This window comes from Takifugu rubripes, chromosome 2 (assembly GCF_901000725.2).
Source record: "Takifugu rubripes chromosome 2, fTakRub1.2, whole genome shotgun sequence".
NCBI lineage: Eukaryota > Metazoa > Chordata > Actinopteri > Tetraodontiformes > Tetraodontidae > Takifugu > Takifugu rubripes.
Genome location: NC_042286.1, coordinates 14,981,028 through 15,108,681, shown reverse-complemented (window position 1 = coordinate 15,108,681; position 127,654 = coordinate 14,981,028). Strand labels below are relative to the sequence as shown.

The window sequence follows — 127,654 nt, the reverse complement described above, 5'->3', positions numbered from 1 at the left end:
GAAGCAAGTGGGACACAGATGGAGCCATGACACCCACTCACACCATGAATTCCCAAATGATTAGTCAGTAGGAGAGTCCGCGAGATGTTTGACACAACACCCCCAGGCTCCTGTGATCATCAGAATCCAGGAACACAAACCATCTCTTTTTTTTGATCACGTTGAACTGCTTTAACGAGGCGTGTGGCCGATCCCTCCCGTTCATGCAGAATGCAAAGCAACTGTTGTGGACCTCCTTGTCACCACGTCCCTTCCTCACAGTCTGGCCTTCCCCATGGACAGATACCATCCAACTGAGGCAACACCCCCCCACCCCGCTAACCCCTGTTGGGGAGCTGATTAAAGTGTCCATGCTGATCTTTTGGGGTTTCCTTTTAACTTCTTTAGGCAGGACTATGTTCCACAGATCCGACCAGCTGAGGATCACATCAAACGAATCACCAGGTCTACAGGTGGTCCTGTCGTACACGGGATGTGTTTAGATGAGAGGAGAACATAGACCAGGCTACGAGTAAAGAGGGTCACCCAGTATTTTAGAAGAATAGAGTTTGCAAAGCCTGAACACAGAGACACAGTATTTTAGAAGAACACAGAGATGATCCTTTAGCTGAAATCATGCTAAACGTGTGGGTTACCCTACCCTAACCCTCAGAATCTTGTTGAGCTCCCTCATGTCAAAACACCCACCTGTAGTCTCAAGGCCCTCCAAGCCAGCCAAGTATTTAATAGATTTTTAAAGATATGAATAAACTCCAAGTACTTTCCAGTGCAAACTATATGACGACCATTATGTTTTTACTGATATAAGCTAGATAGTTGGTGGTGTTCAGATGTACATTTTGAATATGTGCATTGCTGTTTTAAAACAATCTAACAAATGTCACATGTCACAAGTAACCATTACATGATGTGGTACATTCAGATTGTTCCAGCTAATGTTAAGGTCCCCACCAGGGACCACCATTAGGGCATCTTTGTAGATTCTCAATCATCCAGGTCATAGTTATCCAAGGTAGTTGTCTTTGTTAACTGGACTGTTTTTCTTCTCTTTTGAAGACTTTTCTCCTTCTATCCTGAAGGCGTCTTCAGTTCTGAACTCGCTGGGGGCAGAGCTTGAAAATATAGCCCTTGTGGACCATTACCATGGTAATGATCTGGGTGGTCACCTGAGTGTCGTTGGCAGGGTCGTTCACCTAGTTCAGAGCTGACTTAGCAAGTTCTTAACTGAAGACGCCTTCAGGATAGAAGGCAAAACGTCTTTAAAAGAGAAGAAAAACAGTCCAGTTGACAAAGAAAACTACCTTGGATAACTATGACCTGGATGATTGAGAATCTACACAGACATCCTGCATCACAATTTGGGAAAGATGCCCTTCGTTTGGTGCGAGAGCTTGAGAAAACAGCTAAGAAGTTAGCGGATTTTAAGAACCACCTCCGCTTCAACCTCAGATGTCGACAGCAGAAGATTAACCCCACTCGTCTACGCATCAGATCAACGGTAAAAGGACACAGAGCCCAGGTAATTCTTCACATGATGGAAAAACATTTACTCAATGAAAGGATCATACAAATCCATTTTACCATAAACGGAAGCTAAGTTAGACAAAAGAAGGGAGGAACTATGCCTACTGCTCCCCTCTGAAGTCATGGAAGAAGTAGCCAAACTTGTTTCTAGTACTCAGGCCACCCAACACACCAGGACTGAGGAACATCAGACCCGAAAATTTACAAAGCACAACCCCAACAGAGCCAAGCCCTTCTCCATGGCAGAAAAAGAGGACACATCCTTGTCTGACGCACAACAGGAGAAATGGGTGGAAAACTTATCAGACAGGGAGCTTACACAAACTAAAGAGAAAGTGCTTGCCAAAGGTCTGAATTTTTCAGTCACCCCTGAAGAGGTACCGACTGTCGAACTCATCACAGCCACTGAGACAGCCATCAGAAACAATCAAACTCCCGAAAGCTGAAGAGATTAGGCTAAAGGTAACAGCTGCATTAGCTAGTGCAAAAACTCTGACCTCCAATATCACAAATGAAGAAAAAAGAGCCATTGCATCCTTAGCCAAGGACAAGGCCATCACCATCTTACCGGCTGACAAAGGTGGGTGCACGGTCTTACTCAATACCACTGACTATGACACCAAAATAATCAATCTCCTGACAGACACCGCTACATATGAGAAACTCAAGCGAGACCCTACCAGCTCATACAAGAAGGTGGTAGACTTACTACAGAAACTGGAAAAGGAGCAAGCCATCGACAGACCACAATACTACCGTCTATATCCAGGAGAAACCATCCCTTGCATATATGGATTGCCCAAGATCCACAAACCAGGGACCCCTCTCAGACCCATAGTAAGTAGCATCAATTCTGTAACATATAACATTTCCAAATACTTGGCCTCCATCTTGTCTCCCATGGTTGGCAACACCCCACAAGACTCTTCCAGAAAGAACAACCTTAACACCGGCCCAAATCTGCACCATGCTGGACCTGTGTTTGAACACCACCTATTTCCAGTACAGAGAAGTCTTCTACAGGCAGAAACATGGCTGGGCCATGGGCTCACCAGTATCCCCCATAGTTGCCCATCTATACATGGAGAAGGTGGAATCCCAGGCCCTGACATCCTTCACAGGAACTGCGCCAAGCCACTGGTTCAGGTATGTGGATGACACCTGGGTCAAAATTCGAACACAAGAATTGGAAGCGTTCTCCGATCACCTCAACAAAACAGACCAGCATGTAAAATTCACCCGGGAAGATACAAAAGGAAACAGTCTGGCCTTTCTGGACTGTGCAGTCAAGATCACTGAGGACAGAAATCTCACCATCGAAGTCTACAGGAAACCTACACATACCAACCAGTACCTTCAGTTTGACTCTCACCACCCACTGGAACACAAGTTGGGAATGATCAAAACCCTCCAACACCGAGCCAGAGAAATACCCACCACATCCCAAGGCAGAAAGAAGGAACAGGACCACATTAAGACAGCTCTCAAAACATGTGGCTACCCAGACTGGGCCTTCACCAAAACCTCAAGAAAGCGAGACCTCAGCAAAGGAGAGGAGGAGAGAAACAAACGCTGCAGTGTTTCCATCCCCGACCTGTCTGGAGTCTCTGAGAAGTTTAGGAGGATCCTCCAGAAACACGACATACCGGTTCATTTCAAACCCAGCAACACTCTCAGACAGAGGTTAGTACACCCAAAGGACAAGACACCAAGACCCAAACAAAGTAATGTTGTTTATGCTGTACAGTGTCAGGAGAAATGCAAGGAACTGTACATTGGGGAAACCAAACAACCTCTCCACAGAAGAATGGCACAACACAGACGTGCCACCTCTTCAGGTCAGGACTCAGCAGTCCACCTACACCTAAAGGAGAGTGGGCACTCCTTCCAGGACAGCCCAGTACGGATACTGGCCAGAGAAGACCGCTGGTTTGAAAGGGGGGTCAAGGAAGCTATCCATGTCAAATTGGAAAAACCATCCTTAAACAGAGGTGGTGGGCTGAGGCACTTCCTGTCACCCACATACAATGCAGTCCTCCACTCCTTCCACCAACAAACCAAACGTTCACACCATTCCAAGAGACCTGGAGACTCACCACCAAATGATCCAGCAGACAAAGGGGAGACACCTCAACTGGAACTAGGTGGACGACCCGACCAACAACCCTGCCAACGACCCTCAGGTGACCACCCAGATCATTAGCATGCTAATGGTCCACAAGGGCTATATTTTCAAGCTCTGTCCCCAGCGAGTTTAGAACTGAAGACGCCTTCAGGATAGAAGGTGAAAAGTTTTCAAAAGAGAAGAAAAACAGTCCAGTTGACAAAGACAACTACCTTTAGCTACACCATTAGGGCCAAGTAACTCTCCTCCTGTGAGATGCTTTTCTATATATCTATTTTCATTTGATGCTCCCCACCTGGAGGCCACATCATTTTAAAGGTTAATAAATCTCCACAGAGTTGGAGTTAGGGTCGCTTTAGGGTTTAGGGTCAGTTTAGGGGCTAGGGTCATTTTAGAGGCTAGGGTCATTTTAGGGGCTAGGGTTGCTAGAGTTAGGGTTACCCATGTGCAAATGTACAAGAAAGAAAGATTTGATAAAAACACAATGAGCAAATATCACCCGAGAGGATGTGTTTTCTGTCTGCATCTTGCATGAATGTGAGGGTGACTGAGAGGGAATGCATGTTTCCCTAATTATGAATATGAGGAACAGAAGATAAAAGCTAATCTTCACACTGCTTCACCGGCTCATTCCCCCTTCTTCACTCTCACACCTTCTTCTCTTCCTTCTACGCTTTGATGATGAGAAGCTGATTGCAATGTTGTGCCACGACAAAGCCTGGTGCCAAGGACGTGATGCAGAGTGGTGAGAGGATGAGAAGAGGGAGGCACAGAGGGGGCTGAGGGACAGATGGAGGAAACGAGTGAGGGCAGGGAAGATGAGTGCCTGAGGAGCTCCGTCACGAGTGGAGACGGGTCGCCTGCGGGATGATTCTGCTGCTGTGATTGGCTCCGTCCCCTTGGTGCTCATATTCCCTCGCACATTCCACAACACAAGCCAACTGAAGCCAAGAGAGTCAACTAAGGTGACCAACCCTAACTAAGGTGACTAACCCTAACCCTAACTAAGGTGACCAACCCTAACTAAGGTGACTAACCCTAACCCTAACTAAGGTGACTAACCCTAACCCTAACTAAAGTGACTAACCCTAACTAAGGTGACTAACCCTAACCCTAACTAAAGTGACTAACCCTAACTAAGGTGACTAACCCTAACCCTAACTAAGGTGACTAACCCTAACTAAAGTGACTAACCCTAACTAAGGTGACTAACCCTAACCCTAACTAAGGTGACTAACCCTAACTAAAGTGACTAACCCTAACTAAGGTGACTAACCCTAACCCTAAACCTGAATGTTAGAGTTCTCTTGAACATGCCAGGACAAGAAGACTCACTGTATGTGCAGCCTACTGTCTTCCTCCGCCGTACTTCTCTTGTGTCTCCATGGCAATAGCTAGCTTGTGATGCAGTCGTTGCAGAGGTAGCTAATAGAAAAGAAGAAAGGTCCCTCAGACAATCTTCAGCCTGGTTTCAGGGACAACCCAGATCACATCTTGGTTTTGATGCTAAGCTAAAGTTCAGGTCCTGCTGTTTGTCCTACATCCCGTCACCACGGCGATCTAAAAGGGTCCAATACAAATTTATAGCCAAGCTTCTTTATAATACATTCCCCAAAATCTATGCACGAGCCGTGCTCCCCTGTGCTGCCCCTACATGGGCTGCTGTGGGGGGGGTCTCCCCCCTCACCTCTTACCATCCACTGTCAGCCTAAACAATCCACTTCTTTGGTTTTTAGCACTTGTGTCAGTGACAATATTTGCTTTATTTTTCACATTTTGTAGCTCGTCTGACATTGAAAAACACACAAGAGGGTTCCGTTTCCCCCAGAAGAGGGTCAATAGGACCCACCTGTAACCAGATCAAAGACCAGCCTTTACCAGAATACGTGGAGGTGTGTCCCCAGCCAGTCAGTTGGGGCTAATTAAGGCCTCTTCTGTGCCCTGAGCCCCGGAATAATACAAAACATTCACAGGAACGTGAATGAAGCCAAAAATGGGGAGGAATTTATTGGTTTAATGATCCTCGAGGAATCGGAAACACACCTCAAATAAAGTTTCTGTGTTCTCTGCTCTTCAAATATGCTAATCTATCCAGCATGTGTCTGACAGAGTATACGCTCTATAACTCAGTGTGTGTGTGTGTGTGTGTGTGTTTCTGCTGGAAAACACACACGAGTCCTACTGCGGGGGGGGGGGGGGGCACAACACGCTAAAATATGCAACGTGTCATGAGTTTGCAAATGCGCTGATTCAAGAAGACGAGCGTTGATCTGCTGTTTGTGATGAATACAAACACAATTCATGGGTCTAATTCTGGAAATTCCCAATTATTGGAAAAATATGCACTTGACATCTACTTTAGATTTGCACAAGAATTACAGACAAAATCTTTTGTTCGTCACTCTGAACAATATCATGTCACACCAGCCGTACCGATACAAACACAGACACAATAGGGGTGTGTGTGTGTGTGTGTGTGTGAAACAGAAACCTCCCCACAGTGAGGCAGGAGGTGGGCGGAGCCCCGAAAGAGCCGAGGCTCTGACAGGAGTCGTCCTCAGAGCTCTGTGATCTGCCTGGAGGAAAGAAAGACAAGTTGAGCAGCGATGCCGCCGCCGCCGCCGCCGCCGCCAGCATGCCTTTGTTAGGCTGATGCTCGCTGCTTGGGCTCTCATGCCGACTGAATGCTGATGTGATTTGACAGGGACATTCTGTCATGTGGGTCACCTGATGCAGATTCACCTGCTCACACTGAGGCAGCGAATGACCAAAGAACGATGCGTTAGCCGGCCTTTGGTGCCAGATCAAAGACCATATGTAACTGGTGATCAGTGCTGGACGATACTGAGCTGCCTGATCAACAGGCAGCATCGCTCGCCTCAGCTCACATAGCAACACAGAATCTCCAGCGCCTTCGTGTTGGTGTCTGACTGTGGGACATTAACCTGGAATCACCTTGTGTTTCATCTAAACTTTGAACCATCAGGTTTATTCCCGTGTGTAAGACAAGAAGAACTTTTATAACAAATCACAGAAGGAAGCATGAAGACCTGTGACGTCAGGCCCACTGGCCAAGGAGACCAGATGGAGCACAGATAAGAGGTGATGTCCAAGTGTCCCTCAGTGGCACCAGCAAGGACCCACATGTAGGAATCACAGTGAGGACATGCTAATGCTAATGCTAATGCTAATGCTCACAACCACCTCCGTGTCAACTACAAACTACAGGACGGACAATCTCTCTTGGATGTGTGACAGGTGTTCCTTTTGCTGGTTTCCTTCATGATCAAATCCAGATGGAACACGTTCTTTAGCTGGAGCAAGTGGAGGACGATTCAAGAGATTCTGCTCTTTGTTCTGGATAGTGGATCTGGCACCTCAGCCCAGAAGATAAAATACTGACTTTGGGTCTGTAGGACCAGATTTTAATGCTGTTGGTAAGAAACATGACAGGAAAAAAGTTTAGTATTTGACTGAAGGCCACTCAAGCAAGGTGCTGGGTTACCATGGCAACACGTTGTTGTTCAAATAGAACTGAATGGAATAAATCAAACCTGCTGCAACAACGTTAGCACCCTGAGACGTGCGTTAAACTCCCAGAAGAATGACGAGTGGCCGTGCACAGCGGCTGCACTGCCTCAAGGTCACGGCTTCGTATGAACCCGACCTACAGGCATCAGCGAGAGCATCAGCGAGAGCATCAGCGAGAGCATCAGCGAGAGCATCAGCGAGAACGAGAGCATCAGCGAGAGCATCAGCGAGAGCATCAGCGAGAGCATCAGCGAGAACGAGAGCATCAGCGAGAGCATCAGCGAGAACGAGAGCATCAGCGAGAGCATCAGCGAGAGCATCAGCGAGAACGAGAGCATCAGCGAGAGCATCAGCGAGAACATCAGCGAGAGCATCAGGGAGAACGAGAGCATCAGAGAGAACGAGAGCATCAGGGAGAACGAGAGCATCAGGGAGAACGAGAGCATCAGGGAGAACGAGAGCATCAGGGAGAACGAGAGCATCAGCGAGAACGAGAGCATCAGCGAGAGCATCAGCGAGAGCATCAGCGAGAGCATCAGCGAGAACGAGAGCATCAGCGAGAACGAGAGCATCAGCGAGAACGAGAGCATCAGCGAGAGCATCAGCGAGAACGAGAGCATCAGCGAGAACGAGAGCATCAGCGAGAACGAGAGCATCAGCGAGAACATCAGGGAGAACGAGAGCATCAGGGAGAACGAGAGCATCAGGGAGAACGAGAGCATCAGCGAGAACGAGAGCATCAGCGAGAACATCAGGGAGAACGAGAGCATCAGGGAGAACGAGAGCATCAGGGAGAACGAGAGCATCAGGGAGAACGAGAGCATCAGGGAGAACGAGAGCATCAGGGAGAACGAGAGCATCAGGGAGAACGAGAGCATCAGGGAGAACGAGAGCATCAGCGAGAACGAGAGCATCAGCGAGAACATCAGGGAGAACGAGAGCATCAGGGAGAACGAGAGCATCAGGGAGAACGAGAGCATCAGCGAGAACGAGAGCATCAGCGAGAACATCAGGGAGAACGAGAGCATCAGGGAGAACGAGAGCATCAGGGAGAACGAGAGCATCAGGGAGAACGAGAGCATCAGGGAGAACGAGAGCATCAGGGAGAACGAGAGCATCAGGGAGAACGAGAGCATCAGCGAGAACGAGAGCATCAGCGAGAACATCAGGGAGAACGAGAGCATCAGCGAGAACATCAGGGAGAACGAGAGCATCAGGGAGAACGAGAGCATCAGGGAGAACGAGAGCATCAGCGAGAACGAGAGCATCAGCGAGAACGAGAGCATCAGCGAGAACATCAGGGAGAACGAGAACATCAGGGAGAACGAGAGCATCAGGGAGAACGAGAGCATCAGGGAGAACGAGAGCATCAGAGAGAACGAGAGCATCAGGGAGAACGAGAGCATCAGGGAGAACGAGAGCATCAGGGAGAACGAGAGCATCAGGGAGAACGAGAGCATCAGCGAGAACGAGAGCATCAGCGAGAGCATCAGCGAGAGCATCAGCGAGAGCATCAGCGAGAACGAGAGCATCAGCGAGAACGAGAGCATCAGCGAGAACGAGAGCATCAGCGAGAACATCAGGGAGAACGAGAGCATCAGCGAGAACGAGAGCATCAGCGAGAACATCAGGGAGAACGAGAGCATCAGGGAGAACGAGAGCATCAGGGAGAACGAGAGCATCAGGGAGAACGAGAGCATCAGGGAGAACGAGAGCATCAGCGAGAACGAGAGCATCAGCGAGAACATCAGGGAGAACGAGAGCATCAGGGAGAACGAGAGCATCAGGGAGAACGAGAGCATCAGGGAGAACGAGAGCATCAGCGAGAACGAGAGCATCAGCGAGAACATCAGGGAGAACGAGAGCATCAGGGAGAACGAGAGCATCAGCGAGAACATCAGCGAGAACGAGAGCATCAGCGAGAACGAGAGCATCAGGGAGAACGAGAGCATCAGCTCACGTCTTCGCTCGTCCCTCTGATCATCCAACCCTCAGAACTCCCTTGACACCACCTCGGTGGCAGCTCGCAGCAGTCGGGGCGTTTTGGTGGCGAGGAGCCGCCTCCACCGCGGTGGCGTGACCGAGGCCACGGCCTCCGGGCCTTCAGCCGTGCGCTCTCCTGAGTGGTGACACATATGTTGTGACAGGGCGGCTCCATGCTTCTATGGGGGAGGGGGGCTTGTTGTGTCTGCGAGGGTTAATAGTCCCGGGCTCAGTGAAGGCATCACGGCCTTCTCCCGGGGGGGGGGCAGCAGCAGAAAGGTCAGGCCGGGCATTTTCTGGGTACATTACCTTCTAAAACTGAACATTTTTCATTGAGCTTTTTTCTCTTAAAGTCGGAGCATTTATAATATCACCCAACATGATGTGGATTTGTGGAATGTGACTCACTTTAAAAGCATGTGGGATTAATTCTGTCTGAATTTATTCCAGACGCCATCGGAGCAGAACTCCGAGGCGTTTTAGGAAATGCTGCTCTTTTGGTGAAGGTGAAGTCACAAGGTCCGGGCTATAAATAGGTGTCATGTCACACCTTCTGTGTTCTGCTTCCCACCTCAGCTGTGTCTGGGAGCACAAAGGCGGATTCATGATGGGAACGCTGGGCCTCCGGGGGGCGCCACCCCGCCTGTCCTCACACAAGGAGCTCAACTTGTCTCGGCACCTTTTGTAGAACACAGAGGACAAAGACATTGGACCCGTTTGGTCCCCGATGGTCTGAACATTCCTCGGTGCACCAACATGAGCAGCTTCATGAATATTAACTGTCCACAGCGCACGGACGACTGCTCCAGATGTGGCTCCAGATGTGGATCCCTGCACCCCACTGAAGGGCCGGCGGGGGGGGGGGCTAACCACAGGTAACCATCCTTAATGAGCAGGAGACGCTGCTGAGTCGAAGATCGGATTGATAATGGTGAGACAAAGCTGGGGGGGGGGGACTTCACCCAAAGTGTAGGTCCAAGAATCCGTCCAGCTTCCCCTTGATGGTCCCACTTCTCTGGTTTGTTTGTGTGAGCTGGACCCACCTCTGATTTTCAGTCTACCACTATGGGGGGGGGGGGGGGTTGTCTTGGACGTCCACCCTCCAAAAGCCACTTGGGGGGGTTGTTGCATATCTTTAATCCATTCAATTGGGTGCATTTTTTAAATCTCTGGAAACCCTAACCCTAACCCTAACGGGGTGATCCGGTCCCCTCTGCCCAACATCAATGCCACGCGCGCGCGCACACACACACACACACACGCCACAGTGGATGGTCAGAGAGCTGCTTCTGTCAGCCTTCATAATGTGCCAAACCCAGGTCTGAGTAGAACCGAGCCAGTAAAAACACACATTCACTTATTGGAGCAGTTGAGCTTCGTTAAATCCTTCGTTAAAGTCTTCGTTAAATCCTTTTCATCGATACTGTGCGAACTACTGTGGACATGGAGTTATCAAGGGCGTCAACACTTTCACAGGGATCCACAAAGTCCCGACAAAGCTGCCCGGACTCATTCAGAGCCGAACCGGGCTTGATCCCGGCCGGTGAGCAGGTCTCGGTCCGGCTGAAGGAAGGTCAGCTTACCTGACGTGAGTGGTTCTGACCTCGTCCCCGGATCCACGCTTGCTTTGAGATTCCGACGGAAAAATGGGAATTCTGCGGAATAAACAGCTCCGCGTCCGCGTCCGCGTCCGCGTCCTCGGCTGGCAGCGCGGCTCTGCTAATTTTAGCCCACGAGCACGCACGCGATGCACACTGGCGCTTTAAAGGCCACTTATGTAATTATGAGTTAATTGGTTACTTGTCTAAATACTAACGATTTAACGCACGCGCGCTTCTCGCACTGACACTCGCGCCGAACATTCCCGCGCGCGGACAGCTGTTGTTCTTCTTCTGCGGCTGCTCTCAGTCAAACAGTCACAGAGAGTTCGGCTTCGGTCCGGCTTCGGTCCGGCTCCGGTCCGGCTCCGGGTTCGGCTCGGGCCCAGTCACGGTGGGTTCTTCGCTCCTCGAGTCCCGCGAGCTGCTCACGTCGTTGACGCGAATGTGCCGCGCGCGCAACGACAGACAACAACAGCAGCCAGTCAACTACTGTGAGGAGTTCAGGGCCGCTCGGAATTCACAGTATCACAACGCGCCTCTGAGCTCGAAACGAGCGCTGCTCATTGTTTGGTGAAGACGCGAAGAAGAAAATACGGTCACACATCAGTTTTTATTGTTGTTCTTGAAACTTCTGATAGATCGGGAGAGATTTTGATAGGCAGAGCGTGTCCTGGGGTTGGAGGGTTGGAGGGTTGGAGGTCGTCACCGTGGAGACCGTCCTGCTTCGACAGCTGTGGTGCTGGCATCAGCTGGTAGACCTCCTTCAGGTAACAGGTCTGCCCCCGGGCCCGGCCTCAGTAGTGAGGCCTGTTGTGCACGTCTAATCCACGGTGAAATCCAAAACGCGCATCATTTCCCCGGCACCTGGCTCGGAGCCGGCGATCGCAGGGTTGGTTGTTGGTGCTCTGCAGGGATGTGACCGAGTAAGGGGGGGCTCATCTGTCATCATTTCAGCGGTGGGATGCACTCTTAGCTGTAAAAACCTCACTTGCTTCCCCCCCTTTTGCCCCCCCACAGGCTGAGCTAACACAAAGACCTCGGTTGGTGTCAGCGGAGAAGGTGAGACAGAGCTGGAGCTCCGGAGCGTTCCCTTTTAAAAGGGTCAAACGTCTTTTTGTTTGTGTCCCACAAATGTCAAAGTGGCCTCTAAGTGTGGCTCAGGTGAAAAGACAAGGTGTGCTTTATAACGGCGTGCACGGCGTGTGCGGGTTCGTGCCCGAGTGGGATGTGAAGGCAGAAGAGCTCCACCTGTTGGTGCTGATGTGGCGATGCAGGATCAGATGTTCCACGCGTGTTCAGCAGCGACCAAAGAACATCAGCACATATGAGGAGGCGATGAGTGTATGAAAGAAACACTCCAACACAATCGTTCCTTTTGTCACCCTTTAACAACTACCACAACCACACAGAAATCTCCTCTATCATAAATCATTTACAAAGCCATTAAGACACTGAAGCAACACCTGCTGAGGGAGAACCGGTAAGGCACCGATAGCACATGTGGCGAAGGTGGTCAAAGGGCAGGAAACCAGGAGATTAAAGCAAAAACAGCACTTTTCCAAACAACAAAAAGAGCAAAAGCCCAAATATAATCGCAGCAGTATTAAAGGTTCTTCTCTGCTCCTTCTTCGCTGCCTTGTGAATCTTAAAAGATTCACACGATTGATGAGTTTCCTAGCGGAGCCTTTCAGAGGGAGAAAGCAGGAAGGCGTCCACATTTTTGTTGATCTTTATGTTGCTGTGCCATCAAGAAAGGAGCCAAATTACAGTTCAACCATCGCCTCACGTTTTTAATGGAATGAGATTAACCATAATACAGCAGCTCCGTTTTCTATTGTTCGTCCACGCTGACGTTGATCCAGCAACTTTAGACCAATCACGATTGAGGGAGGAGCTTCAGATACTTTACGTTCACATAAACATGGAGCCGGCGAGCAGAACAAAAGGTCTCATTGAAGGTCATCGCAGCAGCAACTGGAGCAGCGTGGTTTGATGTTTCACGTCCCTTTAAAGGGGCCACGGCGTTGGCGTTTAGTGGTGGAAGCCCCGCCCACTTGCTCTTCATCCTCTCCACCCACGCTGACGATGAGCACACAGACCCAAGATCCCTCCTGGCTTTAGAGTTAAACGTAGGGCCGACGGAACGTTTCTTCCCTTTCTTTCCCTGCAGGTGAAAGTGTGGTGTCTTCGGGCACGTGCGTGTGCGTGTGCACGCAGGCTGCTGCCACCTTTGCCTTCATTTGCTGCGTGTCAGCATCGTTGTGTCAACGTTCTGCTCATTTCCTGCTAATTAAAAGTGTCAAAACGGTTTGAAGGAGCTGTTGAGTTCCTGATAAACCTGCTGAAGCTTCTGGATGGAGACTGTGGGATCATCTCAAACCAGCCGTCCACCCAGAAACCTGCTGAAGCTTCTGGATGGAGACTGTGGGATCATCTCAAACCAGCCGTCCACCCAGAAACCTGCCGACAGCTTCTGGATGGAGACTGTGGGATCATCTCAAACCAGCCGTCCACCCAGAAACCTGCTGAAGCTTCTGGATGGAGACTGTGGGATCATCTCAAACCAGCCGTCCACCCAGAAACCTGCTGAAGCTTCTGGATGGAGACTGTGGGATCATCTCAAACCAGCCGTCCACCCAGAAACCTGCTGAAGCTTCTGGATGGAGACTGTGGGATCATCTCAAACCAGCCGTCCACCCAGAAACCTGCCGACAGCTTCTGGATGGAGACTGTGGGATCATCTCAAACCAGCCGTCCACCCAGAAACCTGCTGAAGCTTCTGGATGGAGACTGTGGGATGATCTCAAACCAGCCGTCCACCCAGAAACCTGCTGAAGCTTCTGGATGGAGACTGTGGGATGATCTCAAACCAGCCGTCCACCCAGAAACCTGCTGAAGCTTCGTTAGCATTTAAATCACGATTCAACTGCTGGATACAAACATCACAAATAGCTGAGAAAACATTGATGTGTAAGATGATGAGTAACTCCCAGTTATGAACTCAGAAACGGTCACACCCTGAATAACGCCCCTTTAGCGTAGCCCTCCATCCATCACACACATGCGCGCACACATGCGCACGAGGCAAACACAAAGCTGGCTTTCATCACAAGCACGTGCACAGTAAAGCTTATGTGCATTTTCTCTGGTCTGTAAATGAAAGCAAGTGAGGAGGTGGCAGTAAGAATACAGCAACGTGCTCCGCCCCTCCGTCAACGTGCACGTGGCGTTTGCTTCTTTAAGGCTGAGGGCTGCAGGTCCGTGTGCTTGGCAGTGACACTGGGCGTCCACACCTGAAGCACACCTGAGTAGCACCACCTTCTGTCCACAGCGTTAAGAAGCAGATGGTTCCACAGCTGGAGCTGCTGCGGGGAAGTTTGGGGAGGTGTGTTGCAGTTGTCCTCACGTCCACGTCTCTTCTTCGTTCCTTCAGGACTGAACTGCAGACATATTTGTGTCCACTTGTGTCTCTCCAGCAAAACCAGGGAAAGCTTTAGCTTTAGCCAACGCTGCCCTGGTTAGCACCCTCTGTCCTTTGGGAAAGAACCTTGTAAATGAATCACAGGTGTTGAGTGAGATGATCGGGTGAAGTATGAATTTCACCATCTAATCTAAATCTAAACCTTAGCACCCTCACACGACGTCAAAGTGATTACTAGCTACACCAGGAAGAAGGTGCAGCTTCCACGTAGGCCGACACCTAGACATCAACCACAAGAAGAACATAGAAGAATCATGGCCACGTGAGGCAAAGCCATTAACATAAGGCAAAAAGAGCTGACAGGAGTGGCCACATCTGCAGTGAGACACCCTGGATTAGAGATAGAGTGATAGAGTGAAAAAGGCCAAATTCAACCATCAACGGCCTCCTTTCATGTCCCTGAACATCCCTCACACATCCCAGCAGAGTCTCCAGGTTAGTGAGCCCAGTCCGAGCAGCATGCCGCCTGTCGCCGTGCCGTTAGGACTCCAACAGACTGTGCCAACGGCAGACCTGCTGTCCTTTAGACTCTTTCATCAGGGTCCAGTGGGTCAGCTCCTCCTCCCCAGAGCTGTTGAGGCCCAGGGAAATCCAGCCAATCATCTCTTTACGCTTCATGCTGCGTCTACTGTAGACGGACAGGATGAGCGTCACGTCCGACAGCTGGAAAAGGGCGACCTGGAAGAGAAAGGTCTCTTTGAAGGTGGGGTTGGGCTGTCCTCGGCAGATGGACGTCTTACACTTGGACATCTGGTGGCCCATGGAGTTCAGTAAGGTCAGCTTGACGTATGTATCTGCGAGCAGTGGGAGCCGACCGTTAGGGTTAGGGTTGGGTTAGGGAGAGCCAAGCACAACCAAAGGTTTCATCTCATATCGTTTGTGCAAAATGCTCACGTCTGCTCTGGGCGCTCTCTCAGGGTTGAAGCGTTAATGAATTCAGGCCTGTCGGCTACTCTGCTCTTGTTGCTATGCAACAACTGCACATCTAACCTGAAATATGGAGTTAACGTTGAAGATTGAAGTGATTGGCTAAGGTCCCCCAGCAGTTCTTCTGCTTTGGTCTGTTGACGTTCTCTGTGTTCCTTTGGTCGGGTCTCTTGTCTCTTCCTGTCCTCTGTCCCTCCTTTGTGATCAGCTGTGATCAGCTGACGCCTGTGTCTCATTGTCCCCACCCCTGTCTTGTATTAAGCCCATCTTCGTCTCCGACCTGCCGTCACCTGCTGGTTTGTTAGCGAACCCCTGGCACTGCTCACCTGGGTGAAGGCCTTCTGGACCTTGTGTCTCTGATTCCAGGGACATGAGCGTCACAGTTACTATTATTTTAAGAGCTGTCAGGATCGGCTACACACTTGATCTGCAAACAAGCGACACTTTTCCCAAACGCATGCTAATGCTAACGCTAATGCTAACGCTAATGCTAACGCTAATGCTAACGCATGGAAGTGTCTTTGACGATGGGCCCAATCAGTCGTATCCAGAAAAATCCGCTCTTCCACAATAAACAATCGAATTGGCTTTTCACAGGTCACATGACTTTAATTATGCTCCACGTGACATTTCCAAGCTTCTGTCACGCCCGATGCCCCCGTTTGCTTGGAAATTTGGGCTCCTCCTGAAAAGCACCCTGAACAAACCTCATTGATTTAAACTGAAAACAGCAGCGGAACCCGACGTGAAGACGTGGAACGTCGAGGGCTGCGGGAGCGTTTGGCCCCTCGTCTGCCACCACGCGCCACAAACGGGCCCCGTATTCTGCTCCGTCTACCAGCCAGAATGAGCACTGAATTGCCAAGTCTTTCACGCGGTGGAGTGCCAGCTGCCTCCACGCTCGGCTCGCCGCTTCACATCACACATTCAGCTGCTCTCTTTCACATAAAAGCACAGAGGAAAAAATAGCCTTGATTTGCTCTTTGAGTGCGGCTGAATGGCTGCGGAGCGGTGGCTGTCTGAAGTGGTCAGCGGCTCTGTGCTACTGTTGCTAAATGTGAGGGGCTGCGGCTGGTGATTAGCTCGACTTGTGGCATCCGTGCTGTTTCCCAGTGATGGAAATGTGCCTTTGAAACGTTCGCCGGCTCTTTGGGAGCCGCCTGAAGTCAATCGAGGCCTTCGTGAGCATTTTGCACAAAGCAGATTTGTCATTTGTGTGACCAGATGTGACGATTTGAGTCAAAGACACAAGGTTGAATTGTGAGGGAAGACAGCTAAGACAGTATGGACACGTGCCAGCAGCCAGGAGTTCCGGATATTTGGAGAAGGAACTCAGCAATCAGAGGAGGTTTTAGTCTCTGCTTCTGCTTCTGTGCTGTTTGCAAGCGGAGACACATCAAAAATGACGGCCTACGTTGTGGACGTGTGAATGAGGGAAGTGCTGAATTCCAAGGTTGCAGAAAGGCAACCCGAGGAGTGGACAGGACAGACTGACAGACGGGGACAGGCCACAGAGGGGGGGCGGTGTTGGGGGCTGCACCACGGCACAGGACACGTTCAAACACCCACGTTGGCCACAACAAGCAGCGGCTATCGTCATGGATGAACGCTCAGACTGCAGAATGGCAACCTCAACCCTGAGGGACAGGGGGGACAGGGGGACAGGAGGGACAGGAGGGACGCCCGTCCTCTCCTGTTTCACTTTTATCTCATTCTCATTCACCCTGCTTTTGAATGAGGAGCATACATTTATGTCAGAGGGCAGAAGCAAATCAACAGGGTTGTGTGTGTGTGTGCGTGTGTGTGTGTGTGTTTTTTGGGGTATCTATTATGACCGATGTCCTACTGTAGTCAGTAAGGGCTGGCGTAGCAGAGACGGCTCTTTTTCATCCATGAAGACAGCGTGAGAACCCAACGGGACCAAGGACAGACTCACCTCTGATTATATAAACCTGCCCACCTATAAAGTGTTTGAGGCAACAGAACAGTCCGTCTGACAACAAGGGTGGGACAGCGGCAAGAAGAGAGGTGGACCAAGATGGCAAACAGGTTAGGTTAGAGACAGAAGATGCAGGAGCAGGATGACAACACAAAGTTCAACAACAGGTTGATTTGCTTTGAACTTGAGCTGAATGAAGAGCCTGATCAGGAGCCCTCGGACCGGCCTGGACAGGCGGCACCAGCCAGGCGGCACCAGCCAGGCGGCACCAGCCAGGCGGCACCAGCCAGGCGGCACCAGCCAGGCGGCACCAGCCAGGCGGCACCAGCCAGGCGGCACCAGCCAGGCAGACTGACGCTGCAAATAGTTCCTCCTCGTGTTAATGAAGCTTAGACAAATTACAAGCTTTCCTCCACATCTTCTAATAAACAGGATGTTTGTAAAGAGGAATCGAGACAACATAACCTGGAATTGGCGAGAGAAAAGCAATGGAAGCCATTTTGAGGACTTACTGGGTGGCTTATTGGCAGCCAGGTTTCTGAAATGAATGCCTCTGATGATCTCCACAGAGAGTCGTCCCGTTGTAGCGTTGTAGGCCAGGCCCACCAGGATCTCCGGGGTGGAGGTCTGGTTGACCGACTGGAAGGAAGAGGCGCTTTCACTGCAGGTGATATCTGACAGGCTGACCTGTGATCCACCAGCCTGCAAACATGTGAAAGGACGAGAGAAAATGGCCACAGAGGAGCTGGTCTTGGTGTTCACATTGGCTTGCATGGAAGTGCTGTACTCAGGTCGTGCAGACTTACTGGGAGGGCACAGCAGGGCTCCAGCATGACCGGCATGGACATTTTGCCCTGAAGGTTGAACTTGGTGAGGTAGAACACCTTTTCCCCAAAGACCTTCTCCTTCTTCATCCGCCGCAGACTGTAGAGACGGAATCGGATGGCGTAGTTGTCGATCATCTCCGACTCCACCTGGCTAAAGTGGAAGGTCTCTGTGAAGATGGGACACGGACCTCTCTGGATTCCTGTCTTGGCTCTCTGCTTCTTGGTGGGTAGCAACACCAGGTGGACCTGCCAGGAGTCGCTGCCAGTGCGTTTGAGGGCAGGAAGGTCTGCTACTGCCATGATGGTGACTGACAGCTGCTGCTCCTCTGACACAAAGTCAAAGACCACATCCAGAGTTCCATATTTGGCCACTGGATCTGCTTCATAGCCTTTAGGGAGCTGAGCTGCTGATCCACCAGCTGACATATCCTGAGGAAAGGAACACGATCAGAGTAACGTCGAGAGCTTCCCCAACGGTGAGGCGTGCTCACCTCTGGACTGAGGACAGCTGTGCTGTCACTGGGCACGTCCTCTTCGTAGCCTTTGTTGAAATAACTCTCATGGTCGTCGCTGCCTTCACTGGGACACTTGCTAAAGGACAGGTGGGGACTTCCACTGGTGTGGGACAAGTCGCACTTGGCATCGCCCAGATCAGACAACGTGCAGGACATTCGAGGGGAACCATTCTCATCCTGATATGGAGGCGGCTGAAGCTCATCCAGCGGAGGTGTGCGCCTCATCCTCTGGATGCAGGTGGCTGAGCGAAGGAGGTGAGATTCTAGAATTACATCAGAGCAATACCTTTCTAACCCCAACCCCCAACCCTAACCCCCAACCCTAACCTCCAACCCCCAACCCTAACCCCCAACCCTAACCCTATCCCCCAACCCTAACCCCCAACCCTAACCCCCAACCCTAACCTCCAACCCCCAACCCTAACCCCCAACCCTAACCCCCAACCCTAACCCTATCCCCCAACCCTAACCCCCAACCCTAACCCCCAACCCTAACCCCCAACCCTAACCCTAACCCCCAACCCTAACCCCCCAACCCTAACCCTCAACCCTAACCCCCAACCCTAACCCTAACCCCCAACCCTAACCCCCAACCCTAACCCTAACCCCAACCCTACCCCAACCCTAACCCCCAACCCCAACCCTAACCCCCAACCCTAACCCCTAACCCTAACCCTAACCCCTAACCCTAACCCCTAACCCTAACCCCCAACCCTAACCCCTAACCCTAACCCTAACCCCAACCCTAACCCCTAACCCTAACCCCCAACCCTAAGAGACAGCAGAGACAGGAATCAACACCTGGAATCGGTAAAACTGCCATTTTATGGCATTTATGAAGGAGAATCTTTCTGAAACATGTAAACAGGTTTCACATCAATACCTCCGCTCACCCACACACACACACACACCCACCCACACACACACCCACCCACACACACACACACCCAAACACCCACACACACACACACACCCACCCACACACCCCCACTCACACACACCCACTCACACACACCCACCCACACACACCCACTCACACACACCCACCCACACACACCCACTCACACACACCCACACACACCCACACACACCCACACCCACACCCACACACACACCCGCACACACTCACACCCACACACCCACACACCCACACACCCACACACACACCCACACAGACCCAAACACACCCCCACACACACCCACACACACACCCCCACACACCCCCACACACACCCCTACACACACCCCACACACACACACACACACACCCCCACACACACCCCCACACACACCCCTACACACACCCACACACACACACACACACACACACACACACACACACACACCCCCTACACACACCCCCACACACACCCCACACACACACCCCACACACACCCCCACACACACCCCTACACACACCCCACACACACACACACACACACCCCCACACACACCCCCACACACACCCCTACACACACCCACACACACCCACACACACACACACACACACACACACACACACACACCCTTCCTCCACCATCTTGTGTAACACAACAACTGCTTGTCTTGATTGTCCCATTGTGCTGAAACGCTGTTGGACATGAAGGACCTTATCTACGGTTGTCAGTGTGTCCTCTGAGAGCTCAAAGTCCATTTTTAGGAAGTTGTCACAATAAAACCCAACAAAACACTACTAATATTAACGAGCCCATACTGACGTCTACAGGGTTGGGTCTGGGGGGCGGAAAGGGGCGTGGCCACACGGATGAGCATAGGAGGAGCACGTGGAGCGCAATATTAGAAATGCTGGGGTGTGATCGCACCATAACAAGGTGTCTACATGCCTCTGGGCTTCACTGTTAATGTTTGCACTTCCCCACGATGAAGGCAACGTCCCCCATGAGGGGCTGGAGACCTGTGGCCCCCACTGAAGATGCAGCTGCTGCAGTCAATCGCACAGCTGCTTTTATGGTAGCATCCTATCAAGCACATCACTGCGGTTTCTTCTTCTCTGCATGTCTACGAGGGGACACAAGACATCTGAAATAACACCTAGAAGAAGGGAGGTGTGGTGCAGGTGCAGAGCTTCCCCTGAAGAATGTAGCACTTCATAATCTGTTGGAACTAAAGGGTCCTGGCAGGTGAGCTGGGGCTGGTTCCAGCAGGCCAGCGCCGGTGTCGTCCTGTAAACCTGTGACGAAGCACCAGGCAGATGAGGACCTGACGTGCTTGAGAAAGTAGCCTGATACAGACGGTTGAGTGCTTCACCCTCCCACAGAGAGCGAGCAGGAAGGGAGCTTCGCTTTGATCACCTCTCCGGATCATGTGACACTGTGCGTCTGCCGTTGAGCTATTTGCAGATGCTGGCTTGGAAGTGCAGAAGAGTCTGTGCTAACAAACTAGCAGCCCTTGTATTAAAGCCCACAGGACGTACCATCATCGGCTGAGGCCTCGCTGCTGTAGCCGCCGTGGTCGGCAGTCAGACGGCTGTATTTCTGTCGGCCCCCCCACCTAAAACCTCCTGTGGGTTTAGGATGAGCAGCTGCTTTGGCTCCTCCCTGGAGACCTTGGGAACGAGTGACCGCTTCCTGATACTGACCCATCAGTTCACCCTCGCTGTCTGATGATGAGCCCTGCAGGTCAGCGTCAGAGTAGACCTTGTCTGTGTGGAGAGGAAAGATGGGCCATGACAGCATGAAGGTCGGGGCGACTGGCGCCCTCTGCTGGCTCTCACCGACATCGCAGAGACTAAACTAAATGTTAAGATTCTCCCTCGAGTAGTTATGAGATAATTACAAATTGTTTAATGGTTCTGGGGTTCACTGGACATATACCACAACACAATATTGCAACATGGACAAACAATATATGTGGAAAAATTGATCAATTAAGTTGTAGCTTGTGGAACTGCAACAGAGTTGTGTTGTTTTCTCCATCACTCACTTGTGTAGCATCTATTACATCTTTTACAATGTTTGCACGCTATTACAATCACACACATAAATTCCTCCAAACCTTAGCACACCAGGTCCTGTCTTTTTATAATGAAATAATCCTAAATTATATGATTTGTCAATATGTGGTAAATGTGGAACAAAACTAATCCTAAAAACACGCTGGTTTCTTTGAAATCAGGTGTTATTTCGCAACGGCTCCAGCAGGGGGCAGTAGATGAAGACTTACAGAAGAGGAGTTTCATTCAATTCCAAAATTATTTAAATAGGGAAATTTACTTAGAATGTGATTTTTGCCTTGTAATTAAATAAACCCACTTTGCAGGATCTCTGTATAGTTGTGAAAATCTTGTGTTAAAGAAAACTCTTTCTGTTTGATCCTTCGCTCTGCAGCCCGTTATCAGTGTTTACTGGCCAGAACCTACATTAGGCTGGCTGAGGGCACCAACCTTTTAAAGTTCTGAGGCAGTAAATAAGTGCATGTGTGTCAGCAACAGTGACCCCCCACCCGGGCTGAGAAAGGCTAGTGCCAGTGGAAAATGCCCCCTGCAGAGGTTTCTCCAGTGTGACATTAATGAGAATGTTTGAGGGGGGATTTTGAGGAAAGGGCCTGGTAATTCCAATGAAGGATGATTGTGAGGCAGGAAAGCCTTCGATTTGTTCTCTGAATGTTGATTGAAATATTGTTGGAAAGAGGATAAAGGAGCACCAACACTCACCTGGCAATGCTGCCTTTTTCCTGAAGTCATCAAGGCACTGGAGGCTCGCTGGGTTTTCCAGAGCTAACTTGTTATTAAGGAACCAGAACAGCAGGGTCATGAGCATGATGAAGAGTCCAATGGCCGTCAGAAAGCCCAACACCTCCGGAGAGACTGCAACACAGAAGGACGGGTTCAAGCTTGGAAATGTAGGTTTCATTTCACTTTAGTAATAGTTAGTGACACTCCAGAAGGCCCAACATGCTTTGACTGTCTTATCCCACTAACGCCTGGCATCCACGTGTGTGGGTTATATTTCCATAGTAGTTATATAGTCCACTTCTGCTTCCCTGAGGAAAACCCTAAATCCATATTAAAGAAGAGCTCCATTAGTCTGACTGTGTGCAGATGTTGAAAGGGTTAGGGTTAGGGTTAGGGTTAGGGTTGTGATGAATGTGGCATCTGGACGCATGATGAGACTGACAGAAGCAGGAAGTGTGGAAGAAATGGGATAGAAACAAACTCAACCAGTCAGTTACCACAGCAACGGGATCAGGCACAATCTCCCTGAGGCCCCTGACAGGAGGGCAATCAGAAGTCATGAAATGCTTTATTGTTCAGATGTCCATAATGGGGATGATTTAAAGTAAATAGTCAAGATTTTACCCTTCATTTGTCTACGCAGCCTCTCCCAAGTGATGCTCGATCCTTCCGCCTTGTGCACTCATCACTTTTATAACACACAACCACAACACAAGGACATTTTCCTGGACTTTGGAAAAACCTTTGACCACTAATTTTCCTCAAATCCCCAAAAGAACTGCAGACTCTGACTGGGACCCCAGAGTTCATGTTGGGAAAACAGGGAGGACTTAGGCACAAGTACGTGGTCACCATCTATGTCCTAAATAATTTAGAGTACATTAAATAAGAATGTTTCAGTGTTGGTGAAGGCTGGAGATGGTTATAGTCGAGGAACTTTTCTATTGCTAAGCTGTATTTCCGTCTCTTAACATGTAGGGTGAGCTTCCTTAAACACCGTCTCTATAAATGTAGTTCCATCTCATCCCCAACCCCAACCAACTAACCATAACCCTAACCCTCTAACCCTCTAACCCTCTAACCCCCTAACCCTCTAACCCTCTAACCCTCTAACCCTCTAACCCCCTAACCCTCTAACCCTCTAACCCCCTAACCCTCTAACCCTAACCCCCTAACCCTCTAACCCCCTAACCCTCTAACCCTACCCCCTAACCCTCTAACCCTCTAACCCTCTAACCCCCTAACCCTAACCCCCTAACCCTAACCCTAACCCTCTAACCCCCAACCCTAACCCTCTAACCCCTAACCCTCTAACCCTCTAACCCTCTAACCCTCTAACCCTCTAACCCCCTAACCCTAACCCCCTAACCCTCTAACCCCCTAACCCTAACCCTCTAACCCCCTAACCCTCTAACCCTCTAACCCTCTAACCCTCTAACCCCCTAACCCTAACCATCTAACCCCCTAACCCTCTAACCCTCTAACCCCCTAACCCTAACCCCCTAACCCCCAACCCCCTAACCCTCTAACCCCCTAACCCCCTAACCCTCTAACCCCCTAACCCTAACCCTAACCCTAACCCCCTAACCCTAAAACCCCCTAACCCTAACCCCCTAACCCCCAACCCCTTATCCTTAACTCCTAACCCCTTATCCTTAACTCCTAACCCCTTATCCTTAACTCCTAACCCCTTATCCCTAACTCCTAACTCTAACCCATTTATAAGAAAGATTAGAGGCAGACTGTGTTTGGATGACTCCAGATATTAAACTACAAGCGGACTCGGAAGCACCTGTTGTTTACGTGTTCTCAGACGTCCGTGTGTCTGTCAGTAACGTTGTGAGGCAGCAATGGGGACAGATATTTTTGCTCTTCGCTTCTTCATTGTTGTGTTTGCATGGAAACGGTTGCTAGGCTGAATGTCAGGAAGCACAAAACCATTTGAGGATTAAAGAGACTGCAACACTCCAGCAGCACCCCCCCACACACCCCCACACACACCCCACACACCCCCACACACACCCCACACACACCCCCACACACCCCCACACACCCCCACACACACCCCACACACCCCTACACACACCCCCACACACCCCCACACACACCCCCACACACCCCCACACACACCCCTACACACACCCCTACACACACCCCCACACACCCCCCACACACCCCCACACACCCCCACACACACCCCTACACACACCCCTACACACCCCCACACACACCCCTACACACACCCCTACACACCCCCACACACACCCCCACACACCCCCACACACACCCCTACACACACCCCTACACACCCCCACACACACCCCCACACACCCCCACACACCCCCACACACTCCCACACACACCCCACACACTCCCACACACCCCCAAACACACTCCCACACACCCCCACACCCCCCAGACACACCCCCACACACCCCCACACACACCCCCACACACACCCCCCCACACCCCCAAACACACTCCAGCAGCACCCCACACACACACCCCCACACCCCCCCACACACCCCCACACACACCCCCACACACCCCCACACACACTCCCACACTCCCCCACACCCCCCAGACACACCCCCACACACCCCCACACACACCCCCACACACACCCCCTCACACCCCCAAACACACTCCAGCAGCACCCCACACACACACCCCCACACCCCCCCACACACCCCCACACACACTCCCACACACCCCCACACCCCCCAGACACACCCCCACACACCCCCACACACACCCCCACACACCCCCACACACACTCCCACACCCCCCCCCCTTACACACACACCCCCACACACACCCACACACACCCCTACACCCCTCCCACACACCCCCACACACCCCCACACACACCCACACCCCCCCCCCCCACACACACACCCCCCCACATGTTCCACTGGGTCATCACAGCCAACACACTCCGGAACCCTTTTCAATCATGTCAATGATGGAAGGGAACCCACATTATGAGCGTGTCCATAACCAGAATCATCTCCACCATGGTGAGAAGGAGCCTCTGGATGTACCAACAACACCAAGATGAGATGGGAGGACTGGATCTGCAGCTGGTGATGTCACACAAAGACTGACTACTGACCACTGTACACTATATATAAATACATATATACGTACAGTACCGGTATATACATGGGCGGTAGGAAAGACGTATAGTCCAGTGTTACCCATTCATCTCTTCATCAGCAGCCACTCCCATAAGCATAACCCCCCCCCCACTGAGGGGCCAACCTTCGAGTCCACCTACTAGTGGACCAGCATTGTGGGATATCCTCCTAACGTGAGCGTAGCACTCGTGCGTACGTCTACATTATTTACTAGATATCGATATAAATAACAAGCACATCCTGCTATAGAGGTTGGCTCCATAGCCTCAACCCCCCCTTGAGGTGCGTTTTTAAGCGTTTGGCAGCTGCTCACTGCGACTGATGCTGTGGCGCTGATGAATCTGACCTGCAGCTCATGCTGACCCGGGGGCGACCCGGGGGCGACCCGGGGGCGACCCGGGTGAACGGGATCCAAGACGCCACCGGGGGATGAACACATGCACCCGATGGGGTCAGAGACGCTGATGACAGCACGATGTGGAAACGGTACCACAACAGAGGTCAGTGTGTGGGTGAGGGTGTCAGGTCAGGAGTCAGAGGGCACCCTCCCTGACCTCTGACCTGCCCTACCTTTTCTGACGCAGATGAGCTCATGAACGCCACAGTTCCGCTCCCCACCTGGAAACACAACGCAGTTTCAATGAACCACTGTGATGAGCAAAGACAAACACGAAAACACACTCAAACATGAAGAGACACATTTAACAGGCTGATGACAACAATGTTGTCTGGACACCATGTGTGGGTGGACAATCACGCTTCCACCTACAAGATCTTTTCATCAAGCGGTGCATTCAGGGCCTCCTGATTACATAGATGTTAAGAGTTATGTTCATCATAGAAAAAAGGGTAGAAGAATGATCATCCCAGGAACAAGATGCAGTTCCTGACGCCTCCAGGGTTGAATAAATAATGAGGTCGCCCCCACCACCAGTCAAGAGTGGGCGAATGCCACCTTCGAACTTGTCAAGCACGTTGAGAGGTTGGGAATGCTTACGAACGGCCTCAATGTCCAGTGTTCCTCAAGGGGTGCTAACCCTCTGACACCATGGGGGCCCTCTTGGTTCGGGAAGCAGATTGGTCCACGATCCCTGGGACGTGATAAACAGGCCCGACACATAGCAGGAGAAGCAGGGTGATGCAGCAGCCTGAATCTGGCCCCATTAACTTGGGAATGTTTTCTGATGGAAACAGCTGCCAAAATAAGACTTCTATAGATTTTATGCTGCTACTACATGTAAACCAGGTAAGCGAAGCTCAAATTGAACTGAACTTTTTCTGTGGCAGGACACCAACATTTAAAAATGCTTCAGCCAAATAGCTGTTGTCCAACTGATCAACGTTGAGCAGCTGTGTGTAGGAGGAGAATCGCATCACACACACACACTGTTAGCATCTCTGTGCTCTTACACTCATCACACACACACACTGTTAGCATCTCTGTGCTCTTACACTCATCATACACACACACACTGTTAGCATCTCTGTGCTCTTACACTCATCACACACACACACTGTTAGCATCTCTGTGCTCTTACACTCATCATACACACACACACTGTTAGCATCTCTGTGCTCTTACACTCATCATACACACACACACTGTTAGCATCTCTGTGCTCTTACACTCATCATACACACACACACACTGTTAGCATCTCTATGCTCTTACACTCATCACACACACACACACACTGTTAGCATCTCTGTGCTCTTACACTCATCATACACACACACACACTGTTAGCATCTCTATGCTCTTACACTCATCACACACACACACACACACTGTTAGCATCTCTGTGCTCTTACACTCATCATACACAAACACACACTGTTAGCATCTCTATGCTCTTACACTCATCACACACACACACACACTGTTAGCATCTCTATGCTCTTAAACTCATCACACACACACTGTTAGCATCTCTATGCTCTTACACTCATCACACACACACTGTTAGCGCCTGGAGCTCTGCAGCAGAACCCGCTCAGGTAAATGTCAGCTAGGCTTCTCATGGCAGCAGGTCGACCCACGACACCACAGACTTCCTTCAGCCACACGTCCCGTCCAGGATGGAAGATCAAAGAATATCCTCTTGATATTTTTATATTTGATAAATTTGATATTTGATACTTGTTCAGTCAAGACATCAGGCCTAGTTGGGGTTAAAGAAATATTGTTATACCAAAATGATTGTATTATGAATGAAACTTTAGATTACAAATGTATTCATCCTTTAAACGAATTAATGAGCGCAATAGAACCACTAGATTTTTGTGTTATTCTGTAGCATCTCAAATATTTTTTTCCCAGTCATTTGCTTGAGAACGTCTTTCTGGAAGGGTTTTGTTTCATCAGGTCGTTGGTGACCATACGGCTGTTGTCACGGTGTAGGGAACAACGTTGACTTCTGGGTAAGCTTCAACTAAGCCGATTACGAAGTGGATCAAGACTTAACCAGGTAACCTGAGAGTTACCACATCAAATGGCATTAGTCTGCAGCAGCTGAACATTTGTGGTTGCTGCACATTTCCTAGAACTTGTTTCTGATGGATTACAGATCAGCGCTTATCAAGTTCTGACTACAAACTGCTTCTATTCAATAAGATATTTGGGGTTGCTTGATTATCATGACGAAAACCAGCCAATTAAGCTCAAACACCGCTAAAATGGTGATAGACGCTTCCAAGGTCTCTTTCCACAGAATTTCAACGTTTCCAGCACTTTGATAATAAATCACACAGAAGCTCTAAAGCTGCTTATCAGCCTCGATGTTATATAAAGGTTTTATTTTATTTTATAAGGTTGGCGTTTAAAACTACTCAGTAGTTCAACCCAAATCTAAACCAAATAACTGCTTTTAAATGTGTCTTTTTAAAGTCTTTAAAGCTGATGAGCCAGGTCGTAAAGAAGCAGTGAGGCGACACAGCAGCACCCAGAACCAGAGGCGAGCAGAGCCGCCAGAAGGCTCTCCCTCCCTCCCGGAGCTGTCCGTTCAGCACCGCCGTTCGCAGCACGCTCTGCCCCGGCCCCTCCGACTCTGCCCCGGCCCCTTCCGCTCTGCCCCGGCCCCTCCGACTCTGCCCCGGCCCCTTCCGCTCTGCCCCGGCCCCTCCGACTCTGCCCCGGCCCCTCCGACTCTGCCCCGGCCCCTCCGACTCTGCCCCGGCCCCTTCCGCTCTGCCCCGGCCCCTCCGACTCTGCCCCGGCCCCTTCCGCTCTGCCCCGGCCCCTCCGACTCTGCCCCGGCCCCTCCGACTCTGCCCCGGCCCCTTCCACTCTGCCCCGGCCCCTTCCACTCTGCCCCGGCCCCTCCGACTCTGCCCCGGCCCCTTCCGCTCTGCCCCGGCCCCTCCGACTCTGCCCCGGCTCCTTCCTATCTACCCCGGCTCCTTCCGCTCTACCCCGGCTCCTTCCATTCTACCCCGGCCCCTTCCTATCTACCCCGGCTCCTTCCACTCTACCCCGGCTCCTTCCATTCTACCCCGGCCCCTCCGACTCTGCCCCGGCCCCTTCCACTCTACCCCGGCCCCTCCGACTCTGCCCCGGCCCCTTCCACTCTACCCCGGCCCCTCCGACTCTGCCCCGGCCCCTTCCACTCTACCCCGGCCCCTCCGACTCTGCCCCGGCCCCTTCCACTCTACCCCGGCCCCTCCGACTCTGCCCCGGCCCCTCCGACTCTGCCCTGGCTCCTTCGACTCTCCCCAGCCCCTCCGACTCTGCCCCGGCCCCTTCCACTTTACCCCGGCCCCTTCCTATCTACCCCGGCTCCTTCCATTCTACCCAGGCCCCTTCCATTCTACCCCGGCTCCTTCCATTCTACCCCGGCCCCTTCGACACCCACCTGCGCCCCCTGAACGCTCCACCAGTGCAGCCAAATTACCGACTCATCCCAATTACACAACAATCGCCACAAAAAAAATAATGTGATCCAAGAGACCTCAGCAAAATAAGCCCGAAAAATGAGCTGTGACTTGGGAAAGTTAATAAACCGAAAAACACAAATATTATTGGCCTACTCACCATCAATCGCCATGATTTTCTGGTTCGGCTTCCACCGGGGGGGCAGAAAAGAAGGTGGGACGTACCACTGCGAGAGTAGCGTGGGGGAGCCGCTGTGTTGGTACGGCCCAAAAAGCAGCGTTGATAATCCATTATATTGCAGAGGTTTTCCGTTGATTAAGGAACAGTATGTAAAGAAATGTATTCAAAGTAACCATAAAATGCCCTGATATGTCAGCGGACATTGAGGAATGATGTTAATTTCAAATACTTCTATCACTGTCAACAGTAGTCCAGCCATAAGATTCTCATTCCAAAACCAAAGGAGTCAGCCCGTTACTGCAACGCACAGCACTTTAACACAATTACATTCAGTGTAATACAACATTTTGTAGGTTTTTTTTAATATATATAATTTTTGGTTTTGTAAGTGAAGTATGTTTAGTAATACAAGTCCTTCCCTCGTGTCTCATGTGGGATTTTAAACTTACCTATTCAACATTTTTAATTAATGCTAAAAATCAACCCTTGAATGTATAGAAGAAAAAGAAGAATAAGTCCAATTACACTCCAATAAGTCACTCACCGTGTTGCCACATAATAAATGCTCCCGCAAGAGATCATCTGCATTATTAATCTGTATGAAAAGCTTTTGGGTTCCATTTAAATAAAGTCCAACATGGCATCATCATGACTTTTTTTTTTATCTGCTTAAAAACACTTTTTTTTAACCACTGTTACCTATTTTATTCATCAAATTGTTCAGGATTGTGTTTATTTTTAGGGACTTGGTGAACTTCAATGTTGTGCAGAGAAAGGCTTAAAAAATGAGTAAAATATCCATAAAGCTGAGCTGCTCATATAATCCGGTATAATCAGAGATGTCTGATCTCTGGCTTTGCTCCATCCAAACCTTTAGCGTCACAACTCCACCGTGCACATGTTCTCTAATCGCTGCCCGGCCTCATGGAGCTCACGCTCTCCTGATAAACTGCATCCTCCAACATAATCCAGAAATATCAATGTGCTGCCACTAACCTGACCACATGCTATACGTCTGCCCACCCAAAACATCTCTATTCTTCCCATGTCACTGTGTCACCGTGACTCCTTTTAACCCTCCAACATCCCAGTTAGCGACCGCGCCAGCAGCACAATGTGCTGGGAGTAAATAACCAGTAAATAACCAGTAAATAACCAGTAAATAACCAGTCAATCACCCACCTTTACCTGAGGTTAGGTGGGTCCACTCATGTGCTCAGGGACGAGCTTCGGCTGCTAACTACGGCCGTATTAACAGGCTGGGGAAGGGTTCCAGGCATGCATGGTGTGCTGCAGGATGTGGACGTTTGTATCAGACACAAAAGTAGCCAAAAATTACAAATCATTTAGAGTTTTATAAAAATGTCTGGAAAGTGTGTGCAGCCTCCATTTTTGATGATGACTATACAAGAAGTAATGATGCATCTGTTTTCCAACTGATTTTCAAAATCTTGTTTAGTATGAGACTAAATTTTAACATTTAAGATCATGGCCAAGGAAGGAAGGAAGGAAGGAAGGAAGGAAGGAAGGAAGGGCTCATTAACCTCGTGTTTAATCCATAACCAAAATCTGATGACAGTAATTTCATTGTGTTTTCATTTACCGTATTTTGCTGTATATATACAGTTTATGTATATGTGTGTGTGCGCGCGTGCGTGCGTGCGTGTGTGTGTGTGCGTGTGTGTCTAACAGAGCTGAGTATAGGCGTGAATCTAAGGACAGAGCGGCCCAAGAAATATAACAAACTGTCCACATCTGAGGCCCTGGCTGCCTGACTGAAGAGGTACAAGAGAAGCAGAGGCAAGGAGAGTAAACAGGGTAAACAGCTGACTGGTACCTAAACATATACAGATATATCCCTCCTCCTCCTCCTCCTCTCCTCTCCTCTCCTCTCCTCTCCTCTCCTCTCCTCTCCTCTCCTCTCCTCTCCTCTCCTCTCCTCTCCTCTCCTCTCCTCTCCTCTCCTCTCCTCTCCTCTCCTCTCCTCTCCTCTCCTCTCCTCTCCTCTCCTCTTATTCTCCTTTAAACTACACTTCATTTATTTATAGTAGTGTCCTGTTATGAAACGAGTGTTCATTAAATGTAAGAGCAGAGTTTCTTATGCAACCATCTCAGGGTAAAGAAGGCAGAACAGTGAGGGGCTGTTGCCATAGTAACCTCCCACACAAACTGGAACAGACTGGACTGCTAAAATTAAATGAAAGAATCCAACCACATATGAGACCCATTCAGTTGACGATGGACCAGTATTCAAATTCAAACCAAATGTAAAAGATAACATGTGAGGTCCTTCCCAGGTTACATGTGAATACTTGGAAGTGAAACCCATAAACTGCTTTTTAGGCCTTGAAATTTGAAGAATGTGTGTACTATTTATTCAGAACAAACACTAGCAGGGGCCCAAGAGAGCAGGCAGGCCTCCTAATAACTGCCTATCTGCCACCCAGAGGGTATTTACAGCATATCCAGGGTAATCTGCAGCCCATTATAACATCCAACGCTTTGGTAATGAAGCAGTAATAAACTCTTTTTGTTGCTTTTGTTGTTGCTGATGTTGGACCAATACAGGTTGGTATAGGATTGATGGTTTCCCCGGACGATCTCGATGATCATCTCTGTTGAGTGTCCGTTGCAGTCTGATCCAGTCCTGGTTTTGGGCTGGTCCAAACCAGATGGTGACAGCTTCATCTGCTGCCGTCACCCACGTGTTGGGAAAGGCGTTGCCATGAGAGGGCGCGGGGAAGTGACCAGTGGAAACTTTGGCTGACATCTTCAACTATTTCGTCCTCTAGGTGAGACTTGAATGTTTTAACAACCGAAAAGTCGCCCTTTTCATCGACACTTCTGTTTCTCCATTAATCAAATAAACCGGGACACAGTCAACTATTCCACGAACCTGTATTTTGTCACAAAAAACGTGCACATTCTTTTAATGCTCTTCTCCCATTCTATCAGCTCCTACCTCCTCATAATCCTTCTCCAGGGCAGCCATGTCTTCTCTGGCCTTCGAAATTCCTCCCCCCTCCACACCCTTACCCTCGTACCAGTGAACAAAGGCCCGCTTGGTGTACATCAAGTCACACTTGTGATCCAGGTGAGCCCAGGCCTCTGCAACAGCACATCCCTGGACCTTGGCCAGATGTCCACCAGGAACAACTGTGGGGGGCTGGTAGTTGATGCCAACCTTGAAACCAGTGGGGCACCAGTCCACAAACTGGATGTTGTGACTGCTCTTGATGGTTCCAGTAGCAGTATCCACTTCTTTGGGCACCAAGTTGGCCTGAACTCCATTAGATCAACATTGAGGGCACCGACAGACTGCAGTAGGTGGGATGTCCAATATCAAGGTTCCTGCAGCAGATAGGTGGCCTTTTTGTCCACCGTGAAGACAGTCGTAGCATTCCAGGCTTCTTGCCATAGTCAACGGACAGCCACTCCATCACCAGGCAGGTAAAACCAGAACCAGTGGCACCTCCAAAGCTGTGGAACACCAGGAAGCCCTGAAGGCCAGTGCACTGGTCAGTGTGATATCAGATATAAAAGTTCAGTTACGAACTCAGTCCAAAATGGCATCTCACCTGTTTTGTGGTTTCTGTCTAGCACATCGATGATTTTTTTCCATAGTGTTTTCCGTAGTGTCCACGAGCATAATTGTTGGCAGCATCCTCTTTGCCACTGATCAGCTGCTCAGGATGAAGGAGTTGGCGGTAGCTCCCAGAACGCACCTCATCTATAGGGAATAGCCAATGTTATCGGAGGAGCTTCCTGAGTCTAGTGGCTACAATCGGTACACACACAACATTTCACCTATCACAGTTGGTTCCTGGTCGACAAAAACGTTTTCCAGCTCCAGACTCACCAAAGAAAGTGTTGAAAGAATCATCGCCTCCGCCGATGTTCTTGTTGCTGGGCGTCAGCCCATCAGGCTGGATCCTGTGCTACAGGCATTAATGCTCAGATCTGGACACCAGCCTGGTCTGGGGATGTGGAGATGCACTCACACTGGGGGAAACAAATGGGTAGATGAACGTGTTCCAGGCCTTTGGTCACATACTGAGAACATTTACACGGCACTTGAGATTTAAGAGGGATGAAGGAATTCTGTTGTCGAGATCCTGATACTACACAACTGTCATTTTAGGCAAGTATTGTGGAAAATGAAACTAACAGAATGTAATAAATTCTTTAAGGGATTCTTTATGCATTTTTTAGACGTTTAAAAAGCTCTAAACCTTGATGCACTTCCAGCCAGTCCCACCACTGGTTTACACCAGCGTGGGCGCGCTCGGTGTGCGCCAGATGTGCTCTGGTGCAGAGTCGCGTGCTGGTGATGAGGTGGGGGAACAGAAAAGCCCCCTGTGTGCGCGCGTTTTGACTCAAGACTTTGTCGGGGAGAGCGCGTCTCCGTGCGCGTTCAGACTAAAGGGGGCTTAGTCGGGACGGAGCTCCGCTCGGCCAGTCGGTGAATGAACCCGGGCTCTGCTTTGGCCTCAAGGCGCATAGTTGGGGTGGCGCTCAGAGCCCTGCTGGGTCGTCGAGGAGGGGATCTGGGGAGAGTTTCCAGTGGTCCAAAGAGAGCAGAGGACATGCGTGGCGTCAGGTTTTGCTCTTCCAGGTCAGTATCTCAGCCGCGTTCTCTCGGGACGCTTGTTCCCACTTCCTGTTTTCTACGAGGCTCTGTGAAAACCTGAAAAGGTGCGTTTGTTTTTGCAAGATGTGGCCAGCTCTAATAAGGGTTAGCATTCATCGCTCTCTGAAACCCAATGGAACAATATTTACCCTCCTGGTATACTTACACACACACCCACACACACACACACCCACACACACACACACACACACACACACACAGACCGGTATCAGCTGCATCAGTCTTGTTGCCCCTCCAGATGTGAACGAGTGTTTGGATCAACCTTGCAGCCACAGCTGCTTTAACACCTACGGCTCCTTCATGTGCAGCTGTGAGGAAGGATTCGAGCTGACGTCTGATGGAACTTCCTGCATCGGTGAGACCAAACAACTCGTGTGTGAGCGTTAGCGCCCTCTAGTGGCAATGGTGCTGAAATACCCTCTCAGGAGTTATCAACCACATGGGGCGGCTGCAGGAGAGCAAGCCTCAGCCAGCAGGAGCAGATCAGTCTTTTACTGTTTTAAACCTGAAAACATAGACACAGCCCACAGTAGAGACAACTCCTCAGGACAGGATTCCACCTCCGTCACGACCTGAAAGAGAAGGGACGCTCCTCTGAAGGTAACAATGTTCATGGATTAACCAGAGGAGAAAGATGGGTTGAAAGAGGAGTAAAAGAAGCGTCTTTGATAAACTGGAAAAGCTTCACTGAACAGAGGAGGGAGCTTAGGCACCAGGGCTGTACTGGGACCCTCCCCAGGAAGATTCACAATGATTAACACCCAAGATTCCACCAGTTTGTTTAGAAGAGAAGAAGATTCGTGGATCGGAGGTGGTGTCACACCCTGCTCCAGCCCATGGACTCAGTTCTTTTCCTCTCCCCTGCTCACACCACACCCTCTGATCACACACCTGCCTTCACCCTCTGATCACTCACCTGCCCTCACCCTCTGATCACACACCTGCCCTCACCCTCTGATCACACACCTGCCCTCACCCTCTGATCACACACCTGCCCTCACCCTCTGATCACACACCTGCCCTCACCCTCTGATCACACACCTGCCCTCACCCTCTGATCACACACCTGCCCTCACCCTCTGATCACTCACCTGCCCTCACCCTCTGATCACTCACCTGCCCTCACCCTCTGATCACTCACCTGCCCTCACTCATCAATCAGTTCACCTACCAGTATATATTCTCCAGCCTCACACTCACTCGGTGCCAGATCGTTATTCGTTCCTGATGACCTTCCAGCGTATTCCTGTTTGCCTGCCCGGTTCCGATCTTGCCTGTTCCTGACCATTCTGTTTAGTCTGCTCCCCTGTAAACTCTGTCTGCCTTCTGCCCGATCTCGACCTTGCTTGTCCCCGACTATTCTGTTCTGCTCGCTCCCCGGTGAGTCCTCTCTGTTGTCTGTGTCCGACAATAAAGCGGTGTTCAGCCAGACTCGTGTGTCGCATTTGGGTTCTTATCTAGTTCCTGACAGGTGGAGCGTCTTCGTCCAGGTGAATTCTCCTCATGCAAAGAGGAATGGAAAAGAAAAGCCCAGAGGTTGGAAGACCAAGCTTCAGCCCTGCAGATACCCCAGCTGATCAGAGAATCCATCCCAGTAGGACCCTCAGCCCCTGATCCATGAACCGTGATGAAACCATCACTGCTCTAGATCCCTCTACCTCCCATTGCTTCTCTTTTGTTCCAATGATCAAGCTGTTTTTCTAGCAAACCATGTTTTCTTATTGGGTGAATGTTCTCATTCACAGTCTGACTCCTGCAACGGGAATCCTGGAATGTTCCTGTGTGAACTGGCAGACTCTAATTCATTACACATTCTGTTCCACAAAGGACTTCAAAACTCTCTGCTAACATAATGAATCAGTCTTGTGACTGAGCTGCTGCACCTTTTAAACAATGGCAGTTAAAAATTGTTTTAATTTATGAGAAGATGAATGTGACTGTTGGAGCATAAAGGAAGCTCACGAATCTCCTGAGCAGCACAGGAGGGAAGAGAGACCTTAAGTGTGTTGCTGTCCTGTTGACATTCTTTAACTCCTTTAACTCTTATGATGGAGGTCGAACAGCTGGTTTCATCGCTCCCTCACACAGTGTACCATCACTGTGTGTCTCCTCTGGTAGACTTCATGAGGCATGTTTGAAGGAGTTGGGCTCTTATAAAGGATTAATAGTTATCCATGTTGTCCTTCTAGAGTCCTGAGGGGAAACCTGTTTTGGGGGAACTACCACGCTCCTAAAACCTGCGGAAGCTCCTGCAGGATGTTCTGGGACTTCACAGAGAAGACACTGGGAGCATTGGGACATGAGCAGCCTGTGGAGTCGTGTTTTATCCTGCGTCAGCCGAGAGTCATGTTAAAATACAAATTAACTCCAGAAGAGGGCGCTGCAGTGACACTGGTTTTCCTGGGGTGGTATGAGGCGGGTTCAGAGGCAGGGGGAGCCAGAGGAAGTGGAAAGGAGCTTGTGCATGTGTTGTGATACGTGATGCTGCTGACCCGCCCCCACAGGAAACCCAGGAGACGTGTTTCTGTGGCCCGACACCAGTCCTCTTGTTCCTGGGGTGGTTTCAGACGCCACTTCCAGACATCATTAATCATCATCTTCACCATCATCATCATCACTAACAGGCAGTGACATCTTTCACTGTGTCAGAACTTGTGGTAATGTAGCAGAAAATGTTATATAACCTCACGTGTTATGAAGTTCAACATTCATGTTTCAGACGTCTTTGAGATTTGCCATGTTTAACTACAACACACTGAACACCAACTCGTAGAACAGGGAAGCATTTCTGAACCCTGGCCGGGGCCCTGGTGGCCTCTGTCCAGTAGTCCCAAGAATATTACCCAACATTAGTGAAGGAAAACAGATATAAGGGGGACAAACATGATTATGCCTCCACAAAGGACCTTTTTAAAGGTTCTAAAGCAAATGAAAGCTCATCTAATGCAGTTTCTGTTTCCCTTAATTCGTGTTTACAGCAGCCAAGTGTCCCCTGAGTCCCCCACTCCTTCAGCACAGCAGCCAGCTCCCCCACTGCTGCTTTTCTTGTTGTTTCTGGCCCAAACCTGAGATCCATCTACTCCAAATATGGGACCCTCATAGCTGAATCATACCAGGAAAATGACGGCACTGATCTGGGGGTGTGAGTGATAGCTAAGGCTGAAGCTCCAGTTTCTCCTGAATGAGGAGCTGTGAGGAAGCTGAATGTTATCAATCCACTGGTATCTATGGAGGCCTCCATAAGCTTGTGTTGGAGATGTTCAATCAATCAATCAATCAATCTTTATTTATATAGCGTCTTATACAATCAAAATTGTTTCAAGGCGCTTTCCAGAATCCCAGAGCCTGACCCCAGACAAGCAACAGTGGCAAGGAAAAACTCCCCTTTAACAGGAAGAAACCTTGAGCAGGACCAGGCTCATGTAGGGGGACCCTCCTGCTGATGGCCGGCTGGGTAAAGAGAGAGGAGAGGTGGGAGGACAGGTAGAGGATAGGATAGGTAGGAGAGGAGAGGGGTAGAGGAGAGGAGAGGTAGAGTGAAGGGGAGGTAGAGGAGAGGAGAAGGAGGAGGAGGGGAAAGAGGAGAGGAAAGAAGAGGAGAGGGAGAGGAGAGGAGAGGAGAGGGAGAGGAGAGGCACAGAGCACAGAAACACAAACAAAAAATATGCACAATCACTTCAACGGGGCCGGCGGTCATTATGCAGCTCCGATGGCAGTGATACCTGCAAATAAATAGAGGGGGGGGGGGGGGAAGCAGAAAAACTACACAAGAATCAGCATAACTAGTCTGCTTGATGAGGAGAGGAAAGGAGAGGAAACCATGACCCAGTGGAGTGACAGAGGCCTGTCAGGTGATCATGTTTCCGGACCCCGGCAGCCTTGGCCTATAACAGCATAACTAAGATGTGACCTAACGATTCGACGACCCCCTAAGTATGATAATTTGTCTGTCTATGATAGTAGCTGGAACTACTGAATTAGTAACAGTAAGCTTTTTCAAAGAGGTAGGTTTTGAGTCTGATCTTAAAAGTAGCGATGGAGTCAGCCTCCCGTACCTGGACAGGGAGCTGGTTCCAAAGCAGGGGGGCCTGGTAGCTAAATGCTCGGCCCCCCATTCTACTCCTAGAAACTCTGGGAACCACAAGTAGACCAGCATTCTGAGAGCGGAGCGGTCTATTGGGCTGATAGGGTATCACTAGCTCCTCCAGGTAGGATGGAGCTAGGCCTCTGAGGACCTTGTAGGTCAGAAGAAGGGTTTTAAAAGTTATTCTAAATTTAACGGGCAGCCAATGAAGCGACGCCAGTACAGGAGTAATGTGATCTCTTTTGTCAATACCTGTCAGAACTCTGGCTGCAGCATTTTGGATCAACTGGAGGCTTCTTAAAGAGTTGTTTGGACACCCTGATAATAAGGAGTTACAGTAGTCCAGCCTGGAAGTAACAAATGCATGGACTAACTTTTCAGCATCATGCCGCGTCAGCAGCTTCCTGATCTTTGAGATGTTCCTCAGGTGGAAAAAGGCACTTCTAGAGACTAATTTAATGTGTGAGTTGAAGGAGAGATTTTGATCAAAAGTTACTCCTAGATTCCTCACAGAGAGACTAGATGTTAATGAGATACCATCTAGAGTGATCATGTGATCTAATCTATCCCTGAGAGGTTCAGGACCAAACACCATGACCTCAGTTTTTCCTGGGTTAAGGAGGAGGAAATTTGAAGACATCCAGGACTTTATGTCTTTAAGACAGGTCTGAAGCTTCACTAACTTCTCTGTCTCCTCTGGTTTCATGGATAAATAGAGCTGAGTGTCATCAGCATAACAATGAAAATGTATCCCATGCTGCCGAATAATGTTCCCTAAGGGAAGCATGTACAATGTGAAGAGGATTGGTCCGAGTACGGAACCTTGAGGAACTCCATGGCTAACCCTACTGTATGAGGAGGGAACGCCGTGGACATGGGCAAACTGGTATCTATCAGTTAATGTATGATAATGTTGGAGGAGGATGGAGGGCACAGGGTGACTGGATGGGTGCCAGGGCTCAGAGCCCCCAAAAGAGACCCCACTGGTGGCCAAGCACTCAATGCTGTGAGACACCACAGGAAGTTGTTTCTTTCAATTAAAACTTCATGTCTTTTAATATGGAAAAAGTCTTTTTTTTTACATGCGTGTTGGGCTACAAAGCCTGAAGTGTGAATCACAGACACACACATTCCCCAAAAATCCACGCAGCACATAACTCTAATCTGCAAAAACATTATTAAATACCATGTTGACAGTTCTATCTCATTATTTCAAAGAAAGTTCACCAAGAATTGAAGAAGTTGCATAAAAAAGCAGGACGTTAAAAAAAACCCTCGTCCCATCTGTTTAGTTTCCAACAGCTTGGTTGTGTTGGGGTCCGGGGTGGTGTCTGTTATTTTCCTCCAGGGGGCGTTACAGCTGGCCCTGTAGGCAGGCGCACCTGTGGGCGAGTGCCACCTGGCTGCCTACTTAAGGAGGGAGCGCCTGCCTATCGGGCCGGAGTGTCCTGTTGTCTCTGTTGCTGTCCTGTTTGTTTCCCGGCACGCTCCGGGTCTCCATGCCGTTCTGCTGGGCCGGTGAGCGTGCCGCGCCCAGTTCCTGGGCTCCCCCCGGCCCAGGAGGACTGCGTCTGTCTTCTGGGTCTCCACGGCGCGCTCGTGGTCTTCATGCTGTCTGCTGGGCCGGTGAGCGTGCCGAGTCGGGCTCCCGAGTTCTCTGACTGCTCCTGGTTTGAGGACTCTCCGCTGGACCCCACGAAGTGCGGATCCTTACTCCTGAGCTACCCGCAGTCCGGGAGGACTGTGTGTCTTTGTGTTGCCCCCCCCAATAAAACTCATTTGGACCCTCTTAGCACCGTGTTCTGGTCTGCTCTCGGGTTCTCTCTAAAACCCATACCGTAACAGGTTGCCGAGTTGCAGCAACGCTCCCTTCCATTGCTCACTCGTCTGCACCATAAATAAGGTCAGTTTGAGTCAACAGCTTCTAGTCTTTCATCTAAAACATGTCCAGTCCTTTCTCTTCATCCTACTTTGTTGCTTGACTGTAAACATTGTTGGTGTCTTTAACTTTTCTCCATATCACAGTTTTGTCCACCGGTTCCTGTCAGCCCAGCGGAGACCTCCAGGGAAACCTGTCCTTGGCTCCCCTACAGCTCCAGCTTCTGTCATCTGCCACACAGCTCAGAGGCGTCTGGACCTCATTGTTGGACCAGGGTTTTGCCTCACATGTAGCTGTTAATATTCATTTAGTGAAATTAATTGACAATCTTGAGAGTTGAAAAATGTCTGAAACCCGCTGCTCTGGTGACTCCTTGGTGAGGTCCACCCCTGGCCAGGCACAGTACACTAGGAACCCCGGTAGGTAGCGCCCACTGGGTAGTTCACTTGGGTAGTTCTGGGTAGTTCACTTGGGTAGTTCTGGGTAGTTCACTTGGGTAGTTCTCCATGGAATTTTGGTGTTTCCGTCCTTCTGAGATGTTTGTGAAGTCCCTGGAAATCGAGTGGAACCCGATGCTTCCTGTTCTGAAGCTTTTAGTCAAGGACATCAAGCCTCTGAGCGCGTGGCGGTGGCCTTTCCAGCCCTAACCCCCCCCCCCCCCCCCCCCCCCCACTGGAGTCCATCTCCAAGGCCCTGCCCATGTTCACGCCTGGGCCGGCCGAGACCAGCGGCGAAGCTGTGCTCAGACGTGATGCACACGGGAGTCCAACCAGAGCCCAGACAGAATTATTTCCCATCCTCTGTTTTCCATGAGGCTTTAATCTCACATTCCTTTTCTAGGCATCGATCTGCTTTTACCATCTCCACCTCGCTACAGTCATTAAAAACAGATCAGTGTCGTTAACCTACACAGTTCTGTTCACATCAGAACACACTGGAGGCTCGGTGCATGTGGGCGGAGCCAGTCCTGACGTCTCTCTTCTCTTTCATCTCCTGCTTTCATCTCAGTCCTGCTGGACAGTTGTGATCCGGGACTTGCCTGAAAACGTGAGGCAGCCGACAGAGGTTCATGCGGTCCAGCACATCTGTTAAACCCGTTAGGACATTTCTTGGCCTAATCTTGTGTTTTCCAGACACCCGCACTGTGATGTGTAATAAAGCCAGTAATAGAGGCTGTAACAGGACAGTGGTCGGCACAGCCTTACGGTGCTCTAAAGGTGGGTGAGGGACGCGGCCATGTGGCCAAACCAGGGCCTGTTTTCTATTTATCGGCACAAAAGACGTTTTGTAGGCCAGGTGCCTGTTTTGGGATGATTCTGAAGTATGAGGATGGTTGTTATCAACATGTTTGCAGAGGGTTAGAACATCAGCCTGAGCCGAGCGGTGCAGCTCCCAGGATCCCTTCTGGTGGTTGAAGCTGTCACTTCTTATTGTGTAACATCTTTTTGGAGATGTTAACATCTGTTGGCGGGACGGAATTCGGATATTTGCCATTTGGAGGAAGAGTATCAGCTGTTGAAATCCGTGCATTTCCAAATAAAGGTATTGGTGACCACTTTATTTATCTGTGCATTTTTCCTCCTCTATGCACGTTCATGCGCACCAGATGTGTTCGCCGCAGCGTGGGCGCGCTCGGTGTGCGCCAGATGTGCTCTGGTGTTTAGGGCAGAGTCGCGTGCTGGTGATGAGGTGGGGGAACAGAAAAGCCCCCTGTGTGCGCGCGTTTTGACTCAAGACTTTGTCGGGGAGAGCGCGTCTCCGTGCGCGTTCAGACTAAAGGGGGCTGTCCCCCCCCCCACCCCCCACCCCGCACTCCGTGATTAAATCCAGCTGTTGGAGAAGTGCTCGGTGGGGCTCTTCTATTTGCTTTGCTAACTATTGTGTCGAGCAGCCAAGTTGGGCAGCAACGGGACGGAGCTCCGCTCGGCCAGTCGGTGAATGAACCCGGGCTCTGCTTTGGCCTCAAGGCGCATAGTTGGGGTGGCGCTCAGAGCCCTGCTGGGTCGTCGAGGAGGGGATCTGGGGAGAGTTTCCAGTGGTCCAAAGAGAGCAGAGGACATGCGTGGCGTCAGGTTTTGCTCTTCCAGGTCAGTATCTCAGCCGCGTTCTCTCCGGGCTCTGGCGGCCCCGGCTGGAGGGTTTTCCGCCTTCCTTCGGGTATGAATGGGTTGACCGTGTAACGGGACGCTCGTTCCCACTTCCTGTTTTCTACGAGGCTCTGTGAAAACTTGAAAAGGCGCGTTTGTTTTTGCAGGATGTGGCCAGCTCTAATATTTACTCTGCTTTCTATCCAACCTGGACACGGACAGGTGAGCACACTTTTCTCCTTTTTAAAACACAGAACATTTATTGATGGGTCATGACAGAACAGTTAGATTTACTCTGCTACACTAACTGCACACTGATGAACTCATGGAACATTTTCCTTTTAAATCACAACTTATGACCTATTTTAGCTTTATTCTGATAATCAGGACAGTTCTTCATGTTGCTAGATGATATCAAATTAGCAGCACCCAATATTTCTGTTAGAAAAGCACATTGGCTGAGATGTTGTGCTGGTCCTGCCTCCTCAGACCTGCACCGAGGGGTTTGCGTACGACCGCCGGGCCCGGCAGTGCATCGGTGAGTGCTGTTGACCTTCATGGGTCACAACTGAAAGGGGCGAAAGGTTTCAGAACGAGTGTGAAGGAAATTCCAAGGAAGGTGAGATGCTGGATGGCCCGTCAGCGCTGCGCTCTGTGCTCTGTATTCCAGATGTGGACGAGTGTCGTATCCTACCAGATGCCTGCCGGGGGGACATGCGCTGCGTCAACCAGTACGGAGGCTACCTGTGCCTGCCCCAGGGCTTGTACAGCCAGCCCATCAGACCCGACTACCCCGGCCAGGTCGAGCAAGTCTTCCCGGACGCCTCGGATGGATATTCAGACACGGCTCTGCCCGATCGGCCCAGATCTGCCGAGCCCAGTTACCCCATCATAAGGACCAGCGCGCAGTGCATCCTGGGATACGCGCTTGCAGAAGATGGCACGTGTAATGGTGAGCTGACCAGGAACATGTTCGCGGCAGGAACATTTCCATTTGCTTTTGCTCGACTGCGTTTAGGGGTCGAGACGGGTCCAGCAGTCATGAAGTCTCTGGATTTATCCTGTTCTTCTAATGTCTTTCAGATCTGACCCATTTGTTGGAGTGACATGTTACTGGGTCAAAAGTAGACTTTGGCTATAACCGATGTTCAGGTGTTCTCTGTGTCCTCATCCAGGTCAGGTTGTTCCAGAGGGAACGAGCAGTTCCCCTTGCAGAACTTGAAGTGGGTCAGCCGGTTCTCCCACTGATCCCGGGAGTGAATGTTTGGATTGTGTCCAAGTCCGGTCATTGTTTCTGCTGCTGCGGTGCTTGTAGGGCGGGACGTCGACACCTTATTATGGCGTTAGCTTGTTTCTGCTCAGGATTCCGATGCTCCACAGTCTCACTGTTTAGAGAGCTTCTTCTCGACTTTAGAGAAGGCAACCAAAGTGAGGAAGACCAGCGTCCCTGCACGCTCTGATGTTCCCACCGCGGTCCTGATCTGCTGCATCATTATCTGTAAGAATGAATGAGTCCTCCTGCTACTGCAGCTGTCTGACCTTCTGAGAAGCGGCGGCTGCTCGGTGGATGGAGTGACGAGGGATCAGAGATTCCATGTGGCTCATCAGCGGTGTGGACGAGCCCCAGGGACGATGGACAGATGGTGTTTCAGGCTGGCAATGCTCGGCTCCTCCCACAGAGCAAAATTAGGATCTGACTGTTGAGAATCGCACCCGCGCTAAATCTTAGATGTTTCTGTCCAGCTGTTTCAGCACGTCCCACCGTTCAGCTGGGACGTCCTGGGGGCTCATTTAGGGCATCGTTTGAAAGAAATCAGACCTCCACATTGCAGGTGGAAACTGCTTATTTTATCCAGAGTTCTCTGCAGAGAGCTGCAGCTCCAGCACAAATATGGGCTGTTTCTCTTAGCGGGGTGGGGGGGGGGGGGGGGGGGGGGGGGGGCTGGTGCCTGCAGCCCTGAGTGGGTAAATGAAACCTTCAGACTGCCAAAGATGAAGTCATTTGTTGACAAACCAGGACCCAGCAGGTCCAGAAGCACAAGCATGCCTCTGTGGGGCTAGATGTTGCCCCCTTACAGGCTCTGTGCCACTCCGGTGATGTAATGGGATGTTGAGTGATGCTGCCATGTGGCAGACGTGAAACAAACTGTGGCTTCCTGTTTCACCTACAAGGTGACTTTGTCCTGAGAGGAGGGGCGATGCCCTCTGTCTGCTGGGGTGGTGGGGGCGGAGATGGTGGTGGTGATGGTGGAGGTGGGGGTGATGATGAAGGTGGTGATGGTGGGGGTGGAGATGAAGGTGGTGATGATGAAGGTAGTGGTGGAGATGATGGTGGTGGGGGTGGAGATGATGGAGGTGGGGGTGATGATGAAGGTGGTGATGATGAAGGTAGTGGTGATGATGGTGGTGGTGGTGGAGATGATGGTGGTGGTAGAGATGGTGGTGGGGGTGGAGATGGTGGTGGGGGTGATGGTGGTGGTGGGGGTGGAGATGATGGAGGTGGAGATGGTGGTGGGGGTGGATTAGATCAAACCACAGCACACTTGGCCGTCTGAAACCCAGAGGAACAATATTTACCCTCCTGATGTTTCGTCCTGCTCATATAAACATGCTGACAGCTGTGGGCCTGAGGGTCGTGGGGCTGAGGGTCGGTGGGGCTGAGGGTCGGTGGGGCTGAGGGTCGTGGGCCTGAGGGTCGTGGGCCTGAGGGTCGTGGGGCTGAGGGTCGGTGGGGCTGAGGGTCGGTGGGGCTGAGGGTCGTGGGGCTGAGGGTCGTGGGGCTGAGGGTCGGTGGGCCTGAGGGTCGTGGGGCTGAGGGTCGGTGGGGCTGAGGGTCGTGGGGCTGAGGGTCGGTGGGCCTGAGGGTCGTGGGGCTGAGGGTCGGTGGGGCTGAGGGTCGGTGGGCCTGAGGGTCGTGGGGCTGAGGGTCGTGGGCCTGAGGGTCGTGGGCTGAGGGTCGGTGGGGCTGAGGGTCAGTGGGCCTGAGGGTCGTGGGGCTGAGGGTCGTGGGGCTGAGGGTCGGTGGGGCTGAGGGTCGGTGGGGCTGAGGGTCGTGGGCCTGAGGGTCGTGGGGCTGAGGGTCGGTGGGGCTGAGGGTCGTGGGGCTGAGGGTCGGTGGGCCTGAGGGTCGTGGGGCTGAGGGTCGTGGGGCTGAGGGTCGTGGGCCTGAGGGTCGGTGGGGCTGAGGGTCAGTGGGCCTGAGGGTCGTGGGGCTGAGGGTCGTGGGGCTGAGGGTCGTGGGGCTGAGGGTCGTGGGGCTGAGGGTCAGTGGGCCTGAGGGTCGTGGGGCTGAGGGTCGTGGGGCTGAGGGTCGTGGGGCTGAGGGTCGTGGGGCTGAGGGTCGTGGGGCTGAGGTCATTCCTCTGCAGGTAAGAGGAGGCCTTCAGACTCACCTGAGGCTGGAAACTGACAGAGGGAAAATTGTTGCTGAGCTGCATTTTTCCTTGTCAGTTTGATGAACTTCCTCAGGCTGGTGTCCAGTAATAATCATGTGCTGAATATGAACGGTATCCTCAGTGCTGGGTAAACCAGCAGCAAGACGGAAATGAGCCAAAGACTAACGGCTCGCGCTGAGCTTAGAGAAAGACAAGACCCAGTTTGGCTTCAGATTCCATCACTTGGTTCTCAGTCAGTTCTGGAGTGTTTGGAGAGCAGCAACATCTTTGTCTCCTGGCTCCAGGAGGACCTGATGCTGAGAGGAATCACTTTTTAACACATTATCCCTCAGAATTCTCCAGCTCCGTGTCCCCACAGCTCCCAGCCGTGGCCGATCCCGAGGCAGCACATGGAGCACAGCTGAAACCTCTCAGGTTTTTCAGCAGCCAGTACGAGCAGGTGCCCCAGCCGTGTAGCTGTTGGCGGCAGGCCCAGCTCTCCAGGACCCCCCCACCCCCCCTGGTGAAGGGCCCCCGGTCCAAGTTGGCACAGAGAAGCCACATTGTGCAGCAGCAGCCTGTCCAAACACAAAGCCGGGCTCCCACCCACTTCCCCCATTCGTTTTCTTCAGATTGGTGACTTCATGGTCTGAGAACCACGAGCAGAGGCGAGCGCTGTGAATGGTCATGTCCTCATAAGGAAATGTGGCTATTATGATGAAGTGTGTTCGCTGCTCCGGCGGCGGCGAAAGAATTCCAACTGTAATCTGAGAAATCTTTAATCTTGTTCTGAACAATGCAGGACAAACACAAAATGAGATCATTACATATTAGATAATCAGCCAGCAGCTCCAGCCAGTGCCAGGCGGGCTGGGAGGAAGTCCAGAGGGTGAAGGAACACGGGGGTTTGTCTACTGGTGTGGTCATGTCATCCATGTCGCGCTGCACGTGCGTGTTTGACACGAAGACACGTCCAGCCTGGACACTGAGCACGTCCCTTTTTTAGGACTGAGCGTGTTTATTATCCAAGTTTTGTCGTTTAGCTGAAACCCGTGAAACTGAAATCTCCCCTCTTGTTGCAGACATCGATGAATGTGAGACCAACTCTCATCACTGTAACCCCACCCAGGTGTGCATCAACACGGCAGGGGGCTACACCTGCTCCTGCACCGAGGGCTACTGGCTGATCGGGGGGCAGTGTCAGGGTGGGTGAGCTGGGACTCTCACACAAACTCATGAAGACTCATCTTTCTGCTCAAAGCTCAGTAGATTTTATCGACTGTACCTTGCAATAGCGCCCTCCTCAGGTAACATGTGGATAATTCACATTGTCTTTGTCAACGACTCATCACGCTGGTGGATCATTTAATCACACTGATCATTATTCACAGTTGTTTTTAAAGCGTAGCAGAATAAATGTACCTCTGTACTCTCCCACCACTTCTGTTGCTGCGTGGATCAATATTTGATACAAAGAACTAATTTTTTGCTGCTTTCTTTCACCTTTTTGGGAGCAGATATTGATGAATGCAGGTATGGATACTGTCAGCAGCTGTGTGCCAACGTCCCCGGCTCCTACTCCTGCTCCTGTAACCGTGGCTTCATCCTTGACCCAGAGGGCAGAGCGTGTCGAGGTAAACTCTCTCTCTCACACACACACACACACACACACACACACACACACACACACACACAGACCGGTATCAGCTGCATCAGTCTTGTTGCCCCTCCAGATGTGAACGAGTGTTTGGATCAACCTTGCAGCCACAGCTGCTTTAACACCTACGGCTCCTTCATGTGCAGCTGTGAGGAAGGATTCGAGCTGACGTCTGATGGAACTTCCTGCATCGGTGAGACCAAACAACTCGTGTGTGAGCGTTAGCGCCCTCTAGTGGCAATGGTGCTGAAATACCCTCTCAGGAGTTATCAACCACATGGGGCGGCTGCAGGAGAGCAAGCCTCAGCCAGCAGGAGCAGATCAGTCTTTTACTGTTTGTCTTCATAAAGCACATGTTATCATGCACCATCCTGCACTGGACCTTAAACATGGACAGAACACACAGGACCTGGGCTGAGATGATTCCTGCTGAATGGGTCTGCTTTTACAACAGATCTGGATGAATGCAGCTTCTCTGAGTTTCTGTGTCAGCACAGATGTGTGAACGCTCCTGGTTCCTTCTCCTGCATCTGTCCACCTGGTTATTATGTATACGAGGACGGCAGAAGCTGTGAAGGTAATGCACTCGAGTCACTGCTTTGGTTCCTCCTGTAACCTTTTATTAGGAACTAAGGGACTGGAGTTGAAACATTTGACCTGTAATTGCTTTGTTGATGATGATGTCATCTTGACTGACCTTGTTGTGTGTTTGATTTTGAAGATATCAATGAATGTGACACTGGTAACAACACCTGTACAACAGAACAAGTATGTTTCAATTTCCAGGGAGGCCACACATGCCTGAATCCTTTACAGTGCCCCCCTCCCTACATCGAAGTTAGTGACAAGTGAGTGCTGCCCCCACCCTTTGCACCTTCATCCTCCCAGTGGTAGCCTGACCCCCTCTCTCCATGTGTGTCCCCTCAGTCAGTGCATGTGTTCGGCCGAGAACCCTGCCTGCAGGGACAAACCCTTCACTATTCTGTACCGACACATGGATCTGTCGTCGGGCCGCATCGTGCCTGCAGATATCTTCCAGATGCAGGCCACCACGCGTTACCCCGGCGCCTTCTACATCTTCCAGATAAAGTCGGGAAATGAGGGCCGAGAGTTTTACATGAGGGTGAGAGGCTGCTGTCTAACGACTTAAAGGAGGCCACATAAACAGAGGATGCTGCAGCACAAGAACCCTCTTGCTGCTCTGTAGCTCTGCAACTCTTATGCAAATTCTTTCATTTTCACAGGAAATCAAATCACGTTTTCTTCACGTGCAACGACATACAACATTAAATAGTTGAAATCGAATCTCTGTCACCTATGCAGTGATGGAAACTGAAATTACCGAACTTCCCTCAGACTAAAATAAAAAATAGTGGTTTTGAATCTGCGAAACTTTGCTTTTAATGAGATTTTAAGTTACACGATTCAGCCAGACGGGGGCGCCAAAGCACGTCTGATGTGAGATCTGCGGGTCTTTTGCTTTCTCAGTGCCGATTTAGAGAAATTTATGGAGCCTTGTACAGAAATATTGCTTTTTACATCATGTAAGATGCAAAATCATCACACATGTGATGTCATTTTAAAAAACACAATAGAAAACATAAAAGTAGTTGTGCTTGTTAGATATAAATGATACATTAAATGTCATTGGGGGGTTCTAAAATCATCTGCTTCTCCATCCCACAGCAAACCAGCAATGTGAGTGCAACACTGGTCCTGTCCCGGCCCATCAAGGGTCCGAGGGAGGTGGTGCTGGACCTGGAGATGGTCACCATCAACAACGTCATCAACTTCAGAGGCAGCTCCATCATTCGGCTGACGATATTTGTCTCAGCGCACCCGTTCTGACGGCGCCTAAATGAACGTTGCTTCCTGGGAAACAACCAGGCTGCTCTTCCCCGCTGTGGATGAGAGCGCCGTTCTTTCACCTCCATTTGTTTATTGCCTTTTTTTCCTCAAACCATGATGTCCTCCATCCTCCATGAAGACACATCCGATAACGACTCAAAGATCAGCTGATGGGAACGCATCCCTGTGTTTGGCACTGAGCTTTTATTGCTGTGTTGTGGACTTTGGACACAGCAGATATTTATGGTGTACAATTTCTGACATCCTCTATAAAATAAGTGAAATCCTCCTCGAGTACCAATGTATACACAAACCTAGGACTCGATGTCGTTGGCGCCTTCAAGAGACGGTTGACTGAGTGGAACTGGAATTCACTGCAGGAACGTTTAAAGTCGTGTATCAACCAGCCGTGAGCTGAATTACTGCTTAAATTTGTCCTGTAAATGTTGGCAGAAGGAGGAGCCCCCCCCCCCAAAAAAACAATAAAAATACTGTAAAATTCACAGCAATTCCACATCCAGTTTTGGGGATGAATTTGGTGTCATTGTTGGGATTGAAATCTGGGATTATATGTAACAGAATTTAAATAAAGATTCTAAAAACGTCCCTAAAACCTGAACTACAAACCTGAAGGAACGAGGCGAAGAGGGAGGAGGTAGGAGGGGAGGGGACAGGGGAGGAGGGAGGAGGGGACGAGGGGATGAGGGAGGAGGGGACAGGGGAGGAGGGAGGAGGGAGGAGGGGAGGGCGGTGTGGGGAAGCACCATCCGGAGGTGAGCAGCGTTTCTCCTCAGTGAGAGCAGCTGTGCTGATGTTGGCCGGAGGAAACAGGTGAGTCCGTTCTTCTTCTCTGGTCTTCCTGCAGTCGGGAGCTCTTGGGGAACTCTCCCGCTCTTGTGCCTAAATTGAAGGAATTTGGGGCTGATGTGATAATCCTGAGATCAGATTTAGAGATTATCCAAATGAGTCTTTATTGTGCAAAAAGATGTCAGAAGAAGCTCTGCCAACACCACGTTTGGGACCAGCCCCCACTTTCTGTAGTTGTTGCTTCAGGAAATCAGAGGATCAAAATATGTTGGCAGCAATATTTGGAGGAACAATGGTGCTGAGGTTTGTTCAGTCTGGGACGGTTTGTGACTGAAGCAGGATGATGCATGTTTGAGGGCAGGTTACTAACGCGCTGAGTTCAGGGAGCAGCTGAAGACATGAAGTGTCTGAAAGACTGCTGCAGGACCCTGATGAAGAGGAGGACGGAGCAGGAGGTCCAGGGTAGGCTGCTCTCCGTCCACATGCTGCCTCTCAGCTCTCTCTCCTCTCATGGGCTCTTCTTTCTCTCCAAGTGGTCTCGCTGAAGCTGCCTCAGCTCCAGGCGGCGCCGGCAGACGCAGGAAGAGTGACGGCGGATGATTACCTGCTCTCCAAACTGCCTCCGGACGGCAGAGAGGTGCCCTTCGTCCTGCCCACCTTCAAGGCCTCTTACATCCAGCCCAGAGGGTCCCCCTTCCCCAACCTTCAGGCTGGACCACAGAGTACGTCCAGAGGCCGTTTCTAAGCTAATATTAGCATATGGTGTGTTTCCTCGGGGCCACTAAAGAGATCCAGGGTCATCAGCTGTTTTCCCACATTGATTTTGCAGCAGATCACTGAACACACACATCTGTTGCCAGATTTATGGGATCCATGTGGTTCGATCCAGGTGGCGGCGGTGTAACCAGACGAGGATGTTCAGGACTAACCAAAGCTCTTCTCTGCCGTCCGTGCACAGGTTCAGCCCGGTGCACGTATGTGGAGAGGAAGGCCGATCTTCTGGCCTCCGCTCAGTTCATCTACAGCCCAGAATCCAGCTTCCACCAGGGTCACATGACTCACTTCATCTCTCCCGGGTTGGCGCGGCGCGACACACCGAGGAAGCCAACCTCCAGCCCTCCAGGTCACAAACGCACATCTGTCAGGATCACCTTAATCAAGGAGACCTTTGGCGACTGGGTTTTCATTGGCAGGCTGGTCGGGTGGTGAGCAGCGGCTCAGCAGCTCCATGTTGGATCTATCCTGCTCTCAGGGGAGCCTACAGGTCAGCCCCCCCTCTCTAATCTGATCAGCCACTAAATATGCTTTCAGTTTCTACTGGCCCAGGTACACAAACCTCCCTTTGGTCGTCAGGGGCGACGTCAAAGGTCATTTGACCACGGCCAATCAGAAAGGGTTATTTGGATTCTCTTCCTGTTTTGGGATTTAGTGTAATTTAATCATGGATCTAACATGTTCTGGTAAAGGATGTGTTCTTCTGTGGCAGCAACAGAGATAACAGTAGCAGCAGCAGCAGCTACAGCAGCAGCAGCAGCAGCAGCAGCAGCAGCAACAGTAGCAACAGTAGCAGCAGCAGCAACAGTAGCAACAGTAGCAGCAGCAGCAACAGTAGCAACAGTAGCAGCAGCAGCAACAGTAGCAACAGTAGCAGCAGCAGTAGCAACAGTAGCAACAGTAGCAGCAGCAGCAACAGTAGCAACAGTAGCAGCAGCAGCAACAGTAGCAACAGTAGCAGCAGCAACAGTAGCAGCAGCAGCAACAGTAGCAGCAGCAGCAACAGTAGCAACAGTAGCAGCAGCAACAGTAGCAGCAGCAGCAGCAGTAGCAGCAGCAACAGTAGCAGCAGCAGTAGCAGCAGCAACAGTAGCAGCAGCTACAGCAGCAGCAGCAGCAGCAGCAGCAGCAGCAACAGTAGCAGCAGCAGCAGCAGCAACAGTAGCAGCAGCAGCAGCAGTAGCAGCAGCAACAGTAGCAGCAGCAGTAGCAGCAGCAACAGTAGCAGCAGCAGTAGCAGCAGCAACAGTAGCAGCAGCTACAGCAGCAGCAGCAGCAGCAGCAGCAGCTACAGCAGCAGCAGCAGCAGCAGCAGCAACAGTAGCAGCAGCAGCAGCAGCAGCAGCAGCAGCAGCAGCAGCAGCAGCAGCAGCAGCAGCAGCATTCGTGTGTGGTCACGCTTCGCACTGATAATCGCCAGAGCAACATTGTGTCCGGCTACATGGACGCGCTTCTTTCCACTGCGTAACCGTGCCGAACAATCGGCTGTGGGTGAGGAATGACTCGTAATCGTCTCCAATGTTTATCTTGGCAGCGTAGTGAGCAAACATTAATAAGCAGCAACAATGCAGCGCGGCGCCGTAGCAACAGTAGCAGCAGCCGTAGCCGCCACGCTGACGAGCTGCGGTTGCCAAAACACAAAGCTGAAATTAGAAAGTCGAGCGTTCTTCTGAAGCCACCGTCTGGTTCACACTTGTAGGATGGACCGATGGGACTTGAGAAAGGTTCACGGTCGCCAGACGGTGCTGCTGGAGATGCGGTGGTGGCGTGGTTCCACCAGCAGGGTTAGGGTTAGGGTTAGGGTTAGGGTTAGGGTTAGGGTTAGCATTAATGGCATTAATGGCTAAAGGACGACAGAAATTAGCATCGAAGCATCTTCAGACATTCACGGGCCCCTGGAGACAGGCGAAATATGTGACGCTCATCAGATGGTTGAGCACCAAATGGCCTGCTGTGCATGCAGAGGGTGATTCCTGAAGGTCATTACAGGGTCGCCCCAGGCCGAGATGATGATTACTCGTCGTTAAACTTGAGCTTTAACTGTTGTTTTCCTTTATTTCATGAGAACGGTGCTCGCTGGGGACTAGTCCCATTTATTGTAGCACAATTTTACGCCACAAAAGGCCCATGTGGCTTCAGCCTCTCTTGTGATTGGCTGCAGCACGGCGAGTCGGCGTCCAGCGTCCTCAGCAGCGCGTCCTCGGCCAACGGCAGCAGCCTGGGTAACCTCATATCTTGGTGTTCCATAACGTCCACGGACCGTGTGCAAATGTGTGTTTGACCTCTCTTGTGTCTCACAGACTCCATCAGCTTGTCTGGGGACGAGCGAGAGTTGGGGAAGGTGTGTGTGCGCGTGAGCTACCAGGAGGCTCCGGAGCAGGTGTGGATCACGCTGGTGCAGGTAGGGTTGCACACCTACAGGAGCTCCATTGTGCTGCTCTCTGTGGCTCAATGGATCCTCTGTTGTCCTCATCACACGGCTCTCCGGTGGCTTCTCCTCTCTCACCGTCCAACCTGGAAACCTGCTGGGAAAAGTTCTTTCTGACCAACACAAGATTCTAACTGTGCTCAGTACAATTTTCCTCAAGTGCCGTAAACTTTGATGAAAAGTCTTTTTCTGTCTTCCTGTCAGTGCTGCGAGCTCAACCTGCCGCTGGAGGCAGCAGAGCAACCAAGGATTGGACTGAAAGGCCTCCTCGCCCTCCCCAAGGCGCTCCGCTTCAAGAGCTCGCTCAAGGACTGGTCTCAGGTCAGCCGTGGACACTCTAGGGTTGGGGGTTGGGAGAAAACCCAGCTGATCTCCCTGCCTGTCCTTCAGGACGTGTCCTTCATGGAGACCTTCGTGTTCACGCTGCAGCTGCAGCAGCTGCGTCGCGGCGCTCTGGTGCTGCGCCTGCAGGTGCACGGCTCCAGGAAGCGCACGGTGGCCGAGGGCGTCCTCCCGCTGACCCAGACGGGCTCTGAGGAGACGGAGCACTGGCTCCGCCTCAGTCCTCTGTCCAAAGCGTCTGTGAGTCCACACTGACACGTCCTGGTGCTGGTCCTGGTGATGGACCCCCCCCCCCCCCCGACCCGGTTGGGAATGACACCTTAAATGTTCTAATGTCAAAGATCAAACCGAGCGCTCCAAAACTGTTGCTTTCCTTCATCAGAGGTCGGCCAGAGTCTTCCTCTGAAGGTGATCTCCTCCTCTTCCAGGTTTGTCGCTCTGAGCTGCATCTCACCATCTGCTTCCAGCCCGTCAACGGACGCATCCAGCTCCAGGTCCTCGCCGCCCGCCACCTCCCAGCATCCTCCACACCCCTCAGTCAAAGTAGGCGTCATTGGGAACCAGTGAAGTGCAGCAGCTGATCTGGTGTTGGTGACCGGCTCACTCTTAAATCTTCCCTCTGAAGCGTTCTTCGTCAAATTGGAACTCCACCATCAGGAGCAGGTCGCAGTGAAGAAGAAGACGCGTGCACTGAAGGCCCTGGGGGGTCAGTGTCAGTGGCGGGAAACGCTTCACTTCCTCCTGTCAGCGTTAGACCCCGTCGGCTCGCTGTCAGTCAGACTGTACAGTCGCAGCTCGGTGAGGAGGAAACAGTGTCTGGGACAGGTGAGCAGAAACACACACTTTAGCGCTTATTTGACCTCTTAATGCACTTATTCATTTAATGTGACCGTGGCTCCACAGCGACCTCTGTGGACACCGGCGGTAGTGACACCAACTTATGTTTACTGGATATTCTATTCATAATGCAAAAACAGAAAATTCAGCAGCTACAAGATGAAGTTATTGAAACATTAGCTGGCTAACATTTGCTAACATTAGCTAGCGGAAGTGACCAGGTGCCCGGCAGCCTCGTAGGCCGGCACTGAGTGTGGAGGAGCTGAGAGGATCAGTCAGAACAACTGTTGTCTTCTGGATCTTTCTGGCAGATCCAGTTGGGATGTGACAGTCGTGTCCCAGCAGCAGCGGAGCAGTGGAGGGACGCCATGGCAAACCCTGAGAAAGTGGTGGCGGCTTGGCACAAGCTGAGCGCCGCCTGAGAACCCACGTGCTGCTGTTGCTGGCTGACTGGAGTCATTCAAGCACCTCGGACCAGTGGAAGCAGGCCTCCAGAGACAGTGTGTGTGTGAGTGTGAGTGTGTCTGTCTGTCTGTGTGTGTGTGAGTGTGTGTGTGTGTGTGTGTGTGTGTGTCTGTCTGTGTGTGTGTGTGTGAGTGTGTGTGTGTGTGTGTGTGTGTGTGTGTCTGTCTGTGTGTGTGTGAGTGTGTGTGTGTGAGTGTGAGTGTGAGTGTGTCTGTCTGTCTGTGTGTGTGTGAGTGTGTGTGTGTGTGTGTGTGTGTGTGTGTGTGTGTGTCTGTCTGTGTGTGTGTGTGAGTGTGTGTGTGAGTGTGTCTGTCTGTGTGTGTGTGTGTGAGTGTGTGTGTGTGTGTGTGTGTGTGTGTGTGTGTGTGTGTGTCTGTCTGTGTGTGTGTGTGTGAGTGTGTGTGTGTGTTAGCCTGTAAACCTTGTGTATAGTAAAGTCGTTTGTACTATGTAGCCATTAAAATGACCCTAACGACAGTAACCAAGGCCACGTGTGCATGTTTGTCGCTGTCCTGGAACTTGTTCATTCTAAATTAAAGGGACGTTGTCTCCCTTTAATTTAGCCTTCAGCATCTCCTCACGACTCTTCTGGGACCTCATTAGCTGAACTCATGTGAGCTCAAGGCAGCTGCAGCTTGTTAATGCAGGGTAGGGTTAGAGGGTTAGAGGGTTAGAGGGTTAGAGGGTTAGGGTTAGAGGGTTAGAGGGTTAGGGTTAGGGTTAGAGGGTTAGAGGGTTAGGGTTAGAGGGTTAGAGGGTTAGAGGGTTAGGGTTAGAGGGTTAGAGGGTTAGGGTTAGGGTTAGAGGGTTAGAGGGTTAGAGGGTTAGAGGGTTAGAGGGTTAGGGTTAGAGGGTTAGAGGGTTAGGGTTAGAGGGTTAGAGGGTTAGAGGGTTAGAGGGTTAGGGTTAGAGGGTTAGAGGGTTAGGGTTAGAGGGTTAGAGGGTTAGGGTTAGAGGGTTAGAGGGTTAGAGGGTTAGAGGGTTAGAGGGTTAGGTGGTTAGAGGGTTAGAGGGTTAGAGGGTTAGAGGGTTAGAGGGTTAGGTGGTTAGAGGGTTAGAGGGGTTAGAGGGTTAGAGGGTTAGAGGGTTAGGGTTAGAGGGTTAGAGGGTTAGAGGGTTAGAGGGTTAGGGTTAAGGGTTAGAGGGTTAGGGTTAGAGGGTTTAGAGGGTTTAGAGGGGTTAGAGGGTTAGGGTTAGAGGGTTAGAGGGTTAGAGGGGTTAGGGTTAGAGGGTTAGGGTTAGAGGGTTAGGGTTAGAGGGTTAGAGGGTTAGAGGGTTAGAGGGTTAGAGGGTTAGGGTTAGAGGGTTAGAGGGTTAGAGGGTTAGGGTTAGAGGGTTAGGGTTAGAGGGTTAGAGGGTTAGAGGGTTAGGGTTAGAGGGTTAGAGGGTTAGGGGGTTAGAGGGTTAGAGGGTTAGAGGGTTTAGGGTTAGAGGGTTAGGTTAGAGGGTTTTAGGGTTAGAGGGTTAGAGGGTTAGGGTTAGAGGGTTAGAGGGTTAGAGGTTAGAGGGTTAGGGTTAGAGGGTTAGAGGGTTAGAGGTTTAGAGGGTTAGGGTTAGAGGGTTAGAGGGTTAGGGTTAGAGGGTTAGGGTTAGAGGTTTAGAGGGTTAGGGTTAGGGGTAGATGGTTAGGGTTAGAGGGTTAGAGGGTTAGGGTTAGAGGGTTAGAGGGTTAGGGGGTTAGGGTTAGAGGGTGAGGGTTAGAGGGTTAGGGGGTTAGAGGGTTAGAGGGTTAGAGGGTTAGGGGGTTAGGGTTAGAGGGTTTAGAGGGTTAGGGTTTTAGAGGGGAGGTTAGAGGGTAGGGGGTTAGCGGGTTAGAGGGGTTAGAGGGTTAGGGGTTAGGGTTAGAGTGAGGTTAGAGGGTTTAGGGTTAGGGTTAGAGGGTTAGAGGGTTAGAGGGTTAGTAGGGTTAGGGTTAGAGGGGTTAGAGGGTTAGAGTGTTAGTAGAGGGTTAGGGTTAGAGGGTTAGAGGGTTAGAGGGTTAGGGTTAGAGGGTTAGAGGGTTAGAGGGTTAGGGTTAGAGGTTAGAGGGTTAGGGTTTAGAGGGTTAGAGGGTTAGAGGGTTAGAGGGTTAGGGTAGAGGGTTAGAGGGTTAGAGGGTTAGGGTTAGAGGGTTAGAGGGTTAGAGGGTTAGAGGGGCTCAGCAACCAGGAACCAGGTCAACAACTTTCCAGGTCCCCCCCCCCCCCCCCCCCCCCCCCCCCCAGTCGGAGCAGGAGCCTCATCCAAATGAATCCAGGCTGTGCTTCATTATCCAGGTGTTTGCAGCGCTGGTGCCACTCTGGTGTTCGCCTGAACGCAGCAGCAGTGTGTTGTGTGTGACGATCACGTGGATCACAAACACACACCCAGTGAGCACTGGGCTGGTGAGCAGGTGTGTGTGTGTGTGTGTGTGTGTGTGTGTGTGCGTGTGTGAGACCAGGACAAGCAGGGCTCCACGTGGGCCACCTGCGTCACCGCTCTTTGTCTCCCAGCATGCTAAAAGTCCACTTTCATAATGTATATTTGTTTTCCATTTAAGGATCAGAATTCCAGTTACACCTCACCTGGTTTCCCGACGCTGTGACCACGTTGTTTACTTTTGCTTTCTTTGCCTGTTTGGTTGTTGGAATTCTTTTCCTGCCTCCTCTTCGGCTGTTTGCTCAGCGTTCCTGCTGTCGACCTTCGTGCGTGTTTGTGCAGATTCCTCCACCTGGCAGCAGAATCCAGGCGTGTCCCGCAGGGACAAGAAGCTGTTGCCAGGTTTTGTTGGTCAAACTAAATGTTGAGAAGTTGCATAAGATCGGCAGCTTCTCAGGCTTTATCAGGTCGGTGGGAAAACACTCGCAGCAGGTTAATAAAACATTCTGTGTTACAGAATGTTGAAAAAAACCATTTTTGGCTTTGATGTTGCAAATAAGATGAGAGTAGCGTAATAAAAAGGTCAAATATTTGCCTACGTTATGCGATACTCAGATATGAGTGTGTTTAGATAAATACTTCCCACCACTGTTTGCTGTGCTTTTGCTTTATGTTGGGAAGAAATATCTTAGGTAGTTTCCCTGAGACAGGAGCCAAGCGTGAGACTGCACCCACGGAGGGATCCTTCTCACTAATTATATCAATTTCATTGTAAAACAAGGCGGCTCTTGATGACCATTGGACACACGTTTAATGAGCAACCACGGAGCCAGACTGGGAATGTTCTTCAGTGTAAAGAGGAAGGAACCTCTGTTGAGAGGCTGCCATCATGGCAGTAGAGCAGCAGGACTCAGAAAGGCTCATGGACCATGGAATAGCATGGAATAATGAGGGCCGGGGCCCCTGGAGCAGGGTTAGGGTTAGCCTAACCCTAACCCTAACAGCTCTCAGTGATCCATCCTTCAGCTCCACCTCGTCCCCCCCTGCCGTCAGGACCCGGATCTCCCATTGGGAACAGCTGCTGCAGGGAGGGGAGCAGAGGTCGGCCAGCAGCTTTTCATCTGTGGGGTGGGAAAGAGTTCCTGCTGAGAAGGATGTTGCCATGGCTTCAGCTCCTGGTTCTGGAAGCATTTAGCTTCACATCCTGAAGCTGCTGCAGAGAACGTTCAACCTGATCTTCTCTGCTTCACGGTCACAGTTGGTCACATGGGATTGTGTCCTACATCTGGATATTTGGGCCACATCTAGTAAATCTCCTGGTATTTTCTGCGATCTGTTACTCCATGGAGTTTTTTTTTAAAATTTCATTTAGTTTTTTATACTGTTTTTCTTTTATTAGTTTATCTTTTTTATTGTTGAAACACAGCAGATTTAAATGGCATCCATGCTCTGTATGCTAAAGCACAATTTAAATTGACATTTAAGAGATGTTCCTCCCCTATTTGCTCTTTATATCTTGCAAATCAAATTGATCTTTTTTAAATTAAACCTCCCGGAGTCTGTGAAGGGATCGACGCGCCCTCGTGCGGTCACACGGAGTAACTGCAGCACGAGATTGGCGGAAGTGTGTCTGTGTGTGTGGAGTGTGTGTGTCTGGGTGTGAGTGTGTGTCTGCCTATGTGTGGGGGGGTGTCTGGGCGTGTGTGTCTGGGTGTGAGTGTGTGTGTGTGTGTGTGTGTCTGGGTGTGAGTGTGTGTCTGGGTATGTGTGGGGGGGTGTCTGGGCGTGTGTGTGTGTGTGTGAGATGTGTCTGGGTGTGAGTGTGTGTGTGGGGTGGTATCTGGGTGTGAGTGTGTGCGTGTGTGTGAAGGTGTGTGTGTGAAGGTGTGTCACAGCAGTAACTCCTCTGCACATTTACAGGAAGGAAGAGGCAGATCTGAGCGGGGGAGCAGAGGGCAGCATGGACTCAGGCAAAAAAGAGGTTTTAAGAGAAGGATTCTTGGTGAAAAGGGTACGGTTCAGTCACTGGATGGTTGAGAGCTGAAGCTAACTTACCTCCGCTAGGGGATCCAGCTAAAAGGGCTGACACTGTCCAAACCTGCTTCCAGGGTCACCTGGTTCATAACTGGAAGGCGCGCTGGTTTGTGCTGACGTCCGACGAGCTGCTGTACTTCAAGTATGACGGCAGCCAGAAGGACTCCTGCCAGCGGGGCGCCGTCCTGCTGAAGGGCTGCCGGGTCGTCTCGCCTTTTCTGGAGTACCAGAATCGCCCGGTGAGTTTCAGGGTGGGCACTTCTCTACATCACTCTTCTGTCAGTTTGGTTTGCTAACACCCGTGCACACGTGCGCTCAGCTTTGTGTCCACCGTTTTTCTGCTGTTAAATTGTTGGAAACTAAAGGTGTCGCCGACACGATGACAAAATGTGGCTTGTTTGTGCAATAATCGACTCTGACATCGTCCCAGCTGGTGATCAAACTCCACACAAAGAGCGGAACGCATCACTTCCTGGAGGCGTGTTCTCGGGAGGAGAGAGATAACTGGGCGGATGACATCATCTCTGTGGTCAAGAAGCTGGGGGCAGCTGGAGGAGACGGGGGGGCAGAACAGGAAGACCCCACTGGAGCTCAGTTACACAATGTTAATCTGAGGTGAGATGCAGCTACAGCAGCAGCTACAGCAGCAGCAGCAGCTACAGCAGCAGCAGCAGCTACAGCAGCAGCAGCTACAGCAGCAGCAGCTACAGCAGCAGCAGTAGCAGCAGCAGCAGCAGCAGCAGCTACAGCAGCAGCAGCAGCTACAGCAGCAGCAGCTACAGCAGCAGCAGCAGCTACAGCAGCAGCAGCAGCAGCTACAGCAGCAGCAGCAGCTACAGCAGCAGCAGCAGCTACAGCAGCAGCAGCTACAGCAGCAGCAGCAGTAGCAGCAGCAGCAGCAGTAGCAGCAGCAGCAGCAGCTACAGCAGCAGCAGCTACAGCAGCAGCAGCTACAGCAGCAGCAGCTACAGCTTCAGCAGCAGCAGCAGCTACAGCTTCAGCAGCTACAGCTACAGCAGCAGCAGCTACAGCAGCAGCAGCTACAGCTTCAGCAGTAGCAGCAGCAGCAGCAGCTACAGCAGCAGCAGCTACAGCTTCAGCAGTAGCAGCAGCAGCAGCTACAGCAGCAGCAGCTACAGCTTCAGCAGTAGCAGCAGCAGCAGCTACAGCAGCAGCAGCTACAGCTTCAGCAGCAGCAGCAGCAGCAGCTACAGCAGCAGCAGCTACAGCAGCAGCAGCTACAGCAGCAGCAGCAGCAGCTACAGCAGCAGCAGCTACAGCAGCAGCAGCAGCTACAGCAGCAGCAGCAGCTACAGCAGCAGCAGCAGCTACAGCAGCAGCAGCTACAGCAGCAGCAGCTACAGCAGCAGCAGTAGCAGCAGCAGCAGCAGCAGCAGCTACAGCAGCAGCAGCAGCTACAGCAGCAGCAGCTACAGCAGCAGCAGCAGCAGCTACAGCAGCAGCAGCAGCAGCTACAGCAGCAGCAGCAGCTACAGCAGCAGCAGCAGCTACAGCAGCAGCAGCTACAGCAGCAGCAGCTACAGCAGCAGCAGCTACAGCAGCAGCAGCAGTAGCAGCAGCAGCAGCAGCTACAGCAGCAGCAGCTACAGCAGCAGCAGCTACAGCAGCAGCAGTAGCAGCAGCAGCAGCAGCAGCAGCAGCAGCTACAGCAGCAGCAGCTACAGCAGCAGCAGCAGCAGCAGCAGCTACAGCTTCAGCAGCTACAGCTTCAGCAGCTACAGCTACAGCAGCAGCTACAGCAGCAGCAGCAGCTACAGCAGCAGCTACAGCTTCAGCAGCTACAGCTTCAGCAGCTACAGCTACAGCAGCAGCTACAGCAGCAGCAGCTACAGCAGCAGCAGCAGCTACAGCAGCTACAGCAGCAGCAGCTACAGCTTCAGCAGCTACAGCTACAGCAGCAGCTACAGTAGCAGCAGCAGCAGCTACAGCAGCAGCAGCTACAGCTACAGCAGCAGCAGCTACAGCAGCAGCAGCAGCTACAGCAGCAGCAGCTACAGCTACAGCAGCTACAGCTACAGCAGCAGCAGCTACAGCAGCAGCAGCAGCAGCTACAGCAGCTACAGCAGCAGCAGCAGCAGCAGCAGCAGCAGCAGCAGCAGCAGCAGCAGCAGCAGCAGCTACAGCAGCAGCAGCTACAGCAGCAGCAGCAGCTACAGCAGCAGCAGCAGCTACAGCAGCAGCTACAGCAGCAGCAGCAGCTACAGCAGCAGCTACAGCAGCAGCAGCAGCAGCAGCTACAGCAGCAGCTACAGCAGCAGCAGCAGCAGCTACAGCAGCAGCAGCAGCAGCAGCAGCTACAGTAGCAGCAGCAGCAGCTACAGTAGCAGCAGCAGCAGCAGCTACAGTAGCAGCAGCAGCTACAGTAGCAGCAGCTACAGCAGCAGCAGCAGCAGCAGCAGCAGCAGCAGTAGCAGCAGCAGCTACAGCAGCAGCAGTAGCAGCAGCAGCAGCAGCTACAGCAGCAGCAGCAGCAGCAGCTACAGCAGCAGCAGTAGTAGCAGCAGCAGCAGCAGCTACAGCAGCAGCAGCAGCTACAGCAGCAGCAGTAGCAGCTACAGCAGCAGCAGCAGCAGCTACAGCAGCAGCAGCAGCAGCAGCTGCAGCTACAGCAGCAGCAGCAGCAGCTACAGCAGCTACAGCAGCAGCAGCAGCTACAGCTACAGCAGCAGCAGCAGCAGCAGCAGCAGCAGCTACAGCAGCAGCAGCAGCAGCAGCAGCAGCAGCAGCTACAGCAGCAGCAGCAGCAGCAGCAGCAGCAGCAGCAGCAGCAGCAGCAGCTACAGCAGCAGCAGCAGCAGCAGCAGCTACAGCAGCAGCAGCAGCAGCAGCTACAGCAGCAGCAGCAGCAGCAGCTACAGCAGCAGCAGCAGCAGCAGCTACAGCAGCAGCAGCAGCAGCAGCTACAGCAGCAGCAGCAGCAGCAGCAGCAGCAGCAGCTACAGTAGCAGCAGCAGCTACAGCAGCAGCAGCAGCAGCAGCAGCAGCAGCAGCAGCAGCTACAGTAGCAGCTACAGCAGCAGCAGCAGCAGCAGCAGCAGCAGCAGCAGCAGCAGCAGCAGCAGCAGGCCGGCCCACTCCTTTGATTTCCCCCGTTCTTCTCCGCTCCAACAGCAAAGTGCTGGATTCCATGTATGAGGTGCACAGCGGCATCACCATGAGCAGCCACGTGGAGCAGGGCAGCACATACAGCAACTGTTTCTCAGGTGGCTCCTGCTGGGACACCTTTGACCTTTCATGGGAATATCAAACGCCCAACTGAGTTTGTGTCCTGAATAACTGTGGCCTGCAGGCTCGGCGGTGGTGGACTGGTTGGTCTTCACGCAGCTGGCGCTGACCCGGGTGGAGGCCATGACGCTGGCGTCCGCTCTCTTGGAGGAGGGCTTCCTGCGGCCCATCGGCCTGAAGAGTGCCGAGGCTCTCCGGTCGGCCGGCCTCGGGGAGCAGTTGATGGACGACTCCACCGCGCTGTACAGCTTTGTGAGTGCAGCTGGAGCCGCTGGTGCAACCACAGGTAGGAGGCTGGAGCAGCAGCTAACAGGTGTGAGTCTCCAGGCCGACAGCTTGACCAAGAGAGGCAGCGTGAAGGCCGAGACGTCGCTTTCTGCTGTGGAGATGAGCGGAAGAGTGATCAGAAGAGGGTATCTGCTGAAACAGGTGAGCGGGGCAGCGCAGCACCCACGTTGGGGGAGGAGGGCCGGAGGGGCGGAGGGGCGGAGGGGCCGGAGGGCCGGAGGGCCGGAGGGGCCGGAGGGGCGGAGGGCCCGATGGGCCGGAGGGGCCGGAGGGGCGGAGGGGCCAGAGGGGCGCAGGGCCGGAGGGGCCGGAGGGGCGGAGGGCCGGAGGGGCTGGAGGGGCGGAGGGCCGGAGGGGCCGGAGGGCCGGAGGGGCGGAGGGGCCAGAGGGGCGGAGGGGCGGAGGGCCGGAGGGGCGGAGGGGCGGAGGGGCCGGAGGGCCGGAGGGCCGGAGGGGCCGGAGGGGCCGGAGGGGCCGGAGGGGGCGGAGGGGCCGGAGGGCCGGAGGGGCGGAGGGCCGGAGGGGCCGATGGGCTGGAGGGGCCGGAGGGGCGGAGGGCCGGAGGGGCCGGAGGGCCGGAGGGGCGGAGGGGCGGAGGGCCGGAGGGGCGGAGGGCCGGAGGGGCCGATGGGCCGGAGGGGCGGAGGGCCGGAGGGGCCGGAGGGGCGCAGGGCCGGAGGGGCCGGAGGGGCCGGAGGGGCGGAGGGCCCGATGGGCCGGAGGGGCCGGAGGGGCGGAGGGGCCAGAGGGGCGCAGGGCCGGAGGGGCCGGAGGGGCGGAGGGCCGGAGGGGCTGGAGGGGCGGAGGGCCGGAGGGGCCGGAGGGCCGGAGGGGCGGAGGGGCCGGAGGGGCGGAGGGGCGGAGGGCCGGAGGGGCCGGAGGGCCGGAGGGGCCGGAGGGCCGGAGGGGCCGGAGGGGCCGGAGGGGCCGGAGGGGGCGGAGGGGCCGGAGGGCCGGAGGGGCGGAGGGCCGGAGGGGCCGATGGGCTGGAGGGGCCGGAGGGGCGGGAGGGCCGGAGGGGCGGAGGGGCGGAGGGCCGGAGGGGCGGAGGGCCGGAGGGGCCGATGGGCCGGAGGGGCGGAGGGCCGGAGGGGCCGGAGGGGCGGAGGGGCGGAGGGGCCAGAGGGGCGGAGGGCCGGAGGGCCGGAGGGGCCGGAGCGGCCGGCGTGATGTGCAGCTTTAAACCAGCCACCTCGGAAACGGACGCCAGTCACGCATCCTGATTACAAGCTTGATGACCAATGTCGTTAAACAGGGACACAGGAGGAAAAACTGGAAGGTGCGACTGTTTGTGCTGCGCTCAGAACCGGCGTTCCTTCACTACTTCGACCCGACCAAGGTGAGCAAGCAGCCGGCGGCGGGAGACTCGTGATTCACCTGTGGCCTCCAGCCAGGTGTGAGTCGGGTCTTTCTTCCAGTCTGATCCACCTCCTGCTTCTCGACACCCCTCAGGATGACGTCAACCCCGCTGGTGGCTTCTCCCTGCGCGGCTGTCTGGTGTCTTCCCTGGAGGATAACGGAGTTCCCTCAGGTGAGTCAGCACCTTCGACCCCGTGACCTCACCAGCCTTCAACATCGGCCGGGTCACTCTGGATTCACGCCGATTTGCCTCCCGACAGGTGTGAAGGGCAACGTTCAGGGCAACCTGTTTAAAATCATCACTCAGTCAGACACTCATTACTTCATCCAGGCGCCGAGCCGCCAGGAGAAGATGGACTGGATCGACGCCATCCGGGAGCTCACGTAGGCCCGGATCCAGCCGCCGCTTCCAAACGATCCCATTCAGCTTATTTATTTCATGTCTGTTTAATTATTTTTGATATTGTGATAAAACAGGAATTTTTCTTACTGTTTTAAAGGATTCTATTTTTTAATTGTGCACGTTCCGATTCAATAATAACTTCACTTCTTCTTCTTGGCTGTTTATTAATGACTCAGAGTCCAGTTTTCATTCTATAAAACACGGAAATGCCTAAACTAGGAACACTGTGGGCTTCGATTGACTTTAGTCATCAGGATTTTCCAGTTCTGGGAATTTTGGGGGGATACATTTACTCTCAAAGGTCACTGGGATGTTTCCTTAAACATTCCAGGGAGAAAATAAGGGAAGTCACGGCTGAGTGATTGAAACGTGATCGAACAACGTCAGTATTGTGAGGATATTGGAATATTCACCGTGTAGAGTTGAGCTGAGTGGTGACAACATCTAACATTTGATCCAGAAGCGTAAACATCCCAGAAAGAGGAATCCTGTGCTCTCGGAGCCGTGAGCAGATACAAGCTGAGACAAGAGTCTCCATAATAACGGCCCAGTCGCCCGCTGACTCACGTTGGTTCGGAGGGATGAGGCGCCTCACACCCAAACAAACAACAACAGACAAACAACAACAGACACACCCGGACACCAACAGGCATTTATTGCAATGAGTCCAAACATTGACAGAAAAAAGTGCTCATGGTCGACAACAGAAGGAACACGAGCTGGCAGCGTTCAGAGTGACAACCTGCTGACTGCTCAGACATTCATCCTCAGGCAGCAGAGGGTCAAAGGTCAGACCCAGCACATGGGCACCAATTCCAGCAGGGAAAATTTCACCGAGCACATTTGAATCCCTCCGGTTGAAATGACATTCTGGGGTTTATTTAAGTCACTGTTACATTCAGTCAGCGTGTTCAGGTCTGCTCAGCGGCTCCACCGTCGGGTTCATTCCAAAACTCTATTCTAAACGTAATTGTTGGACAATGTCCCAGAACCTCCTCACACGTGTGTGTGTGATGTGTTAGGCCACCTTGGTGAGCTGGAGATCTCCAAAGACCCGTAAGGCAGTGAGGGAGGCGAGCCGGGAGAGCCGGTGGCTGAATCCACACAGAGGCTGACCGTCCACCAAGATGCGGAACTGCTGGTGCTCACAAACGATCTCCATCTAAACACAGAGCAGAAGGTTTTTAACCACGGACGCTGCTGTTCATTCCCTGGCCGAGGATTCCTCTGTTCAGCCTAATTTACTGGAAGATTTCTGTCACTTGAAGGCAGAAATCGTAACTTCTGGTTACAAAACAGAAGCGTCGCCCCCTGCTGGGGTTGAGTAAAAGTCCACATTAAATCTACATGTATGTCTATATTAACAACAGCGTCCCACACTTTACCACTGCAGGCAAGACCCTCACAAGAGGGTCGGTCCTTCTTTAAATGCCAACATCTGCCAAACTCTACCTTGAAGGATTCTCCAGGAGCAAAAGGAAAGAAGGACAGAGTATTTTCTGCTTTTCCCCATTTCCCGGCCAGACGGGCGTTTCGTTGGACGGCCTTGTCCACGAAGTTGACCTGCAGCTGGAGCCCCACGTCACCTTCAGAGTCCTCTTCCGGTGGCGCACTGGACAGGGTCACCTCGATGCTGTCGAAGGCAGCATCGAATCATGTCATCACACCATTAGTCAGACACGAACGCTTGCACGTTGTATTTTTTGTGACGTCTTCTGTTACACACGAAGGTTGGAATGTAGTCATTGAAATGACGGAGAGCAAACTTTGCTCCTGACAACATTGAAGCTTCTGAGCTACAGTAGCAAAAGCCTTTGAAATGATTTGATGATTTCAGGAGTTTATGAGGTTTACTGTTGCTGAGGAGACAAAGAAGCAGCCTGAAACAACTGCTGAGGATAATCACCATCACATTTAGCGTTTCAGGAGCTCTGATGATCACTCTGGAAACTTGTCCTTTCAGATGTTTGGGTATAAAAATGTGCAGAGTTTCCTTGATCTAAAAAGGTCAGCCTATATTTGGACCCCGTGTTCATTTTGGGTTGCAACATTGTCATCTTTTTCTGGCCATGACTGAGGACTGAACGTAAAAATAGTCCATGTTATGACCAAAGGAATTCCGGAGTGACCCCAGTTTTCATGGGATTTGAAACTCTCCCACGCAGACTGGCACATTTACCCTAGAATTAGGAAGTGAAGCGGCATTGCATTTTTCTCCCAAAACAGGACTTGAGCTGTCATACGTGAGGGATTTCTAATTACAGGCCACGTCATAAGCAGCAGTCAGAGCTCCTATTACAACAGGCAGCTGTATCGAGCATAAAACAAGATGGAACAGGTGAGCGCACCAACCTTTTGGGCTTTTTGTTGATAATTCCCATCACAATGAGTTTCATAGAAGGCCGCATCCCACCCTTTATCTCCCCGATGTACTCCCCCTGTGGAGCAAGACAGGTGGTCAACATCACTGTTGGTGAAGGAGGTGGACGCGCTCATGGACGGACTCCATCCTTCATGCTGACCGGAACAAAAGCTTGTACCGATCCACGTTTGAAAGAATCAATGACTCAGCGCCACCATCCTTTTTGCCTTTTTTGAAGAAACGTCTCCACACAATAAAGGTTTGGTTTGTTTCAAAGGTTGCGTAACAGGCGCGTGAATGTGACCCTACATACATACATGCTCGTTCTTGTCCGTTTCTTCCATTCCACTCAGGGCGTGATGCTGCGCAGGTTTCGAGCCGCGATGCCAGCGGAGGACTGATAGTCTGCCCCCCCCATGGTAAACCCCGCCTGTGCGACGTTGTCATGGAGACAGGAACCCACTGTTACAGAGATGGGAAGAGCCGTATCAAAGACATAAACTCGAAGGTTTACACAGGTGAAGGCTGAGATGGGGGACTTCATCTGGGAATAACGGATCGCGACGCCAGCTTTTCATTTCGGGATGTAACAACTTTCATTCGAGCGATGGCGGCAGTGCGCACGCGCGCGCGCCTTGTGACTGGCTTACAGCGACAAAACTCCGTTTAAAAATCATCACTAAATTAGATATTTTATTAGATTTCCACTTCAGCTTTGGTTGATTCTTTTGATTTTAATCAGTCATCCGCTTTGAATTATGATATTTCCGAGGGTTTCCAAAGGCATCACGAGGCGTCTCCTTGCCATTCTGCAACACTCGTCTCGTGCCAAACTCTGACCAACCAGCGTTGAGGGATCAGCTGAGTTTGTCACATGACTTCCGGTAACGCTTAGCCTAGCTTAGCCTATCTTAGCAGGCGAGGAGGAAGCTCGACTTTCAGCAGCTCTGGGAAATGAGTGAGTATCTCCGGTCGTTCGCAGGTCGCAGCTCGGTTCGTGTCGGAGCTGCAGCCAGGCAGCAACATTCAGCTGATACAAAGCAACTAAACGTCCTTTTGAAAGCAAATAACGGCCAACCTCACTTTTATCAGCATGTTTGGTTCGTTCGCTCAGACTGAAGCTACATTTTACATCGATTTCTCACGTTGGCGCATAATTCCTGGTGTCAATATTCCCTGTTATTGGTCATTTGTAGTAAGTTGTGTTACAACATTTGAAGGGACAAAGGGTCATGAAATCTTAAAATTAATGAAATTCTAAGTTATTTAGTGAGTGTCATCTTGGAAAAACTTATTTTGCTAACAAATTATACACAAGTACCAGAAATACTTTAGTTTTAAAAGTCCTCGATTGTAGACAGTGAGTGAACAGCTACCTATATAAATAAATCTAAAGTGGCCTGACAGCTTAATGCGCAGTCTTTCTCTGTTTCAGGTGAAGACAGCTCCAGCATCACCATCTGTGACTGTCGAGGATCCCTGTGATGGCAGACGTGCATCCCTTCGGCTGCGAGTCTGAAACCTCCCTTCGGGACCTGTTTGATTATTTCAGGAAAGGCCTGCAGCATGGACAGTGGGAGCTGGCCGGTGCCTGCGTACCACAGCTGCTCAACTCGCCTGCAGAACTTTCGGAAAAGCTCCTAAACCTGATCAAAGCTATCGTTTGTCATCCTTACAGTTTAAAGTGAGTAAAGCTGTGTAGATGATATAGAGTCTGTTGTGTTTGCTTCATTTCTATGTGCTTCTTTTGTAGATGGGAGTCTATGGGTAGCCCTCACAAGTTGGCTTGGTATTGGCTACAGGTTTTGGAGAAATGGACTGAGGAGCGGGTAAGCTCTTGCTCACTTATTTGGTACCAACACTGTATGTGTGACAATTGGTGAATAACTGTTTTTCCCCCTCCCTTTTGCAGGTTTCTTCTGAGAAAAGAAAGGAGCTGGAGTTCCTGCTGCTTCTGGAGGAGCTGGAGTCTGAGGGCATAGCAGAGGATGTTATCAAGGTCACTCCCAGCTGGTTATAAAGTAGCAAAACAGAGAAAAGTATTTACTCATACTTTGATTTGGACTGAGTCGTCCAGGGTTTGTCTGATATGGATTAATGGGCCCATTCATCCAAGGCCATTAACAGGGTGGGGGGCCTTGGCTTTGACCCCTTGGTCAAAGTCTCTCTTTTGTATCTGTTTGATCCCATTTCTGCACCAGGCCAGGTGTGTTCCAAATTCCTTCAGAACCTGCACCAGTAGGCGGTGCTGCTGGACGCTAACCGGTCGAGCCTTTATTGGAGAGCGTTAAATGCTGAGATAAGTTCTCTTTCAACAGGATCTGCATCAGGCCTTTGAACTAAAGGCCTCAGATGGTTCCAGAGGAGAAGCTGTTGTTGTGTCTTGCCTGCAATCCTTACTGGAGAAAAAGAAACACAGACTGGCTCAGACTTTGTCACAGTTCTTCCAGGTAGATCAATTCTTGGTCAAATGGCAACAAGGCAGAGTAGAATGATTCCTATCCCGACTAGGATGGTAGAGAAAGTCCTTGTCTTGCCTGTCCTGGCACCGCTGACTGCTCTGGTTCTTATTCTGTGTGCAGGACAAGTCGTGCACGGAGCCTCACACTTTGCAGCACACCTTCATTCAATACCTGATGAAGGAACTGGGGGCTCCAGAGCCAGAGAAGGCGGCGGACTGGGCCCAGGCAATATATGCAGTGCTCTCTGTGATGCCATGGAGCAATTGTAGCAGGGGTGGGCAGCTCGAGGTGCTCTGTGAAGGCCTGTGGGCAGCCAGGGAGGGGCCCCTGGCAGAGGAGAGGATCCTGAGCTCGTTGCTCCGTCCCCGGTGTGACTCCCTCATCTCTGTGTACTGCAGCACCGCTCTGAGACTTCAGAGGGACCTTCTTCTGAGGGGCACTCCTCATATACAAGGTTGTGTGAGTGGCTTTGTCTCATGCTGGATCTTGATCTAGTTTGGGCCCTATAGAAACCTTTTTGTCTGAAGACACTTGTAATAATGAGGTTTTGCTCCTTGTGTTTAGCTTTGAGCTTCTTTGCTTTTTACACGATTGTCACATTTCTGGGTCAGTTGGTGTTTATACGTGACTGCATGGACACAAGTTCTGCTGCATGTATCTTTTAACAAGCTTGTAATGGGTCTCTCGCTAACCTGCTCATTCCTTTGTTTTCTAATCTAGTGGATCTTCCTGAATCGGAGAAGCTGACCCTCAGCTTATGTTGCTGCAAAGATCGTCCATCCGTCTGGAAAGCCATTTATTTTGAGTGCCTTACAAGTGGGAAGCATTTTCTGGAACAGGTCTTGGTCAGTTGGGCCAGATGAGTTTTTCCTTTTATGTTTGGCTTCCTGGTTGTTCGTTGATGCTAGTTTTCAACCACTTGGGGAGGAAATTGAATAAAGCAATAGTGCACGTGTCCTTCTGGTAGGTCACTGCGCTCGACCTGATTAAGCACGAGGAGTTCGATCAGCTGAGAGACTTACTGAAACTGGAGTTCCGGCCTTTGTCTCGTTTGCTGTTGCTCCTGGGATGGAATCACTGTCGCAGTCTGAGCTCGGCTAAAACGCTGCTCAGCACCCTCCACTTGGATCAGGTCAGACATCCACACCCACCTCACAGCTGTCGTAGCCGTTGCTTTGGCGTTTGCTGATGGTTCTTTTACTGTTCCAGGCACCAGCGAACGACTCTGTCCTTCAGGAGTTTGCCGATATCCTCTCCTCTCAGTTGGGACTACTGGAATGGTGTAAACACAACAACACGTAGGTCTGGCTTTTTGGGTGTTTCAGTCACTTCATTATTGCTTTTGACATCTGTCTGGATGTTGTTCCTCCTCAGTGTTCCCACAGAAGCTCTGCTTGCCCAGCTTCACACCTTAGACACCCACTCTGCTCTTTATATTCTGCATTCTCTGACGCCTTTGGCTCAGTTTGAAGAATGCGAAATCCTGGAACTTCTGGAACAACTACCGAGTTCACGTCGAACAGGTTGACTTCATCCTCCTCAAGTAGTTCATTAATTATTGCAGCTTGAAATGAGTTCTAAATGAATTTTCTATCATTTCCCCTTCAGAAGAAGCCGAGTCTGCTCCTGGACCTGCTGTGCAGAAGAACGTAGTTTTGTTCCAGGGTTTCTGTGCCATGAAATATGCCACCTACGCTCTGTTTGCCAATGCACACAAATATGCTGACTGCACAGAGTGTGAGTTAGTGCAACAGCAGCAACAGCTGACTGGAGCAGACGCGGATCAAACCACAACTTCCTTAAAAGGTGCCATCGGACTTTTCTCTCAGTTCTTTACTACCCAAATATACCCAGACTAGTCTGGTTTTGTTCAGGGTTGACAGGGTTGCCTTTCTGCTTTAACTTTAACTGGTGTTCCGGTCTTGACTTGGTTGCTCGTGTTTTCCAGGGTGCCATTTGCTGTTTCGGCACTATTTATCGGAGTGTCGGCTGTATTTGGAGGCCGTACCTGTCATGTTCCGCCTGGAGCTTCTGGAGAACATCTTTTCACTCCTCTTTCTATCCACTGCTGACCTAACCCAGCAAAAAGAGACAACCTCAAACACCTGCAGTGCTGCACAGTGGGAGCATCTATCGAGCACAAACAGACACTCACAAAAAAAGTACAACACCTGTGAGGTCGAGAACGAGAACCAGGAGCAGAGTTCAGGTTCAATGAAAGCAGCTCCCAGTCATTATCTGGACCTGGGTCACTTTGTCCAGGGATGCAGGGGGTTCCTGCCCGACGTGACGGCCGTCGAAGGCTTTCTGAAGCTGCTGAAGGATGCGTTGGAGGACATGTGTGTGGTGGGCCAGCAAGCTGGACAGGAAACAGGAAGAGCCAAGTTAGCAGAAAGGATCAGCTGCTCAGTGAAGGCTGACACGTATGGGACACGTCTTCAGAGGTTGTCCAAACACATAGCAGAGGCTCAGTGGAGGCTGCAGATCATCACCAGCAATCACGGTGCTGCCAGCGGTGAGAAGAACATAACAAAGATGTTTTCATATAATCCTCACGAGTTGTGCGTTTTCTGGGGTTTGGGGACGTAATTTAATTCAAAATGTGTCTTTCGTTATCCTTATCAGGGTTAGAAAGTCCTGTCCAAGTGTCTGGGGTCAGAGCTCCGCTCACTTCTGTGGGACACAGCAAGAGCTCAAGCCTGAGGAGAAGGAAGAGGGCAGGGAGACGCTCCCCAGAGAGACAGGCGTCCACAGAGAGACGCCATGGGGAGGGCAGCACCAGCCCATCAGGTAACAACCTTTAGGCTTTCCTTCACCACTTGGGTTTGCTCCTTCACGTTGCTCTTTTGTGATTAAGGAAGTCAATCTGTCGGATAGAAATGTTGGTAATATTCTGGATTCCAGAGGGAATGTTGGCCTTTGGTCTTCCGAAGATCAAAGCCAAGGGGCACTTTTTCTTCTGTTACAATGCAACATTTGTCTTTTGAGACGGTGGAGGCGGGTCCCTGCCTGGCTGTGTGGAGCTGGAGGTCTGTCCCTGTGGAGGTCCCCACAGTTGGCTGGTCCCTGCCATGCTGTCCCCTCCTGAGTCCTTACTCATGTCCTGCATCCGCAGAGGTAACTTCATGGAGGCACATCAGGTCTGTCACAGTCATTTATCTACACCTGTCCAAAACCAAGCTTCAATTAGGATTTCTCTGCCCGTTTTGTTTCAGGTTCCATAATGCTGCACAAGTTCACTTCTGTGCGTCTTTGCTGCTTTCAGGTGTCTCAGGTGTTTGATCTGGAGTCATCAGCCTGTTCAGGTGAGCTGATGTTCATGGAGCGCTACAAAGAAGTGCTCCAGGAGTTGGAACAGGTGGAGCAAAAGATGGAGAACCAGTCTGTGTCGTCGTCCTCCTCCTCCTCTGAAGGTTTGGGGATGGCCGCTGGTTCAGGGGCGGGGAGGTGTCGGCTGGGGAGCAGCGGGCGATCGACCCTCCAGGCGATCGGAAGTGCTGCTGCTGCAGGTGTCTCTTTGAGCAGCTGTCCAACCACAAGGGAGGTTGTGGGCTGGGGTTGTGATTCTTTTTCTTTCCCTTGTTTCCTGCAGGTGTAGCTTTCTACTCCATCTCAGACATCGCAGACCGACTCCTCAGCACCCCTGCTCACCCGGTGCCGTCCCTGGAGGAAGACTACTGGCTGAGCCCTTGTGTTTCAGACCCCTCGGGCCTCCTTTCCACACTGTTAGAGGAGCTCAGCCCCGCGTCCATGGCTGCTTTCGACTTGGCCTGCTGCCACTGTCACCTGTGGAAGACGTCCCGACAGCTGCTGGACACTGCAGAGCGTCGGCTCAACAGCAGCTTGGAGGCTCGAGGTTTGCAGTCTAAATTTAAGGGTCTAGTTTGGAGGAATGTCGCCCTGTTAGCATTAGCGTAGCATAGGTCCACTTTTGATTTTGCTGCGTGGTTGTTTTTTACATTCGGGGTGCAGCTGGCGCCGTTTTGTTTGTATTTACTTCGGACGTCATGCACGATCACGTAGTGCACCTTAATATTTAACAGAAGTTCTACACATAACTGCTCATAATCTACATCATCCATAATTGTCTCTTCAGGAGTAAGAGTCAACCTTACGAAAGGCCCTCGTCTGGAGGGGATCTGTGGTTTTCCTACGGTCTTACAACAGATCACCAAGATCCTGAATCATTCATCCACATATAAAAGCTCTGTTAAAACAGGTGACTAATCAACTGTTGGTCAAGTTGTGTGTGTGTGGTTGTTGACCGAGTTTGTGGGGCACTAACTGCTCTCGTTGACAGAGTCTGTGGGGGAAGACCCGGCCTTTGCCAGCCCGTTTGGTTGCTGCATCCAAGAGGTTCTCCTGTGCTGCCACCCTGTACTGAGCGAAGAGTGCATTGCTGCTCGGCTCAGCCTGGTTCAACGTTTGGAGTCCATCCTCCACATCCTGAGCACCGCTACAGATGGCCCAGGTCGGCATGGGAACCAGGACCTCAGACAAGCTCAACCTCATTCACCGCTCTTCTGTTTTTGTCATTTACCAGACTGCAGCGTTGGAAGTGCTCTCCCAGCACTCTTGGTGGAACAGGCCAGTCTGAAGCAGTCAGAACTGGATGCCCACCCAGTACGCTCCAACATGAAGCAACTGCTTCGCTCTCTGGACCAGCTTAGCCCCTTTGAGCCAGATGGAGGTCTTGCCAGACCAGATTATGTGCGCAGTTTCCTTGACTACATCAACACACTAGCATCTGTGGTAGTGCGCAGCCTTGATTCAGAAGGTAAAAATTCTACCTTTTAGACTTAAATGTTATTGATTACCTTTTATTTATATTCTTGGCGGGTTCATGACATTTAACCCCTTCCACATATCTGTTTTGACTCAACAAGGCTCACACTTGTTACAGTAAAGGCGGACTCGTCCACCATTTGGTTTATTTTTCTGCCCTATGTCTCCTCTGATTTGAAGTCCTTTCCTTTTCTCAGACCAGAACAGTGAAGTGAAGCTTGGGAATCCCCTCCTGGTTTTGCTTCAATCTCCTTTTCAGCTTCTCTCTTACCTGTTGTTTGACCGGCAAGTGTCCCCTGAGAGGTATGGAAGGGTGGGGAAGTGAAGGAATGTCTGCAGGAGATGCACTCCTTGGTTAAATCCTGGATTTGTCCTGTCCTAGATTGCTGTTGCTGCTGCAGCAGGAACAGCTTCGTCTGAGTGTCCAGGAGGTGATTGTGCTGCGCTGCTGTAAAACTCTGCCTCTTTGGACATTCAGTCCAGAGGATGATGTAGCGGGAGACTCCACTCTGGCCAAAAAGGATAGGGGAGTGTTCAGCACTGCCAGTTTGTGTGTCCTCTTCCAGCAGCATGCTCAGGAGCACCTGCCAGCTCTGGGACTCATTGAGAGGCCAGCTGACGCGAGCTGGGAGTCTGAGGCCTCAGTGGAGGAGCGCTCTGCTGTACCCACCAACCTCTGCGCGTCACCCAACTCGTCCCAGTCCCAGTCGACGTCTTCATCATGCTCTTTTCTCCTCACGCCATCAGCTCTATCTTTTTTAAAGTCTCATTCCCCTTTACTGGCCACACTAGCTTGTCTGAGCGCCTGCAAAGGAGAAGCTGCTCGCACTCAGTCTTCTGGGTGGTCGGGCTACTTCCGTAGTGGACGCAAAGAAGTTGTTTTAGACGGAGAGCAGATTGCTTGTGAGGTGGATCATCTCTTGAAAGACTTCCCCATCCTGCGGTTTTACCTGCAGTCCATGGCTGAGCCAGTGCTCGGCACGCTGTCGAATGAGGATGAGGAGGGTTCTCCTGGCCTAGGAGCACTTGTTTGTGGGAAACCTCTCATCACTCTGCTGCTCTCTGGACCCCAAGAAGAAGTTGCCCAGGTTGTTGCCGCCGAAGCCTTCCAGATGGCTCTGTCCTCCAGAGACCTGGGCCGAGCCCTCAGATTGCTGGAGCTGTACGGACAAGGCTGCAGCCAGGAGGGGGCACTGAGAGACCTCCTGCTTGCCTGTGCTGCCTTACAAGGTCAATTCAGTCTAATACCATGGTTGGCTTCAATATTGAACTATTCATTCACATTCTTTTTCTGCTCTCAGATGGAGACCAAGGTATCCCTCAGCTGTTCCGTGTGCAGAATGCCAACCTGCGCGCTCGTGTGGCCCTCCAGGCTCTGGAGAACTGGCCTCTGTCAGCGGGCAGAGAGCTGTTGGAGTTCTGCCTCCATGACCCGAGTACCGACAGTTCCCTGAGGACAGACCTGGAGGTGAAGAAGAAAGAACTGGACATCTATCATTGGGTAATTCTAGTTAGCAAAAAACTGGAAATGCTGAGAAATGTGGCTCTAATGAATTCATTAAGTTTTCTTCTACTTTGGGTGGTTTTTCAGTGTCATTTTAGTCATGTGACTTTTCTCTTTCAGATGTTGACTTTAAATCCTCCGTTGCCGTGGGCTACATGGCAAGAGTTGAGGTCTGAGTCTAATTCAAATTCGGAAGCTATTTTGTCAAAGATGCTGGAAGCCAAAGTAAGTCATCTCATGATTAAAACGTAGATTTGCAGCAGTGAAACAAATATTCTGATGGCTTCTTCTATCACATGACCGCATCCCAGAACATGAGACGTGTGAAACTGTGTCTTTCATTTTGGTCAATCTTTTGTTTCGTAGGAGTTTGCCCTGTGTGCTCAGTGGTCCGAGCTCTACGCTGTCCCCGACCAACTGACGCTGCAGCTCAAGACGGAACATTTGCTTCACCTGCTGGAGAGCAGGCAGACAGACGAGGCTTTCCAGGTGCTCCACACCGTCCGCTGTCGGCTTCACACCAAAATCAGCTCTGCTTTGACAAATGCCTTTTTTGCAGCTGCTCGAAGGCCTGCCAGATTCTGGAGTTGCTTTAGAGATCTGTGAGCGTGCGCTGGACCGTCGCCCTGGATTGGCTGCTTGTCACTTCCTGGCTGACTACCTCAGCCTGCACTTCCAGAGGCAGGTGTCTCCAGCACGCCGGCAACACATCCACGCTCTTCATCTTGGATCTAAGGTTTGTGAATGTGGAGAAAGGAGCTGAATGAATTTGTCGATGAGTTTCAGGAGCTTCCCTCCTTCGTCCTGTAAAGGGTCAAATACACACCTCACAATTAGAGGGTGGAGCAAATTGGCCTCGCTGAATTGTTACATATCTTCAGGTGTTGTTGGCATCAGTCACTCTGTTTTGCCTTCAGGTGTTGCTGACTTTGCCCCCAGCTGCCCGGCAGGACTACTTCTGCCTGCTGTCGGAGCCTCTGCTGATGCTCGAGCAGCTGCTGATGAACCTGAAGGTTGACTGGGCAGATGTGGCCGTGCGAACCCTGCGCAGCCTCCTCATTGGTCAGGAGGCCGGCTTCAGCTCTTCAGACATCGATACGCTGCTTGAAACCTACGCCTCCAAGGCCCTCGACTTCTCCTGCGCTCCCAGAGAGCGCTCTCGCTCTGGTCGGTGTACTAGATGAGCTGTAACAGTGCTGTAGCAGTGAGACCTCAGGAGCAGAAAATGTCTGATTGCAAAGGTTTAACAAACAAAATGGTGTTTCTGAAGGGAGAGTATGCACGACCGGCACACGCTCGGCTTCTCCCTGATGGTACCGGGTCGTATTTTACTTTAGGAACATGTCTGTTACTTTGACTTCAGGAGATAATCTTTTCACTTCCTTATGAAGCTCCTTTCAACACTATGAAATATATTTCAGACTCTGTGATCAGCCTTCAGGAAGCTCTGATGCAGTGTCCTGCCCAGGAAACGTCCTCGCAGTCCTCGGGGCGAATGGATTCTCCGACGCCCTCTGCAGGTGAGTGGCGCAGCGATGCTGCGCACCTGCTTGATTAGCGCCGTTCTTCTGAAGTGAGTGAAGCTCCTGTTGCTTTGCGGCGTGTTTCCAGGCAGCACTCCCTCACACACAGCATCTTCAAACAGCTCGGACAAGGAGAGGGATCGAGTCCTGGGGAAAAAAGCTCTCTCCTTGGCCAAGTTCCAGCCTCCAGACCAGCCCCCAGCCCGCAAGGACTGGGTCCCGGACACCAAGCATCACGTGTGCATGGCCTGCCAGCGCGAGACCTTCAGCATGGTGAGGCATTTCCCTTCAGTCTGTCCTTCCTGTGTGTCTCAACATGGTATTGAAACGCTTTTGTATATGTTGGCTTCGTCAATAGTGCATTAGTTGTGGTTTGTAGTTTAACAGAAGGCATCACTGCCGGAGATGTGGCCGCCTGGTTTGTCAAGCCTGCTCAGAGAAAAAGATGCCTGTAGAAGGCTGCCAGGAGGAGGAGGTCAGGGTCTGCAACCAGTGCTATGCCTTCTTCCACCCAGAGTAAGAATCTGCTTCTTTATGGGCAAAGATAACACCCACACAGGACGTCCTTTTAAAATCAACATGGGTTTTATGTTATCAGGCAAGTGTCTCTTCACTTGTATTTGTGCTGATTGTTTTTGTAGTGCTGACGATGAGGAGGAGCCCAGTGAAGGTAAGTCAACTACTGCATGTGTAAAAGCACAAGCTTAGTGAGGCGGTTTTCTTCAGAAGATGGTGTAAAGCACACGTCCCTCCCTCTCACTTCTGATTAGCAGCTTGTGAAAATCCTCTGGTGCCAGAAGAAACTCTGCATGGGCTGCTCTACCTGCCCGAGGTGGTCCACAGGCAGGTTCAGCTCAGCCCAAATGCTCCAGAAAACCAGCTGCTGCGGAGCGAGTTCTACTATGAGCAGGTCTGGAGGCAGAGGCTAAATGTGTCACACACCTGGTCGGTTTTCAGATTGTGCCCAACAAAACAGCCGTTTTCTAATATGATACAAATGGAATCCTTTATATAAAGTATAATCCCTTTATATAAAGAACACTTGGCAGTAAACCCACTAAGGTGTGACTGTCCTTCCCCGGGTGTGCAGGCTCCCAGTGCGTACCTGTGTGTAGCGATCTTGTCCCTGCACACGGACCAGGCGGCCTGCGGGCACCAGCTCATTGGCCACTGCCGTGCGCTGTCCCGTAAGCTGACCAGTCCAGAGGTGGACGCCTGTCTCCTTACCGATGTCATGCAGCAGCTGCTCTTCAGCGCTAAGATGATGTTCGTGAAGGTGGGACGCAGCCAGGATCTGGCGCTGTGTGACAGGTGAGAGAGAACGTGACCAAGTTACTCGCCCTGAGCTGGAAGAGCCAACAAATGAAGCCACGACTGTTGTCTGTTAAATCTCCAGGAACTGATGGAGCCGTCTGACGTTCCGCAACCAAAATTAAGCTGAAATATCGATGTCAAAGAACCTTTGAGATGGCACGAAAACACGTTTTCATCTCATTACTTTTTATTTTGGCAGAGGTTTTCTGACGTTGCGCTATAATTTTGGCTGAGGAACTGCCGTTACTGTTACTCTCCTCCAATGGAATCGGTTCTATTCAGTTGCCTTCGATTTTGCTTCCACAGCTACATAAGCAAAGTCGGCGTGCTGAAGATTCTAGTCAAGGCCAACTACAAGTATATCCCCTCTTTGGACGACATCCTGGAGACGTCTGCGGTCACGTGTCTTCGGAACCAGCTGCTGGAAGCAGAGCACTACCAGCTGGCAGTCGAGGTCTGTTATTCTTAGAACTTTTACGGCTTTGATCCAGGCCAAGCAGACAAGATTCCAGAGGAGGGAAGGAAGGATTTTGTTAACGTGGCCGTTCAAGACATCGATGTCTCTTTAGTCGTGCTTATCGACCCACATGCTCCATGTTGGGGAGTCACTGGTACCCCCAGTGTGACCTGGTTTGCAGAATTTCGATCATCTGAGAACCATTTCCTCGTTACTGTGCATTGAATGACATGCACACTGTATTTAGTGCCCCAGATCTTCGTGTGTTTAGTTTGAAATGAAGCCCATCTCTCGGCGGTTTGTCTGCTCTGGCCAAGACCCGTCAGATTTTAGGCTTTGCTGTCCATCATCCACTTCCTTTAATTGTTCTTCTCACCACTGGTGGTTGTCAGGTGTCTACCAAGAGTGGTCTGGACCCCAGCGGTGTGTGGCAGGCGTGGGGGATGGCATCTCTGGTCGCTGGTAACTTCTCAGGTGCACGAGAGAAGCTGGGCCGCTGCCTGAAGCCTCCGGTGGACCGCAACCAGATCAATTTAGGACCCGCGCTGTTACAAGAGGTGGTCAGGCAGCTGGAGAACAACGTAGCAGCCACTCTGTCCAGGGTAGGTGGAGCTGGTGCAGCTGCTCTTTAAAGGTCCTTTCAGACACATCTGAACATTTGCTGCCACGGACGTTCAGGGAAAGTTGCAAACACAATCTGATTGCATTTTATATTTACAACTTTGAACGCAAACCACTTCCTGCACCCCAGAGATCGTTTCAGTAGCGATACCTGAACTGTAAAGGTCAAATCAAGAGGACAGTTGATTGGTGCTTCCTCTGTTCTGGTTCTACTGGAGGACTGATACAGGACTGGACAGGCTGTGAACATTTATGGTCCATAAACACCTCCAGTCAGGGACCTTCTGTACAGCCTGGGGACCCCACAGCGTAGGAAATGGTGTTTAGTGCTGGCGGTTGTTGGTCGTGCACGGCGACAGGAGTCGCTGCACTGCCTGTTCACCCCACGTTATCATCGGGCCGATGAAACCACGGCAACCATCAAGCCAGAAGATTTATCATTTGAGAATTAAAATTAAATCAAAATGAACATTTGAAGCTGCAACTTTAGCCTTTGAAAGGCTGTGTCTGTGTGGGTGTGTGTGTGTGGGTGTGTCTGTGTGGGTGGGTGTGTGTGTGTGGGTGGGTGGGTGGGTGGGTGTGTGTGTGTGTGTGTGTGGGGGGTGGGTGTGTGTGTGTGTGGGTGGGTGGGTGGGTGGGTGTGTGTGTGTGGGGGTGGGTGTGTGTGTGTGTGTGTGTGGGGGTGGGTGGTTGTGTGTGGGGGTGTGTATGTGTGTGTCTGTGTGGGTGGGTGTGTGTGTGTGGGTGGGTGTGTCTGTGTGTGTGTGTGTGTCTGTGTGTGTGTCTGTGTGGGTGTGTCTGTGTGCGTGTGGGTGCGTGTGGGTGTGCGTGCGTGTGTGTCTCTGTGTGTGTGTGTGGTGTCTGTGTGTGTGTCTGTGTGTGTGTGTCTGTGTGGGTGCGTGTGTGTGTCTGTGTGGGTGTGCGTGCGTGTGTGTGGGTGTGGGTGAGCGTGTGTGTGTCTGTGGGTGTGCGTGTGTGTGTGTCTGTGTGTGTGTGTCTGTGTGCGTGGGTGTGTGTGGGTGTGTCTGTGTGCGTGTGTGTGTCTGTGTGGGTGTGCGTGCGTGCGTGCGTGTGTGTCTGTGTGTGTGGGTGTGGGTGAGCGTGTGTCTCTGTGTGTGTGTGGGGGGGTGCGTGTGTGTGTCTGTGTGCGTGTGGGTGCGTGTGTGTGTCTGTGTGCGTGTGCGTGGGTGTGGGTGTGGGTGAGCGTGTGTCTCTGTGTGTGTGTGTGTGTGTGTGTCTGTGTGTGTGTGTGACCTTCTGCCACGTCCTGCCTGAACGCTCCGATGGTGCCCCGAGCCTTTGGAAACATCTCACTTTGCTCCTGAGTGTGTCCTGGTTGTTACAGGCTGACATTCCCTGAAGGCATCACGGTTCAGCAGCGGCTCCTCACTTGTTACCAGAAGCTGGAACGACCGGTTCTGTTTCTGTTTCCTTCTTGCCTTCAGACCAGACCTGGTTGGGGATTCTTGGGTTCTCCTGCCTGGAGCTCCCAGGAGCTGAAAGGGTTGTAGGAACCAGGGTCTTCCTCCTCAGCACAGGAGCCCTGAGTGACCTGGGTCTGTGTTCACTGTTGCACCCACAGCGGCTTCAGACGGGTCAATTTGGAGAAACGGACCGACGCTGAGGTCCGAGTGCTGTGGCCCCTTAACCAGTCCTCCCAGGTTCTCTGGCACTGGTCAGTGCGGAAGCCTATGAAGAACCGGTTTTGGTAGAACCTTAGAAGTGGACTGGTCCTAGAACCACGTTCCTATTGCCACCTAGTGCCGAAGTGGCTTAAATTTGTCCTTGTTTCCTTCGGAACACTTTGTTCTGACAACAGGTTCTGTGAATCCACCCAGCAGGAGTCCAAGCCTGCCTTGATTGATGTGGAGCATCTGGACTTGTTCCAAATGTACCTTTTGAACCCTGGTCTGTTGCTGTGCCAGTCCTCAGGTGAAGACATTCTGGCTTCCCTGCGGGTCCTGGAGGCAGCCTTGCGTGAGTCCCCCGTGGACGGACCCGAGGGCCAGGGTGCGAGCAGCCACCTGCAGCAGGAGTGTCTCTACTACCTGAGCTCCTACGGCACTCACCTGGCTCTGATCAGCTTCCACATGCGCCACGGCTGCATGACAGAAGCTCTAACCTACCTGCTCAGTCGGGTGAGCTGCACATCTGCCCAGAGGTGCCAGTAGGTGGGCTTCCCCACCAGACTTCTGCTGCATGACCTGCACTCTTCTTCTGCCCTTGGCCGTGGTGCAGGAATGCCCAGAGGAGGTGTTCCTCGAGGGGTTGCTGCAGCCCTGTCTGGAGCAGGGACGCCTCGGGGCCCTCCAGGGCATGCTGGAGAAACTCGACCCCACCCTGGAGGCCAGCAGCCGCTACCTCATGGCCTCCTGCCAGTTCCTCCAGCGGCGGAGCTACTACAACACCCTCTACCAGCTCCAGCAGTTCATGATGGTGAGAAACGTCTCCATTGTCCTCTGCTCGTGGAGAACCAACTCAGAATGTGTCGCACGTTCACTCTGACAGGACCACGTGCGAGCCGCCATGACCTGCATCAGGTTCTTCACACACGAGGCCCGTTCTTACCTGCAGCTGGGAGAGCAGCAGGTACGCAACCTTCTCTGATCTGCTGATGCCCCAGATGCAGCCCTTCTTCCACGGGCGCTTTGATAAGCCCCGCCCTCTTGTGCAGCGCTGGCTGGTGCGAGCCAAAGAGCACCTGAAGACGTACCTGCAGGAGCAGCAGGGCCGGAGCGGTGGGAGGAGAAGGTCCCAGGGCAGCTCGTTCCGGAAGATGATGTCCTCCAGTGACATCTCCAGGTGATTTGGAGCTCCTGGTTCTGTTGGGGATTCTTCTTCCTGCCACAAACAATCCTCCTCTTTTTTCTCACCAGGCACATGAACACCATCGAGCTGCAGCTGGAAGTGACGCGGTTCCTCCACCGCTGTGAGAGTGCAGCGTCCAGCAAAGCTCTGCAGACTGGTGCCCCCCCCACGACGGCCGTGGCCTCCAGTCCACCGCCGACGCTCTTCGGTGGCAGCGCCGTGAAGGTGGAGGTGGCCTGCAAGGTGGAGTCCTGGTTGTGTTCCTCCCACTGCTGCCTGGGCACTTCTCGTGCTGGTGTCTGGATGAACGTGTCTGTTTCCTGTTCAGGTGATGCTGGGAGGGAAGAACATCGAGGAAGGGTTTGGTATCGCATTCAGGGTCATCCAGGCAAGTTCGAGGCCACTCTAGTGGACCAGGGTTGCCCAGCGTGTCTGCTGGCCCAGTTCTAAGGGCCCTCCATGTCTTCCTGCCTCAGGACTTCCAGCTGGAAGCCCAGGCGGTCTACACGCGGGCGGGTCAGAGGCTGGTCCGACAGAGGCAGTATGGGGCCGTGCGGCAGCTGCTGAAGTGTGTGGGCGAGTCTGGAGCCGCCACCAAGAGTGACTGTGACGCCCTGATCCTCAGCTGCATCTCCGTGGCTGAGCAGGCTCCGGCCGACGTGAGCCGACACCTGCTAATGCTAACATGCTAATGCTAACATGCTAATGCTAACAGGCGCTGAGCTTCACTCTTCCTGTCCTTCCTTCCTTCCAACAGGCCAAAGAACTGGAGAGTCTCATCCTGGAGAGCAAAAGCAGTGAGAACAAGGTACCGTCGGGCCCGTCGGGCCGTCTGCTGGCCTGAACCTCCTCACGCACAACTGACCTGCGTCTGTCCGTCCGTCTGTCTGCAGATCAAAGCCTACCTGCTCTGCAGGAAGCTGCGACCAGCGTACCTGCAGGCGGTGAAGCTGGAGTCGGGCCGGGCCGGGCCGCTGGTCCAAGAGGTCCTCCGGGCCGCAGAGGGCGCTCAGGACTCTGTGATGCAGAACATCTGCCGCCAGTGGTTGTCGGAACACAACGGGCCGTGTCAGCACCAGGGCCAGGGCCAGGGCCAGCGCCAGGGCCAGGGCCAGCACCAGGGCCAGGGCCAGGGCCAGGGCCAGCGCCAGGGCCAGGGCCAGGGCCGACCCAGCGCCAGGTAAAGACGGCACGGCCGGCGCCACCCGTGGCCAACGTGGACCGGCTCATTTATCAGGACGTGAGTCTGGGTTTTAACACGAACCTCCTACCTCAACCAGAAGGGAATGATTCCCCTTCGTCTTTAGACCTTCAGCTGAAGTTTTAATCGAGGAGGAGGCCGAGTGGCGTCCTCCTCAAACCAGGTCCGGCGTTCAGTCCTTCCACGATGTTTTTATGGGTCTGCACGTCTGACAGCTGCTCCAGATGTTCGGGGCGTTGGAGGGAAGCCTTTGGCCTGCATTTTAAAGGGATGGTTGTCAACGTTTCACAGGTCCCCAGTTTTAAGTCCTGCCTTCGTTCTCGTCCTGTCATATTTAAGTCGGTCCGAGAGGTTTTAAAAGGGATTTCATTTTAGCCCGGAAAGCAACAGAAAACGGTCCTTTTGCACATTCGTCCTGAGCAGAACACGGCAACAGTGACAGGCGGCCGTCACTGACCCACCCTGGAAGGGGGGTCAGCTTCTGCAGGACTTTGGCCTGGGTGGCCGTCTAGTCCTCAGCCTGGTAACTTGGTCACCTGGTAAGATTAAAACTATCTACGGGAACATTCTTGCACTCTAAACTTCTTTAATCCGGACTCTTTGTCACTGCTGCACTTTATTCTCAGAACATTCATACAAAGTTCTTTTGGTAACGATTGTGGAGAATAATTATAATAAGACGTGAAGAATAATTGACTTGTGATTGTTCTGTGTAATGTGAATTCAAAGAAACAATAAAAATATATATATATAAAATGTGCAGTGCAGGTTGTTGAAGCCAAAAGGAGAATCTACTTCTGTATTCTGCAGTCCTGACCCGGTCCAGAGTCCACATCATCACATTCTCCAGGTTGGACTCTTGTCCAGAATCCCCCCCCTCCTTCACACACACAACAGACTCCCTAAAAACTGAACCAGACCAGTTTGACCAGTTCCTTCACTGGTTGCTGCAGTTTTATTGGATCATTTCCGTGAATTGTAAACATTCAACTCTTCATGTGAGCGGAAACGTGGAAAAAGGCAAGTTTCTCTTGTAGAAAACCGACTCTGGAGCCGTGGCTGTGGCAGAAAACATGAGGTTCTTCCTCCTGGAATGTGTGTTTTTGTCTGGCAACGCTTCAGATTCTTACTGAGCTTCAAATAGAAAATCTCATCTCTCGTCTAGAACAACTAGAATCATCACAAAATGTATGGAGGAGTTGAGGATCCAGGCAGGACACGAGCAGGCTGCTGGTCCAGGTGTTTGGACACCTGCTGGTCCAGGTGTTGGACACCTGCTGGCTCCATCGTGGCCCTCGCCGGGTTCCACCCGTCCGAGCCTGCACAGCATCTACAGCAGCACAATTCTTGCATTTGCTATTTTCTTGCCGGCACTGTTCAAACTGGACACCCCAAATCGTCCAAAGGTCGTTGAGCGTTTGGCTAATAACAAAGACAAGTGAGCGTTTCGCGTTTCAGCTCTGGTGAAACGCGAAACGCTCACGTCAACCGAATAGAAATACGGCATTTTTCTACACAAAACTTCACATTATGGGACTTTTTACAGGGTTACCTGACTGCTCGGTATGTAAGGAACCTTAAAGTTACTGCACAATAAAACCAGGAGAACAAGCGGCGGCTCAAGGCTGAATCAGTCCCACTCGACCCCCAGCAGCTCACAGCTGACCTCCCACAGTCTCCTCGCCGTCTCCTCGCTCCTCCCCTGTGGGGCCACGAAGGCGGGGGCGCAGTCGCTGAAGTCAGAGGAGGGCGAGCAGTTAATACATGAGGAGCAACGCTACAGCTGAGGATCTGCAATTTTACAGCGTTTTGAATGATCCTATAAAAGTCCCAGGTTAACAGTTATAACTAAACAAAATATACAAAGACCTTCACGTGCTGACATGAATATAATTAAAAATAACTGGATACAGAGTAACTGGTTTAAAAAGTTAGATTATTTTTCACTGCTGTTTTATTTTAAGCAACTAAGGATAATTCTTTGTCTGGAATAATGAGTAAAGTTAATGGAATAATGAGGGTGAGGAGGATATATTGGAGCTACTCTGGTCCATTTAGTCTGTGGCATTGATCACGTAAGAGAAGATGATTTATCTGATGTATCCATTATTATTAGTCTCCTGGCAACGACTGCTGGAGACATGATTTAACGCTGCTGCTGCGGTCTAATGGAAGAATGTTGTTGAGTCACTCCTGCAGAACAAAGATGAGAAACGGTTTCTCAACTTTGTGATGACCCGCTCTGAACGTCTCTGACCGGAAGACTCAAAGGCGTCCGGCACAAAATCCCCCTGACCTCTGACCCTTACGCCGTGGCGTCGCCCACCTGAAGTGTTTCCCAGAGATGGCGTGCAGCTCCTCTGCCAGTGCACAGTAGATGCTGGTCTGAGCTCCTTCCCGTGGCGTTTTCAGGAACATGGCGAAGACGGTGAAGAAAATGGTCATGAGAGTCGAGTGCCTGGTCAGGTCAGAGTTCACGGTCCCCGGGTGGACCGAGTTCACCGTCACCTCGGTACCTGCGATGACAACGAAGGTCTCAGGCAGGTTGCTGGTTAGCGGCTGTAGCCTAGCAGGTTAGCCGTAGCATCAGGCCTCACTATTACTATATTACTATTAGTCCCTCCCACCTTTGGTGCGGTTTATGAGAACCAATCACCTTTTTCTACCTGCTCAGGAAAGGAGACTTAGACTGGGTGGTTGGAGGTTCTGTAGTTGGGGTTAGGGTGAGGTTCTGCCCCGGTTCTACCATGTTCTGTGTGTTTTGTGCACCTCTGAGTCGGCGCGCCAGCTCTCTGGCAAACAGCACGTTGGCCAGTTTGCTCTGGCAGTACGCCAGCCCGCTGTTGTAGCTCCCTTGGCTGTGAAGGTCGTGGAAACGGATCCAGCCAAAGTTGTGGGCCAAGGACGAGACCACTACGATCCGGGCCGGCGCGCTGCGCTTCAGGAGCCCGATGAGGAGGTGTGTCAACAGGAAGTGTCCTGCAAAAACACAGCGGGTCAGCGCTCATGAGCTCCTATGCACGGTGGGAAAGACCACGAACGGGGCTCCATCCTCCCCACGCGCGGGGCACCGTTAGCCCGGTCTTACCCAGGTGATTCACTCCGATGTGCATCTCGAAGCCATCCACTGTTTTTGTGTACGGACACATCATCACGCCGGCGTTGTTGATGAGAACGTGCAGCTGGTTGATCTCTGAAGGAGAGGACGTGGAAACCATCAAACCTCCTGGCTGCCACTCCTGGCTGCCGCTCTACACACCTCTCAAGAGCGTCTCTGCGAAGGCTCGTATGGAGCAGGTGTCGGCCAAGTCCAGCTCCCGGACCTCCACCAGAGCCGGAGGATACGCGCCTCGTATGCCGGCCGCGGCCTCCTCCCCTTTGTCCACATCTCGGCAGGCCATGATCACCCGCGCTCCTACAACATGAAATATTAAGCTAGTAAACCTGTAAATGACCACATTTTGTCTGCAGGACAAGGATGAGAAGCAAGAACCAGCTGCGTCACCATTAAACCCAGTGGAGGCCGAACTGTTCAGTGGGAATCAAGAATCCCGAAGAACGGTATTCCTCACCTCTCCTTGCCAGGTCCAGTGCGGTCTCCTTGCCGATGCCCGTGTTGGCGCCCGTGATGAGGACGGTCTTCCCGTTCAGAGTTGCCGCTGACTGACAAACCCCTCCAGCTCCATATTGGCTGTAAAACCATAGTGAACAGGGATCCGAGCAGAAGACACTGAAATGCAGCAGATGCAGCCATGTTTGGAGTCTGCACTGGTTCCGAGCGCTCTGGGCTTGGACACATGGTCTGGGCAGGTTAATTATTCATAGAGAAACTTGGAGAAGTGAGTGGCACCACCAGCAGCCCAGAGCAGAGCGGCCTCCCAGCCAATCGCTGTGTGGGAATGTTGGGAATATATTTGTCTCCTCCTACGCTCGGCCCTCTGATAGGCCCGGCAGCAGATGGAGGACTCCCAGTCCAGACTCCCACACCTCCATCATTCTAGCGTTGATTTGATTTTTTCTGCTGAAATCGCATCAACTGGTGTGTAATAAGCCATTAAAATACAGCCTTAAACTGTTTCAATCCGCTGGGCTAATCACTGAACAATTAGAATCAGGGCACTCTAATGCGCTGTCAACCAAGTAACCTCTGCGGTGTTTCAAACATTTATATAAAAATAAATCTTTGCTTTAACCACAGCTTACCGGATCTGAGGCTTGAAGAAAACGACGAGTAAGGTGACCAGTCCAAGGCCCGCGGCGATCATTAAAAGCAGCATCACACCAAGGATTTGCGCGTCTTCCAGCGGGATTCAACGATCTGCAGGCAGGCAGAACAGCTGATGTCAAAGCATAAAGGGGTGTTCGGCGTAGTGGCGAGAGGGCGCGCACGGAATCATGGGATTGTAGTTTTTACAAATCACACAGGGGCAGAGCCAGGTTAACCACTTAGTAAATGAACACGTATGACATGATTTTTTTTTTAAATGTATATTTTTTTAAATTGTAAAAACGTTTTCTCAAGTTAAACGAAATTCTAAAGGAAAGTTGCACAAAGCTCCGAATAACATAAATATGACGCAATACATCTAAAGTAAAAGCATCGATAATCTAAAGCTTTGTTATAAAATTAATAATCTAAATCTTTGTTATAAAATTAATTACTAGAAAATAAAGCACTGATAATTAGGGGGATAGAATTCTCCTCTACTTCCGTACGAAGGAGACGTCACGCAAGTTGCCTTATGTAGTGCCTGAATAACTTTTTATCGACTTTAAGCTCTTCCAACTACAACTATATCGGATTATCGTGCGAACGGGGAATGTAAAATTGTGGGGGGGTTTGTAACCTCGAATAACGCAATTGGTAAAAGTCCTCAAATATTTTTAATTTAGTTTGGTCAGGCGATCTGGACACTCGATCACGAGGACCATCACAAGGAGGAAAGTCTCGGGGAACTGATTACTAGCAAAGCGAAACATTACGCTTAACCAATGCAGATTCACGGGAGGGTTGTGTGTTATTAAGGATTGCGTCGTTTTATAAAGATATAGTCATTTAAATAAAGTTACACACAAAATGTCTTCGGAAGAATTCGAAAAGTTGCAGGAAATCTACCGAGCTCTGTACGATGAGCTGAAGCTAATGCCGGAGAGCGCTCCGAGGTGCTGCGGAGGTAACAGCTCGTTCTGCTCTTCTAGTCGCTCTTAGCCGACGGCTGAATAATCTAAAACGTTCCGATGCCTTGAATGGATATTTGTGCTTTTCCAGAGGAGAGGAAGCGGTTGGTGAGGGCCTTCGATGAGAGGCAGGGAGAGGCTGAGGAAGTGGTGAGACGCTGTGACGGTTCCTTTTAAACTTCTTTAAACTTTAAACCTTTTAAACCCAAGATACACAGACTAAACGGTTAATTAATGGGAGCGTTTTCAACATTACTTGTAGTTACAAGCTATGGAAGAGGAGCTGCGTGCCGCGCCTCCCTCCTACCGGAACACAATGAGCACAAAGCTGCGTGTGTACCGCCGGGATCTGGCCAAACTGCAGCGGGACATGAAAAGTTCTGCTTCTGGATTTTCCCACTTTCCATCAGAAGGAAGCCGTCATGGCATTTATTCATCCCAGAACCAGCACAGCGTGAGCCCGCCTTTGACTTGCTCTTAGTCCTGTTGACTGTCATCTCACCTAGTACGATTACATAAACCTTCTTTAGGGTATCGTCTTCACTACTGACATACATGACGTAGAGTTTTTCCTAACGTATAGATGTAATGATATATATAATAACCTATAATGACAGTGTTCTCCCATCTGCCCTGTCCAGACGTACCAGCAGTCCCAGAGAGCGCTGCTGCTGCAGGGCTCGGAGTCGCTGAATACCGCCAGCCAGAGTATCGAAAGGAGTCAGCGAATCGCCACCGAGACGGAGCAGATTGGCAACGACATAATCGAAGAGCTGGGAGGACAAAGGGAGCAGCTGGATCGCACCAGAGACAGAGTGAGCTGGGAATCATCTCCCTGAACATCTCAGATTAGATGGATGCAGGGACAGCGACAGTCCTGCTGCAGCCTCCTCACTCGTGGCTCTAGACCAGGGTCGGCGCCCCAAAATGTTGGAAGAGCCATCTTGGACCAAAAAAACAAGAAACAAATCTGTCTGGAGCCAAAACATTAAAAGCCTTATATAGGGCTTAGAATAAAGGCAACACATGCTGTAAGTAGCTATATTAGCTGCATTAGCCTACTATCAAAATGATCAGTAGGCTACAAATCCATAATGAGCATTCATGATGAAATGTTTATGTTCCCTGCAGCATCCTGGAGAGAACGAGGCCCTTTAAGTTTAACTTCCATTATAATGAGATGTTGAAATTAAATATTTATTATACAGCATTGGAAAACTTTAAGAATGTTTGTCACGTTTTTCTTCCTACAGAACTTCTATTAAAACAATTTCCATTTTCATATTTTTGAAAAAACTCCAGGGAGCCACTAGGGCGGCGCCAAAGAGCCACATGCGGCTCCAGAGCCGCGGGTTGCCGACCCCTGCTCTAGAGCATAGCATCAGTAGCATAGCATCAGTAGCATAGCATCAGTAGCATAGCTTCAGTGGTCCGCAGTCTGGAGGCTCGTCCATGTGAATATTAAGAATCAAACATTTTGCTGTGTGTCGGGTTCCTGAATTATTTTCTAATCGATTTTCTTTTCCTTTGGTAGTTGGTGAACACGGGCGAAAACCTCAGTCGAAGTAGAAAGATTCTTCGCTCCATGTCGCGGCGGTAAGTGCTTAAATGGCTCTTTGGGTTTGAAAGTTAGTTTTGTTCTTAGCGAGATTAGCATATTAGCATGGTCGCGACCCCTGTGAGGTGGCTCCCAGCTCTCTGGGGCCAACAGACGAGGGTCATCGGTGCGTCCCTGTTGACCTTCCTCTGTGTTTGCAGGCTGGTGACCAACAAGTTGCTGCTGGCTGTCATTATTGTGATGGAGCTCGCCATTCTGGGCGCTGTGGTGTACCTGAAATTCTTCCGATGATGGTCATCGGCACCGAACTGACCGTCCCGTGCCAACTGACCGTCGGTGCCAACTGACCGTCGGTGCCAACTGACCGTCGGTGCCAGTGGCCTTGTGAGGCGGCTGCTGTCAGTCCTTTTGACCCTTTCGTCCTTGGATCACCCCGGGGGAGATTTGCACTGCTGAGGCCACTTGTTTGGTCTGTTTGAGTTTACCGACCCCAGAACTCCTAAAACGGCTCGTGGAAGCGCGCGCGCTAACGCTGCATGTTGATTCTGCATAATCTGACCCGGCCGTTTATGATTAGTTCCTGTAATGAATGTTTTATTGTGCCTCTGAGTAAAGTACAATAAGGTTTCTACTGTCCTCGACTGGCCTTTGCGCCGCTCGTCCAGAACAGTTTAATCCTCCTGCTGTGATCGGTGGAACCTCAGAGGGTCCCACAGACTGGACCTCCCTCTCGGTTCATTCTGGACTGAAGGACAGCTCGCGGGGCCACAGTTCCAGGATTCTGATCTATTTTTAGGCTCCCGCTGAGAGGCAGGAACAACAAAATCCACACAAGGTACCTGAGTCCGTTCAGCTCCCCGGACAAGCAGCACCAAGAGGAAGTGACCCGAAGACGAACCGAGCTCTGGTGGGACCCATCTGCTCGAGGATGTTCTGGTCAGAGGGAAAATGGCCTGAGAGGAGAGGCAACGGGTGACTGCAGATTCATTCGGTGATGCTAACGGTGCTGGAAGAGTGCTGGACTTATCCAGCATCCCCCCGTCGGACCTGTAGATTCTGGTATCTTCGTGGTTGTTTAGAAGTGATTTATTTCACGTTTTTGACAACCAAAAAGTCCAAATTTTGAGTCAGTGAAAGGAAGCATGTCTTTGACCCAGAAGTCACTGTGTTTAACACTGCACAACATTAAAGCTATTTTAGCACCTGTTTGCGGTTTCTCTGACCTTTCGTGACCTTTGGGTGTGGAAATGGGCCAGAACCTCTGAGCACATTCGACGGTAGCACCTGTTGGGAGGAGGCTGAGCCTTGGTTGGACCGTGGAAGCCCATAAACGCTCAATTACTCAACAAATTTGAGACAGCCTGTAAATAACAGGCTCCATAACAGCTGGAGAGCAAGGGTTGGGGTTGGGCCAGGATACAGCAGCTCGCCGGGCGTGCTTCCTGTCCAGGTCCACAGGTGAAACCAGGAGGAAGAACCGGTTTCTGCGATATCGGGTGGAGCCACATGGCAGAGATGACATTTCTTGCTCTACTTGGAGTGAATTTAAATTCAGTGTGTGCTGTAAGGAGTGAGTTCTACTGAGTCTTGAACTCTGGTCCTGGGGCTCTTCTGCAGGTCCACGTCACGGTCCTGCTGCGATCAACGGTACCGGCGCCACTAATTCTCTCAAGAAGATCTTTGCTGATGCGGTTGTTGGGGAATTTCTCCCTTTTCTTTGCAGTTTGACTGTTTAGCATATTTGTGGGCGTGGCCAGACTCAACAGGTTAGTTGGTGTCTTCAACATCTGCTCTTCTAAACAGGTTCTGCTTTACACATTGAACTCGCCTCTAAGGCTGTTGGACAATGTCTTCAACAATAAATGAGACGTGCGAGGAGCAGTTAAAACTCACATGGTAGAGGTTTATTCACACACTTCCAGTAAATGTTACTCCAAAACTACAATCCCTGCTGCTTTAAAGGTGCTTCACTCGCGTTTGGAAGTCGGTTTGTCCCAAACTTAGTTGATTCCAAATAAGGTTCAATATGTGGCAGATGCTTTCTGCAACACAAGATCGGAAGGAGCTGCAGCTTCATCAGAGGCTGAAGATGATCTGCTGGGTTCTGGAGCTGAAGGCGCTGAAGGTGCTTCTGCGTCCAGGATCCCAGTCACTCCTTTCTGAGAAAAGTATGCATAGAAAATACCGGGGGGGGGGGGGGGGGTTAGGGGGGTCTGCTTTGTTTGCTGCCCCTTTGCTCTCAAATGTCCAGGAGGCAGCGCCCAAAGCCTGAAGACATGACTACAAAAAACACACGAGAGAAGATAAAGTGGCCACGAGGACGAGTGAATGGAAGAGTCAGTCCGTCACTCGCTGCTCCTCTTCATTTCTAAGAGGAACTTTTCAGAAAAAAGAGAAAAAGAATCATTGAAATCACGAACAACAGGACATTTCTGCCCTCAACACTACAGTCCGATAGACGACCGGCGCTCCAGTCTGATGTTTGTGTGGCTACGTAGCAACAGCGCGCACGCAGGAAGCAGCTTGAGTGAGTGGAATGATCAACGTGTCTGGAAAGTTCACACTTCTGCTCTGCGTGTTCAGAGGCAGAGCTGCTCTGTGTCCTTCTTCACGGCAGGAACCTCCTCAATGGACGCGTGAGCACCTTCTCTCGTCTGTCCCACCGCCGAGGCCACGATGTCCACCGCTAACGAGGCAGTGGCCTCCACGGCTTCCGGGTTGGGCCCCAGGGCGGGGTTGACCTCCACCACGTCCATGACTGACAGCAAACCTGTGGGAGATGTTTCTGCAGGTCAGACACAAGCATTCTCCAAGGAAGTGTCCCTGAGAGCAGCTCTGCACCGGTGTTGTGGACTTCCTCTGTGATGTAGATGCCCTCCCTGTACGTCAAACCGCCGACGACAGGCGTTCCCGTGGCTGGAGCCAGAGACGGGTCGAACGCGTCGATGTCAAAGCTCAGGTGGATCGGCCTCTGTTTCCTATTTCAGATGGTGGGAAAAGTTTGATTATTACCAAGAAAGTGACTCCTTTAAACGATGTTAGGCCTTGAACACAAGGCCACAGGCCGTACCTCCCCAGGAGATGGTCAAAAGTGGCTTCCATGACTCTTCTGATGCCCAATCTGTCGATATCCCTCATGGTGAAATAGTGGATCCCCAAGCTTTTCAGGAAGTGGCTACAGAACACGCGTTAAAGGGATGTGATGCATGCCAAGCGCTTTTTGATTATATGTTCATGTCAGCGTGCTAGAAAAACGCTCAAATGAATCGGCCCTCACTGTTCTCCGGGGTCGACGTCTCGCAGGCCGATGTAGACCAGATCTCTGGCAGACAGGACCGGTTTCACCCAGGAGAATCCTGGAATATCTGGTACCTGAGAAGGGTGGTTAAAAATCCTCGTTATCAGAGTTTAAAGCGCTCATTAACACCCTCATTTACCCTCCACCCCCTGGATGATCCTCACCTTCTCCTGCAGCTCTTTCAGCAGGAACGACACAGGCTGGCCGTGGAGGTTCCCCGATGGCGAGGTCACCGGCGTGTTCAGGTCCGCGTGAGCGTCGACCCAGATGACACAGAGGTCAGGACACTGCTGGGCGTGCCCACACACCGATCCAATGCCCAGACTGGAAGAGGGGTAAATATCTGCTAGCAGGGGCAGGCGGGAGCCTCGGACGCTGAGCTGTGAACCTCCACTTACCTGTGGTCGCCGCCCAGCATGACCAGCGTGTATCCGGCCCTCACGGCCCGGCTCACGGCCCCTGACAGCATCTGGTTGGCTGCGCCCACATTGCGGGGAGACTTGACCTCCATGTAGGGCTCATCGTCCTCGATGGTGTGGAAGCTAAGGTCCCCAAAGTCATGGACGGAGTAGTCTGAGGACAAACGGTTGAAGGTCAAGATCCGCTCTGGCTGCCGTTGTCTGTTTAGACCCGCGGGTCCAGGACTGCGGCCCTTAAAGGCCGTTTATCTCCCTGGCAGCCCGACCAGGACCCGCCGGAACAATCTCCCTCGGCACTTGTTGTGTCCCTCCTACGGCTCTGAGCTCTCAGCCCCCGCAGGAGGCTACAAATGACCCTTCCAGGGAGGCGCGGGGCTATTTGAGCCCGGACGCCGTCTTGTGTTCCGCTGGGGTCCGTGTGGCCGATGACCGTCCCGGAATAGATCCTGACTTGATGCAACCTGGAGTCTGTGTTGCACGACAGGCTAATAATGTGCACGCAGGGATCCTTGCGGCTCTCTCAGGGCACATTTGGGAGGGTTAGAAAGGCGAACAGCCCGCGTCCCCGTCGGGTTGACGCGCCTTTATCATGAGAGCAGAGATGGAATTTCTACAATCCGGAAAACGCATCCATGATCTTCCACTATTCCACACGTGCTTTGTCCAGATCAACACTCGTGCTGCGTTTAACACGCACGAACTTTGATTTCTGTTGAAGTGAAAATGATTATCCGTCTATTACTTTGGAAGCGCCAGCAAAAGACCTTCAAAACGAGTTTCAATCAGTTTTATTTGAACGTGTTATCGCACCGAGGGAACGCGCAGCACCGAGTGGTTATCACAGGAGATCCACAGATAGATCCCATCCGTGTCACGCGCACAGACAACGCACTGTCCCGCACGCTTAAGCTCCATCCTTTCTTGTTAGAGGAAACGTGCGTGATTCCTGTAATGGTTGGCGCCGCCGCGCTTCCTGTGCGCTGTGAACGTGCCAAGAGTCACACGTGTGCCCCATGTGATGGTCCAGGACACCCTGCTGGCCCTGGCCGTGACCCCCCCCGCAAATTACCGGGAGAGACCGAAGCCGCCCCGCCTTTAGTCTGCGCCGGGCAGCAAAACTGGTTTGAACGCTCATCTTACGTCACAGATCGGTCCAAAATAGCTCCTCTTGTGTCGCATAACATTCATCTTTACACTTTTCTGACGCAACTGGGTGAAGCCCAGAGGCAGAAGCGGCGGAAGCAGCGGCATGAAGATAGAACACAGTTACGTAATTGCGCAGCCCTTACCTAAAGCGGAGAGCCTGTCGATGAGCCCGGCATCTCTGATCACCCTCGGCCCGTGCTCCACGCCTCTTCTTTTCTATCCACAAGATCATTCGTGTGCGTGACGGCGACATTCCTCTGATCTGTCTGAATTCTCTTACCTGTCCTCTGGAAAACGGCGCCCCCAGCACCGCCACACTTTGGCCTCTGCTTTGATGGAAAGTGTTCCGGAGCTTGGTTCTGAGAAGGCGGAGCAGAGGTCCCCTCAAGGCCATGTTCACGCAGCACTGAAGCGCTTGGAGAATCTGATGAAAGCTCGCTGGGCTGTGGCGCTGGATGATGTCTCATGTGGGCGGCGGTGACGCAGGAGACAGGTCTTATGGAGCACCGCGCCCTGCTGCATATTCATGAGCACGTGGGGGGGGTCACAGGCGCGAGGCCACGCCCCTAATTTATTCACAAAACACAACGTCCGCTCTTCTGCCAGCTTCTTCCGGCTCACTGAAAATGCTACGCGGTGGGTTCTGCGGCAGTGCAACTGCTGCATAGCGCAGTAGCCTGGGCCCGGCCCGGCCCGGCTGCGGGGTGGTTTGTGTTCCTTCCCGAGGGTTGATATGTCGCCGGGGGCGTCGGTACGGCGAGCACACCTCCGGATCATCCAATGAGAACATGCGGAATGCAGAGTTCTTTGATGTGGGCGTGGCCCGTCACGATCAAGGGCGAGTATTTTTGTTATCGGGCGGGATCGCTGGAAAATTCCATGTGCACAAAAGTTGTCACATTTCAGAATGTCCAGATCAGTCATCATTTCCTTTGTGCTTTCTGTCTGGATTATTTGGTCCGTTTTCTTATAATAAATAAAGAGTAACCGTACCAACAAGACAGCTCTTTACTTACGAGCAAATACACTAAAAAAAGGAAAAATGTTGAGAACATATTGTAATTGACCTACGCGGTCTCACACGAGCACCTTATAGTTGCGTTTTTCTCTTGCTAAAGGAAAGAAAATGAATCACTGCTCATGGAAACTAAAGTCGCCAAATTACGCACGTCATAACTGTAGGTGACGTCACGGGAGCGTCTGGTTTATTCGTGTGACAAAAACCCACGAGGTGGTCGCCCCGTCGCTTATAAGATGGTCTCTCAAAGATCTGTGCTCCAATGTCTTGGCCTGAACTAGCATTTCCTAACCCTAAACCCATTTTACACAAGCGTAGATCTTAATCGGATTTCTTTGTGAATATATTACTATATTTTTTTCCGCGTATTACTATATTTTTTCTGGGTATTACTATATTTTTCCATGTTTCACCACATTCAAGGCTGTGAGTGTTGTTTTATTAATAATATAAGATTATATATAATAATATAAGATTAATAATATAAGAATAGACGTCAGAACTACAAAATAAAACTGTCCACAAGCGACACCAAGTGTTCTAAAATAGGAACTACATCCCATTAAATGGTGGATTCATCCCTGCTTTAAAACTGTCAGGCAAAATCGTTCGCGAGAAAGCTTTAACCACTCGCTCCAATGGTTTGCTTGCTTGGACTCTTGACATTTATATTTGGTGTTCAGTTAAATTTCACACGGATGCGGGAAGCCTACTGTAAAAACCTAAAAGCCTTAAAAAAAAAGTAGATATTATTTGATTGAATTCAGGGAGTATTGTCTGCAGTTGTTTATTGTAGTGCCTGGCAACAGTCAGCAACAGTTATTAATGCAGAATAGGGATCCTGACGTGTCCAAAGACTTAAGTTACAAGGTAACATAGGTAAGCATAAACGACTGGTGAAGTGAGAAGGAAAAATAAAGATTGACTCGTCCAGGCACTTATTCTTAGTCAACTGAAACCGCATTTTTCACAGAACTAGTGACGGTCAACACCTGCGAGACTAAACTCGGGATGTATTTCGCAACCTCCCGAGATTCATTTCGCAGAGAAAAAGAGTGCCAATTATTTGTGTCGTCAGGCTTCTGTGCAACACTACTAAACTCGGTTTTTGCGCTGTACCTGTACCGTGTTTAATGGACTCCTATTTGGATAAAAGGCGGTAAACGAAAGACACAGTTTTGCTCTACATTTGACTTTAGGTGAGTCCGTCTCCCCGGGAGCGCCCTTGCTAATTTGAGCTAGCGTTAGCAAGGCCTAGCGTCCGCAGCTAATTCCGCTAGCTGCTCAGCTAGCTGCTCAGCCAGTTATTAATGACTGAGAACGGTGACAGTGAGCCACTAAACAGGGACACGGCGGCGTCCGTCGGCCCTAAACACGTCAGCACGGCTTTGGTCTTCACATGTGTCCCCTTTTGTCTGCAGTTTGGCTGCTTCTTTCGGGATGTCTTATCCTCCTCCCATCAACCGCCAGCAGCTCGGCATCCCTCAGCTGCCTCCCAGAATCCCCCCTCCTCAGTTTGCGGGCTTTGCCCCACCTGTTCCCCCAGGTAATAATGAGAAGGATGATGAAGATCGGTGCATTTGTAGCCCTGCATCGTCTGGACGCAGGGCTCCAGACATAAAGAGATCTTTTGGAGTTGAGAGAGAGCCCACACTCACCTTTGTCTGCCTCGTTACATCTAATGTTGGTTCTGCTTTCAGGTACCCCCATGATCCCCGTTCACATGGGCATAATGGCCCCCGCAGTGAGTTGCAGATGACTTATTACTTATAACTTATAACCCTAACCCTTGTTGTCTGTCTTTCTCTGTTAAGAATGCTAAATATTAGTTTCAACCGGTACTTATTTTCCCGAGCAGCATATGCCCTCCGACACTTCTCCTGTACTCACATTTTTCCTCCCCTGCTGTTTGGACGCATTGGATAGAAATAGAATTTGCAGATCTGAATTGCAGTTTAACCTTCCAGGTTCTGGACCCGGCGGCACTCGCCGCAGCTCAGAAGCCGATGATTCAGAAGAGAGAGTCTGGGCCCGTCCGGGTGAAGGACCCGGAGGAGAACGCCCGGACCCACCACCACGGTCTTTGTGGGGAACATCTCTGAAAAGGCATTCTGACATGTTGGTCAGACAACTGCTGGCCGTGAGTGGACCTGCGTCCACCCTCGGAGGCTCGGATCGTCTTTTATTGGATTCAGCACCACATGACTGCTTCATAACATCGGTCTGTGTCGGTCATTGCATCTCTCTCATTTCAGAAATGCGGCATCGTTCTGAGCTGGAAACGGGTCCAGGGAGCCTCTGGTAAACTTCAAGGTAAGTTGACGTCCTCGACCACCGTTGGTCTCCGTTAGCCACTGCAGTGTGGGAGGAGAGCATTTTTGCAGGATCCCTTTGAATGTCCTGAGGTTTGGAGACGCATGGGGAGAAGGATCCATGGTTTTCCTAACCAAATATTTCTGTTTTTGCTCTTTAATCTTGCAAGCTTTTGGGTTCTGTGAGTATAAGGAGCCCGAGTCCACGCTGCGAGCCCTCAGACTCCTGCACGAGCTGCTCTTAGGTGATAAAAAGTTGTTGGTCAAGGTGGATGCAAAGACCAAGGCTCAGCTGGATGAGTGGAAGGCCAAGAAGAGGGGAGCAAACGGGGGTAAGAGGTTCCCACTGGGTCAAATGTGAAAGAGCCGTTCTCTTTGTTATTGATTGTGGCTGGCGTGTATATGTGCGTCTCCGTCCCCCACCTGCAGGAAACCAGTGGGACAAACAGCAACCAGGAGGACGAAGAGGAGGCCCTGGATGAGGAAACCCTGCGTAAGGACCAGGGCGTGAAGGGGTCAATAGAAGTGCTGATCCGAGAATATGCGAACGAACTCAACGCCCCCTCGCAAGACCCCGACAGTCAACCCCCGCAACAAGAAGAGAAAGAGAAGAAAGAGGAGGTATGGTCCAGATGCTCCACATCTGCTGGAAATGACCGGCCACTCCCAATGCTCAGTGCTCCTCGTCTCCCCCAGGAGGACATCAGCGCCATGGAGATCGAGGAAGACAAGAGAGACTTGATATCCAGAGAGATCAGTAAATTCCGCGACACACACAAGGTAACGTATCCAACCTCAGTTGTCCTCTATAAACATGTACTGGAGAAGAAAAGGCCCACTTTTGTAAGAATAATTAGGGCTTCTGCAGCAGCTGGAGCTGCTCTTAATTTTAAAGTAATTCTTCCTCATGAATGAACCTCGTCTGTAGCGTCAAAGAGCCGTAAACAAATTCCATAGTGAACTTGGAAGCAGCTATCATTTTAACTTCTTTATCACAGATTTGAGCCCCAAAAAATGCACAATCTAGGTCATCAGTGCATGGACACAATGTAAAATTCCATTTAAAGCTAATCTATTGATTAAACCCCACCAATGTGGTAGAGTTCATTTGGTGACTAGAGCAAGATGAATCTCAGAATCTCAGCTTTGGAAAAAGGATAGGATGTAAGTATGAGCTTTCTTTTCTTCTTCACTCACTCGGGGCGCTCCCTTCTGGGGGCTCGCTGAGGGGCAGCTGGCTGTCACTTCACTTCTGCTTCTTAATCTGGACTGAGGGGAACCAATTGGGGTGGTGAGGTGGATCAGTGGGGGGCCGGAAGGAGCAGTCCAGCCTGTGGGTTTGATCCCCGGCAGCTGAGTGAACCTCTGCAGCCCCTCGTGTGATACAGGGAGGTGTTTTAGAGGAGACGCAGAGTCTGAATGAGCCTAACCACTGCAGAGTTTGACCTGCAGCATGTAGTGTCACTAGAGCAGGGAGCGCCCCTCCACAGCACGCCCCGGTCTGAAGACTCGCAAGGTGAGCACCTCTCTTTCTACCCTTTCTTTCTTCTGTCCCTGGTAGTCCCAGTCCAGCCCGCCACCAATGGAGCGGCCCCTAAACGACCCTCCAGCACCCGTCACTCATGTCTGAAGGGTTCGACAGCCCCAATTCAAGCTTAAGCACATAAAGGCAGCTGCTCGTGTTCTCTAGTGTAGCTCCAGGTGATTTCACTGCTAACAGGTAAGGAGATGACTGCTCCCGCGGTGCCTTTAGAGGCCTCTGCAGCTCCTCCACCAAACGGCTTCTCCAGTCAAGAACCTCGTCCTCATCAGCCTCTGACCTCACTGGAAAGTTTCAGTCGGCATCCTTCATAAAGGACAGATTTAAAAATAAACCAATCTCAACCTAATCTGGACTCAAAAGAAGGTGTTCAAAGAGGTTCTTGCATCTAAAGTGAGACCTTCAGAGTAGCCCACCATGAGGTAAGTTTAGAGGCACCTTTCAAAACGCTGCGTGAGGAAAGCACGTTCTACCTCTCTGGATCCCCCTGGGTTCTGGATCCCCCTGGGTTCTGGATCCCCCTGGGTTCTAGATCCCCCTGGGTTCTAGATCCACCTGGGTTCTGGATCCACCTGGGTTCTAGATCCCCCTGGGTTCTGGATCCACCTGGGTTCTGGATCCACCTGGGTTCTAGATCCCCCTGGGTTCTAGATCCACCTGGGTTCTAGATCCCCCTGGGTTCTGGATCCACCTGGGTTCTGGATCCACCTGGGTTCTGGATCCACCTGAGTTCTGAATCCCCCTGGGTTCTGAATCCCCCTGGGTTCTAGATCCCCCTGGGTTCCGGATCCCCCTGGGTTCTAGATCCCCCTGGGTTCTGGATCCCCCTGGGTTCTGATCCACCTGGGTTCTGGATCCACCTGGGTTCTAGATCCACCTGGGTTCTAGATCCCCCTGGGTTCTGAATCCACCTGGGTTCTGAATCCACCTGGGTTCTAGATCCCCCTGGGTTCTGGATCCCCCTGGGTTCTGGATCCCCCTGGGGTCCGTTAGAGCGTAGCAGGCCTGCTCCCACTCCCCTGTAGTCTTGTCCAGTTTTTCTGCTCAGACTCACAGGTCAGGCAGCCTCTTCAGGGGGTCGTCAGCGGTCACATGGTAGCGCTGACGCTAACAGCTGCTGAACTGTGAGTCTGACTGTTCACTTCCTGCCGGGCTTCCAGGGTCCAGAGAGGCTTCAGCCTGACGGTAAGACCGCTTCACTATTTACTGTGTCCCACTTGTTTCAGACTGCGTTTGAACGTGAGTTTGTTGTGGTTAGTTTATGTGGACCACTTCTAAATAGATAAAGGTCTTCCTGGCTATTTAGCCTGTGTGGGGGGGGGGGGGGGCTGTAACCTGTCTAACTCACCTGTGAGCTCTGTGGTTCTCCCAACTGCTCCGGGTTCAGCTGCGTGCACGCTCATCAGCGGCTCATCGCTGTCTGACACACGTGGCCACACATGGAAGAGGATTATATAATTACTTAAGGGGCCGTTTGCTGTGCAGAGCTGCGGCTCGCGTTAATCCACTTGGCGCCTCGGGCAGGACCGACCCAGCCCGGCTGTGATGGTGCCTTCTGCACTTCTCACTTGAAAAGGTCCCAAGCTGATTTGGCACTTTGAGCGCTGCCGTGCGCGCTCCTCACTTTCCACTTATATTTGCGTGTGATGTGGTGAAATCCCTCCCCATAAACACCAAGCGCTTGAATGGGCAGCATCTCTCACATCGGGTTCGAATCAGGACCGTTTATTTCTGGCCTGGATGCTCATTGACTCGAACGGTGGGTGGACGTGTGTCGGCCAGATCCGCGTTTGCCCGCAGCAGAACGTCCATGACCGTGGTCTCTCGTTACATCACAGCGTAATCCGACATCCTGGGAGGCCGCGTGCACGGGTCAGAGACAGGCTGACCTTGTTACGTGCATGGAACAACTCCATAAGCACGAGGTGTAAATGTTTGCAGGTTTATTTCCGAGTAGCAACCTTCTGTAAAAACAAGTAAGCTTGATGGTCAAAAGTTGGTCTTCACATTTTCTGATAACGTCGTTGAATCATTCGTGTGACTTTCCAATTTCAATGTTGGATTTCAGAAAAATAGGTCATTTCTGAATTAGTAAATGTCTTGAACTTTCTCCCCAAACTCCTGTGGAATCATGGGTATTCATCCTGAGAGCGGAAAACTGACACATTGGCCTTAAAAGTGGTGGGATTAGTGTTGAGCCCTAGTTTGGGAGTTAGTCCCTGTCCTGACTTGACAAGTGTCAGCATTATTCCTGCCGAGATCCCCAGTTTTCCAGAGGAAAACATCAGGGATAGAGGACGGATCCTCACTTGCACCAACCAACAGTCGTGACAGTATGTGAGCATATTTGGCACAGGGAGTAAGAATATTCCTCTGCTGATATCCTGAGCATTTCTGATTCCTTTCATATCTCTCCCTTGTGTGCTTTTATTGCTACTAACATATTCCTTCATTCTGCTTCCTGTTGGACCTCTGCAGAAACTGGAAGAAGAAAAAGGAAAGAAGGAAAAGGAGCGGCTGGAGCTGGAGAGGGAAAGGAGAGAGAGGGACAAAGAGCGGGAGCGAGAGAGGGAGCGCCGTGACCGGGAGAAGGAAAAAGAGAGGGAGAAAGAGAGGGACAAGGAGCGCGAAAGAGAGCGAGACCGCGAACGTGAGAAGACCAGGAGCGGGAGAGGGAGCGTGAGCGGGAGCGGAGCCGAGACATCAGAGAAGATCGGAGCAGGTCAAAGTCAGTGGGACTGCTCGGAAATTCAGGTGAATTTCTCCTGATCCGCATCAGTAACAGGGATTTGTGCAGGGAGCGGGCTCGAGAAGATAAGAAACGAGACCGAGACGAAGACGAGGAGGATGTGTACGAGCGGAGGAGGCTGGAGAGGAGGCTCCGAGACAAAGAGGCAGCTTACCAGGAAGTGTGTGTCCGTCCGGGAGCGAGTACATGCAGCCTCTTCCAGAGAGTTCACGTTCATCATCTTCCTCTCTCTTTATGTTCAAACCTTGAAGCGGCTCAAAAACTGGGAGATCCGGGAGAGGAAGAAGTTCCGTGACTACAGCAAAGATGCAGAGAGGGAGGACGAGCGGCGGCGTGAAACGGTAAACGGGTGCTCACGAGGTGTTGGGTCGCGTGAGTGCTAACCGATCACACCTTTGTCCTGCTTCAGATGAAAGAAGCCAAAAGACTGAAGGAATTCCTTGAAGATTATGATGATGAAAGAGACGATCCAAAATTCTACAGGTTAGTTCAAAGGTTGGACATTTTCCTTTCTTCCACCACCGTTTTTTACCGGCCTTTGGTGTCTCCTCCCCAGGGGAAGCGCTCTGCAGAAGCGAGTCCGTGACCGGGAAAAGGAGGCGGAGTCGGACGAGCGAGACCGCAAGAGGGAGAAAGAGGAGCTGGAGGAGATCCGACAGAGACTTCTGGCCGAGGGCCACCCGGACCCCGATGCTGAGCTGCAGAGAGTGGGTCCCCAACACTCTCTCACGTAGATGATCTGGACAGGAACCACTTAAGTCAACCGGTTTGGGCTCTTCCAGTTCCAGACCCGTAATTTAACATTTAATAACTGTCAGAAAGTCTCGGTCGTTGTTGAAACCAGAGCACACGAAAAAAGGTCAAATCAAGAGCAGGTTCCAAGAGCAGGTTCCAAGAGCAGGTTCCAAGAGCGCTGCGCGTTTGCAGGCCAGGACAGATGGTCTGAAACATGGACGGCCTTAAGCTTGAAGAGTGGACCTTCCCCTCCCCCTCCATTGATGAGGAGGGGGGTCCATAGGGAGTTCTTTGGTCCCTGTGATGTTCAGTGTGTAGGCTGTCTCATCTGGACCACGGTGGTAACGAGCGATGAGCTGGTGTGTACAGAGAGTACGACAGGGCTCGGTACACACCCCTGCGGAGCTCCGGTGCTGAGCATTATGGGGGGGCAGGTTTGTAGCTGTGATGCGTCCGCTGGACTCGTTTGTCCTCCTGACTTGGGTGTCTTCTGTTTAGTTGGAGGAGGAGGCAGAGCGCAGACGACAGGCTCCTCTGAAACTGGAACCTGAGGACAGAAAACCGAAGCCTCACAAGGATCGGGCTCCGAAGAGGAGGGAGGCAGAAAGACCCGCAGAGCCGGTGGCGCTGGTACCGCAGAAACTCTCAGATGACGACGATAACGAGGAGCTGGAAGGAGACGCCTATCGCAATGGCGAGGACTCGCAGGAGGACAAGCCCCAGCCCAAGCCTGTGATGCGGCCCATCACTGCTGCGCCCTCCGTCTCCTCTGCCAGCGGGAACGTGACGCCAAACTCTCCCGCCAACGACTCTCCGTGTGGCATCATCATACCAGGAGAGGGCACTCCTGACCTTCAGCCTCTGGAGGAGAACCGGCCCAAGATTGGTCTCAGCCTCAAACTGGGTGAGTCCAGAAGCAGAGAGGAGTGGGACGCGTCTTTGTGCCGCATGCTTGTCTGAGCGCTCTCTTCTGCAGGCACCTCCAGCAGCCCCTGCCAGCTCACTGCTGGGAAGAGGAAGAAGCTAACCGCGGTGGAAAGTGTTTTTAACAAATTTGATGATGAAGAAATTGATGAGCCGCAGCGCAAAAGGAAGCTGGTTCCCCTGGACTACGGCGACAACGACAAGAGTCTGGGACTGGATGGAGCAGAACTGTCCGGCTCTAAAAATAGCACCAACACGGAGGAGAAGCGCAAACACATAAAGAGCCTGATTGAAAAGATCCCGACAGCCAGACCGGAGCTCTTCTCCTACCCTCTGGACTGGACCATGGTGGACTCGGTCGGGTCATTGAAGCCGTACGTTTGAGACTCCGTTTAGCCTTCTAGCGGTTTCAACCCTCTTTGCCTTCTGTTTCTCCAGACCTTGATGGATCGACGCATACGGCCGTGGATCAACAAGAAAATTATAGAATACATCGGAGAGGAGGAGGCCACACTAGTTGATTTTGTTTGTTCAAAGGTTTGAGCTGATTTCTCCGCTCTGGTGTGTTGGCGTTTAGGTTTGGTGGCGTTAATGTGTGTGTTTCTCTCCAGGTGATGGCACACAGCACTCCTCAGGGGATTCTTGACGATGTTGCTATGGTGAGCTCTTACTTGCTGATCATTGTTTCAGCTGTTGAGTCAAGTTTCTCTAAAGGTTCCGTTTGTCTTTAGGTTCTTGATGAAGAAGCCGAAGTCTTCGTAGTAAAAATGTGGCGGCTGTTAATATACGAAACGGAGGCAAAGAAGATTGGACTGGTGAAATAGAGCCGTGATGTTATGGTTCCGAGAGGCTGACTAGATGTTCTGGTCAAACGTGTGTGTGTGTGCAGTCCTCCCGTGCAACAAGCAGGCGCTGCTGCCTCCAGCCTGCTTTGTTTGGATGGATCATCTGAGCTGTGAAAGGAAGAGGTTTGCACAAGTAGGCTGCATGGGGAAAATGTTGTTTTCTTTCAGTTTTGAGGTTAAAATGATTTTGCATTTCATGTTTGTTCCAACATGATTGAACGATGTTGGATATTCTGCTTTAATTTCTTATATTGAGGCATTTCCTCCTTCAGTCAAATAATAAAAGGGTTTTTTTAAGAAAATGACATTTGCCTTTCTATTTCATTATTGAAGTGACTGCTGAAAATATGAGAATGTTCTGAAGACAGTCGATTCTTTTATAGGTTCTATTAAACCGGTTGTGCTCTGCTTATGCCATTTCATGATAGAAAACATGCTGAAAACAGTATCTTTTCTGATTTCATAGGAAAATATAGATTTTTTTTCCCGAGCTTCCCACTTTTACCTATTGTGTAGGTGACCGTTTTCTCCTGAGGGGGCAGTGTCGCGGAAAGAACTTCCGCAAAAACCACAGAAGAAGATATGACGTGGCAGCAATTTTTACCCGGAAGTGCTTCTCCGGCACAAACAACGGGGATGTTCGCTGAGCTAGCTGCTTTGCTAGCTGCTGAGCTAGCTGCTGATCAAGGATAGTCGCAATATCGCTTTTGACAGCAGGATAAACGATGCGGGGTAACAAACGTTTTCAGCCGGACCTTTTGACGTATTTAATTTGTGATTCCTAAGCGGTGGCAAATACTGTGGCCAATTAGCTTAGCTACCATTCGAGGCCAACATCTGCAACGTCCCTGTTAAGTTAACGTGGATGTTTGTTTTAGGTCCTTAAATCCAGGAAGAGGCGCGATATTTACAGTATTTCATTAAAAGCTGTCGTCAGGTGTGTTGGAAGTGCGATTTAACCCGACACATGCGGGGAAGAAATCGTTTTCTTTGAAACAAAATCGCCTTTATGTGTGTGGTTTAGCTTTGTAGTGTAGCTGAAGAGAAAGTTGCAATCATGGACGATTTTAGCTCCATCAGCCTGCTGTCGCTCGCGATGTTGGTGGGATGTTATGTCGCAGGAATAATTCCGTTAGCGGTCAATTTTTCTGAGGTAAGGTCGACACTTTCACGTCTTTGGCAACTTAGCATTGTCAAAACAGGGAGGGCAGTCCTCCGCCGTGGGTTCGGTTGGACTCGCTGTTGATTCCATTGTCCCTGTGTGGCCCGTCTCATTGGGCCCGGCTGTGCAGGAGAAGCTGAAGCTGGTGACCGTCCTGGGGGCCGGGCTGCTGTGCGGAACCGCTCTGGCCGTCATCATCCCCGAGGGCGTCCACGCACTTTATGAGGAGCTCCTCGAAGGTGAAGGGTTTCTTTTTAGCCCCAACAACAGACCATCCCTGCTTCATGTACATCAGCAACCTTTGTGCACCTTAATGTACATTTGAGTCGTCTCTTTATTTATAGAGAACAAAGTCCATGGTTGCTTTTGTCTTGCGTAACCCTGTTTGCTCAGTGAACATTTGTGTATCAGATGGATCTGACCCGTCCCTCCACAGGTGGCCACCAGAATCACGGACACAGTGGGGCTGCAGAAGTGTCTGAGACCAAGGCTGAAGTGGAGGCGGTTCTGAGCACCGGTGGGAAACACGAGCACGCTCACGAGCAGCTTCACGCCTGCATCGGCGTTTCTCTGGTCTTGGGCTTTGTCTTTATGCTGCTGGTGGACCAGATAGGCAGTTCTCACGTGCACAGCACTGAAGGTCAGTCTGACCTCTGTGGAGACGCTGTCAGTGGTTTGCATCTTCTCTCCTCACAACGTCTCCTCCGCTTTAGATCCCGAGTCGGCGAGGGCGGCTTCCTCCAAAATCACCACCACCCTGGGTCTGGTGGTGCACGCGGCAGGTGGGACACACACTGGTCTGACTGGTCCGCTGTAAGCGCCACCTTTGTAAGGCGTCCTTGTGTTTGGTCCTCAGCTGACGGAGTTGCTCTCGGAGCTGCTGCCTCCACGTCTCAGACCAGCGTCCAGCTCATCGTCTTTGTAGCCATCATGTTGCACAAGGTCAGACAGCATTTTTCAGAAACGAACGGTCCAAAGAATTCTGCTGTAGCGGTGAGCTGTCCTGTTGCTGCAGGCCCCTGCGGCCTTCGGTCTGGTGTCGTTCCTGATGCATGCCGGTCTTGAGAGGAACCGCATCCGCAAGCATCTCCTGGTCTTCGCACTGGCAGCGCCGGTCCTCGCCATGCTGACCTTTTTAGGCCTCAGTCAGGTAAAGCACAAGGAAATCGCACCTCGGTGCTGCAGCGGAGCCTTCGGGCTCTTTGGGTTTGAAGTTCAGCAACCTGACGAAAGCCTGAAAGGTTTTTCTGTCTCCCCCCTCTCAGAGCAGCAAGGAGGCGCTGTCAGACATCAACGCCACCGGCGTCGCCATGCTCTTCTCTGCCGGCACCTTCCTCTACGTGGCCACTGTGCACGTCCTTCCTGAGGTCGGGGCCGGAGGGCACAGCCACGCCCCCGCCGGAGGCAGCGGGAACAAGGGACTGAGCAAGGTGGAGGTCTTGGCTCTGGTGCTGGGCTGTCTGATCCCGCTGGTGCTGTCCGTGGGCCACCACCATTAGAGCCGCAGCGTGGGCCCCACCAGCACACACGTCTTAATGTTGGACCAACGTATGGGGACCAGTTCTGCCTCTGGACCCGGGCGTCTGGAGCTGAGCCCGGCTGCAGGCCCCGGGGAGGAAGGCCAGGAGCTGTCCTCTCAGAGACCTGTGGACCTTTAACCCTCTTTGCTTCGCATCCCCGTGAGACTTTTTCAGGTTTCGTGAGTCCAAAGTGAAAGAACGGAAAGTTTATTAGAGGCAAAGTTGCACCGTGGGATTTTTAAAGGTTTGGAGAGGCAACTTTTTAGAAAACTTCAACTGTAAATCTTGTAAATGAATTGACAAGCACCATTGGAACACAACTGCAAGTGCCATATTAGTGAGCAGAACCTGAAGGCAACCTCCCACTGGGTTGTCATGGCAACGCAGAGGCGCGCCCTGAACGCGAGCTGGGGACCAGTTTCTCTGTCTGGTGGGGAGGTCTGGCCTGAGGTCAGTGGGGGACAGTTGACCTTTTCTTTGGATTCCTGTAAATGTTCCAGTTTCACATTAAAGCTTTCAAGGCCCCACCAGCGTCGCTCCGCTTCCTCTTTTCTTCAGTCCTAACGTGGACGGGTGCTCGGAGTGTTCATCTCTCTGGTAAAGAGGTGAACGTGATCCTCAGCTGGCCGAAACTGGTCCCTGAGGATGGTCCCTGAAGGTGGTCCCTGAAGATGGTCCCTGAGGATGGTCCCTGAAGGTGGTCCCTGAGGATGGTCCCTGAAGGTGGTCCCTTCCCTGAAGGTGGTCCCTGAAGGTGGTCCCTGAGGATGGTCCCTGAAGGTGGTCCCTGAGGATGGTCCCTGAAGGTGGTCCCTTCCCTGAAGGGTGGTCCCTTCCCTGAAGGTGGTCCCTGAAGATGGTCCCTGAAGGTGGTCCCTGAAGATGGTCCCTGAAGGTGGTCCCTGAAGATGGTCCCTTCCCTGAAGGTGGTCCCTGAAGATGGTCCCTTCCCTGAAGATGGTCCCTTCCTTGAAGGTGGTCCCTTCCCTGAAGATGGTCCTTCCCTGAAGGTGGTCCCTGAAGATGGTCCCTTCCCTGAAGATGGTCCCTGAAGGTGGTCCCTGAAGATGGTCCCTTCCCTGAAGGTGGTCCCTGAAGGTGGTCCCTGAAGATGGTCCCTTCCCTGAAGGTGGTCCCTGAAGATGGTCCCTTCCCTGAAGATGGTCCCTGAAGGTGGTCCCTGAAGATGGTCCCTTCCCTGAAGGTGGTCCCTGAAGATGGTCCCTTCCCTGAAGGTGGTCCCTTCCCTGAAGATGGTCCCTTCCCTGAAGGTGGTCCCTGAAGGTGGTCCCTGAAGATGGTCCCTTCCCTGAAGATGGTCCCTTCCCTGAAGATGGTCCCTTCCCTGAAGATGGTCCCTTCCCTGAAGGTGGTCCCTGAAGGTGGTCCCCTGAAGATGGTCCCTGAAGATGGTCCTCCCTGAAGATGGTCCCTTCCTGAAGGTGGTCCCTGAAGGTGGTCCCTGAAGATGGTCCCTTCCCTGAAGGTGGTCCCTGAAGATGGTCCCTTCCCTGAAGGTGGGTCCCTGAGGATGGTCCCTGAGGATGGTCCCTGAAGGTGGTCCCTTCCCTGAAGGTGGTCCCTTCCCTGAAGGAACTAGGAGCTTTGGCTCCCCAGCTGATTTTGATCAGTTCTCCTTTCATGCTCGTTGGGGACAAGTTTGGTCAATTAACCAAGAATAAGTTTGGTGTCATCGGTGAAGAGAGTTACTTCCTGTTGTGGTTGCACTTCCTGTTTGTTGCATCAGAGCCGCGATCACTCGTCAGTTCCATTTTAACTTTAACAGCATCATCTCTGTCACCGTGAATAATCATTGTTGCATTTACACACGTTTGAAACGGCCGATAAATAAAATAAATAGATAAAGCTGCAGGACGGCGGCGGCAGGTTGGTGTGTGTAGACGTGTCGGGGGGGGGGGGGGTTCTGTCGCGGATGGTGTGGAGGTGACCCCCCCCCCCCAGTCCTCTAACGAGCTTGGATAGGAGATCATTTGATTTTTGCCACTAGGTGCCAACAAATCCTTTTTAATTCTTAGGTCCTCAACCCTTTGACTACATCTACCTAAGAGATAATCCTGATAAAGTTTTTAAAAAGCTCAAATGTGTGGCGTTAATCCTCTTGTGAGGCTCAAATCCTGCATAATCCTGACGATGTTGCAGGATGTATTTGAGGGTCGAGCTGTCGATGCCTTTATAATCTGCTGTTGGGCCCCTCCAACATTAATCTGAGCCTGGTTTAGCCACGCCCACCTAATCATTATTCTCCCTCCCTCCCTCCCTCTCTCTCCCTCTCTCTCCTCCCTCTCCTCTCTCTCTCCTCTCTCCTCCCTCGCTCCTCCCTCCCTCCCTCTCCTCTCTCCCTCTCTCTCCTCCCTCACTCCTCCCTCTCTCTCCTCTCTCTCTCCCTCCCTCCCTCGCTCCTCCCTCTCCTCTCTCTCTCCTCTCCCTCTCTCTCTCCCTCCCTCCCTCCCTCTCTCCTCCCTCTCTCCTCTCCCTCTCTCTCCCTCCCTCCCTTGCTCCTCCCTCCCTCTCTCTCTCCCTCCCCTCCCTCTCTCCTCTCTCTCTCCCTCCCTCCCTCTCTTCTCCCTCTCTCCCTCTCCCTCTCTCCCTCCCTCTCTCCTCCCTCTCTCCTCTCCCTCTCTCCCTCCCTCTCTCCTCCCTCCCCTCCCTCTCTCCCTCCCTCCCTCCCTCGCTCCTCCCTCTCTCTCCCCCCTCTCTCTCCCTCTATCCTTCCTCTCCCTCTCTCTCCTCCCTCCATTTGCCTCCAGCTGACCTCCAGCAGCAGCAGCAGCATCCATCCATCCATCGATTGGTGAGATCACGTTGTTGAACCCCCACCGCTCGATCGCTCTATTGGCTCCTCCCCCCAGGCAGAATGTTTCCCTCCTCGTCTCGGACGTCTCTGTTGTCACCCTGGTCATCCATGGAGCAGTCGGACTCGGAGGCTTTGGACATCAGCACCAAAGTGCAGCTGCATGGTGTCCTGTGGAAGAGACCCTTTGGACGGCCGTCAGCCAAGTGGTCCCGCAGGTGAGGGTGGTCCAGCAGGTGAGGGTGGTCCCGCAGGTGAGGGTGGTCCAGCAGGTGAGGCTGGTCCAGCAGGTGAGGCTGGGCCAGCAGGTGAGGGTGGTCCAGCAGGTGAGGGTGGTCCAGCAGGTGAGGCTGGGCCAGCAGGTGAGGGTGGTCCAGCAGGTGAGGGGTGGTCCAGCAGGTGAGGCTGGTCCAGCAGGTGAGGCTGGGCCAGCAGGTGAGGCTGGTCCAGCAGGTGAGGCTGGGCCAGCAGGTGAGGGTGGTCCAGCAGGTGAGGGTGGTCCAGCAGGTGAGGGTGGTCCAGCAGGTGAGGCTGGTCCAGCAGGTGAGGCTGGTCCAGCAGGTGAGGCTGGTCCAGCAGTTTAGTTCATCCATCAGTCAATGAAGAAAACTGAATAGTTTGCAGTATTTTCAGGTCCAGCAGGTTTAAATGTTTTTGTTCTCCAACAGGTTCTTCATCATCAAAGACAGCTTCCTGCTTTACTACGCCGAGAGCGAGAAGAGGAACTTTGAGACCAACAGTTACTTCAACATCCACCCCAAGGTGAGAACGCTCCCACAAACACTGAGCCAAACATCTGCACCCATGCTGAGGCCTCTCTGCTGGGCCCTCAGGGCGTCGTCCCGCTGGGAGGGTGCGTGGTGGCGGCCAGTCCCAACGCCGGCATGCCCTTCGCCATCGTGGTCAACCTGGAGGACTTCACCGTAAGGTCCCGCCGGTCTGCAGACACAAACCTGTGGTCTGGTTGTTGAGTGTGTGTGTGTGTGGTGTGTGTGTGTGTGTGTGTGACCTGCAGGGCGCCATCGTCTTGGCTGCAGACTCGGAGGACGAGCAGGTCCAGTGGATGGAGATGCTGCAGGATTCAGGGAAAGTGTGAGTGAAATCTGAGACGCTCTCAACGCTGCTGAGGATCAGTGCTTAGTCAGAACTCGTTAGAGACCCGGAGGTACCAACAGGCAGCAGAACTAGCGGACGTGGTCGCGTGAGCGTCACACTCCAGGTGTGTGCAGGTTACAGGAGAAGGTGCTTGTGTTCTCCACCCAACAGCACGTGGAAGAACGCTCAGCTGGGGGAGGCCATGATCGAGAGCCTGGAGGCTCAGGGGCTGCAGCTGGCCAAGGAGAAGCAGGAGTATCTGGGTAGGAACCTCCGCCCGCTCCACATTCACATTCTGGAGTGGACGCGTCTCACGTTGTCTCCGTCCAGGTAAACTGATGGAGGAAACCGAAGAGCTGAGCCATCAAAGGGCGCAGAGGGAGGTGAGGCTGCTCCTCGTCCTCGTCCTCGTCCACGTCCACGTCCACGTCCTCGTCCACGTCCTCCTCCTCCTCCTCGTCCTCGTCCTCCTCCTCCTCCTCCTCCTCCTCGTCCTCCTCCTCGTCCTCGTCCTCGTCCTCCTCCTCGTCCTCCTCCTCGTCCTCCTCCTCGTCCTCCTCCTCCTCGTCCTCCTCCTCCTCCTCCTCCTCGTCCACGTCCTCCTCCTCGTCCTCCTCCTCGTCCACGTCCTCGTCCTCCTCCTCCTCCTCCTCCACGTCCTCCTCCTCCTCCTCCTCGTCCACATCCACGTCCTCCTCCTCCTCCACGTCCTCGTCCACGTCCTCGTCCTCCTCCTCGTCCTCCTCCTCGTCCACGTCCTCATCCTCGCCCTCTCTCCCCTCTCTCCTCCGTCCACGTCCTCCTCCTCGTCCTCCTCCTCGTCTCTCCTCCTCGTCCACGTCCTCATCCTCCTCCTCGTCCTCGTCCACGTCCTCCTATCGTCTCCTCCTCGTCCACGTCCTCGTCCACATCCACGCCTCCTCCTCCTCCTCTCCTCCTCGTCCTCCGTCCTTCTCCTCGTCCTCCTCCTCCTCCTCGTCCACGTCCTCATCCTCCTCCTCCTCCTCGTCCTCACAGTCCTCCTCCTCGTCCTCCTCCTCGTCCACGTCCTCGTCCACATCCACGTCCTCCTCCTCCTCCTCGTCCTCCTCCTCCTCGTCCTCCTCGTCCTTCTCCTCGTCCTCCTCCTCCTCGTCCACGTCCTCGTCCACGTCCTCGTCCTCGTCCTCGTCCTCCTCCTCGTCCTCGTCCTCGTCCTCGTCCTGCATCACCTGAACCAACGTGTTTGTGTTCAGGAGCTGCAGCGACTCAATCTGGTCCTGGAGGAGGAGAAGCTGAAGTTTGAGGAGGTGGTGATGGAGCTGAAGGCAGAGCAGGAGCACATCAAACAGTACACAGGCCTGCCTTTCCATTACATGAACGCGCTGCTAACGTGTGTAATTAACGTGTGTGTAATTAACGTGTGTGTAATTAACGTGGTGCGTCTGCGGCAGCGATCTGGACGGGACCGCTCGCTCGCTGAGGGGAGTCGAGAGGGAGAAGGAGGAGCTGAGCCGGCTCACCACCGCGCTGCAGAACTCCATCCAGGTAGGATGGCAGAAACCATGTAATACACGTGTATTACACATGTATTACACGTGTATTACACATGTATTACACGTGTATTACACAAAGGGTCCTTACATAAGCAGACACAGAGCTGAAGCCTTTTTCAGGAACTTTCTCAGGAGAAGCAGAGAACTTTGGAGCTGCTGGGGGTTAAGGAGCAGGAGGAGAAACCTACGGAGACGGCAGAGGAGACCCGGGACAGTGAGGACAGAGAGGACGGAGGGGACGGCGGGGACGGTGAGGACGGAGGGGACGGTGAGGACGGAGGGGACGGCGGGGACGGTGAGGACGGAGAGGACGGAGGGGACGGAGAGGACGGAGGGGACGGAGGGGACGGAGAGGACGGAGGGGACGGAGGGGATGGCGGGGACGGAGAGGACGGAGAGGATGGCGGGGACGGAGAGGACGGAGGGGACGGAGGGGACGGAGAGGACGGAGGGGACGGTGGGGACGGAGGGGCCGGAGTGGGACGGCCGGGGACGGAGGGGACGGAGGGGACGTGGACCTGCTGAAGGACCTGCAGCACATCGAGGAGGAGATGAGGTCCTGCTGAAGGAGAAGCAGCAGGCGGAGAGAAGTGAGTTGTGGTTGGAATGAATCGTCATGGTAACGGGGAGGCTGGTGGAAAGTGTTGCAGCAGGTATTGATCAGCAGCGATGGAGCAGCACTAACCGCTGCGTCCTGGAAACGTTGGCCTCCTTTCCCATCATCACTCCTGTAAATCTTTAATAGCCCAGAGTGGCGCTTTAAAGCTGCTTGGTGAACTGGAATTTGTGCTATTGTTCGAAATGTCCTTTCCAAACAACTTTAAACTGTTTCAAACTACAATATTAGAAGGAATAAATATCCCAGAGCGGCACTTGGATGGTGGCTGGTGAGGCTTAGGCTTAGCTTTTTTAGCTTTTGGACCATGATTCTGCTCAGAGAATCCTGAAGGAAGGACCGGACGGATCCGGCTGGGTTTTCTATGTCTCATTCTGTCGAGACCCGGTAGGAAGCGTCCAGGCGGCGATTTTATAGCTGCGGCGCTCGCTGCCACACAGGCGCGTGCGTGAGCTCCAGCCGTACACGTTGCTGGTTAAACAAAGGGCTGGGAAAATCTGCACACTGAAATTATGAAATTATATTATTTTTTAAAGTACGATTATCAGAATAGTTTGGATTCAGTAGAATATTTGCATTTACCCGCCGTTAGTTTGAATTTTGAAACCGATGACGTCAGCGCGGCGGCTGCGGCGCCCCCTGCTGGTCGGACGATGTTTTACATCACCTGAAAATCGATCAACTTGAGAAGCGGTTTGTTGACGTCAGTCAGCTGGTTCGGTGTCTTTAATGAGTTAAGTTCGGATGACGCGTTCCCATTTTGAATTGACCTGCATGTATGTGTGTGTGCGTGCGTGCGCGCGCGTGTCAGGCTGAAGGACAACGAGCAGATGGCGAAAGTCCTGCAGGAGGAGAGAGAGTTCTACTGGTCTCAGGCTCAGACGCTGCAGGAGTCGCTGTCTCAGCTCAGTGTGGACAAGAACCAGACGGAGGCCGAACTGCGGGTAACTGCGGCTGCATTTTGTTGCTTTAAACGCCAAAAGACAAAAATCTAATCTCTGATATCATCAAAGATCAGTTCGAAAGGCAGACAAAATATCACGTTAAATGGCTTTTTTAATGATTATTGTTTACTCTCTTGGAGCGCAGCTACCGTTTTAAAGGTAACAAGAAGCGGTTTTAAATGAACCTTAAATGAATATTTAACATGGACATAAATGCTATATTTCCGTATCAAACCCTCTTCCCGCGTCTTTTGTTGCGTTTTGCCAGGCGGAGCTGGAGTCTCGGCTCGAGCTGGAGCAGCGTCTGAAGGAGGCCGGAGGAGGCTCTGCAGGAGCTGGAGAAAGGCCTGAGCTCCCTGGAGCGCAGCGCAGAGTCGGAGGAGCAGATGAGGGGAAACGTGACCCAGCTGAGGAGTGAGTGTCCCCGCGCACGCACGCACGTGCACGCACGTTGCAGGTACCAGCACCAAGCACAGCATTTGGAGCTGTTACGTCTCAGAGAGTAAAAACACCAGCTATTATGTCAGAATATTTAAGATTGTTGCTGTTAAACGCGCACAGTTGACACAGGTGAGCGGACACACGCTGCCCCCAGTGGACAGAGCTTGTAACTGCCCGTCAGCGCTTGAACGTTTCGATTTTAAAGGTAAAAAACATTAATATTCCTGCAGGATACAGACAGAAAGAAGAGGGACCATTGCTTTGGTTGCTGGAGGGCTGTTTAGTTGGAAACGTTCCCGGCAGGGGCAGCCCTGAACTATCCTCCATGTTTGTGTTGCAACCAGGATTCTTTGAGGAGTGTATCTGCGCGGCGGAGATCGAGGCCAAGCTTCCATCCATCATGAAGAACGCCGTGTACCTGCACAAGGCTGCAGCCCGTCGCATCAAGAGCTGCAGGATCCAGAGGAGCGCCTCCAGGCGCCACTGGTGTAAGTCCACCACCCCAGTATGCAGGAGTCTGTCCAGGGTCCAGCTCAGACCCGCACCCTCACGTCCGTTAGAGCCACTTTGACCAGTGTGAATATTAATCCACGTTGTGCTCTGGTCGCAGTGAAACACTCCAAATCCTTCGCGGTCACCGGCGCCGACGAGCGCAGCATGGAGGAGCTGCGGGAGACGGCGCGGCGGCTGACCTCCGACAGCAGCTTCAGAGAGAGCGTCTACAAGATCATGGCTGGCAAGGACGCCGCCGGCAAGACGGACAACTGAGAGCAGGCGGGCTGGCGAGTCTTCCTGCGTGAGCGCCCGGGACCGTCCGACAACTTGACCAAAGATTTAGAAAAATATTGAAAAGGCCTGAAAACATGAGGTCAACCTTCGTCTGCACCACCTTCAAAGTGACATCACTCAGAAACGACGCAGTCATCTGCTAATTTTCTGGTTGTAACAAGTATTAGAATACATACTAGTAAAATGCTACATTTTGTTGTAATATACTAGAACGTGTTTTCCAAAACCTTTAGTAAGTTTGACACATTAGAGCGACGTGACTGTTTTAGACAACAGTCAGTCAACAGTGTTTGACTGACTTTTATTGTTTAGAGGACAACAAGTCAAATTCCTATTGTCAAATGTCTCTTTTAATCGCTGTTTTGGATTGTATCGCAGTTTGTGTAGCGACTTTCTCTTTCAATATGGCTGCGTCTTCAGTGACGCAACTCAAAGCAGTTCAAGACAAATGAGAGGATGAAGGGAAGCTCAAGGAAGATGTGGAGGAAAAGCCTGGACAGCACTGAGTGACTGGCTGTCAATAAAGTTGTGTTTGAACCTCGCACGGGTCGCTTCAAACACTTATAATTATAAAGTTTGCAGCCTGCTGAAATAAACGTCTCAAATCCAGATCCAAAACCAGCCTGAAACAGGAAGTTGTCGCATCCCAGCAGTGAAATTAGACAAAGGGGTTAACAGTGACACCTAGTGGCCGACGGCCATTACAGCAGCGGCCTCACGCTTTCAGTCTGAAAATAACTTTATCCATAAAAGAAGATTTAGTGATAAGAAGCAAATATTCAAATATTCCGACGTGTACTTTGTGCACATGCGCAACTTCCTGTTTCAGCAGCATGACTGATAGCAGATTTACAAATTTCAAATGAGGAAATCTCTTCATTTGGACAAATTTCTTTACAACAGCATGTTCAGGTTACAAACAGGATCTTGTCTTTAACAGCAAGGAAACACGTCATTTTCACCAAAAACCTTGTGTTTTACCCATCAAGTTCAGTGGGAGGGAAAATCAAATCCAGATTGAAGACGACGTCACAGCTGCCCGTCTGCTCCAGGACCTGAAAACAAGGATCAGAAATTATGAGAGGACACGTCATCACCACGATTCTGGCGCTGGATGTTCTAAAAACCACATTACTGCTCTTATAGTGAGTGAGTTTGACTGCAACGCCAGCATCGCCACCTTGAATCGGTTCTGTCCTGTCTAGCCTGACACCACGTCCTGGAGGGAGTCTGCTTGGACCAGAACAGACCGGTCTGCCGCTCTAACGCAGCGTCTCTGGCTCGTTTCGGTGGTGATATAATCAGCTTTTAGGTGCCCCCCAGTAAAGCTGCGGGAGGGTTCCACATATTCCCACGCACTCCCTACACAGCCATTCCCCTTTGATGCACCGTCCTGGTTCCCGTCACCATGGCAACAGCTACATGAGCACAGCCTCGCTCTGCTCCCCTCCTCTTTTATTAATCTGGCAGCTTTGAGGATTAACGCCAGCAGAGAGCCTGACGGCCACCAGCTGCCCAGTAAAAGCCTTTTTGCACCGTCAGCATCAGTTCACTGCATTTGGTGGATTCAGGACGTCAGAAAAGTCGTACCTGCTGACCGGGGCTGCTGCCGACGGTGGGGGGGACGAGGCCCGAGGGGCCCAGTTGTCAGCCACCTCTGAAGCCTCATCAGCTCAGGCGTCGGGCTCCATCCCTGCACCACGTCTCTTCTCCTCCTGTCGTTGTCATGGAGTTGTGCTTCCCAGTAAAACTGGAGGCTGGAGTCCAGCAGCTGGGAGTGGGGGGGGGGGGGGGGGGGGTCTACAGGTTCAGAAGCATCCGTCCAACATCCAAAATGATTGTGTTTGCTGTGATGAGACCAAAAAAAGGTAAGAAATCTGTCAAAGCGGCTGGTGGGAGAGGAGCCTTGATGGGCTGTTCCTTGGAGAAGCACCAACATTCCTGTCACTTCTCATCCAGGCTGGCTTTGAGTTGAGCCTCCAGAACCATTTTATCAAATGTGCGCACGTTGGTCTCCTCTCGCACTTTGTCCCGCACGTGAAAGGACGCTCGGGCCACGGAGCGAGCGCTCTCCAGCACCGCCTTCTTTTCTTTGAAGATCTGTTCGCTCTTCTCCAGTTTCCTCTCGATGGACTGGAGCAGCTCCAGGCGCCGTTGCTTCTCCTCCTCCTCCACCCGCTGCCTGTTGAGCCTCTGGAGTCGCTCCTTCTCCTGGCGGCTCTGGACGGCCCTCTGGGCTTTCTCCTTGGCCTTCTCCTCGGCCACCACGGCGGCGTGTTTGGCCCGTTTCTCTGCCTCCTTCATGCGGGCCTCCAAGAGCTGCTGCTGCTGCTTGTCGCGTCTCTCCGCTGCTTTTCGTGCCTTCTGGATCTGCTTTTCCTCACGCTTGGCCTTCTCCTTGAGCTCCTGCCCTCGCCGCTCTACAATCTGCTCGTAGTTCTCCAGAGAGCGGCTGAGCTTCTCCTCCGCCGCTCTCCTGGCTTCCTCCCTCTCTTCCTGTTCCCTCCGGGCGATCTCCTGGATCAGAGCGGCGTGGCGTCTCCTCTCAGCCTTGTTCAGGCCTCGTCGGTCCTCCTGCGCCTGGTGCTCCTTCTCTTGTCTTTTCAGCTCTGCCATGGTGAGTTTTTCTTTCAAGAGGAGCCTCTCCTGCTCCAGCATGGCTGCCCTCTCCTCCTCCAGGGCCTTCAGGTTCTGTTCTTGGAGAACTTTCTTGTGCTTCTCCTCCCGAGCTGCCTGCTGTAGCCTCAGCAGACGGCTGCGCTCCTGCTGCTCGGACAGCTCCCTCCACCGCTCCTCGTTCTCCTCGGCCTGACGCATCTTGGCGGCCGCCGACATTTGCTCCTGGTGGCTGAGTCGCTGCTGTCGGAGGGACACCTGTGTGTGCCACACCCGCTGGTACTCCATCATGCTGCGCTGCTTCTCCCTGTTCTCCTGCTCTCGCCGTAGCTCCTCCATTCTGCGCTCGCTGTCCCAGTGAAGGTGAGCCACGTAGCGGGTCTGACTCATCAGGTCTTCTTCTTGGTACTTGGCCAGCATCAGGGCGGCGATCTTGCGGTCGCGCTCGGACACGGCCTTCAAGCCTCGGCGCTTCACCTCCTTCACGATGCGCTCCACCTTCTGCGTGGTCTGAGGAGAGTGGCTCAGATCGCCCAGGCTGAAGCTGCGGCCTATCAGCGAGTTGAAAGTGGCCATGGCGCACGCTCGGGGGCTGGACATTTTGTTCCAGGGGTCTCGGGCGCCGTCCCAACTGTAGGAAGAGGAGGCGCCCGACTCTGACGATGTGCAGGTCGTGGTATTCATGGCAGAGTTGGAGGAGCAGATGGGATCCATCCTCCTCTGCAAGGATTCCATGGAATGGCTCTTTCCTCTCACCTTCAGTCCCAGATGGCCGTTGTGCTGGGAGTACAGGCCTCCCGTCACGCCGTTCGGCGGCGCCCCAGACTTGGTCACGGATGACGTTAACGTGGAGTTGGCTCTGGGGAAGGACGGGGCTTTGGGTCCTGATCTGGGAAAAGTGTTTGAGGATTTGCCCCCTGATGCCTTCCTGACGACCTGCGGGGGGGCAGACGAAAGCAGCCGAGTGGGTTTCAGGTGCTGAGATGAAGGAGGCTTGGAGGCTCCTTGGAAAACCACCTTGGAAAGCACAGCTGGTGTGGAACCGGGTTTGGAGGACTGAGGTGATTTAGCTGGGCCACATTTAGGAGCGGTGTTAATAACGTGGCTGGGAGCTTTGGGTGCTTTGGATGCTGCAGCTCCAGAGGACGTTCCTGCCTCCTGGCCTGAGCTGGAGGTCACAGCTTTGGAGGTCAGAGGCTGCGTGGAGCCAGAAGACGTCACGCCGCTGCCGCCGTTGGCGTTTGCCTGCAGGATCCTCCTCTTCTCCTCTCTGACCACCCTCTCCCTCTCCTCCCTGCACTGCCTCAGTTTGGCGTGCCGGTCCTTCTCGTACACTTCAAACAGCCCCGTCGCCACGCGCATGCTGCGGCCAGGAGCCTCTCTGGCGAAGTCGGACAGCGGGCGAGGCAAGAGCTCCACGGGCTTGACCCCGCAGCGAGCACACGCCTCCAGAGAGCGGGGGCTGGTCAACACATAGCGGCTGCCCTCTGCGGCTGGCGAGTCAAAGTTGTAGAGATCCAGGTGCAGTTTGGGCGCCGCGTCTCTGTCCATTTGAGCCTGAGGTTGCTGAGGTGGGGGTCCATGAGTGGCGCCGTCTGAAGCCGCTGGGATGTGGCAGGGGCTCGGTTCAGAACTGCCTGTGGGTGGGGTTTTAAACTCGCCATCCCCGTCCTCCTCTGCTGACGTGCAGTCGCTCTGCTGGGACGGTCGAGCGTCATCGGCGGCGACGGCTGGCGGGTCGAGTTGTGGACCTTTACACTTGTTCTGCTCCTCAGCCTCCGAGGGGTCAACCATAGTTGGCTAATACTGCAGGGAGAAGGGAGCATGAGTGACAGGGGAGATGTTTCAGAGAGACGGGACAGCAGCTAAAGACAGATGACGTCTGTGGGGGAGGGTCAAGACGCAGGTTCAGGGATTCACGCACACATGGACGCACATTCATGCACTGATTTCTACCCCAGATGAGACATTTCTCCTCCAGGGAACTGACACAACATACAAAAACCCACCACAGCGCTACAATGGAGGGTCTATTTTTGGCAAAGTTACTGGGCTGAGAGAATTTGATTACTCACAGCAATATTTTTCACACTACATCACACATTCAGCCTACAAATAGGTCTGAAATCAGATGGTGCACCATAAATGATTAACTAGGTCCTCGTAAAGGTTTATTTTAAAGCCCATGAAGATGGTTCTCTGCAGCAAACACATCTGCTCACCATCAGCACATCTGACAGTAAAGGCCTGGACGCTTCTCTGAGACCAGAACGCCATTAGGATGGAATTTTAAAGGCCGATTTCATGAGAAAAAAGAAAAATGGCTGCATCTGCTGCGGTGTTGTGCCTGATTCTGGTCCACAGCACTGACCTGCCAGAGTGAAAACTCTTTTCCGATCCGGTGCTTTGTTCCCCGTTAATCCACCCAGCGCCCCCTGTTCCCTGCATAATATCAGGTTTCAGAGGCCGTCGGTCCAACAATGGAGCATCACATCATCGCAACCTCCAGCGACACGACGGAAACAGGCGGAGCCGCAGGCGGAGACGGAGCCGGAGAGATCCGATGAAAAAAGCACGCGCAAACCTCACGATGGCCTTTTCCCCTCCCTGATGTCAGTATCTTGTTATCTTCTCCCTCAGCCCTCTCCACCTGCTCTCTTCAATAGCATCCCTCCATCTTAGCGTCCTAAGCTCCGCCCGCTCGGGACAAGCGTGCTAAAAATACTGTCTGTCCGCTGCGATTAACCAAGCGCACCCTCATCCGCAGCATCCAGCAGAGCTGCGATAACACACACACACACACAACACACACCACACACACACACACACACACACACACACACACACACACACACACACAGTTTCACTCCATGGTTCTGATTTCCTGTAGAAAAGTATCAATTTACCGATTAAAAATCTACAAAACTGCTTCGAAAACAATAAACTGCGCTGAAAAAAATCTCAAGTAAACGATCGATAGAATGATTATTTGTATTTATTTGTATTTATTTATATACAGCTGCCGCCTGTGACCGTTAGAGGGCACTAGAACACCAGAGATCCCTATTCTTCCGCTCATTATGATTCCAGTCGGGTAAATGAGCTATAATTACAATTAATGTCGCGGATTTTTGCAACTATGAGTTTTACAGATGCTCTAAAACCATTAACAAAAAATCAATGAGAAACATCTGAGACATTTCTTTGATTTACAATACCATTTTTAGGACTTATACTGCTGTTAGGAATCATTTAGTTACATGTTGTAACCATTAATTACCACCCAAACTTGAGTTCAGCCGTTAATAAGGAATTTGATGACGACCTTCTGAAGCTTCAACATCAGCTGTATCAACATCACTGCCATGACTTTTTACTCTCAATATCTGAGAGGAAGAATATTGGTGTTAATGTGCTGAGACGCCGGTAGCGGATGAAGTCGGCTTGCTTCATAGACGGAGCCGCCTGCTCGGGTCCAAACACAGCCGATGACTGGGATTAGATAACTCTAGGTGCTCTGATGACCCACTAAACTCCTGACCTGTTGGGGGAACAGTGCGAGTTTAATTGGCCCCGCCCGCGAGCCATATCTGGGGGACAGCGGGTAACAAGTGGCAACAGGGAAGGTGCTGGCTGGTTAACCAGGGGTCTGTGGGGGGCTGCACAGTTCACTGGTGCAGGGGTATGTTCGACACAATCTGTGTGTCTTTGTTTTTGGTGCTGCAGGGCAGCTCCTCAGCACCAACGGTGAACTGGGGGGTTCACAGAGAGGTGAACGGCCCGGTGCAGTCATGGATACCGCAGCCACGGCAACCTTCTCTAACTATAAGATAAAGAGGACAGATAAATGATGCCTTTATGTTTGCTGAAACGGACGTGTGAATAATCATCAAAAAGCAGTTAAAGTGCCAAATGTTGGAGCAGATGATCTGCCTGTTGGAGCTGCTGAGGACACACAAACTGACTCTAGACGACCTTATCACATCAGTCAATGTGCTGATGTCCCCAGAGACACAGCAACATCATCGGACAAGAAATCAACACGATTTCATCTATTTCTATAACCCTACATACTGTAGGGTTATGGTTAGGCATGTAGACCGGGAGCGGAGGAGGGTTTGGGGGGGGGTTATAGTATGTAGGGTTAGGGTTAGGCATGTAGACCGGGAGCAGAGGAGGGTTTGGGGGGTTATAGTATGTAGGGTTAGGGTTAGGGGGTACGGTCAGGTGTATAGACTGGGAGTGGAGGAGGATTAGGTTTAGGGTTAGGGTTAAGATTACGGGGGTTAAGGTCAAGTATGTAGTATGTAGGATTATGGGGGTTAGGGTTAGGGGGTACAGTTAGGCATGTAGGCCAGGACTGGAGGATGGTTAGGCAGGTTAATCTTAGGGGAGTTGGAGTTAAGTATGTAGACCAGAAATGTTGGGGGTCTAGGGTCCAGTATGTAGACCAGGACTGGAGGAGGGTGGTGGAGGCGGTGGGGGGTGCAGTGTAAGGGTTAGGGAGGTTTAGGGTTAGGTATGTAGACCAGGACTGGAGGAGGACATCTCAGCATGTCTCCAGACGATGGCTGATTTTCCACATTACTATGTTTTACTGCTTTGACAGCGTAGCCTGTGGGGGTGTTCCCTCAGAATGGAACATTTTTACTCAATGTCTAATGACTTTCAGAGCTCAGGGAACCAAACGTGATGACATGCCCTCAAATGCATTTCTAATATTCTGTTAAAAGCAGGCTGTTTTTGAAAAAACTAAATATGAACTGAAGTGAGTCAGGCGTACTGCACACCTACAGCTGGAGGAAGGGGGCTGAAATCAAAAGTTGGAGATATAATAAATGTAAAGAAGAAGAAAGTTATAAAATGAGCTTTAATTCTTGGATTAGTGCATGACGTTTATGGTGAAACATCACAGGTTAATTACCGGTACTGCTGTGGCCTTGTTTTACCTCTAGGGTTAAGGTTAGGGTTAGGGTTAGGATTTTACCTTAAGGGTTAGGGTTTTACCTCCAGGGTCAGGGTTAGGGATTACCTCTTGGGTTAGGGTTGGAGTTAGGGTTAGGATTTTACCTCTATGGTTAGGGGTAAGATTTTACCTTTAGGGTTAGGGTTTTACCTCCAGGGTCAGAGTTGGATTTCACCATCCAGGGTTAGAGTTAGAGGGTTAGGGTTGCGGTTAGGGTTTTACCTCTAAGGTAGGGGTTAGGGTTAGGGTTAGGGGATAGGATTTTACCTCTAGGGTAAGGGTTAGGGTTTTACCTCTAGGGTAAGGTTTAGGGTTTTACTTCTAAGGTAAGGTTAGGGTTTTACCTCTAGGGTTAGGGTTAGGGTTAGGGTTTTACCTTTATGGATAGGATTAGGGTTAGGGTTAAGATTAGAGTTTTACCTACAGGGTCAGGGTTAGGGTCAGGGTTAGGATTTTACCTCTATGGTTAGGGGTAGAATTTTACCTTTAGGGTTAGGGTTTTACCTCCAGGGTCAGGGTTAGGGTTAGGGTTAGGGTTTTACCTTTATGGATAGGATTAGGGTTAGGGTTAAGATTAGAGTTTTACCTCCAGGGTCAGGGTTAAGGTTAGGGTTAGGATTTTACCTTTAGGGTTAGGGTTTTACCTCCAGGGTTAGGGTTAGGGATTTACCTCTTGGGTTAGGGTTAGAGTTAGGGTTAGGATTTTACCTCTATGGTTAGGGGTAGGATTTTACCTTTAGGGTTAGGGTTTTACCTCCAGGGTCAGGGTTGGATTTTACCATCCAGGGTTAGAGTTAGAGGGTTAGGGTGAGGGTTGCGGTTAGGGTTTTACCTCTAAGGTAGGGGTTAGGGTTAGGGTTAGGGGATAGGATTTTACCTCTAGGGTAAGGGTTAGGGTTTTACCTCTAGGGTAAGGTTAGGGTTTTACTTCTAAGGTAAGGTTTAGGGTTTTACCTCTAGGGTTAGGGTTAGGGTTTTACCTCTAGGGTAAGGTTTAGGGTTTTACTTCTAAGGTAAGGTTTAGGGTTTTACCTCTAGGGTTAGGGTTAGGGTTAGGGTTTTACCTTTATGGATAGGATTAGGGTTAAGATTAGAGTTTTACCTACAGGGTCAGGGTTAGGGTCAGGGTTAGGATTTTACCTCTATGGTTAGGGGTAGAATTTTACCTTTAGGGTTAGGGTTTTACCTCCAGGGTCAGGGTTAGGGTTAGGGTTAGGGTTAGGGTTTTACCTTATGGATAGGATTAGGGTTAGGGTTAAGATTAGAGTTTTACCTCCAGGGTCAGGGTTAAGGTTAGGGTTAGGATTTTACCTTTAGGGTTAGGGTTTTACCTCCAGGGTCAGGGTTAGGGATTTACCTCTTGGGTTAGGGTTAGAGTTAGGGTTAGGATTTTACCTCTATGGTTAGGGTTAGAGTTAGGGTTAGGATTTTACCTCTATGGTTAGGGGTAGGATTTTACCTTTAGGGTTAGGGTTTTACCTACAGGGTCAGGGTTGGATTTTACCATCCAGGGTTAGAGTTAGAGGGTTAGGGTTAGGGTTGCGGTTAGGGTTTTACCTCTAAGGTAGGGGTTAGGGTTAGGGTTAGCGGATAGGATTTTACCTCTAGGGTAAGGGTTAGGGTTTTACCTCTAGGGTAAGGTTTAGGGTTTTACTTCTAAGGTAAGGTTTAGGGTTTTACCTCTAGGGTTAGGGTTTTACCTTTATGGATAGGATGAGGGTTAGGGTTAAGATTAGAGTTTTACCTACAGGGTCAGGGTTAGGGATTTACCTCTTGGGTTAGGGTTAGGATTTTACCTCTATGGTTAGGGGTAAAATTTTACCTTTAGGGTTAGGGTTTTACCTCCAGGGTCAGGGTTAGGGTTTTACCTTCAGAAATAGGATTAGCGTTAGGGTTAAGATTAGAGTTTTACCTCCAGGGTTAGAGTTAAAGTTTTACCTTTAGGGTTAGGGTTGGATTTTACCTCCAGGGTTAGAGTTAGAGTTTCACCTCCAGGGTTGCGGTTAGGGTTTTACCTCTAAGGTAAGGGTCAGGGTTAGGGAATAGGATTCTACCTCCAGGGTTAGGGTTAGGGTATTACCTCTAGGGTTAGGGTTAGGGTTTTACCTCTAGGGTAAGGCTTAGGGTTTTACCTCTAAGGTAAGGGTTAGCATTAGGGTTAGTGTTAGGGGATAGGATTCTACCTCCAGGGTTAGGGTTAGGGTTTTACCACTAGGGTAAGGGTTAGGGTTTTACCTCTAGGGTTAGGGTTAGGGGATAGGATTCTACCTCCAGGGTTATGGTTAGGGTTTTACCTCTAGGGTTAGGGTTAGGGGATAGGATTCTACCTCCAAGGTTATGGTTAGGGTATTTACCTCTAGGGTTAGGGTTTTACCTAGGGTTATGGTTAGGGATTAGGGTTTTACCTCTTGGCCTCTAGGTAATCTCTATATTTAATCATCCTCCCAGCAAATATTCCACTGATATGATTCATTCTGCAAGATATACCTTATGAGATCTAGTTTGGTATTTGTCATTTATAAAGTTGAAACCTTTGAATTTACCGCAGTACCCAAAACAGTAAATCAATGGGGGTTTAAAATGAGATACTTCTTTAAAGAAACTATGTTGCCTGGAAGTTCTAATCAGGTGTTGCTAAATAGTCAACCTTCATATCTGTGGTACAGAAACCCTGTTGCAGATAATAAATGCTGGGTTGGTTGCTACCCTGTCCCCCCCCCCCGTCCCCCGTCCCTCTGTCCCTGCTGGAACTCACTGGTCCTGTGAAGAACGAGACCTCTCATTGCCCCCAGTTCACATTTCCAGCTTCGGTTTGCCAACAGGAGTGGACACATTTACTGAACAACTCCCTCTCCTGACCCTTCGCCATCTATACCCCCCCATCCCCACACACACACACATAAACACACACACACACATAAACACACACACCCAACACTACCATCACCTCTACCATGCCCTCTGTGGGTCGGTGCAGGCATCCTAAATGGGTGTGCAGTGGTCCCCCTCCTGAGAGTGAGGGGAAAAGGTCCCACAGACAGAGCTGTTAATTCAATCAGCAGAGCAGTTTGCTCAATTAGGCATCCGTAAGGGGCCGGGATGGTTGCGGGGGCCCTGTAGAGGGCAGGAAGCCCGGTCCCCATGAGGTATTAATTGTAGCTGACAGTGTGTAAACAGTGGGGTGAATAGACAGCGCAGGTGCAGGACACCCCTCTCCAACCTCAATGGCCCTTTTCACACCCTCTGTTGCCACCGTCTCTCTCTCACCGCTAAAAAAGCGCCTCACATCTCTGATGAGAGGTACTTTGGCGACAGTGGCTTATTTATTTGTTGCCCTGTGTTTACACATGTTTAATGAGGGTAAACAGGGGCCAGGATGCTGTCGGCCAGTCCGGCTCCTCCAATCCAGGAGCTGCTGAAAACTGGGGCTGGTACATGTAAAATATGTGGAATTTATGAAATGAAATCCAGATGAGACTTGAAAAGCAGCCAGTTTCTATCTGACCTCCCATGTTTTTCCATTCTGAACACCCCCCCCCCACACACACACACACACACACCATTCAGCGCTGCTCTTAGTTACACTTGACAGCAACAAAGTAAAGAAAACCATGAAAAGTGTCAAAAGTATCAAAGCTTGAAGTAAAAGAACTACAGAGTACATCCGCTTTGTTGACAGTTATATTAAAACAGCGAATATTATCAGATTAATTATCACTTCAAATGTGATGTAATCAAAACACATAAAACGTTTGAAGATGCACTAAAATATAACACAATGTAAGATAACTAATCCAAGAAACAATTATTCTAAACTTTAGTTTCCTGTATTAGACTGTAACTGTTCTAAAGGTAGAAAAGAACATAAATAGGAACAAGAACTTAGCTTTTATGTTCCTGTCAAAGCAGAACGAAGCTTTTTCTTTAGCAGAAACAGCAGAAACGTGTGTTTGTCTGGTGTTTTCAGGTATTTCTGGGGTAGCGTCAATAATGAGGGACAGCTGATGAACCTGCAGCTTCTTTTTCACCCACGTGACCTGTGCACGTGCATGTGTGTGTTCTTCGTGCATGTGACATCAGGGCAGCACATCTGTGCTGAACCCTCCCGGACCAGCGGGTCTCTGGGTGGCCCCTGTCCCGCTCCGTCTCCTTCTGCGTCCA

The 127,654-nt window shown here is 51.6% G+C and overlaps 15 protein-coding genes across 31 annotated transcripts in view; 8 read left to right on the top strand and 7 right to left on the bottom strand.

Moving 5' to 3' along the window:
• The window catches only part of sertad4 (SERTA domain containing 4), a 16,255-nt gene extending 5,020 nt beyond the window's left edge, over nt 1-11,235 (bottom strand). The window contains exon 1 of one of the 3 annotated variants that reach the window (XM_029826380.1): nt 10,747-11,235. The gene's annotated coding sequence lies outside the window, so the exon portion shown is untranslated. The remainder of the gene's footprint in view (nt 1-10,746) is intronic. The other 2 variants (XM_029826375.1, XM_029826381.1) reach the window with 2 other exon arrangements.
• Nucleotides 11,236-12,148: 913 nt separating this feature from the next.
• syt14a (synaptotagmin XIVa) lies at nt 12,149-29,370 on the bottom strand. Of its 11 annotated transcripts, none has more exons than XR_003885889.1 (10): nt 29,318-29,370; nt 25,858-25,905; nt 22,127-22,279; nt 20,888-21,115; nt 18,430-18,695; nt 17,918-18,367; nt 17,624-17,813; nt 17,109-17,165; nt 13,164-15,039; nt 12,149-13,102 (listed from the first exon to the last, which is right to left on the bottom strand). XR_003885889.1 is itself a non-coding variant. In XM_029826314.1 (9 exons), exons 1-9 carry the CDS (start codon nt 29,328-29,330, stop codon nt 14,726-14,728), a joined length of 1,719 nt encoding a protein of 572 aa, XP_029682174.1. In that variant the 5' UTR covers nt 29,331-29,370; the 3' UTR covers nt 12,149-14,725. The 11 variants fall into 11 exon arrangements, 9 of the variants coding, with proteins under 9 accessions (XP_029682174.1, XP_029682177.1, XP_029682192.1 ...); XR_003885888.1 differs by having other exon boundaries at nt 12,149-13,592; nt 13,654-15,039; XM_029826314.1 differs by having other exon boundaries at nt 12,149-15,039.
• A 2,849-nt stretch (nt 29,371-32,219) lies between these two features.
• On the bottom strand, nt 32,220-32,633 carry LOC101072287 (tubulin alpha chain-like; the record flags this gene model as incomplete). Its single annotated transcript, XM_011617138.2, has 1 exon — nt 32,220-32,633. A coding segment is annotated over one exon (366 nt), but the record flags the coding sequence as incomplete, so codon positions are not given.
• Nucleotides 32,634-41,758: 9,125 nt separating this feature from the next.
• fbln5 (fibulin 5) lies at nt 41,759-49,421 on the top strand. The gene is made up of 11 exons (XM_029826349.1): nt 41,759-42,039; nt 42,207-42,261; nt 42,529-42,577; nt 42,710-42,991; nt 46,496-46,618; nt 46,931-47,047; nt 47,147-47,263; nt 47,525-47,647; nt 47,792-47,918; nt 47,998-48,193; nt 48,757-49,421. The coding sequence occupies exons 1-11, from the start codon at nt 41,891-41,893 to the stop codon at nt 48,916-48,918; spliced, it is 1,500 nt and encodes a 499-aa protein (XP_029682209.1). The 5' UTR covers nt 41,759-41,890; the 3' UTR covers nt 48,919-49,421.
• A 275-nt stretch (nt 49,422-49,696) lies between these two features.
• tc2n (tandem C2 domains, nuclear) lies at nt 49,697-54,705 on the top strand. The gene is made up of 12 exons (XM_011621643.2): nt 49,697-49,749; nt 50,109-50,187; nt 50,259-50,447; nt 50,684-50,848; nt 50,919-50,989; nt 52,661-52,721; nt 52,800-52,900; nt 53,132-53,248; nt 53,318-53,509; nt 53,698-53,812; nt 53,895-54,094; nt 54,418-54,705. Exons 2-12 carry the CDS (start codon nt 50,124-50,126, stop codon nt 54,526-54,528), a joined length of 1,386 nt encoding a protein of 461 aa, XP_011619945.2. The 5' UTR covers nt 49,697-49,749; nt 50,109-50,123; the 3' UTR covers nt 54,529-54,705.
• Nucleotides 54,706-58,724: 4,019 nt separating this feature from the next.
• plek2 (pleckstrin 2) lies at nt 58,725-64,392 on the top strand. Its single transcript, XM_029826390.1, has 9 exons — nt 58,725-58,919; nt 59,017-59,181; nt 59,373-59,557; nt 62,075-62,166; nt 62,253-62,440; nt 62,516-62,617; nt 63,732-63,815; nt 63,929-64,007; nt 64,096-64,392. The coding sequence occupies exons 1-9, from the start codon at nt 58,869-58,871 to the stop codon at nt 64,221-64,223; spliced, it is 1,074 nt and encodes a 357-aa protein (XP_029682250.1). The 5' UTR covers nt 58,725-58,868; the 3' UTR covers nt 64,224-64,392.
• Nucleotides 64,393-64,872: 480 nt separating this feature from the next.
• On the bottom strand, nt 64,873-67,189 carry LOC101071400 (galectin-related protein B). The gene is made up of 4 exons (XM_003976220.3): nt 66,918-67,189; nt 66,591-66,676; nt 65,691-65,871; nt 64,873-65,400 (listed from the first exon to the last, which is right to left on the bottom strand). Exons 1-4 carry the CDS (start codon nt 66,942-66,944, stop codon nt 65,257-65,259), a joined length of 438 nt encoding a protein of 145 aa, XP_003976269.1. The 5' UTR covers nt 66,945-67,189; the 3' UTR covers nt 64,873-65,256.
• Nucleotides 67,190-67,409: 220 nt separating this feature from the next.
• On the top strand, nt 67,410-84,031 carry zfyve26 (zinc finger, FYVE domain containing 26). Of its 3 annotated transcripts, none has more exons than XM_011617137.2 (43): nt 67,410-67,558; nt 68,036-68,284; nt 68,354-68,429; nt 68,513-68,599; nt 68,919-69,050; nt 69,183-69,516; nt 69,783-69,907; nt 70,030-70,194; nt 70,272-70,360; nt 70,437-70,585; nt 70,671-70,868; nt 71,011-71,577; nt 71,688-71,852; nt 72,051-72,202; nt 72,328-72,571; nt 72,655-72,918; nt 73,159-73,281; nt 73,363-73,533; nt 73,606-73,839; nt 74,045-74,150; nt 74,230-75,077; nt 75,149-75,348; nt 75,472-75,576; nt 75,718-75,840; nt 75,911-76,087; nt 76,269-76,518; nt 76,773-76,871; nt 76,963-77,147; nt 77,254-77,390; nt 77,516-77,544; nt 77,648-77,784; nt 77,965-78,185; nt 78,495-78,642; nt 79,038-79,247; nt 81,192-81,404; nt 81,505-81,702; nt 81,775-81,855; nt 81,941-82,068; nt 82,143-82,317; nt 82,403-82,462; nt 82,551-82,733; nt 82,832-82,882; nt 82,968-84,031. In XM_011617137.2, the coding sequence occupies exons 2-43, from the start codon at nt 68,085-68,087 to the stop codon at nt 83,256-83,258; spliced, it is 7,830 nt and encodes a 2,609-aa protein (XP_011615439.2). In that variant the 5' UTR covers nt 67,410-67,558; nt 68,036-68,084; the 3' UTR covers nt 83,259-84,031. The 3 variants fall into 3 exon arrangements, with proteins under 3 accessions (XP_011615439.2, XP_029682145.1, XP_029682154.1); XM_029826285.1 differs by having other exon boundaries at nt 77,645-77,784; XM_029826294.1 differs by lacking the exon at nt 67,410-67,558 and adding an exon at nt 67,585-67,795 and having other exon boundaries at nt 77,645-77,784.
• A 163-nt stretch (nt 84,032-84,194) lies between these two features.
• rdh12 (retinol dehydrogenase 12) lies at nt 84,195-87,648 on the bottom strand. 2 transcript variants are annotated; one of them, XM_011617136.2, is made up of 7 exons: nt 87,479-87,648; nt 86,848-87,005; nt 86,535-86,690; nt 86,364-86,468; nt 86,045-86,254; nt 85,602-85,791; nt 84,195-85,008 (listed from the first exon to the last, which is right to left on the bottom strand). In XM_011617136.2, the coding sequence occupies exons 1-7, from the start codon at nt 87,550-87,552 to the stop codon at nt 84,906-84,908; spliced, it is 996 nt and encodes a 331-aa protein (XP_011615438.1). In that variant the 5' UTR covers nt 87,553-87,648; the 3' UTR covers nt 84,195-84,905. The 2 variants fall into 2 exon arrangements, with proteins under 2 accessions (XP_011615438.1, XP_003976268.1); XM_003976219.3 differs by having other exon boundaries at nt 86,848-86,966; nt 87,479-87,646.
• A 443-nt stretch (nt 87,649-88,091) lies between these two features.
• Nucleotides 88,092-91,218, top strand: vti1b (vesicle transport through interaction with t-SNAREs 1B). The gene is made up of 6 exons (XM_003976218.3): nt 88,092-88,449; nt 88,545-88,603; nt 88,716-88,907; nt 89,095-89,268; nt 89,988-90,049; nt 90,212-91,218. The coding sequence occupies exons 1-6, from the start codon at nt 88,353-88,355 to the stop codon at nt 90,300-90,302; spliced, it is 675 nt and encodes a 224-aa protein (XP_003976267.1). The 5' UTR covers nt 88,092-88,352; the 3' UTR covers nt 90,303-91,218.
• Nucleotides 91,219-91,893: 675 nt separating this feature from the next.
• arg2 (arginase 2) lies at nt 91,894-95,487 on the bottom strand. Its single transcript, XM_003976217.3, has 8 exons — nt 95,155-95,487; nt 95,018-95,090; nt 93,708-93,882; nt 93,474-93,633; nt 93,289-93,383; nt 93,082-93,186; nt 92,853-92,989; nt 91,894-92,781 (listed from the first exon to the last, which is right to left on the bottom strand). The coding sequence occupies exons 1-8, from the start codon at nt 95,266-95,268 to the stop codon at nt 92,591-92,593; spliced, it is 1,050 nt and encodes a 349-aa protein (XP_003976266.1). The 5' UTR covers nt 95,269-95,487; the 3' UTR covers nt 91,894-92,590.
• Nucleotides 95,488-96,911: 1,424 nt separating this feature from the next.
• On the top strand, nt 96,912-105,302 carry LOC101070476 (RNA-binding protein 25). The gene is given in 20 exon segments (XM_074084902.1): nt 96,912-97,091; nt 97,314-97,438; nt 97,593-97,636; nt 97,860-97,955; nt 97,957-98,001; nt 98,003-98,032; nt 98,148-98,205; nt 98,375-98,536; nt 98,635-98,825; nt 98,901-98,984; nt 102,223-102,399; nt 102,402-102,653; nt 102,745-102,834; nt 102,903-102,976; nt 103,050-103,200; nt 103,727-104,132; nt 104,205-104,509; nt 104,591-104,689; nt 104,764-104,811; nt 104,884-105,302. Coding segments are annotated over 19 exon segments (2,511 nt in total). The 5' UTR covers nt 96,912-97,091; nt 97,314-97,332; the 3' UTR covers nt 104,977-105,302.
• A 125-nt stretch (nt 105,303-105,427) lies between these two features.
• plekhd1 (pleckstrin homology domain containing, family D (with coiled-coil domains) member 1) lies at nt 105,428-116,453 on the top strand. Its single transcript, XM_029826462.1, is given in 17 exon segments — nt 105,428-105,729; nt 110,448-110,709; nt 111,160-111,253; nt 111,325-111,414; nt 111,507-111,583; nt 111,758-111,849; nt 111,917-111,969; nt 112,822-112,916; nt 113,020-113,113; nt 113,242-113,335; nt 113,620-113,676; nt 113,679-113,715; nt 114,549-114,681; nt 114,950-115,003; nt 115,005-115,095; nt 115,467-115,610; nt 115,733-116,453. Coding segments are annotated over 16 exon segments (1,518 nt in total). The 5' UTR covers nt 105,428-105,729; nt 110,448-110,554; the 3' UTR covers nt 115,891-116,453.
• Nucleotides 105,725-108,206, top strand: slc39a9 (solute carrier family 39 member 9). The gene is made up of 7 exons (XM_003976221.3): nt 105,725-106,150; nt 106,290-106,398; nt 106,596-106,799; nt 106,873-106,941; nt 107,016-107,101; nt 107,175-107,309; nt 107,425-108,206. Exons 1-7 carry the CDS (start codon nt 106,055-106,057, stop codon nt 107,656-107,658), a joined length of 933 nt encoding a protein of 310 aa, XP_003976270.1. The 5' UTR covers nt 105,725-106,054; the 3' UTR covers nt 107,659-108,206.
• Nucleotides 115,952-121,308, bottom strand: ccdc177 (coiled-coil domain containing 177). 2 transcript variants are annotated; one of them, XM_029826312.1, is made up of 3 exons: nt 120,750-120,892; nt 117,502-120,333; nt 115,952-116,966 (listed from the first exon to the last, which is right to left on the bottom strand). In XM_029826312.1, the coding sequence occupies exon 2, from the start codon at nt 120,319-120,321 to the stop codon at nt 117,856-117,858; it is 2,466 nt and encodes an 821-aa protein (XP_029682172.1). In that variant the 5' UTR covers nt 120,322-120,333; nt 120,750-120,892; the 3' UTR covers nt 115,952-116,966; nt 117,502-117,855. The 2 variants fall into 2 exon arrangements, with proteins under 2 accessions (XP_029682172.1, XP_003976806.2); XM_003976757.2 differs by lacking the exon at nt 120,750-120,892 and adding an exon at nt 120,899-121,308 and having other exon boundaries at nt 115,953-116,966.
• Between the last annotated feature and the right edge of the window lie 6,346 nt (nt 121,309-127,654).

Bases quoted from the DNA above. Each gene is read 5' to 3' on its own strand.
- plek2 (XM_029826390.1), top strand. From the start codon at position 58,869: ATGGACTCAGGCAAAAAAGAGGTTTTAAGAGAAGGATTCTTGGTGAAA. The intron at 59,182-59,372 runs GTGAGTTTCAGG...ACATCGTCCCAG, and splicing joins TGGAGTACCAGAATCGCCCG to CTGGTGATCAAACTCCACAC. The intron at 62,441-62,515 runs GTGAGTGCAGCT...GTGAGTCTCCAG, and splicing joins CCACCGCGCTGTACAGCTTT to GCCGACAGCTTGACCAAGAG.
- zfyve26 (XM_029826285.1), top strand. From the start codon at position 68,085: ATGGCAGACGTGCATCCCTTCGGCTGCGAGTCTGAAACCTCCCTTCGG. The intron at 70,195-70,271 runs GTCAGACATCCA...TTACTGTTCCAG, and splicing joins GCACCCTCCACTTGGATCAG to GCACCAGCGAACGACTCTGT. The intron at 75,841-75,910 runs GTGCTCCACACC...CCTTTTTTGCAG, and splicing joins AGACAGACGAGGCTTTCCAG to CTGCTCGAAGGCCTGCCAGA.
- tc2n (XM_011621643.2), top strand. From the start codon at position 50,124: ATGAAGTGTCTGAAAGACTGCTGCAGGACCCTGATGAAGAGGAGGACG. The intron at 52,901-53,131 runs GTAGGGTTGCAC...TCTTCCTGTCAG, and splicing joins TGTGGATCACGCTGGTGCAG to TGCTGCGAGCTCAACCTGCC. The intron at 53,249-53,317 runs GTCAGCCGTGGA...CCTGTCCTTCAG, and splicing joins CGCTCAAGGACTGGTCTCAG to GACGTGTCCTTCATGGAGAC.
- vti1b (XM_003976218.3), top strand. From the start codon at position 88,353: ATGTCTTCGGAAGAATTCGAAAAGTTGCAGGAAATCTACCGAGCTCTG. The intron at 88,450-88,544 runs GTAACAGCTCGT...GTGCTTTTCCAG, and splicing joins CGCTCCGAGGTGCTGCGGAG to AGGAGAGGAAGCGGTTGGTG. The intron at 88,604-88,715 runs GTGAGACGCTGT...CATTACTTGTAG, and splicing joins AGGGAGAGGCTGAGGAAGTG to TTACAAGCTATGGAAGAGGA.
- syt14a (XM_029826314.1), bottom strand. The intron at 21,116-22,126 runs GTGAGTGTTGGT...CTCTCCACACAG, and splicing joins GAAAAAGGCAGCATTGCCAG to ACAAGGTCTACTCTGACGCT. The intron at 17,814-17,917 runs GTAAGTCTGCAC...ACATGTTTGCAG, and splicing joins AGCCCTGCTGTGCCCTCCCA to GCTGGTGGATCACAGGTCAG.
- arg2 (XM_003976217.3), bottom strand. From the start codon at position 95,268: ATGGCCTTGAGGGGACCTCTGCTCCGCCTTCTCAGAACCAAGCTCCGG. The intron at 95,091-95,154 runs GTAAGAGAATTC...TCTTGTGGATAG, and splicing joins CGCCGTTTTCCAGAGGACAG to AAAAGAAGAGGCGTGGAGCA. The intron at 93,883-95,017 runs GTAAGGGCTGCG...GTTTGTCCTCAG, and splicing joins CGACAGGCTCTCCGCTTTAG to ACTACTCCGTCCATGACTTT.
- fbln5 (XM_029826349.1), top strand. From the start codon at position 41,891: ATGAACCCGGGCTCTGCTTTGGCCTCAAGGCGCATAGTTGGGGTGGCG. The intron at 42,992-46,495 runs GTGAGCTGACCA...CTCTTGTTGCAG, and splicing joins AGAAGATGGCACGTGTAATG to ACATCGATGAATGTGAGACC. The intron at 47,264-47,524 runs GTGAGACCAAAC...CTTTTACAACAG, and splicing joins TGATGGAACTTCCTGCATCG to ATCTGGATGAATGCAGCTTC.
- LOC101071400 (XM_003976220.3), bottom strand. From the start codon at position 66,944: ATGGAAGAAACGGACAAGAACGAGCAT. The intron at 66,677-66,917 runs GTATGTATGTAG...CTTGCTCCACAG, and splicing joins AAACGGACAAGAACGAGCAT to GGGGAGTACATCGGGGAGAT. The intron at 65,872-66,590 runs GTTGGTGCGCTC...TGCCTTCGACAG, and splicing joins ATCAACAAAAAGCCCAAAAG to CATCGAGGTGACCCTGTCCA.
- slc39a9 (XM_003976221.3), top strand. From the start codon at position 106,055: ATGGACGATTTTAGCTCCATCAGCCTGCTGTCGCTCGCGATGTTGGTG. The intron at 106,942-107,015 runs GTGGGACACACA...TTTGGTCCTCAG, and splicing joins TCTGGTGGTGCACGCGGCAG to CTGACGGAGTTGCTCTCGGA. The intron at 107,102-107,174 runs GTCAGACAGCAT...CTGTTGCTGCAG, and splicing joins TAGCCATCATGTTGCACAAG to GCCCCTGCGGCCTTCGGTCT.
- rdh12 (XM_011617136.2), bottom strand. From the start codon at position 87,552: ATGCTGCTTTTAATGATCGCCGCGGGCCTTGGACTGGTCACCTTACTC. The intron at 87,006-87,478 runs GTAAGCTGTGGT...GCTGCATTTCAG, and splicing joins TTCTTCAAGCCTCAGATCCG to TGTCTTCTGCTCGGATCCCT. The intron at 85,792-86,044 runs GTGCACAAAACA...TTGTCATCGCAG, and splicing joins GCTGGCGCGCCGACTCAGAG to GTACCGAGGTGACGGTGAAC.
- ccdc177 (XM_003976757.2), bottom strand. From the start codon at position 120,321: ATGGTTGACCCCTCGGAGGCTGAGGAGCAGAACAAGTGTAAAGGTCCA.